This window comes from Pseudopodoces humilis, chromosome 10 (genome assembly GCF_049639895.1).
Source record: "Pseudopodoces humilis isolate 2021_Gansu_Grassland_sample_001 chromosome 10, ASM4963989v1, whole genome shotgun sequence".
Classification (NCBI taxonomy): Eukaryota; Metazoa; Chordata; class Aves; order Passeriformes; family Paridae; genus Pseudopodoces; species Pseudopodoces humilis.
Genome location: NC_142209.1, coordinates 2,598,768 through 2,720,663, shown reverse-complemented (window position 1 = coordinate 2,720,663; position 121,896 = coordinate 2,598,768). Strand labels below are relative to the sequence as shown.

Sequence of the window (121,896 nt, the reverse complement as noted above, 5' to 3'; positions counted from 1 at the left end):
TCCCCTATATTTAATTTATTTTTGCTTCTGGTGTGCTGCTACCCAGCCTTTACCCCAGCCTCCCTTCTCACCTCCCTGTTTGTTCTGGAGGTATCTTCGAACAATGATGCGAAGGGAAGGGGTTAAGATGATGGTGTGCTCAGCTTGCTGCATGACTGGGGAATTTAAATCCTCCTTTTCCTTGCTGGGTTGCTTTTTCCTGGATTAGAGATGGAGTTAGGGAGGGAATAATGGCCTTGGCTGCCTTCTGCTTTGTCCTTCCCCTTTTTCACCTCTGTTGTGGGCAAACACTAGAAGAGGAATTTTTGGGACTTGTCAAATCAAAGCCTTTCCTGCATCAATGACATGCTGAACAGAGCTTTTCCAACATGAAAATAAAGCATTTCACCGTGGCAAAGCTTTGGGTGTAGTCTTGGACACGAGCATCTCCTGTCTGCAGGGCATCACCTACTTTGCCTGGCCAAGGAGCACCGCTCGGCCTGGTGCTCCTGGCATTGTTCCCGTGCCTTTGGCTCCTGTGTGCAGCTCCTGACTCAAAGCCACGCTGGTATTGCCCCATCCTGCCTCCTGAAGGGGCTGCCTGGCTGTCCCTTGAGTGTGGGGCTGGAGGGGGATCTGGATGCTCCAGCCAGGGGTGCCCCATAGAGAAAAAACCAACCAAAAGGAAGGAGCCCAGGGTGGTTTGATCCAGGCATCCCAAATCTCTTTTCCCATCTCACCAAGCTGTGCTGCACAGGGAGGGCTGGCCATGGGGAGCTGCAGGTTCAAGAGGTTCAGGGATGCCCAAATTGGGAAGGATGAGGGAGGCAGGAGGTGCTGCCCCTTGCCTGAACCTTGGGGATCCAGCGAAGCCCAAACTGTGAGAGGGTCCAACCCTACAAACCGAGGAGAAACGGGACTTTTGGTTGATGGATGGATGGAAACCAGATCCAGAGCAAAGCCCTGAGCCTCTCTGTGTCTTGTTCCCCTGCAGAGTGATGAGCCACACCAGCAGCAGCGATGCTGGGACTCGGGACGTGCTCCATGGGCGCCCCGGGGAGGGCGGCTGAGCTGGACGCCGCCTCGTCCCGCTGCATCCTGGCCCTGCCCGAGGAAGAGACGTGGCGCCAGCACCGCCTGGGCCTCATGCAGAACACCCAATCCTGCAACCTGCTGGAGCCTGAGAGCCTGGCCCAGGCCCTGGTGTCCCGCGCCGCCTCCTTCGACGCCCTCTACGATTCCCGCTGCCGCGATGCCGACGATGGCAGCGCCCTGGACCTGGGGCTGGGCCAGCTGGTGGCCGTGAGCCCGGACGTGATCAAGCGCCGGCGGGGAGGGCTCATCGAGCAGAGGGACATTATCAAGGCACACGAGGCCCACAAGATGCAGAGCACGCCCCAGGCGAGGAGGAAGGAGTGGGAGTAAGTACCGGAGAGCCCCCAGCCCAGGTGGGCAGCTGGGGGGAGTGGGAGCCTTCCCTGTCCTCTGTGGGAGGGACTGGGGGTGTCCCTGTGGAGCAGCCAGTGCCAGCTGTGCCCCCTCTCCTGAGTGACTCTGAGCTGGAGGGTGGCATCCTGTGGCACTGGTGTGGCCCCAGGTTGTGGGGTGGGAGGGCATGGAGAGGAAGCTCTCTGTTTTGGAAGTCCTCAAGGCAGCTTCCCTTGGCTGTATCTGGGTTTTTAGGTGCATTTGAGGCTCTTGGCTTTCTGCTTTTGCTGTGGCTTGGCCCGGCTGTGAGGGGATTATCTGTAGATATGGTGGTTGGGGATGTTTTCTGTGCGACTTGGCAGTGCTGAGATAATGGTTGGACTTGATCTTAGAGGTCTTTTCCAACCTCAATGATTCCATGATTTGTATTTAGTTCTAAAAAGCACCCAAGTCTTCCTGAATCAGAGCAAGCTGGGACATTAACAAACCTGAGAAAACAGAAGCGCTTGACAGAGCTGGAACCCACCGGTTTTATTTATTATTCTCCTTTAATTAGCTTCTTCTCATGGTTTACCTTGGTGCTGTGAGAAAAAGCCCAGCTCCAAGCCCTGGATTAGCCTCTCTCACCCCACACTCACTCTGTGATGAGGCTGCAGCCACATGCTTCAGCCCCACATTTAAATGACAAGCTTCCCCTCCCTGTGTCTGCTCAGCAATCTGCAAAATTTCCTGGGATAAGCTGTAGCAGTTCTCCACTCTCACTGCTCTGGAGCTGTTCCCTGCCCCCAGAACTTGATTTGGGGGATAATATTTAATAAAACACCCAAAGGAGATGGGGTCCCCCGTATTAATTAGACATTGCTTTGGCAAGATCTAGGCCAGCGCTCCTCTTGTGTGGTTTCTTTGGGATGGTTTCCATGGCAGAACCACTTGTGATAACGCTGAGGATGCTCCTGCTTTTTTTGGAGAGCAGACCATGGCTGAGGTGAGCTCTCCCCGGCCCTCTCAGCTCCCTTTGTGCCTGGGGAACCCTCCTGGCCAATAAATTGCCATATGGGCTCTGCAGGAGCTCGGTTGTCCCACACTCGGTGCCTCGTTATCTTTTGCAGCCCACTGGTGCTGCCAGATGAATAAATCATGGCGGGGCAGGAAGCAGAGGGGTGGCCTCGTTAATTGTCGGCTGGCTAATTAACGGCCTGCAGCTCTGCTCGGCGGCAGGGCCGTGGAGCTGGAGCCCTTCCTGCTCCTGGTGGTGGGATGTGCCCCTTTGGCTGCCCTCAGCTGCTCCATCCAGCAGCGGCTCAAACACAAATCCCAGGATTTCCGTCTTTAGCGCGGTGGGAACGCTCAGGCAGCGGCGCCGTCCCCAATGTGGTTTAGCAGGATGTTTCCCCAGGCTGGGAGGGTCCTGTCTTTGCATTTCCCAGCTCCTGGGATTGGGTTTGTCACTTCATCCCACTTTGTGATGTGTTCTGGGATGCCTCTTTTGCTGGGTACCGGGATTTTGGGAGAGACCACAGGGAGACGCCTTAAAACATGATTAACCTTCTTCTACAGTCTCAGGAAGGAGTGAGAGCATCCTCACCATATTCACCAGATGTCCCTGGTCAGTGGTCACAAGACCACAGGCCACAAGGTCTTTTAAAGGCCAATCAGCCAATAAACTTCTGCCACAAAAGAATGTTTCTACTTTCACACCAATAGTTAATTATTCTGTTTTATATGTCTTTGCTGCAGTGCCCACATTCTTACGACACACAAAGCTACTTTTTATACCTTAAACTTCTTATTTTTACCTTTGTAACTACTTCTATATCAACTTTAAAACCTTAAAACTTCCTACATGAGGGAGAATGGCTTTAAACTGAAAGTGAGGGGGTTTAAGGTTAAGAATTCTTGTGAGGGTGGTGAGGCCCTTGCACAGGCTGCCCAGAGAAGCTGTGGCTGCCCCATCCCTGGAAATGTCCAAGACCAGGTTGGATGGAGCTTGGAGCAACCTGGTCAAGTGGAAGGTGTCCCTGCCCATGGCAGGGAGGCTGAAACAAGATGATCTTTAAGGTCCTTTTCAATCCAAACCATTCTATCCTTCTGGGACAAACCATCAGTGTTCTCCCCAAAAGCTTTGCCAAAGGCCAGGTAGGTGTGCAGAACCAATAACCCCAGCACCACAGATGTTTTGTGGGAATAGATGGATACCCTGTGGGGGTGGGGAAAAAAAGCAAATTAATTTCCTTATGTGTAATTTTGTTAGTAATAATTCAATTTCCCTGCGATTTCATTTTCAGAAGGGCCCATCTCACATGCCTTGGATCACCCTGGGGGCTTTCACCAGGGCTCTGGTTAGCAGTGAGGGGAGATATCCAGCATGGTGGTGGGCATTAAATGGGACATGGCAAACGTGGAAAATGTCTGAGTGGCTGCAGGCCATGGCTGGGTGGTCTGCAGGGTGGTGGGCACAGAGAAAGATGCTGCATGTGCCTCAGTTCTGCTGCATGAGCCCCCTGCTCCCCTGCAGCAGCCCTGCCTTTGCAGATGTGGCATTCCTGGCGTGTAGCCAGATGCTGTTTAGCTGCTCTCAGTCTGGGTTGCTCTGAGGGTAGTGAAGAAAGGCTTTTATTTTTGTTCTCACCAGGGCTGGCAGGTCTGACCCTCACTAAACCTCCATCTCTGCTGCCTTTTGCCAGTGGAACAATTCCACAAGCAGAATAAGAACAGGAAGGGTAAAATGCTCTTTTCCCTGTTTGGGCTTTTAAATTTATTTATTTATTTATTTATTTATTTTAAGAGGAAACTGAGGCAGAGAGCAGAAAACACAAAGTGGGGCAGTGGCTCTGGGGGAGGATTAACTTTATGGTGAAAAATGAATGTATCAGCCCAGCTGGGCAGATACTAAACCCCATTTCTGCAGAGTCCCAGCCTGCTGCCCTGCCCTCCATCCCTGTGATCACACACTGAGGTCAGGGATGGAGGTCTCAGGAGAGACCTGCAGTGCTCCAAGGTGGAATCACTGCTGCCTTTGCTCTGGCAGCACCCTTTGGATAATGTCGAGCTCAGAAACAGCTCAAAAGAAAAGCTCCTCATCAAAATAAGCAAACAGGGAACCTCCTGTGGCTTCTCCAGGAGGAGCAGCTGCTTCCTTAGCTGATGGAAAGGACAGGCAGAGCCACACAGGCAGCACATCCCAGAAAAGCTTCGGGCTGGATTTGAGGAACACAGGGCCCAACCCTGCTTTGCATGGCCAAAACCCACGTGTGCACGGGGATTTGTTAAGCTTAGCTCGTGTGGTTTGGGGAATGCAAGCTGTGCCCTCGTTTTGGGATGATATTTGCAGCCAGGATGTTGGGAAAAGCCTGATTCCAGGCAGATGTTGGGCAGGGAATGGAGGAGACTGGGGGGAAAAAGCAGCTGGAATCGTGGCACACAGTGAAGGTGGGATGATTTCATTCAGCCTTTGAGCAGCTGAATGATGGTTGGAGGGTCTGAGCATCCCGTGGGAAGTGAAGCACTCTGCCCACAGCACAGTGACCCCAAAGAACAATAAATAAAATAAACAAATGAAATAACATAAATAAACATTATTATTATTATTATTATTATTATTATTATTATTATTATTATTATTATTATTATTATTATTTTAACCGGTGCTGAATGAGACAAAGGGCCCTTTTGGTGTGTGCTGGGCTGCCAGCTCTGTGGCTGTCTCCCAGAATATTCTTGTGAAAAACCAGGTTCACATACTATTTTTAGAATTTAAAAGTTTAATAGAAAGACATTTAGGAGATAAAAATAAAGTATACAAATATGGCTGTGTGTCTGCATTCAGCCAAGAGAGCACACCTTACTGACAAAGGATTGTCCCTTAAAAACAGAACCTTACTGCATATTCATAAATTCTCATACATATTCAAACATTCTTCTTAAGTTTTGGATCTTTCTTTGTTTAGTTTTTGACTCACTCCCTTCCCAATAAATCGATCTTCTTGGCTCCACCGAGTTTCACATTCCCTGATAACAGAAATGCAATAAATTCCCCCCCCAGAGCTCTGGTCACTGCTGTCCTCATCTGGACAAGATAATCTAAGAATGGTGGGGGGTCTCTAACCATCTTTTTCAGTCTTTGGGCTGTACAAACAAAAGTAGTTTTTGTTTTAATACTATGCCATAGCTCAACATATATGTATATGATACCACTATTTCTAAGTTTCATCAATAACAGAAATAGAAGGAACTGTATCAATATAACAAAGTTTTCTGACCTTATACATATAACATTCATTTCAATATTTGCAAAAAGCCAACAATATAATATGTATCTATAACGTTCCCCAGCAGCATCTGGGTCTGCCCATCTCCACCATGAGTTTCTCTTCAGAAGTCTGTTGTCGTGACCCCAGGGCTTGGGGAGGGCTGGGAAATAGGGCTGGGGCAGCTCAGGGAGCTGGCAGGAGTTCTGGGGGCTGTGCAGGTCAGAGCCTTGAGATCTCAGTGGCAGGTGATGCTGGGAATTATGAACCTGAGGTCCTCCCAGGACTTCAAGCCTTCTACAACCCCCCTGCAAAGCAATTAACTTCTCTGAGCCTAAGGAGTGTCTCTGTTAATGTGGCTGGCTCTGCCTGCAAAATGCAGCCAGTAAAAGGGTCTGTGGATGTGCTACACCTGGCAATGGGTGCTCTGAAATACGGCTTTTGTCATGGTGCCTTGCCTAGAGCAGCAGAGAAACTCCCCCAAAATCATCTCCCTGAACCTCCCTGTGCTCTCCCTGCTTCCCTTTAGTGCAGATCAAGGTTTGCATCCTGGGCAGGAGTTTGTTTTTTGATATTTTGACCTGGCATGAACTGGAGTTCCACCGAATATCCTGGCAACAGCTTGGAAATAGCAGCATCCTTCACCGAATTTCCTTCAAAGCCTGGGTTTCTGGCACACCCTGCAGGAATTCCCTGAGTTCATTCCAGTGACTGCAGATCCTCCCAAGGGCTGCCAGAGGGGTGGGACAGTCCCAGCCATGAGCCAGTGCAGGCTCAGAAGTGGTTCCAGGCTCGGATGTGGTTCCAGGGAGCTCCTTAGGACAATGTGAATCCCAGGAGATGCCTCTGCTCGGGAGCTGCTGCCTTGTTTTCCCACTGCATCCCGGCAGCTCCTGCTTCCCTCGCTGGAATCTCAGCTGCAGGTGTTGGGAAGCTTTGTTAGCACGTCTTGGGGCAGTGTTCAAAGCATGGGCTGTGCTTTCCAGGAGCCAGCCTTTGGAAGGAGCTTCCCCCTTAGCCTGGGGCTGGCCATGGCTCTGAAACAGAATTCTTGTGAGGCAGTGATGGGACAAAGAACCTCAAGCAGGGTCACCTAGAGCAGGCTCCACAGTCCTCCAGGTTTCTCCCTGTATCATCTCCAGGTGGGTTTTGAGTGTCTCCAAATATGCAGAGTCCACAACCTTTCTGGGTAGCTTGTCCCAAACGTTTAGTTCCCCTCAGAGTGAAAATTTTTATTCCTCTGTACAGGCAGAAATTGTTTTATTTCAATTTGTGCAATAAAATTTGCACAAATAATCGCCTCTAGTCCAGTCTGGGTGCTGCAGAGAGGAGCTCTGCCTCTTCCCCCCTCTGTCAGGTGTTCTGTGCATTGACCAGATCCTCTCTGAGCCTCTCCCAGCCAGGCTGAGCAGCTCTCCCAGCTCCTGACCGTGGCTGAGGTTGCTCCAGTAGCCCATGTCTCCTTGTCCTGTGGGGCACAGCACTCTGGATGTGTCCCCAGGGCTAAATGAAGGGGACAGGCCACCTCCTCGACCCGCTGGCTTTGCCCAACACACCCCAGGGGGCTGCTGGCCCACTTCTCTTCAAGAGCACAGTGCTGGTGGCCACCAGGGTTTGTCCTTCCCCGAGTGCAGGGCTTGGTGTTTCCGTGGAGCTGAGCTCCACGCTGCTCCTCTGCTGTTCCTCCAGGCTGCTGAGGTCCCTCTGGATGGCAGCACAGCCCTCTGCTTCAGCAGTCCCTGCTTTTTCAGCATCTCTCTGCGCTGGCGGAGCGTGATGCAGCGCAGCCCGCAGGCACCGAGGCTTCTGAGATCTCCTGCTCCTTTGCATCCTCGTCCTTTCCCTTCCCTGGAATAATTCAACCTCTTCCCTTCTCCCCAGCTGTCCCTGTGTGGTTCTGATGGGAGGCTGGCTGCTGCCTGGGAAGTGTTTGTCACAGAGGCATTTCCCAGCCTCTCCAGTTTGTAGGGTTAATGTTATTTACTACTCTCAACTTCTTAGGTGTAGGACCTGCCTTTTCCCTCCCACCCTCACACACTGTTTGTATTTCAGGGATGACAGTGTCATGGGTTAATTCAGGGACCTCGAGAGGTGTCTAGTTTGATCAGACAATCACTTATTTCTTATTTAACTCCAATTTTTTTGCAGTTTAAAATACAGGGGATGTCTCACTGCTCATTCCCAAAATGGCATTTTCTCACCTGAGGGTGGGGAGGCCCTGGCACGGGTTGCTCAGAGAAGTTTTGGATGTTCCATCCCTCAATGTGTCCAAAGCCAGCCTGGAAGGGGCTTGGAGCAACCTGGCCTGGTGGAAGGTGTCCCATGGCAGGGGGCTGGAACGAGAAGATCTTTAAGGTTCCTTGCAGCACAAACCATTCCACGATTCTGTAAAACACCAGGAAACTCCCTGAAGCAGCTTTCAAATGTCCTGGTGCTTATCCCAGCCATGGGGAGGGAGCTCAGTGGGACACTGCCCTTCCCAAAACCCACCTGAAAGAGCTTCTGTCGTCCCACCTTCCCTGGACCAGGCCAGCCAGCTTGTTTGGTGGGAAGCAGCTCTCCTGCAGGCTTGGTGGATGATGCTGTGATGGAACCTGCGTCATCTCCGTGAGCTCTGCTACAAATCCCAGCTCCTTTCTTTATTTGTCATCAGAGGAGCTTTGCAGGAGCTGCTTTTTCCCCCCTGCCCCTCCACAACTCGATCTGCCGTGTCTGCCTTTTCCCTGCATTTCCCTGGGGAGGAATTAAACCTAAAAAACTCTTCAATGAACTTTTTCCCATTGAGGAATCTCGGGAGCCGTGCTCAGCCTTGGCTGCTGAGGGTGTTTGCCTTCACGGAGGCTGCTGAGCTGCAGCAAGGGAGACGTTTTTTCACACCTCCCAGCACTGAGGAGCTCTCGGAGAGAGGTTTTGCTCTTTGGCCTTTTCTCTTTCACAGGTTTGGGAGAGGGAAGCAGCATCTCCTTGCTGGCTGCCTGCCAGGGATGGGGCTTTTCTGGCTGTCTTGAGCATCAGCTGCTCAGTGCAAGTTCAGATCTGCTGGAAAATTTTTTTTTCGACAGCTCTGTCTTCTCCTGGCACTTGTCCTGGCAGTGTAGTTTTGTCAAAGCCACCCCTGTTTGCTGCCAGGGTTGCTTTGGAGAAAGCTGAGCCTGTGAGTTTGGCTTCGTTAGGTTGGAGATGGAGTTGGTGGATTTCTGGTCCAGATTTCTCTTTATTGCAGGGGGTTTTTGCAGCCTGAAGGCGGGGAGGAGACTCCTCTGTCATCCCAGCCCCTGGCAGCGGGTGTCTGGCTGTGTTTGTCCAACCTGAGCCTTGCAGGGTGGGCAGAGGATCAGAGAAAGCACTGGATGGTCCTCAGGCATGGATCTGCCCCTTGGAGGGGTGAAGAGGAGGTCTAAAGGAGGACAAAATCTCCTGCTGGCTTTGGCAGGAGCTAACACTGCTGTGCCAGAGGGGTCGTGAGGATGCTGGGGGATTTCTTCTGCTTTGGGTAGTGCAGCTGTTGAAAAAACGCTTTTAGAAATCCCTCCCCAAGCCTTTGACAGGCTAGAAATAAGTTTTTTTGTTGTTGGCTGTCTATGGATGGCTCTGGGGATGTCTTTTCTGAGCCTGTTCCCACACACACGTGAAGTTTGGCAGCTTGGTGTCTGGCTCTTGCAGGGCTTTGGTGGCAAGAAGGGGAATATCCCCCCAGGTCTCTGCTCCTCCCTCATCTCTTTGCTCTCCCTTTATCCATTCTGCTCAGTCCCAATGTTTTGGGCAGAGCCATTCTCAAACATCCCCTTTTTTTCCCCTCCTCACTGGATCTTCCCAAGTGGACCTCTCTGGAAGTGCCTTGCCCAAAGCTGGACCTGTGTGAGTTGGAGGAGGATGGCGAGGTGCGATCTCACCTCGCTCCCTGCGAGCCTGGGATGCTCCACAGCTCCTGGCTGAGGGGAGAGGTTGTGCAGAGGGATTTGGGGGTTGGGAGCAGGGATGGAAATTCGCTTTAAGTGTGATGGCAAAGCAGGGGAGGGTGGATAGCTGTTCCCTGAGAGGTGAGACTGCTGCACTCCTGCCCAGAGCAGCCAGGACTGCAAATGCTAATTAGAGCCGGGCTGGCAAAGCTAAATAAAACAGCAGGGCACTCCAGGCAATTTATTAATGGGTGATTACTCCAGGGCCCTTCAGCTGATGCACAAAGCCTCGTGGCCCGAGGCAGAGGAGCTCTGCATTGCCAGGAGCACTCGGGGTGGGGTGTTTAGGCAGGAAAGGGGAGAGCAGGCAGTGTCTGGGGGAAGCATCCCTAGCAGCCAGCACTGCAAAGCAATGCTGTCCCTTCCCTCAGCAGGTCTGGGGGTGTTGGGGTCTCACCTGCCTCTGCCTGAGATGTCAGCAACCCTTCTGTGATTGTTTGGCTCCTGTCATGCCACCCACAAAGGTGCTTTTTGGTTGGGTGTTTTTGGGGAGTGTGAGGGCCTGAGCATCCTCATCCAGTTGCAGATGCCCCTGCTCACGGCAGGGGAATTGGAGTAGATGTCCTTTAGAGGTCCCTCCCAACCCTACCCATTCTGGGAATCCACAATTGGGTTGCTGAATCCACAATTTGGTTGCTAAAGCCACCTTTAATTCCATCTGCTATATGGTATATATCATATATATCCATATGATAAACTGCTTTATCTGATGCATGAGCTGCCCCAGTCCCACAGCAATGCAGTGTGGGGCCACATCTACCTTAAACGAGTTTAATCTTAATTTTTCAGATGCATATTAAAAGAAACTTTAGTTTTTCAAAATAATGTAAGGCTTTTTAGCTTGGGTTTTTTAGCTTAACAAAAGATCAAAACTATGCTGAATTATTAAACTTCAAAATTTACAAATATGCATGTTAAAACCACTAAAAATAGGGGGAAAATATATATATTTTTAAAAGAATGGAAAAACAATGTCTTGACATCAGAGACACCATCAATGTGTCTCACCACAGATCACAGATGTGAAGCATCTGCATGCAGGGGAGGAGGGGAAGGGATAGATGCTCCCCAATCCCTAATTAGCTGTGGCTGATCAGCCCTGGAGGCTGGTGGGCCCTGGTGGGTTGTGGTGGGATGTTGTGGGTTTGGGAACCTTGAGTGGGACCTGCTACACTCAGGTTTGTGGGGTTTATTTTTTTGAATTTTGCTGTAGGTTTGTGCTGTGATGTGCTTTGCTTGGAGCTGAGGGCTGGCAGGAATTTTAAGGAGTGGGACCAGAGATGCTCTGGGCTGGATTGTTTTCAGCAGAGACTTGCAGAGAGGGGTGGGAATGCAAGGTGTACTGCAGCTGGAGTCTTGGAAATGGGCTGCAGGGGCAAGCCTGGGTGAGAGATGCTCTGGCACTGCTTCTTCTGTATCTCCATCCCCTGCAAAAGCTTGTCTGGGGGGAGATGCACCCACCAAAGTCTCCTTTCCCAGAGAATTATTCCCTTATCCCAACAAAAGAGAGCTTTACAAGATTGTTTTCCTGTTGATTTTGGAGATGCCAAGGCTGGCTGTTGGACTCGTGGGTGCTGGGAATTACAGCAGCAGCGTCTGTGAACTCAGGGATGTTTCATGGCAGCAGATAATTCCATTTCCAGCCTCTCATCTCATCCAAGTTCTCCTGCCACGGCTGCTGTGTGACACCCGGGGTGACTCCCAGGGTGAGGGAGTGCTGGCAGTGGCTTCAATCTGGAGGCAGAATTTACAGCCTGGTGTGAGAGATTTGTGCTGGCTCTCACTTCTCTTCCAGCCCTCTGATCCCTCAGTGGATAAATCCCAGTGCTGACCCTGCGAATTCCACCTCTGGGTTGGTGCTGGGAACGTGTCCTGGTGATTGTGAGCCTGGTGGTGTGTCTGTCAGGGCTGGAGAAGGCACGTCCTGGTGAAGTAGTTGGAATAAAATGGGAGCAGATGGCTGAGAGGAAGAACTTTCCCTGGTCTGGGTGAGAGCTGCCTTGCTGTGAGGTGGTGCAGAGCCTCTGCAGGGCTTGGCTGCCACAAAAAATGCCACCAGGGCCATCCTGATCTGCGCCACAGCTGCCAACATCTGCACAGAGGAGCATCAGGCAGAGCCTGGTGTGGTGCCCTCCTCCAGAGATGCCATCCTGGGGGAACTGTTCCAGCCCAGGGATTCTGTGTCCCTGCTGCTGCAGAGGTGCTGGGCTCAGCAGGACTTCTCCTCTGCAAGTGGGGAGAACATCCTCCTTCTAATCCAGCAGGTAATGAAACTGTTCCTGGAAAAAAACCCTGCATTCCATGGTTATAAACACGCTTCTGAGTCACAGGCACTCAGTCCCAATTTGAAATTTGGCCAGAGCACACTGTAGATGGTTCTCATTTGATCCTTTTTTCTAATTTTATTTTTTTCACCTCAGCTTAGCCATATTTAAAAAATAAATCAGGATGCCAAAAGCCACTTTCTAAGATGAATGCAGTCCATCACATCTCCTGGGAATATCACTCATGGAAGGAGAGCCTGTCCTCCCTCTCCAGACCCTGCATTAGAGTCGCAGAATGGTCTAGGTTTGAAGGCACCTTAAAGATCATTTGTTCCAACCTCTCTGCCATGGGCAGGGACACCCTCCACTAGCCCAGGTTATTCCAAACCCCATCCAACCTGGCCTTGAACATTTCCAGTGATGGGGCAGCCACAGCTTCTCTGGGCAACCTGTGCCAGTGTCTCCCATCCTGACAGGAATTTCTCCCTAATATCCCATTTCACCCTGTCCTCTTTCAGCTTGGCACCATTTCCCCTTGTCCCACCAGGGAAAATCCCTCTCCAGCTCTCTTGGGTCCCTTTAGGCTCTGACAGGTGCCCTAAAGTCTCCCTGGAACCTTCTCCAGGCTGAACAACTCCAACTCTCCCTCCAAGCTGAGGAGCAGCTCTGGCTTTTTGAGCAGCCCAGGGCTGGGCAGAGGATGCTTTTAACACGATTTCCTATTTATTTTGTTTTTTTTTTTTTTGGTGCCTGTCCCCAGCAATGCACAGATAGGAGATTTTGGGGTGCCCGAGGCTGCTCCGGGGGGCTGCACAAAGGGATGCGGGAGGTTTGCACCTGATCCAAGCATCCCGAGGGAAGGGATGGGAAGGGATGGGAAGGGACAGAGCTCCGGGCTGCTCTCTGAGCCTGGGGGGGCGCAGGGAGGGGACAGCTGCCACTAGATGGCAATGCCGGAGCGGCACAGGGGGGCTGTGACACGGGCATCACCCCGGAGGGGACAGCCCCGTGTCCCCGGTGATGTCTCCGGTGATGTCTTGCCCTCCACGTGGCTGGGAGAGGTGGGGAAAAAGCGAGGATGGCAACATCGGCGTGAGAATCGTGGGATCGTTTAGTTCGGAAAAGGCCTTTAAACTCAGCCGGTCCAACCATTTAACGCAGCTGTGCCCAGGCCACCACTCGAGTGTGTCCCCAAGTGCCACTGTCACCCCAAGTGTCACATCTGCAGGTCTTTCAGATCCCTCCAGGGATGGTGACTCCACCACTTCCCTGGGCTGCCTCTTCCAAGGCTTTTGGGGAAGGCACCTTTCCTAAAATCCGCTCTGAACATCCCTGGGTGTGACCTGAAGCTGTTTCCTCTTGTTGCTGTCATTTGTTGCCTACAAGAAGAGACCAACCTTCACCTTGCTACAGCCTCCTTTCAGGAGCAATAAGATCTCCCCTGGGCCTCCTTTTCTCCAGGCTGAACCCCCCCACTCTGCTCCTTCTCAGAGCTTGCTGAGACTGGAGGAGTGTTAGCCTGTCTCTGTAAAACCAAGCGCATCCCCAGCGCCTTCCTGTCCTGGCACCCACTGTTCCCTGTCTTCTCGCATTTCCTCCAGTGACAAAAACCCAAACAGCCCCACAGAGCTGGCTCTGGATCCCTGTGCCACGTTGAATCATGTGGGCATCAGCCACACTTCTCCCTGACTCACAGATCCCAGCCTGCTGGGTGGGGGTCAAGATGAGAACAGCAATAAACATCCTGGGAAACAGAGCCTGCATCTCTTGGCATAGCCAGAGACTTTTTTTATTTCCTTTTGGCTCTCAATCTTCTCTTAAGGAGCTGCTTTCTCATAAATATCCCATCCTTTAGCACCGTCTGAGCAGGAGAGAGGCTCCCAGCAGGGTCATCCTGCGCTCTGCTCTGCAGCAGCGAATGTTACAGCAGGGGTGAGAGCCAACTCTGGCTCCAGGGGACAGCCTGGTGCCCCAGCAGAAGTGCCCAGGTAAGGGGTGCAGCCCTGCTCTAAGGGAATGGAGGAGGAAGGCTGCCTTCCTCCCCCTCAGCCCCTTGCTCTGAGCCAGGCAGGGGATGCAGGGGCAGATTCCCCATCCTCCTCTGTGGGTACCACACAGAGCCTGAATATTTCGGCTGGGTGGGGCCTTGCCGTGCAGGCAAGGATGGGAGAGGGCAGGGGGGAGCGGGAGCAGGAGCAGGAGCAGGAGCAGGAGCAGGAGCAGGAGCTCTGCAAGGCTCAGGATCTGCTCCTGGCAATCGGCCCAGCCTCAGCCTCGGGCTTAATTAACGGTGCCTTAAAGGGCTGAAAGGTGGGAAGAGCAGCATCACTGCCCAAGCTGCGTTGGTGGTGGTGGTGGGGAGGAGGAGGAGGAGGAGGTGGGGTGAGCTACAAATAATAATTGATTAGTTTAGGGCAGTGTCTGAATCGAAGGGACTGTAATTAGTCGGTGGCTGCAGTGGCCACCTCCTTACCTCTTGTTAGCAGAATGAAAAGCCAGGGTCACTCTGGCTGGCTGGTGGCCTGGGAAGTATTTTGGGAGGGATCTGAGTGCCTCTGCACTCAGGGGACTTGCTGAAACCCCCCCAGGGTAGCCCACTTTGGTTGTCAAGACCCTTGGAAGGAGAGAATTAAGAGGGGATGCAGCAGCTGGGTGTCACGGAGAGCTGGCGGGCTGAGGTTGGGGCAATGATCCCATAGCCCTTTTTGCTCCTCTGTTATCTTGCTGAGGAGCATCTGGTCCTTCCTCTTTCTCACCCAGACAGCCCAAGGGCTCCTGGCAGTGCACCCATGAGAGGCTGGGCCAAAAAACGAGCCCTGTGGCCCTTCAGCTGCTGTAGTGCCCGTGGAGTGGGGACATCCCTGGCCAGGTGTTGTCAGGCTGCAGGGAGGGAGAAACCCTGGCCCAAATGAGTTAATGATTTTTGTGGTTAAGAGCTTGACGAATTTTATTTGTATTTTGATGTATTTATTTGGGTTTTTTTTCAACTTAAATGCCTCAAGCAGTCCTGGCTGCCCCGCAGCAGGTGAGAGGGATGGGGCAGCAGCCTCTGTGTTTGCAGAACAGGTTGTTGGTGGGGTGGACAAGGGAAGAGCGTGACAGGGACACTGGCTGGAGCCACGGGTGGTCTGCTGGTGGGAAATGCAAGTGGCGAGTGCCACAGGCCCTGGGGAGCTCTGTTGGCCTCGGGGTTCAGTGGGAGGGGTGGGGGACCCTGCGTGTGAGCAGCTCACAGGGTGTGTTGTGTGCTGTGCCCTGCCTGGTGGGTACAGAGGACTTGGGGACACCCCTGGGGGTCTGGGGGTACCCTGTGTGTGTGCCAGGAGGGCAGGGTGGGTGGGCAGGCAGCCCCCACAGCGGGGCACAGGGGAGCCTGGGCATCCCTGGGTGACCTTGGCACAGAAGTGGCTGCAGCATCAGCAGTGTCCCCAGCCCCCTGCCCTTAGTGGGGTGCCTGGAGAGGGGGAGCAGGGTCAGAGACACCCCCCCCCAAAACCCCCGTGGAAGCTCCTGCAGGGACACATCCAACCCGGCTTGTTTAGACCTCCTGGACGAGCCGCTGTTTCTCCCAGACAACATCGTGTGTCAAAAAGGAAAATAGCGAGGTGTGGAGGCTCATCTGTATGCGAGTGAGCAGGAGGGCACTCCCCGGGCACCCGCCGGCATCGGGCGGCTCCGGCGGGGACCCGGGAGCCTCGAAGTGTCCCGGGGATGGGGGGAGGATGCTGCATGTGGCCAGAGAGAGATGCTCGGCTCGGGCTGAGCTGGGGTGGGTGGGATATGCAGGGAGAGGAGAGCCCCCCCACCCCTTGCTCCCCAGTTTAGCCACTCACCTAGGAGCACCCGTGTGCTGGAAAGCCCTCTGCAGCCAGGGCGGGGGGGCGGTGGGTGGGTGGCTGCGTGTGCTTCTGGCAGGGTGGGGGCTCTCCCATTGCCTTTGTTCCCTTCAGACCCACCCCTCGCCTCTGATTTTCCTTTGCGGCAGCTCCCGTGCTTGCCAAAAGAACGCACTGGATGGAGCGAGGGAGCGAGCCGGGCGTGTTGCGCGTGTGTGCGCGCCTGTGTTGCCACTGACTTCATTAAAGCGAGCTGGCCCCGAGCTGCAGAGGCTCGCCAGCCTTTTAATTTCGTGGCCCGGCTCCTTGCGGGAAGCCCACGCCGCCTTTGCGTGCTCCTGCCCCGGCAGCCAAGGGCCGGGCATCCCTCGGCCAGCGCAGGGGGCTCAGCCCCTCCGGCCCTGCCCGCTGCCCCAGCGAGCCGGCAGATGGGCGGCCGGGCTCCCGCAGGATGCTGAAGATGGAGTCGGGAGGAAGGAGTTGGACACTTGGCTCCAACTAGGCTGGACCACGCTGCAACCTGTTCCCCCGGCCGCGGCTGCTGCTGTGCTGGGTGCTGTTCCCAATCGTGCTTTCCTTTGCCGGGGTGGCCGCGGGGACATCGCTGCCCTGCGGGCTTGGGGGGCTGAAGGGAGCTGCTTTGGGCTTGGGGCGCTGCGGGGAGGATGTGGCTGGCTTTAACCCCTTGCTTCGTGCGGGGAAGGTGCTTAGGGACCGAGCGGCCTGGGCTGGGCACGGAGGAGGAGGAGGAGGAGGAGGAAGGCTGGCTGCCCGCCCCGCTGCCCGGTTCTGGGGGGGGGGGCCCGGGGGCTCGGCTGCCCCCCGTGCCGTGCCGGAGGAGCTGAGCCCGTGCCTGACGCTGCAGCCTCTCCTCCACGCGGGTCCCTGCTTCCCCCGGAGGGATGGAGGAGAGACGGAGCTGAGCATCACCCGGAGAGGAGGAGGGGGCTGTGGTTGGGACTGCGCCCCGCAACCCCCTCCCTCTTCTCTCCCACCCCCCTCCCCCCACCCCCCCCGCCGCCTCGGTGCTGCTGCTTTGGCTCACCTGTGTGTTTTCTTCCAGGATGGCTCGCTTTGGGGAGGCAGTGGCCGGCAGGCTGGGCTCCGGAGATGGGGGCTCCGACCAGAACCGGAGCCGGCAAGGAGCTCCTGCCCCTGCGGGAGGGAGCCCGGGAGCCTTCAAGCAAACCAAAGCGCAGAGAGCCCGGACTATGGCTCTGTACAACCCCATCCCCGTCCGGCAGAACTGCTTCACCGTCAACAGATCGCTCTTCCTCTTTGGGGAAGAGAACATAGTCAGGAAATATGCCAAGAAGCTCATCGACTGGCCATATCCTTTCTGCAGCCCCTGCGAGGGGGCCCGGATTTGCCTCGGTGGCCGCCCAGGACACGCGTGTGTGGCACTATCGGGCAGGTAAGGTGTGCGGAGAGGGGTGCCCCGGCCCCTGGGGATGCTCTCCTTGCCCTGTTGCTGCTTCTCCTTCTCTCTCCCCGGCTCTTTGCCTGCTCCTGACAGGATCTGAGCCCTTTCTTCCAGCTCCCGGGAGCCCCCCGCAGCCCCTCCTGAGGTTTGGATTTATTATCCCCCCTCCCTGTGCTAATAGGGACGGGTGCTCTGATCCCTGCGTGCTTTGGGATGCTCTGTGTGTGTGCCTGGGGAGGCGTGGGGGGGGAGGTAGTGGCCTTTTCTCTGTGCCTCGATGTCTTGTGGAGTTTTGTCACCCCACCCCACCCGGAGCCACCTGGGAGCCCGGGAATCTCCAGTGGCTGCTGGGTGGTGGCTCTGTCCCTCCTGTGCGTGCCCTCTTTGCTGCAGATCCCTGTGCCTGGCAGGGGCACGGCCGTCCTCGCCCCGCAGCCCCCGGCCCCCCACGGTGGCTCTGGGAACTGGCTGCCCCCTCCCTGCGGCAGAGGGAAGGATGTTGGAAACCTCTGCCTGTGCCCCACGGCCCTTTTTGGGGAGGCTGGCACGTGGTTTTATCCCAGGGACCCCTCTCCTAGCACAGGGTGGAGGGTGCAGATCTCTCCCACTCCTTCCCCTGTTCCTCCATCCTTTCATACCTCCCCACGCACCTCTCTCTCCTCCCACCCTCCCTGTGGGTGCCCCTGGCTGCTGCCCAGCACCACAGCTCTCAGCCCCACACCAATCTGGCCTCAGTGCCTGCTTGGCCCCCGAGACACCCCCTGGGCTTTGCCCCCACGGAGAGACTGAGGCTGGAAACTTCAGCTGTGGCTGTAGGAGCCTCCCGGTGCCGTGCTCTGCAGCAGCGATTCCACGCAGCTCCTGCTGCTGCCGCTTTCTCGCCCTGCAACTTGTTGGTTGAGTTCCTGGCTCCTCTGGTGGACACGGGAGAGCTTTCCCTGGTGCCAGGCGGTGATGCTTAGGTTTGGTGCAACAGGTACCTCGGGAGAAAGCCCCAGGTGAGGCCCAGGGAGGCAGGACAGGTCACACACCCCGCAGGGCACGGCCGGGGAATCGTCCCTTTGCAGCTCCGACACGTCAGGTCGAGCCTCTGCCAAGCTCCTGCCTGGGGAGCTGTGACATCTCCAGGCTTGAGGGGGTGACCTGGGCGTGAAGGAGCGGCTCGGAGGGGTTGAATTCCCCGTGGCATCCCCGAATCTGCCCCTGCTGGCAGTGCCCACGGGGTGGGTGGCCGCAGGAGCGCCGGTGCGGTGGCGAGCTCCGGCTCAGCGCGGAGCCCTGCAGGGCAGCGGCCAGGCCGGCTGCCTGCTGCTGCCTGCTTTTCCAGAATATGCCAAATTATTCCTTGTGCTTTTCCAGCGCGGTGTGGGAGGGCTCCAGCCCCTCTGGCTTTTGCTGGGAGGCAGAAGGAGCTGGGGTGCTGCCACTGGCCCGGCACTCCCGGCGTGGGCTGGGGTCCCGTGCCGGTGTCATGTCTCATCTCCAGGCAGCCGCTGTCTCCTAGAGACTGGAGCTCCACCACCACACGAGCAGAGCTCCCCAGCATTATTCTCCCCTGGAATTTGCAATGCATGAGGGAGATGGGCTCATTTTGTATTTTTTTTTTTTTTTTTTTCCAGAAGTAAGTGACATATTCCCATGTGAGTGCTGGGAACAGGCGTGCTCCAGGCGCGGGAGCTCAGCGTTCCTGCCTATCCCCCGCCTGGCTGCCATCTCTTTCCAAGAAAAACGCATCCACTCTGGATGTTTCTCTGCACCACTGGAGTTTTGAGGGCTTGGGAACGGGCAAGGCCTTTTGGTGATAAGTTTGGTTAGGTTGGCCAGGCCGGTTGTTCCCATCCTTGCAGTTGTAGCCTGGCACAGGCAGCTGGTGCCTTTTGGAAGGGCCAGGAGAGCACCTCAGCCTCCTGGCCTGGAGCCCATGGCATCATTCCTGGGTGAGGGATGATGGGGAGGAGAGCACTGGATCTTGGCCGTGGTCGGTAGGAGCTGCTGGCCTTGGGAGGGCGATGGGCCAGTCCTGGAGCCGTGGGTCAGGGTGGGCACAGCACCAAGGAAAGCCAAAAGGGCTGGAGAGGAGCTCAGGGCGGAGTGGAGGCTCTTCTTCACCCAGCTCTGGTTGACTAGGTAATAGGGCTAAAAATATCTGGTGATTCAGGCCTGGATATCTGCTGGGTAACTGTGTAATTATAACCAGCAGCCTCTGCAGTTTGGCTTCCCAGTGTAAATAGGGATGATGCATGGAGGAGAAGGAGGAGAAATACGAGCAACTGGGATTGGGATGCAGCTCCATGGGAGGCAAGTCTTTGCTGAGTTCCTCTCTGGAAAGCCCAGAAAGCCTTGCCTACGCCAGAGCTGCTCTTTTCAAACTGGTCCTGCCCAAATCATGGGGCAGCTGTTGTTTTGGCTGGAGGAACATCTCCTTCTCTTCTCCTCGGGAAACGCAGCCTTGTCCTCCTGCCTGCTCTCCTCCTGCTGATGGCCAGGCCCTTCACCCTGATTTCATTTGTTTGGCTGCCTGGAAGGCTCCAATTCAGTTAGTACACGAGATGGGCTGCAGCTCATCTATATCTGCTCCGTTCCTCATCCGCTTAATCACATTTGACCTGGATAAGATCCCTCTCCCGCCCCAGGAAGGCCAGATGACATTGTGTGGCTCTGGCTGTGTCCCCAAGGACAGCATCTGGCTGCTGGCTGCCCACTGCACCTACCCCCAGTGTGGCAGGGACAGACGACATCCATCAGGGCCTCACCGTTCCCTGTGGTGAGGGATTTCACCTATCCCGGCCCCTTTGAGGACCAAATTTGGTGCTGGGCTGGCCTGGAGCAGCTGGAGTGCCCTGAGAGCCCCAGGGCACATCCCCATCCCAGCAGCCAGGGGGATTTTGCTCCATGGGAAGCACGCCCATGAGTGGCTGAGTTGTTTTGCTCAGCACAGCTCTCACTGTGACCCGATGCTGCGTGGGCAGCGCCCCTCGGGGACCCCGCTGATGTCACACCCCACCTGGCCAGGCATCTCCTGCACCTTGGCTTCCCCCCAGCCCAGATTCCGGCAGGTCTCTCCTTCCCAAGGGAAAAGCCTGCGCCATGTCGAGCCATCCTTGGGCAGCTCCATCCTTGCGCTCCCCAGGAACATTTTTTTCCACCCTCCCCCTGCTCCCAGGCTGTTTTCTGTGCCCTCCATTCATCAGATTTTAGAAGGTTTTTTTTTGGGGAGGGGCGAGTAGGTGTAATGGCAGGTCCATCTTTTTGACAGCCGGGGAGAGCGAGGCTGCCTGTCAGATGGTGAATTTAAACAGAGGCAGCTGTTGTCATGGTGATGCCAAGTTGCATCCTGTTGCTGTGGCAACCAAAGTTAAAAAACTGATGTTAAGGCAGGAAAATCACATGATGTGGTCCTTTTTTGTTTTAAAAAAAAAAAAAAAAAAAAAAAAAAAAAGGAGGAGGAGAGGAGAGAGATTTGATTTCCAGGGTGAGGTGGGGGAGAAGGAGACGCTTCTCCATGGAGCTGTTTGCACGTGGCAGGCAGGCATCCCACATCCCGCATCCCGCATCCCTACGGGAGTGGCAGCAGTGTGGGCAGCTCTGCCCAGTTGGACTTCTGGCTGTCTCTGCCTTCGGTTTAACCCCTGATGGAAACCAAAGCACTGCATTTTGGAGCCATCAAAGCAGCAGCAGCTGTGGCTGCAGAGGGGGAGCGTGGTCTCCTGTGCCCATGCGGTGGGATTGAGGTGGGCTGGGTGCTCCAAGCGCAGCCCAAGCCCATGTTCACTCTCCCGAGTCTCTCTGTAGCAGGCACACAGCAGCTGGCTCACGTTCAAAGTGGGAGGATTTGGGGTCTGGATGTCACTTTTTGTCAATCCTCCCCCCAGCATGGGTGGGCTGGGAGCGCTGGGTGGCAGGACACAGAGGCAGAGACAGCCGTGAGGGGCCACAACTCTGCGAATAATTTTATCAGTGGAGGGAAATCCCTTGTGTCATCAGGGACAAGCCAGGCAGGTACTGTGGGGATGGGGAATCCCAGAGTTGAATTAGGGCCACTCGCAGGCTTTGCTCTACTTGGCACTTCTGTTTTTTTCTTGGAAACCAAAAACCTCCCCTGCCCAGAGAGGTTGTGGACTCCCTGGAATTGTTCAAGGTCCGGTGGGGTGGGGCTCTGAGAAACCTGGTCTGGTTGAAGAAGTCCCTGCTCACTGCAGGGGGTTGGAATCAGATGACCTTTAAGGTCCCTTCCAGCCCAAACCATTCTATGATTCTGTGAAAACAGCCTTGGAGAGAAGGTGCTCTCTTTCCTGCTGGGGTGTGGAGCTGAGGGGCATCCTAAGGGTGGATCTTCCTTCCTGTGGTGCCGTGTGTGCGTGGGACAGACAGCAGTGCTGGGATTGGGACCAGCAAGATGAAGTCCACAGGTGTAGGAATTGGGTCTTTTTCTCATCTGGGGAGCAGGGAAGGCCCCTCAGAGCAGGAGGTCCCCAGGGAGCTGTGGGGAGAGGTGGGAAATAGAGACATGACTTTCTAGGAGATGTTGGGACCTGGATGATGCAGGCACAGACAGAGGTTAAGTTAAGAGGTTAACTCTTAACCCACTCTTTTGGTGGCACTGAAGGTAGGATTCCCCAATTCCCTGTGTGGCCTCACTCCTCTGGCTCCTCTGCTCCTTCCCCACCTGCCTGCCCAGGAGTGGAGAGAAGGGGCTGGGAAGGGGTGGGATGGAAGGGAGCTCTCCATAGCTCCTGTCCTTGCCTGCATCCGGGGAGGGATTTATCTTGGACCCAGCCTCCTGTGGAGGTTGTGTCACTGTCCCATCAGCACCATAAACACATCTCCAGGGACTGGAGCTGGGCTTAGCAAGATGGGTGTTCTGGGGAGGAAGGTGAAGAGGAAGGTCACAGCCAGAAGATCTGCCGGTGGCCGAACATCTTCCTGACAGAGCCACCAAGGAGCTCCTGCTCCAGGTGGCCTGGGGGAATGTCCCCATGGCCTGGGGTCGCTGTCCCCACCTCAAAGGCAGCAGGAGGGAAGCGTGGAGCTGCAGGTGTGGCGTGCACAGGGATCGGCCGAGTTGCTAAGGAAACAAGTCAACGGTGCAGGGGAGAGAGCATTGGGTAAAGGAGATAAATCAATAAGAAAACCTATTTTTATCGGCTCCCTAATGATTCTCCAGGAGAAGCCAGAAGGAGGAGGAGGAGGAGAAGGCTGGAGGGAGATGGGCTCTCATTACTGGGTCTGGAGGGAGGAGAGGGCTACTCTGCATTTTGGGTGGCTGAGAGGTTGTGTAATTATTCATCTGACGTGGGAGAAAACAAAGCGCTGGTGGAGGGTTGTCCTGTGGGCTCCAGCCCTGACTGGGAGGATGTTTGCTTGGCAGAAGTGAAGAGTGGGGATAAAATATCCCTCAGTTCAGCCAGATGTCCCTTGGGAGGTTCTTTTGGTCCCTCAAAACCTGGCACAGCTGGAGCTATGGGGGCTGGTTTCCATGGGGCTGACCTGGATGTCATAACCCAGGCTGGGCTCCTGAGAAACCGGGCCAGCAGGGTTTGGGGAATCACTTTTGGCAGTGTCCTCGTGCTTAGGTCACTGCTCTGGGGGGTGATCACCCTTCTAGGCTCTGCCAGGTGGGACGGGGCTCTGGGCACCCTGGCCCAGTGGGAGACATCCCTGTCCATGCCAGGTTGGAACAAGAAGGGTTTTTAGGGTCCCTTCCAACTCAAACCATTCCCTGATTCCATGATATCTGCTCACCCACTTGCTGGAGGTGGAGCAGGAATGTGATCCTGTGCAGGGGGGGTGTGACAGACGTGCATCGTCCTCATGCTTTGAACCAGATTTTGGGGCCAGGTAGTCCTGAGAGCCCCCAGGAACTTCTGAGCAGGAACTCCCATGCTCCTGCAGCTGGGTTATTCCCACCAGAGTGCCTCTCCCATGGGAACAGCGGCTGTGGCAGGGAGCAGTGCGGGATGCTGGGCGCGCTGAGCCGCGCCGGGGCGGACAGACGGACATCTCCGCGCCGTCCCCACACTTCTCATCTAGGCAAATGTGCCTGGTGCCTGGGGAGCTGCTGCCCCGCCCCACTAACACGCTGTTTGTCTCTCAAGCCGTGCTAATTGCTCGCAGACTTTCAGGAAAATGATACAAAAAAGATCCCAAATAGGCTGGTGGCGCTGGGCCAAGCGCTGCGGTCGGATGGAGCGTGCGGCCAGAGGTGGGAAGCAGGGAGAGGACGTGGCCTTTGCTGGAGCCATGCAGTGAAATATTCACTCGTGTTGAGCCTCTGGGGAAAACTTTTGGAGTCTGCTCCCCCCTCCCAAAGCACAGGGAGCTGCTCCTGCTCGGTGCCTGGCTGGCAGCAAGGTCTGAGCCAGCAGCAGCCTCTCTCTTTGGGTTTGCCTCTAACGTAGCAACCATTAATTTCACTTTTAAATGCCATGGATGGATCTTTCCTGGCTCTTCTTCGTACCAGGTTGAATACATCCCAGCTCCCACAGGCTCCCCTTGGCTACCTCTCCTGGCCATCTCTCTGGGGACCTGTTTCTACGCCCATCCCTACTCCTCCTGCCTTGCCAGCGTGCCCAGCATCACTGCTGCCATGGTCACTTCATGCTCTCCCATTTTCCTGGGACACTGGGTGTTCCTGTGGGCTCAGCAATACTGTCTGAAAGCATTTCGCTGTAGCTGGTGGCCAAAAGACGAGGTTGGAAAAGACAAAATGCTCCCTTTTCCCAGGGCTGATGGGATGGGTGTTCAGGACACCTCCTTGCCTGGAACATGTCAGTGTGAGAGTGTTGGGTCTGGAGAAGCCTGGTGTGGTGGGGCAGGGCTTAGCCAGCTTGGGATGGTGGGAGTGTGGATGATTCCTTCGTGGGCAAGGGGTCCCATCCCCTTTCCACAGACACAAGCTTTGGGAAGGTGGCAGTCCTCTCCCTGGGTGGCTGCTGGTGCCGGTGGTGACAGTAATAAAGCCGTTTTGGCACGGAGGGAGTGGAATCAGGGGTGTGCTGCCTGCTGTATTGCTCCACATTTAGCTGTTGAGGACAACAGGGCTTTTTATTGTGAAGAACTGGGCAAGATGGATGGGAAGCTGGAACGATACGGCCATCCTGTCATTTGGAAGCGCTTTGTTTTCAGAGCTCAGCCAGGCTGGACAGAGCTCCGTGTCCCTGCCTCAATCCCGTGAAGCAGAAGGCAGGAGGAAGCTGAGTTTGGGGTGCTTTCCTGGGCATCAACCTGCCCTTTCCTTCCTCAGGTCCTCAGACACCAGCATCTGCTGCCACTTGTCCTGGCTCAGGGTGGCTCCTGGAGAAGGCTTGTGTAAGGCCCAGACATGGATTTAGGATTTAGGATTTAGGATTGCTCATGAGGGTCCAACTAGACCCTGTTGACGAGGTGCTGCTGCCCCTTGGGGTGTGGCTGAGCTGGGATATCTCCACAGGGAGTTTCCACCCTGCCTGAAGCGAAGCTCAGAGCCTGTGAATGCTCAGCCAAGTGCTCTGCAGCTCTCCCAGTGCCACCTGGGCTTGTCCTGCTGCCCACAGGCTGCTTGGCAAGGGCACAAGGTGGGCTGATCCAGGTCACATCCCCAGGACTCGCGAGGGATGCTCCATCCTCCTCAGGCTGGGCAGGTGCTTCCTCCCATGGGGGCGTTTTAGGACAAGGGCTGCCTCCCCTTTCTGAGCCCCGTCTCCTGCTGATTTCTGATGGAAAAGAGAAGGAAACCAGGGACATGTCAGCCCTGGCCAGCAGGGAGAGCCTCCCTGATACTGCCAAACCTTCTTCCAGGCAAAGCCCAGCCTGGTTGTTCTCGCTTCAAACCTTGTGCCCACCTTCTGGGCTCCTAGCACAAGTAGCATCTCTCTCCCATGGGTGTTTTCATCCCGACAAAAAACTGCTGGTTGATGTCCTGTGAGCTCGGGGAGGAGGGGATGAGGCCCAGCAGGTCTTCAGGGAGCAAGGTCTTGGGGGGCTCTCCCCCCTCTCATTTCCAAACAACACCAAGGTGGGCTTCACCCTCCTGCCTGAGGGCGTGGATGTTCCCGGGGGGAAAACAGCAGCAGCTGCCGAGCTGGGGAAGTGAAGGGTGGGCTGGAGGGTGTTGGGGGGTGTCACCCACCTCTTCTCTGCTCCTTAACTCCCCTCCACCCCCTTCGAGTACATGATCCTGGCGACCATCATTGCCAACTGCATCGTGCTGGCCCTGGAGCAGCACCTCCCCGAGGATGACAAGACGCCCATGTCACGGAGATTAGTGAGTACCTCGTGTCCATCCCTCTCTGCCCTGCGCTGGTGGGCTGGGGGCTGAGCCAAGGGCAGCCACACCATCCTACCAGGCAATTTCTTCTGATTTTGGGGTGGCCAGACAGGAGGTTTCTTCTGGGACGAGCTCCTCCAGCCTTCCTGGGGCTGCTATAACATATTCCTTCTCTGTGGAAAGGGTTCAGGAAGGTTTAAGCCCTTTAAAAAGGGGTAGGGAAGGACTGGGCAACCTCAGTGTGTCATAGCCACCCTCTTTTTATTTCTGAGGTTGCTGCTGGCTGAGAAAGGGCTGGGAAAGCTCCCAAAGGAGATGATGGGTCTGGGGAAGGTGGGATGGGACACGAGTTGGGTGGATGGGAAATTCCTGGTGCTGCGTTTGCTCAGCTTCCCCCTCTCACTGGGTCACTGATTTCACTCTGGCAGGAGAAGACAGAGCCCTACTTCATTGGGATTTTCTGCTTCGAGGCTGGGATTAAGATCGTGGCCCTGGGGTTTGTTTTCCACAAGGGCTCGTACCTGCGCAACGGCTGGAATGTCATGGACTTCATCGTGGTCCTCAGCGGGTGAGTCGGGAGCTGTGGGGCCGGTGGTGGGGTTGGTTGGGCTTGGGGGCTCATCCTGGCGAGGCCACGAGCTCCAGGACATGGGGACAGGCCCTGGTTTGATGTTGTCAGTGGCTTTTTGTTGTCCTGATGAGGGAGGGGAGGACGGTTCCGTGTGCTGGAGGCGCTGCGTTGGCTTTGCTGTGGACACTGAGGGTGGGACGAGGTTCCCTGTAGGGGCAGGAGGGCTGGCTCTGAGGCCACCATGTCTAGCTGTCCTCACCTGGTGACCTGTCACCCACCTGAATACAAGGCAAGGTGAGGACAAGGTGGTGGCATGACCTGATGGATGTGATTTGGGAGAGACTCGGGTCAAACCCTGCATGGGGAGAGGGAAAATCTCATCTCCTCTTGCCTTCCCAAGCACTTTTCCAGGCTCGCCCTGGTGCTGGAGGTTTGGGAATGAGGTCTGGGTAGGGTCACATTCCCAGGTGATGCTGCTCATCATCCCAGCGTGCTGGGGGTGGTAGCACACAGAGCTTCACGGGTGCTGCTTGTGTCACTGCTGGTGTCACCTGCCAGGGACATGGCCCAGATTTGAGTCCTGCTTGCAGTGGGCTGGCCTGTCCTGATGACACAGAAACGAGCATTTGGGCTTGTGTTAGCCAACACTGGCAGTCAGCTTGAGCCCCCCAGGGTGTCCCCTTGGTCCCCTCTCTGTGTGGAGAGCAGGTGGTGCTGGGATTGTGGCTGTTTCTTTTTGCCTGCTGATGGAAACGTCACGCTCAGAGGAGCTGGTTTGATGTTAACCATGAGTGCTCCACGGGTCTGAGCGCTCCACGGGCTTTGCTGGGACAGAGCAACTGCAGGGCTGGCTGGGAAACTGAGGCACGGGAACCAGGCAGGATGCCTGGGGTCTCTCCAGAGCTTCCTGCTGCACCGTCCTGGTTTGCAGGGTGGCAGCACCACATGGGATGTGACTCCCGGTTGGGTGTTCGGAGGAGGAAGGGGAATGCTGAGCTTCTGCTGGGGTGTGGTGGTGGGTGTCCGTGGTGGAGCCATGCAGGCTGGGACTCTGCATGAGGGGAGGCTCGAGGACAGCATGGCTGGGGACATTTTTGACTCCCTTGGTCCAGTGGTGACCTGGATGGCCTTGCTGGGGAGTGGGACCATGTCCCCTGGGAATGGAGGGTGTGCTGGTGCTTGTGATGGGCAGCAAACAGGCGGCCTGTGGGAGGTGCAGCCCTTGCATGGGAGGCTGCTGCTGCTCTCCCACATCTGCTGAGTGACTCACAGAGAGGGTTCTGTGGCTCCTGGGCTGGGCAGAGGTGCTCATATCCCTGGGGACTGATGCTCACATCCCTGGGGACTGCATGGGACACACGTTGGTGGGGCTCTTGGCCTCAGTGGGCTGAGTGTTCGGGATGCAGCTGGGAAATGCCCATCACCTCTGTGCCAACCTGGGCATCCTTTGGGGCGTGAGCCAAGGCTGGGTGTGGGGACCTCTTCCTGCCCTCCCCACGGCTCTGGGCTTGCTGCTGTAACCGAGCTGGTGCTGAGTCAGCGCTGGGCAATCACTCACTCGCAGGAGCCTCGCCAGCTCCTCTCGGTGCCGGGCTCAGCCGGGCCCCGTGCCAGGGAACCAACTGTCCGTGAAGGGCTGCGAGCACCGCGCTGGCCTCCCCGGCAGGAGGTACCCGTGTGTCCCCCAGCACTGCCGCTCACAGGGAGCAGCCCCCCAGCATCTGCCCCCCTGAGATCCTGATGTTTGCTCCAGCAGGGTGGAGCCCAGCCCAGAGAATGCGCCTTCACCCCCCGGCTTTGCCCCAGCACTGCCTGCTGGGGTGGCCTCACTATTCAATATTCTATTTCAAATATTCAAATCCTATTGCCTTGTCGGGGCAAATTCTATTGTATGGTGGGTGCAGGAGGCAACCCATGGATTTTCAACCTGGACTGGTTTTGGGGTCTCTGGGATCAGCTGCTCCAGGTCACGGGCTCCCCAGCACCGTTCAGCTCTTGTTTTTTTGCCCTGCGGCACTGCCAAAGCTGCCGTTCCTCGGTGCCATGGATGCGCTTCCCATGCAGGAAACTCTCGCCTGTTTAATCTGCTGAATTATTGGCAAATTCCTGCAGCAAATAATCCTTGGCTGGCAAATGACTTGCAAACAGCTTGTGGGAGAAGGTTTGCACTTGGCGGCTCGCTCTGTGTCGGTTGCGTAAGGCGGGCTCCGGGATCGCCTTTGCGGATTCAAACTTTCTGCTTGGCGAATGTAAAAGCGTCTGGACGGAGATTTGTGAGATTCGGTGGCCGTGGGGGTCTTGTTGTGGCTTTTGGAAAGGCTGTGGCTGTGGTGGAGGGGATGTTGTGATGGGATGATTTGATCAGGATGTGCTCAGTGGGTTTGGATGCTGGCACGTCCCGTGATGGGCCAGAGAAAATGTCCATGTGAGCAGAACCCATCCCAGGATCTGCCCCTGCGGGATCCAGAGGGAGCCAGCATCACCCTCGCTGACCCTCACCCCTCCAGCTGTGACACAGGGTATTACTACTCCTTCCTGGACTTATTTTTTTGCCGTGTATCTGGTGGGAGAGGCCCTTAGTGCAGGTGGCATCGTGGTCGCAGACACCACTCTGGGATTCCCGTGAGCAGTGGGATTTTCTGCACCCTCTCCCTGCTGTAAATAAGCCTAATGAGGGATTTCTCCCATGAGCAGCCTCCTGGGACCTCTTGCAGGAGTGGATGGCACTGACTAGGGTTCAACTGGTGTTTGCTTCTTCTGTCAATAAATCAAAAATATTTTTTTTTCTCATCTCAGTGGAAATCAACACCCACCTAAAGCTGCCTGATGCTAAAGCTTCCACTGGGGAACTAATAGCCACATTTATAAACCTGCTCTGTTTGTAACCTGTGGTTTCCAAATCATCACTGCTGCCTGAAAAAACAGCCTGTTCTCCCCCAGCTAAAAATAATTTTATATGAAAGTGTGCATTACTCGTTCTGAGGCAGAACCAGCGAGGGGAACATCTGTGTTTCCCCTGGGGTTTGGGGGTGCTCACCTTGTCTCTGCCTGAACCAGAACCAGCTGGGTGCTGAATCTGGGCTTGGGACCTGCTTGATGCAGCGTGACCTGGACCAAAAAAGGGGAAAATGGCTCAGAAATGGTCAGAAAGGGCGGAGGAAGGTTGGTGGCCTCTTAATCCGTGGTTTTGAGAAGGTGAGGCTGAAAGAGCTTCAGCCACCAGCAACTGGAGCATGAGCTCCTTGGGTGCCATTAGGAACAGAGAACAAGGACCCTACAGCTGCCTGCTTTGTCCTACACCCTGCTTGATGGAATAGGAAGGGTTAAACTCCCTCTGCAAATATCCAGGTGGGTGTGTGCTTCACACACTCCCGGTGCCTGAGCATCATCATCGAAGCACCACTGGCTTTTTTTTTTGTTATAGCAGTAGTACAATAACACGTGAGAGGTGAAGGGGTGGGGGATGGCAAAAAAAAAAAAAGCCCAAACGGGAATCAAAAGGCCCTTGTGAAGTTGTTCTGCTCAGGATCACTCAGCAGCCACTGTAAAAGCTGGGTAAATACTAAAAAAGCCGGGGTCACTAGAAGGAAGCGCTGCCATCAGGGTTTTTGGGAGGGTTTAACAACAGCCGCTACACCTGGGTGCCTTTTGTGAAACCCTTGGGCACGGTGGTTTTCATTAAAGGGTTTTGTGGGGTGGAGAGTGGCCAAGGGAAAGCAGGAATGAAGAATTGCTGGCACTGCCTGCCATGCCCTTAGCAAAGCCAGAGCCAACCAGCCTGTGCTGGAGCAGGAAAGCTTGGCTCTCCCAAATCCTATCCCAAAATCCATCGTCCTCCCCCTGCAAAGCCAAGCAGCAGCTGCGGGCCTGGTCTCTCTCTCTGACCTCCCAGGGAAATCCTGTGCCCTGATTTCCTGCTGTGCTGCTGGGAAGCAGGGTGGAATCATTCCAAGGAAGGTGGATTCCTGCTGTGCTGCAGGGTTGCAAGGTGAGCCCTGGGATGAGGTTGGCTTTTTTGCTCGTTTTGATGCCGCCTGGATTTTGAGATGACTTGTCCCAGCAAAGGGACAAGCCCAGGTCCAAAAGCCCAGCAATACTTTGATCACACCAGACAAGACTTTTTCCTCCCTCTTTCCCTCTTTTCCTTTCACGAGTCTTGGCAGCATCCAACCTGATGCCTGCTGCCTCTCCCACCCCTTTCCCAGCTCTTTCCTTTCAGGACAATTAGCAAAATGTTTGGTCTTTCGTTTGGATGAATAATTAATTTCCCAGCTTGGTGAATGATTCATGTGCCATATGCCACGGCCCTGGGACGTGCCCGACACCGGCACCTCGCACAAAGGGCAGCGCCGCTTCCCTGGCTGGCTGAGGGGACAGAGATGGGGGAAAAGGCTTCCCTTTGCTGGAGATGGAAGGGGGAGATCCCTGGGGAGGCAGAACTCCTGGCTCTGGCTTTGGGGGTGACAGGCATCCCTCCTTCTCCCGGCGCAGGATCCGGCCCGCGTGCCGCTCACGCGATTCCCGGCTCCATCCTTCCCGGCTCCTCTTCCCCACCCGTTCCTGGAGCCGCAGAGTGAGTCAGTCCCTCCCACGTGGCTGCTGGTCCCTGGGGCACTGCCTCCCCTGCCAGGCACCCCTGGGGCTCCTGCTGCACCCCAACATCCTCACAGAGCTCCTGCTCTGCGGGGATGCCCTCCTTGGTCCGTGGGGTAAAGCCTTCCTTGCACTGCCAGGTACCTCGCTCTGGGAGATGGGGTGAGGGGTGTAAGCCTGTCCTGAGGGAAGAGGCAATGGGTTGTTTCCTCCTCATCCTCAGTGAGAAGGTGGGATCCCACAGGTGGATGCTCTGGGGTCTCACACCTCTCCCTTGGCATGAGTTCAGACGGGCTCTGCTGTGGGCCGCCCTCGCCTGCTCTCTGTTTCTCTTGTGGGATCAGCTCCCCCATCTGCTGCCAGTGGCTTTAGGTTTCCACCAGGTCCTGTATGTGCAAAAGCAGTTTTATCGGCATCATCTCACCCTGCCAAGTCCCGTGTCCGCTGAGCAGCAGCGTGGGGATGGAGGCAGGAGGGACACGTGGGGTTTGGCCAACCCGCAGGGTCCAGAACAGGGGATGCTCCCTCATGCCACAAATCCCAGGGGCTTCTCCGGGAAGGGGTGGCCTTGGGGGATCATTTCACCCCTCAGATCCAAGGCTGGTAAAGGCAGATTTTGTCCTTCAGCCTCATCACACCGCTCAGGGAGTCACTTGTGCCCATCCAGACCTCTCCAAGCTGCTGGGAGGGGCGGGAGCAGGAGCTTTGCAGCAGCTCAATCCACCTGGGTCACAGCCCCGAAACCTAGAAAGAGCAAGGGAAGGTGATGGAGGCTTTGACGTTGCTCTGAACTGTGCCAAGGGCAGAACTTGGCTCTGGTGTCCCTGTCCCTTGGTGTCCCCAAGGCTGTGCTCTGCTGTGGCATCCTCAGAGTGGGTGACCCCACCCCGCTGGCCCTGCCTTGAGCCAGGCTGGGACCCGACAACCTTGAGAATGTCCTGCTACACATGATTCTGCCTGCAGAGAGAGCAGGGATGGATTCACCCCATTGATTCAGCCCCAGAACAGGGCAGGAATGGGGTGAATTCATCAGGTAACTCACTTTCTGTGAGCCGCTTGACCAGTGTATTAATTATGAAGTAGTCTCCCTCGTAGAGTCAGGTGGCAGTGCAAGCCTTCAGGGGCCTTTCCACTTAATTATAAATATTAATTTGCATGTCAGCCAGCACCCTGCCTGCCCCAGATTTTGGGCTGAGATTAGTCTGTCTCAGCCTGTGTCTCTCTCCAGGCAGCACACCCTTTGCTGGGACAGTTTGTCTGCATGAGCTTCAGCAGAGCTCCCTTCCCTCCGGTGCTTGAGAGGGGCTCAGTTTGGGGTTGAGGGAGGGTGAATCGAGGGTCACTCTGATAATTTGGGGTTCAACCTTTGCTGGGGGTGCCTGGTGTGAAGCTCTTTGCAGTGTGGCCTGAGCTGTGTGTGCTGTTCCTTAGGGCTGAGGGCTGCTGGTGGGATGGGATGGGATGGGATGGGATGGGATGGGATGGGATGGGATGGGATGGGATGGGATGGGATGGGATGGGATGGGATGGGATGGGATGGGATGGGATGGGATGGGATGGGTGGGATGGGATGGATGGGGTGGGATGGATGGGATGGGGATGGGAGCCCAGCAATGCACAGGCACAGGGGGCACCATGGGTGCTGTAGAATGGGATAGTGCCCAAATTCAGCGTTGACTTCACGTGGGCAAGCTCATCGAGCATCACTTGTGCTTTGCTCTGCACGGTCCCAAAAAGCAGGGAATCCTTTAAAATGAGATTATTCTTGGGGGTTTTTCTCCTTCTTTTGACCCCTCGGGGAAGAGATCTAAAGGTGCAGGTCTTCATCTGGAGGCGAGGGCGTGTGCTCTGCTCAGCAGCTGCGAGCTGGAGTGGTGCTGGGGGCTGAGCCTGGCTCTGCTGAGCCCCAGAGCCCGCAGGTGTGTTGGCCCTAGTGGGAGCTCACCCTCCTCCCCAGAGCCTCCAAATAAATAAAATAAAATAATCATCCTGGTTGCAAACACAAAGCACTGGATTATTATTTTTTCCTCTCCTGAAAGAGTGTTTTTGTCTGCTGGTGATTGCTCACTATTCAATTATACTTCGAGGGATTAGCATATATTTCCCATCCTGCCTCCTCTCTCATTTGCATCCTTCCATAAGCTCCTCTCTGCTCTTTTCTCCACCTGAAGTCTCTCTTCCCCCTTTCCTCTGAAGTAAAACTAACCCCTTTGCCTGGGTGACCTATAAAAACGCCTTCACTTTTTTTTTTTTCCCCTTCTTTTTTTCCTCCAGTACATATGATGAAAAGCATGAGATCACTGGGATTTTTATAGCCTAAATCTGGCAGCTTTTTTCAAATAACTTGGATGGTGAGATGTAATTTTAGTTTGGGTCCTTGCCTAAAAATAAAGAATAATTATTAGCACATCAGACGTGGATATTGTGTGTGATCGAAAAGGGTTTAAATTGTTCTACAGACACAGGAGCTGCTGCCCTGTGGCAGCACAAAGGTCTGTCACAGCCTGAGTCCCATCTCAGGAGCTGTGAGAAACCTTAATTCAGAAACTGGAAGCTCTGCCTGATACGGTTTAAAAAAATAAAAAATAAAAAATAATTAATAACAGGCACGATTAGAGGGTTAATAAACAATTGACAGGTGAGATATGATGCAGCAAGGTGTGTTTTGGAGCATTGGATTTAGAATTAGCAGTGATGTGAACGTGGTGTCTGGTGTGAAGAAGAAGAAGCTTGGTTATCCAGGAGAGGGGATGTGTGTAACTTCCAGCCACGGAAAAGCTTGGGAAAAGCAGCCCCTGGAAGCTTGGTTCGCTTTTCCCAACCACTTTATTATATAGCCACTTTATTAGGTGTAAGGATGCTGTCCTGGTGCCTCTGCCCTCCCCAGGAGCCACGGCTGCTCCTGCAGGAGGATGTGTCACAGCCCTGGGTCAGCTTTTTGTCACCGCTCGGGTGACAGGTCTGAGTGCCACCGCCTCGGTCTGGTGATCTGGCCAAACCTCCTTCCCCAAGAGCTCGTGATGTCCCCTGTCCCCCAGCGAGGACAAGGAGCATGTCACCTTGCCACAGAGGAGTCCCATTCTTAGCAGCTAATTTAGAGCGCAGGCAAGGAGTGCCCTGAAATCGCCCGAGCCCTGCCTGGAGGCTCAGCACGGCGGATCCGGAGCCCTTCAAACTAATCTGGGTTAGCCGAGGACTTTTGCAGCCGGGGCACTCCCAGGTGCTGCTCCTGTCCCGGGGGATGGGAGGGGACGTGAGGCTGCCAGGGCTCCCCCTCCATCGCTCCATCCATCCCTCTCGGATCCCTGGGGAGAGCAGAGAGCTGCCCATCCCAACCCTGCTCTGCTGCCAGGAGCCTTCCAGCTGGGCTGGCTTTGGAAGGGCTGGAGCCTCCATCCTGCCCAGGAGCATCCCCAGCCTCCTGGAGCCTCCATCCTGCCCAGGAGCATCCCCAGCCTCCTGGAGCCTCCATCCTGCCCAGGAGCATCCCCAGCCTCCTGGAGCCTCCATCCTGCCCAGGAGCATCCCCAGCCTCCTGGAGCCTCCATCCTGCCCAGGAGCATCCCCAGCCTCCTGGAGCCTCCATCCTGCCCAGGAGCATTCCCAGCCTCCTGGAGCCTCCATCCTGCCCAGGAGCATCCCCAGCCTCCTGGAGCCTCCATCCTGCCCAGGAGCATCCCCAGCCTCCTGGAGCCTCCATCCTGCCCAGGAGCATCCCCAGCCTCCTGGAGCCTCCATCCTGCCCAGGAGCATCCCCAGCCTCCTGGAGCCTCCATCCTGCCCAGGAGCATTCCCAGCCTCCTGGAGCCTCCATCCTGCCCAGGAGCATCCCCAGCCTCCTGGAGCCTCCATCCTGCCCAGGAGCATCCCCAGCCTCCTGGAGCCTCCATCCTGCCCAGGAGCATCCCCAGCCTCCTGGAGCCTCCATCCTGCCCAGGAGCATCCCCAGCCTCCTGGAGCCTCCATCCTGCCCAGGAGCATCCCCAGCCTCCTGGAGCCTCCATCCTGCCCAGGAGCATCCCCAGCCTCCTGGAGCCTCCATCCTGCCCAGGAGCATCCCCAGCCTCCTGGAGCGGCCGCTGTGGTCAGCGCCAGGGCTTCTCCTGCCCCTTTGGAAGGGTGGTGGCACTCCAGAGGAGCAAAAGCTGGAGGGTCTCCAGCATGATGCTGGCACAGTGTGTCCCCTGTGGTACCCTGCTCTCGCAGGCAGGGTGTGTGAAAGGGTGGGAATGGCTCTTCCCCCTTCCTCATGCTGCTCAGTGCTTTATCGTGCTTATCGATTTTGATCTCGCAGCCAATTCAGCAGCACAGCTCTCCCCAGCCTCTGGATGCTCCTGGCTTAATTAAGTCCCTTTTCTGCTCTCCTGGCAGTCCTGTGGGCAGCAGGGGCTGGGAGACTGTGTGGAAAAGGGCTCGGGGGAAAGGGAAAGTGCCAGCAAGGGTAAAAGATCCCTGTAAATATCAGGGATAAGCAGGTACACGGGGGGTTGTGGGCGATGCATCCCAACTGCTGCTGGGGCCAGGCTGTGACCCCTTGTGCTGGGGCAGGGAGGAAGAGGAGACCGGGAAAAGGAGCTCGAACAACCCGGTTTGCAGTTCCTGCTGCCAGGGTATCCTAGGAAACCCAGCCACCTTTCTGGAGGGACAGGTTGGTACCTGCTGTACCTCAGGGAGAGGGTGAGAGAAAGAGTGCTAATTGCTCAGCACGCCAGAGAGCTGCTCTGGCCTGTAATTAGATGAATTAGTGGAACAATGACCCAATTTCCACCGGTTTTTGGATTGCTGCAAACAACCCTGAGGGTGCTGCCTCCCTCTGTCCCGTTCTCCTCCCCATCCCCTCCTCTCCCACCGCCTGCTTCTCTTCTGCAACTTCGCTGCTCCTCGCCCAGCACCTGGGGACCAAGCCTGGATGGGAGGGAGTTCTGCCAGCATTCCTGAGGTGCAGCATCCCTGTTCCCAGAGCAGCTGCAGGGGCCCTTGAGTGTTTCCACTGCTGGGCTCGGTGTGCACCAGCTCCCTCCTGCCCCAATTTGTTTTCCAGAGATGGGCTTGAAACAAAAAAAAAAATAAAAGAAAATCTTTGTGTTTTAAAAGGAAACCTCCGGAGTCCTTCCTGTGCCTGCCGGTTTCCTTCCAAGGTCATCAAACTTTCATTACTATAGATTTTGGAACGTGTGTGAGGTTCTGGGCTCCTCAGCAATCCCAGAGGTGGGACTCTGAGGAGGCTCCACGTGTGGAAAAAGCCAGGGCAGCTGATGGCTGGAGGTGCTGCCACAGGAGCACGGAGGGGAGCGACTCACATCTCCGAGGCGCTGCTCCCGCTCCACCTTCCCGGGAGGGAGGTCCATCCTGTGCGGCCGGGATGAACGCGGTGTCGGCGGTGTTGAGACCCCCCATGGGATCCAGGGGCCATGTGGGGCTGTCCCCAGCCATGCTGGGGTGTGGGGAGCTGCTGGGGCTGAGGGGGGCCCTGCGTGGCTTCGCCGTGAACTTCGGCGTGAGCATCAAGCGAGGCTCTGTGACCTTCGGGAGGGGCTGAATCTCTGTGCCTGCCCAGGGATGTGGTTTTCTTCATGGTGTGAGAACGTGGCACTGAAGTGGCCAAGGGCTTTCCCTGGGATAACTCTGCTCTGTCCCTGTGTGCCCACAGCATCCTCGCCACGGCTGGGACACACTTCAACACCCACGTGGACCTGCGGACGCTGCGGGCCGTGCGAGTGCTCAGGCCTCTGAAGCTCGTCTCGGGCATTCCCAGTAAGTTGGATGCTCCTGATCTTCCTCCCATCCGTCCCTGATGTCCCTGGGGTGAGAGGGTTCCTTGTGCCACCTTATGCCACCTCTCCATCTCGTGGGAACTCAGTGGTGGCAGCACTTGGCGTCCCCGGGTGGCACTGTCCCCTGCTCGGCCCTCTCTGTGCTTGGCAGTGCCCGCTGGCAGCTCCTCTTCCCTGGCCAGAAGGCAGTGGGTGGATCCTTTCAGGACTGGGGTTTATTCAGGGGAGATTTCTTGGGTTTTCTTCTCCTTTTGTTGCAAGATTTCATCTGTTGGCATGGGGATAAATAAAGGAACCAGGCTGCTGCTGACACCAGTCCTCCTGTCCCTCCTGCCCTGGGCTGGATCCATGCCCTGGGGACAACAAGGGGGACAGAGCTGCACAAGCCATGTCCCACCAAGTCCAGGTGGGGCAAGGACAGGCAGGACATTGGAGTGGGGACCAGAAACAGCCTCTGCTGGAGCCTTGATCTGCAGCTTGGCTTTCCCACCCCTGCAATGGTGCTTCCTTCCAAGATCCTGCTGCCCACAGGGATCCTCCAGGCTGTGCTGGCCTCTCGCATCTCTCTGTTGACTGTCCATCCTCTCTGCTCCCTGCCTTCCTCCTGCCTGCTCCCCCCTGGGAGCGGGGGGGTTTGCATTGCTGCTCTGAGCTGTGCCTTTTCTCTCCTCTCCCAGGCTTGCAGATTGTCCTGAAATCCATCATGAAGGCCATGGTGCCTCTCCTCCAGATCGGCCTGCTGCTCTTTTTTGCTATCCTCATGTTTGCCATCATCGGCCTGGAGTTCTACAGCGGGAAGCTGCACCGAGCCTGCTACACAAACAATTCAGGTGGGGACCAGGCCTTGGCACCCTCTCCACATCCCACGAGAGGAAAAGAGCTGGGATGAGCTGTCCCTGACCTCCTTTGGCTCTCTGCTGTGTGCTCACAGGTGAACTAGAGGAGCTGGACCCTCCCCATCCATGCGGGGTTCAGGGTTGCCCCCCGGGCTACGAGTGCCGGGAGTGGATCGGTCCCAACGACGGGATCACGCAGTTTGACAACATCCTCTTTGCTGTGCTGACCGTCTTCCAGTGCATCACCATGGAAGGGTGGACCACAGTCCTGTACAATGTGAGTCCTGCAGCTCCGGGGTGGGGGGCTGGAGGCTGTTGCTATGTGCTGGAAGCTCAGAAGATCCAGAGTTTCCTTGGGGTTAATCCTTCTGGGAGATGGGGGACAGAGGGGTGTGTTCCATGTCTCCAGGCAAAGGGAGGCATGGTCCCCAACTCTGACTCGTTGCAGAGGGCAAAACCTCGTGGGCATGTCCTGCAGTGGTCCTCCTGCTTGAAGGTTGTCCCTGGGGAGGAATCCTTCCTTGCCTGCTGCTCCTGTGCTCCCCAGGGCAACTCTGTGAGAGTGGAAATGTTTTCTGGGCACTGCAGACCGGGCAGAGGATGTCTGGTGGCCTGGGAAAGGCTCAGAGCTGGGCTCAGACCCCTTCTCTGGGGCAGGGACAGCATTTCGGTGTCCAGCAGGGAGCTGGGATCTTCGTGCTGATGGAGCAGGGAGCGGCTGGGCTGAGTTCTTGTGGTTTGCAGCTGCTGGAAGCTGCTGATGCCCAAGCCCTTGGAGTGCCCAGAGAGGAACTTGAGGGCAAAGCTGGAAGAAAAGCTCCAGGCTATCCCAGATCTCAGTATCGCCGTGGGCGACTGGCCATATAAGCATGTTTGAGTTCGTGGGCTAGAAACAACCGTGCCTGTTCTGTTCCCAGCCTAATTTCAGCATCAATTTTGGCGTCATTGCACCGGGAATGTTTTTATACCCTGGTTCCCATAACGCCCGGGGATCTGCAGAGTGGCGTTGCTCTGCGGGAGGCAAATTGGATGGCATGTGGTGGGGAAACTGTTTCAGGAGGGACTCTGGCTTGGTTTTAAACCCCAGGCCAACGTCAGGCTGTCAGCGCTGGGGCCCCCTTTCCTGCTCAGCCTGTCACAGGGTCCCTCTGGGGGTGCAGGATGGCTTGTGTGGACAGATGGATTGTGAAACCCAGGCTGGAGTAGAAAGGGGAGAGTTCACTGCAAAGGCTCGACCTTTCCACGGGGATTTGGTTTTCCTCTTCCTGAAGGAGATGGCAGTGGCAGGATCTCGCCGTGTCAGTGGGGGAATTAAGAAGGATTGAAGCAGCTGAGCGTTCCGACCGAAAAACTTCAATTTTGTGTCTGTTTCTGGTGTGTCAATGGGATTAGAGACTTACCCACAGCACCTATTGCCCAGGAATAATTGAGTATATTGGGAAAGGTGGTTTTCCAGTGCCCTGGGCAGCTGTTCCCACTGTCATCATATGTGAATTCCTGTGGCAGCCACCTGCCCTGGGCCCTGCTCTGGTGTTAGTGACCGTCTCCCTGTGTCTCCCCCTTCCCAGCCTCTGCAGCAATCAGCAGCAGCACTCCCTGTGCTGAAATCCTGCTGTGAGGGGATGTGGAACAGACAATTTATGGTCTGGTGGGCCTCAGGGGTTTGTTTGAGTGAGTCTGGTCTCCTGCAGCTTGGGGTGTCCTTGCTGGGAAGGCTGGAGCTGATCCCTTCGGTGCCTGGGATTTGCTGATTCATCACCTGGGTCTGAAAACGCAGGATCTGGGAGCTCTGCAAACTGTGCCTACCCTGCAGGAACCCCTATTCCCTACCCTAAACTGGGGGCTCTCTGGGACCCCTGTGGGGATCCAGATCATCTTCCCTGCAGGATTAGCAAAGCTGGGCAGACGTGCTCTGTCACCCATGCCGCTGTCATGCTCTGTCACCACGTTCCCAATGGCCAGGGCCATAAATCAGGTGCCTCCCTTCCCTGTTCCTCTGCAAAGAACCAGCTGTTACTGACCAGTTATGGAAAGGGGCAGGGACCTTCCTTGGTTTTTAATAGAATGAGAGTTGGGGGCCCTGATATCATTAAATGCTGCTGATTCACCTCGAGGGGTGGCCAGAACTGCTGCTCCCAGCACTGCTGGGCTGCACCTCCCGTCCTCCCCAGGGACTCTCAGGGGGCCTCATGGTGCAAAGGTTGTGGGTGCTCGGTCCTTTTGCTACCTGGAGACAGAAAAAAAAGTCTTTTTTTCTTTTTTATAAAAAGATGAGGGATGCAGTCCCTGGGGGATGCAGGAGGAGGGCTGGAAAACTACAGGGGTGCTCTGCCATCACCTTCATCACTTGGAGCAGCAAGCCAGAGCAGGCTCCTGCTGCTAACCTTGCCCAGCCCATGCCCCAGGTTTGGGGGGTTCAGTGGGGAACTCCTCTCTCCCACCAGGATAAAATGATGGGAGGCTGTGTCCTTGTGGATTAACACTGCAGGGGAGAGGGAGATGGCAGGAAAACCACTTTAGCAATCTCCAAGAAATTGCTTACTATAGAATTCCCCTGTGTGGCTGCATCATGATTTTAAGATCTGCTTTTCCACCGTTCTCCCAGGTCCAGGAGTGTGGCTCCTGGAATTTGGAGGCAGCATTACAACAAGCTGATTTCCACATGGATTATTTCACCCATGTGCTTGCTTTTTGCTTTCTTTGTGCCAGCTTTGACTTGATGAGGTAGAAGTCACGGTATGGGTTGAAATAAAAGAATTGTGGGGTGTTGTGGCTTTTCCAGCTCCTGCCCCTGGGAGCCTGGGGGACTTTGATTTATTTTGGAGGGGAGCTGGACTTGGGGACTGCCTCTGTGGTCTGATACAGGGGCTAAGAAGTATTTTGGTTTTCTTCTTCTCCTGGAGCAGACACCCCTTCCCCAGGCTGGCTCCAGACCAAACCTGATTTCTGTAGGGACCAGAGGGAAGTACAGTGCTGGCAAAGAGACTCACTGTCCTACTTCTCTGCCTCTGCAGCCGTGCTGGCGTGGGGCAGGGATGCATTTTGTCATTAAACAGCGCTGCTGGGGTTTGGGGGGATGGCTGAGGGGCTCCCCAGGCTGCTGAGGGGCACAGGTGATGCTCAGCCTGGATCCCACGAACCCAGGAAACAACGGGGTGAGGAGTTTGAAATTGGTTATTTCCTGAGGGAGATGGGAGGGCTCACCCTGGAGAAAAGGAGGCTCATGGGGGGATTTTCTCACTTCCCTACAACTCCCTGACAGGAGGTTGTGACCAGATGGGGTTGGATCTCTTCTCCCAGGTAACAGGGTGAGAATTGCCTTCGAGGTAGGAGGGCCAAACAGTACAGGGAGCCTTAGGAGATGCCAGGGCTGAGTGCTGAGAGCCTTCTGGGTGCTTTTGCAGCAGGAGAGGAGCGTTTGCTGGGGGAAAGAACACCAAGCTGCTGGTGGCTTCCAAAAACACCGCCCAAAATGCAGTGGTGGCAGGCAGAGCTGTGTCCATGGCCTTGGGGGAGGTGGGTCTGGGTCTTGCAGCCCCATGCAGAGCTGGGCAGCTGCAGCAGAGAGCCAGGAGGCTGCAGGGGCACGGGTTGGGTGCCAAGCGTGAGCTGTGCATGCGGGCACGCTGTAGGAGTGGCTGGAAAGCAGGAGCTGCTGCAAGGATGGGGGTTTGCAGCATGTGTGACTCAACCCCCTCGTGCTTCCAGCATGCTGGAGGTGCTGGGGCCAGGAGGGGAAGATCCCCTCAGTGTCTGGGATCTCCTCTGCTCGTGGGGTGCAAAAGGGTTTTGGTGGATCTCACCCTGTGCAGAAGTCATTTTGTGACTGGGTTTGCACAAGTTGGCTTGGACCAGTTTTGTCAGTGAAACATCTCCAAAGTGGAGAAGACAGGGTCACAGAATGGTTTGGATTGGAAAGAGCCTTTTAAAGATCATCCAGTCCAACCCCTCTGCTGGGCAGGGACACCTTCCACTAGTCCAGGTTTCTCAGAACCCCACCCAACCTGGCCTTGAACACTTTCAGGGATGGGGCATCCACCACCTCTCTGGGCGACCTTTGCCAGGTGTGACTGCCCTCCTTGGAAAAAATATAATTATTCCTTACATCTAATTTAAATCAACCCTCCTTCAGATTAAAACCACCATCCCTTGTCCTGTGACAACAGGCCCTGCTCAAATGTTTGTCCTCATCTTCCTTGCGAGCCCCATTGAAGTGCTGAAGGTCTTCTGTGGGAGCCTGGCTTTGAAATGCAGTGACACATCCATCCTTTTTGAAGCAGGGACTGTTCAGGCCAGCCTGATTCGGGATGCTGGGGAAGGGAGGTGTGCTAATATCACTGTCATGCTGTTAATATCACTGTCATGCTGCTAATATCACTGTCATGCTGTTAATATCACTGTCATGCTGTTAATATCACTGTCATGCTGGAACACATGGGTCAGAGATGTGAGCAGGGCTTGGCTGTCCTGCTTCCTGCCCCATCCGCATTTTCCCCAGTCGACCTTGGAGAGGGGGTCAGAGGAGGAATCTGTTGCAGAACAGTTGTTTTTCCGTGTGTGTGTGTAGAAGATTGCTACCATTGCATGTTGGCATCAGTTCCTGGGGTTTCAAGCCATCTCTTGGGATGCTCAGCACTCAGCTGCCCTCCCCAAATCACCTTTGTGTGAGCAACGTGAGACCTGAGCGTGGTGCAGCTCTGGGTGGATTCCTCCTCAGCATTTGGAGAGAGGACAGTGCCTGGCTTTCCACAGAGCAACCAGGAGGCAGCAAAATGAATGACTAGAGAGGATTTTGCTCTTTTTGGGAGGTTTGCTCAGAACTGAGATGAGCTGGGAAACCTCCCTGAGCCCAAACACTTCCAGGACCTCTGGACACCGGTGTCTGTCAGCAGGGCAAGAGCTGCAGCAGTGCCAGCCATGCACCAAGGCTTGTGAGAACTCTGCCTGTGGTGCAAAGATCCCCAAAGCAGCCCTGACACCACAGTGATGGGCTGGAGGAGCTGAGTACAGCAGGAAGCTGGGAGTGTGATGCATATCGGTGGCTCCCAGCACAGAGCTGGGAAGAGGAGGAGGAGGAGGAGGGAGAGAGGCTGGAGAGCAGGAGAGGTGGGAGGGATGGCAAAAAGAGGGAAACCACCTGGCCTTTTAGCCCTCTGTGCCCTGGGATGGTGCCAGGCTCTCCAGCTTGCTGAGGGACCAGGAGTCCCTTCTTATGTGTTTTAAATTAAAACACAGCGCACACAGAATATCCTGGCGGGGAGGTATGAAAATTTAATCAGGCAGCGAGCACAGCCCGTAATGCCTCTGCAGCTATTCCTGGCAGTTCAGGGCACAGGGCTGGGGGAATGGGAGCTGCCAAAAAGTCCCCAGCACTTGTGGCACCGAGGGACAGAGCCCTTTCCTCCTCCATCCTCCGAAATGCTGCGTGTTTTAAACGTGGATGAGAGCACGTGAGAGCAAATTCAGAGAGGAGACTTCAGCTTCCACCCCAAAGGTTCAGACCCTTCTGAATTCAAAAAGTGAGCTGTTTCTCCCCGAATGGCTCCAGTTGGTGCTGGAGCCTGGCCCTGCCAGGCACGTGTGTGGCAGCCAGCCTGCTCTCCCCTCTCCTCCCTTTCCAAACACGGCTCTTTCTCCGCACTCAGCAAAGCCAGACCCTCACCAGCTTGCCAAGTGTTCCTGCCTTTATTTTTTTCTAATTTTTTTTTTCCCTTCTTCCCCTTTTTCCCTCTCTCTCTCTCTCTGTGTGTGTGTGTGTGTGTGTGATGAAATGACACAGCAAGAAACAAACTGTGTCTGCTGGATCCCAGCTTTCAGGCATGTTCTATCAAAAGCTCCCTGCCCACACCCTCCTCCCTGCCCGCGCGGGAAAGTCTCACTCCAAGACGGTCTGCTGGAAGCACTGGAGGAGCTCAGGGGGGCTGGTGGAGGTAGAAGTGCTCCAGCACGGGTTCTCTGGCACTTCCCAGCAGTTCCAAACTGGTCAATGTGCTCCTGTGCTCCAGGGTTGGGTTGTGGGGCTGGTGGGCTCCATGAGTGAGCTTATGCAGGGGTCTGTTGCCCCAGCGCAGCACAGCTGAAGCTGGGGATGTTCTTTCCTCTAGGAACGTCATAAAAGGATGAAAAACTTATCATGGGGCCCAAGCTGCCTCCCTGGGCTTGCAGCATGGCCCAAAACAAAGCAGGGATCCCCATGAGAAAACAGCCCCAAAGCTGATCCTGTAGAAGCCATGCCCTGCTGCAGCATCCAGGGTCTGGGTCCAGCAGGGTTTGTGCATCCATGCTGAGGCAGCTGGGTGCGATTTCCTGGTGGGTTGGAGGAGGAGAACAGCACCAAAATCAGTCTTGGTGCCTGTTTCAAATATTTTGAAAACGCTGGATTTTTTAATAATCCTTCCAGCATCGCGTTTTTGGCGTTCCATTTAGGAAACAGAAAAATGAAATGCATCGTGTCCTTCCCCACTCCCTCCCTGCACACACTCAGAGGGAAGATTATTCTGAGTTTTGTGTCCCCCCTCTGGTGTTATTCCAGAGCTTCCCAGGGCCAGTGAAGGGCAGTGCTGGAGGATGGGGATGGGGCAGGAGGTGCCCACCCTGCCTGGAGACCCCGACACGTGGCCACGGCAGGATGTGTCCCACCCCGGGCCAGTCCTGGCCTTGCAGAGGAAATGCACCCATTTCCTCATTAACCTCATTTGGGAAAGCAAAGCATTTCCATTCAGATCTTGTCCAGTGCCAGGGTCGCTGATGGATCCCAGGCAGGGAGTGAAGCATGGCCCTGCATGCAGGAGATTCAATTACTGCTATTAAAGGGAACAAGGAGATCTGTTACTGCTCTGGGGGGAGCAGCAGCGGGTGTCAGCGTCTGGAGGGAGCTGCTCAGGCCAGGGAATCTGCTGGGAGGTATTTTTATAATTAATTTTCCCCGCCTTTTGCTGTGGCTGCTGGCCTGTGTGTGACTCTCAGCTGGATGCAGGGAGGAGCAGGTGATGCTGGGGGGACACCATCAGCCATGTCAGGAGCACAGTGGGGGTCACCAGCAGGCAAAGACCATCGGAAGTTGCCAAGCCAAGGATTTGGAGAGCAAATCATGGAAGCTGTGGTGGTTCTTCACCCGCTGTCCCACTCTGCAAGCACCCGAGAAGCGCTGAGGAAGGCGAGCACAGCTCCAGGGTCAAAGGCCCTTTTGATCCTTGAGATCCATGGCTTTTCCCATCATCCCCAAAGCTCTGTGTGAATGAAACCCACATCTTGCTGCTCGCTGAAAGCTTTGGGTGCCCACAGGCCCCCAGTGGCCCTCCCCATGCTGGTGAGCAATGAGTGGCCATTGAGGCTCCCTGCGCAGACTGAACCTGCTCCCTGTTTATTTTTAGCCAGGAGAGACTGAGTTTGAGGGGTTTATTGAGGTTTTCCCCCCTCCCTTCCCCTATAGCAAAGAAATCCTGAAGGTTCCCATGCGCCGCTGCCCGAGGGAGGGGACGTGTGGGCTGTGCGCTTGTGCTGTGCATTCAACTTGAGGATATATTTAGATTTCTTTAGATTTCTGGCCCCCTGAGTGAGACCTGCTTTTGCAGCTTCCCGCGCCTTTTCCTGCCCTTTTTTTTTGGGGGGGGGGGGAAGAAAGAAAAACCCCAAAAAACCAAACAAACACCACAAGAGCTGCCTGAAGAATAACCTTGTGCTTGGGGGTTGAGAAGCAGGAGCTGGTGGGGGCTCTTTCCCTCAGGAGGGTCCCGCTCCCACGCCTTGGTGCTGTCACTTGTAGGCTCAGAGGGCTTTCCTGGCAGCAGGATGGGTTGTGCCAAGATGTGAGCCTGGTGGTTCTTGGTCTGATGGCCACAGAAGAGTTTTGGGGGCTGGTGGGGTGCATAATGAGAAGGAGGCCTCTCAAAGGGAAGGGAAGAAGCAGCAAAGACTTGGCACCAAGCAGCTCCTCCGTTTCCCAAAGGAATATAAAAAGCCTGTCCCAAGGGTGAGCGATGGGACCTTGCTCAGGGAGCAAGGCAGGAACCTGGAATTTCTTCATTAAAGGAGCTGGTGTAATTCAGGGATCAAAATTCCTGTGTCTACCCTGAATTCTGCAAACAACAACCACCTGGTACCTTCAACAAAGGGGGAAAAAAACCCCTATGGGAAGGCACAGCGGACCAAGACGATGAACTACGGCCTACAGAGGGATACAAAGAACAAGTGATGCCCCAGAGGAATGGGGAAAGGGGCTGCCCAGTCAAGACAACGACATCTTGGCGCCAAAAAATTTGGGAAGTGCGATGAGGGCCATAGCAGAGTTGTGTTGACACAGACCTCCTGGAGGAGCAGTGAGCGGTTCCCCACCTCTGCAGATGGAAGGAAGGCCCAGTGAAATGACATCTGGAGAGATCTGGGCACGGATGGACCTTTCAGCCCCGCTTTTGGTCGACACGAAGCAACAAAAGGCGCGATCCTGGGAAGGAGGGCGTGGCCAACGTGGGAGCCCAGCGCTGAGACCCACCAGCCTGGGTGCTTGGGATGGCTTCCCCCCAAGCTTGGAGGGAGCTGGCACATGAAATGGCAGGTCTGGTAACAAGTATTTTTAACAGCTCCATCGAGTTGGGGGAGGCACCATCTGACTGGAGAATAGCGAATGCGGTGCCTATATTTAAAAGCGGGGGGAGGAGGGGAGGAAAAGTAAGGCAGGCAGGAATAGGACTGCGAGGCTGACCTCGATCGCATGCCACTTGGGAACAGATTTGGGAGGCAAGAGAGGAAAATGAATCATGGGTTTGTCAAAGGTAGGTCACGCCGGGCCAAACTGGCATGGCAGGCCTGGGAAGGTGGTAGAGCTGCTCCTTGTAGTGAGATGGGAAACGCTGTGGGGAAGTGGGTGAGGAGGAAGGGGAAGTGGATGGGGAAGGGGATGAGGAGCTCCGTGAAGCTGGCGGGGAAGTGAGCAGTGCTGGGACGGTGTTGAGGGGACACGGGGGATGTCATGGACTCGTGGAGTCCTTGGGGATGCGTCATGGGCTTTCCTGCCTCCAGCGGCTTCCCAGGGAGGGACAGAGGCTGCCATCCTGGGCTGGGAGGCATCTGAGGGCTGGAGGAAGAGATGTGGGATGCAGTGAGAAATGGAAAGCCAAGTGTCTGCTGAGGAGCAGCAAAGATCTCTCCTCGAAGCTCAGGTTGGCTGGGAAGCAGCGGTGTGGAGGAGGAGAGGGTGAACGGGTGACATCGGGGTGACCACGAGGTGGCTGCGGGGCAGGGGTGTCACCAAGGAAGGAGGGAGGATGGTGGGATGCGGGTAAAATCTCTGTGGCATCGTGCAGGGATGGAGTGTGACCCATCAAATTGCTCCCTGTGTCCAGGGAGGATGAACTGAGCCTGGAGTGGAGAAAGGAAGGGGATACTGGATAAAATAGGGCAGGAGAGCCAGCTGGGCAAGAGAGAACTGGAAGAACCTTGCTTTGGCAAAGCAGAGGCTGGAGATGACTGTGATTGCTGTCTAGAAATAGATCAGGAATGGAATCAGGAAGGAAAAGAGCTACTTCAGCCAAAGGCCAGTGCTGGCAAAAGAACGGAGCGGTATGGAAAATGACCACAAATAAATTTAGGCTGGGAATTACAGCAGCCATTGGAGCATCTGCTTGAGGAGGCTTCCAGTGGGAATAGTGAGTTTTTTTGGCAGTCTGAGTGGCTGAGCAAGTAGCAGGTGATGATCTGGAGCCACTGCACCCAGACTGGGCACCACCAGTTCCTGGTTTTGTAGGGAGCGTTGGGATGTCCCCTGAGAAATTTCCTGTTGGGGCTGGGGGATGCCAGCAAAGCCAGGAGGACCCGTGTGGCTGCTGGTGGCAGTGCTGTTCCTGGTGGCAGCCCGGGTGGTTGGGACCATCCCTGAGCTCACTGTGGCCAGTGCAATGCCCTTGAGTATGTGGGTCCATGGCCACAGCTCCCCATCTCCTCCTCTGCCCCAGAAGTGCCCCTCCTGCAGCTGCTGGGTGCAAGTGGTGCTGTGACCTCCCAGATCCCCTCAAAAATCTCTCCAACCCCCTTTTGGCTCCACCTCCAGGAGAGGCAGGCACTCAAATGCACAGAGGTTGGGATCACAGCCAGCCCATGCCATCCGAGTCCTGCCAAGACCTGCTGCAGGTCCCCTGTGCCACCAGCTTGGCTGGGCCTGAAAAATGGAGAGAGGAAGGAGGTGGTCTGGGCACTGATAACCCAGGGGGAAACTGCCCACTCCCCCCCTCTCTCTCCTGCTGAGATGGCTAAAGAAGGGGTGGTGGTGGCCCAGTTCTGGGGGAAGATGTCTTCTCCTGCAGGAAAGGAGCTCGCCTGTTTGGCGTTCCCTGTGACAAGTACCTCGGGGAAAGCCTGTGTTTTTTGGGCAGGAGCCAGTTTCAAAGGCAAGCAATCCTGACATGAGTGGCAGGTACCCAGTGGCATCTTGGCAGGGAGCTGAAGCCCAGCCAAGCTTGGGCTGAGGGTTGCAGGATGCCCTGAAGACTGATGCTGTGGGAGATGGTGCTGTCAGAGCAGAGCCTGGCTCTCTCTGGAGGGCCGTGGCAAACATTGGCTGTCTGGCATTTCCGTGCATCCTTCCTTCCTCCCTATGCTTGCTTCTCCTCCTAAAGAAAGAGGCTGGAGATGAACTGGGGCTCTTGAAAGAGCAGCATCCTGAGAGGACCTGTGTGTGGTTTCCCTCGTGCCAAAGGAAGAGAGCAGCGAATCCTCCCAGATGCTTTCAGAACCCTTTCGGCTGCTGTGTGCCAGGTGCTCCTTGTCCCTGAGACCGCTTCCCACATCCCCTGTCCCAGTGCTGTGGTCAATGCCTGTGTTGGGGGTGTGCTGGTGTCACCTTTCCTGCCTTGGGATCGCTGTCAGGGTGATGGGGACACCCAGATGAGGTTCCCACCGGAGGAAGACTCCAGCACGGCGACTTGGTTTCCTCGGAATCGCGCTTGTCCCGGCGCAGAGCCCCGTCTCAGCTCGTGCACTGGCCGACCAGGAGACGTGGTGCCAATGACTCAGATGAAGATGAGGGCTTAATTAGCACAGGGAGAAGGGGGGAGAGAGAGAAAAGAGAAAGAGTCTTTCATTGCAAGAAGATTGATACCACCTCCCCCAGACAGTCACGTTCTGCCGCATCACCCTCAGCCCGGCGTCATGTGCACTGTGCCTGACACCAGAGGACAAATGGGGCCTGGGAGGCGGCTGGGAGGGGCAGAGGGGCACTGCTTTATTAAAACCTCTGGTGAATTAATGTCTGGAGGTATTGAGCAGGGCTCATCTTGCAGCTGTCGGGCTGAGCTCTGCTCTCAGAGCTCCCGTCTGATCTCAGCTCCTTGGCTTTGGGGGACGGTGTTTGTGGTGATGCCAGTAGCAAAATGCCTGTTTGGAGGTTTCCCACCATGCATGAAGGGACAAACATTGCCTGTCTCTTCTTTAGACACCACCTTCCCTGGTCTTAAGGTGCCCTATAAACCCGTGCTCAGCCGTGGGGCTGCTTTGCCCCGTCCTGGTGGATGTGCATGGGAGCCCCAAATCAAACTGCTGTGGAAAACATGCTCAGGGTGACCTCAGCACCCCAGTTTTGGGCTTCAGGACCCTGCACCTCCAGCTACACCCATGTCTTACAGTCTCTGCAGGGATGGTTGGAGGGGGCAGAGGGGAGTGGTCCTGTCTGATGAGGACTGGGGCTGGAGAGGAGGGCAGGTGCGGGGTGCTGAGGGGTGCCAGGGCTCTTCTGGTGTTCAAGGGTGCCCACTAAGGCTTGGCAGGCATGGCCATGTCACTCTGAGGAGCCTGGTGTGGCCAGCCTGGAGCACTGAAGTTAACACCCCCTCCTTCTGCCACGTCACTGGTGTCGAAGGTGATGTCACACTTGTTTTTTTTCCTTTCCCCTCCAGACCAATGATGCCTTAGGAGCCACCTGGAACTGGCTGTACTTCATCCCCCTCATCATCATTGGATCCTTCTTTGTCCTCAACCTTGTCCTGGGAGTGCTGTCAGGGTAAGCAGTGGGGTCATTCCCTCCGAGCTGTGCCTGTCACACATCTGTGGGACCTAAGGCTGGTCCCTGTGTCCCTCCATCCCCTCCATCCCCTCCATCCCCTCCATCCCCACCTGCCCCACAGCAAGGGAGTGCTCCCCTGGCTGTGCTTGGTTCTTCCTCTCCCTGGGGAGCTTGGGAAGGGACAGCCTTGAAGATATTTATTACTACTGTTATTTCACTTGGGAGAAATGGTCACTGGGGATCTTCTGGCTGCTTGGGACCTGCAAGAGGAGAGAGATATGGGGGAGGGGGTCTGTGAAAATGTGTTTGAGTCCAGGCTGTTTGTGGTGGGGTGTGTGTGGGTTGGGATGGGTTTGGGGAGTGATACAGAGCACCTCTGAGCTGCCCTGCACTGGTGGGGTGCAAACTGGTGAGGATAGGGGTGCTTGGGTAGCACGTGGATAAGCCCAGAAGATAAGGAAGTAGGGACAAAACAACTGTCCCTGTGATGCACTTCCCAAGGGGAAGGTGATTTTAATCCAAGCCATTAAGCTGGGTTTGGAGACAAAAACTCGACAAAAACTCTTCTTGTCTCCATGACAATGAACTGTGGTTGCATCAGCACATCCTCAGCTGCCGGTTGAGGCTGGTGAACGGCGAGAGCGTGCCCTCTCCTGCGCTGGGGGAAGATGTGGGCTCCTCTGTCCTGACTGAAGCAGGTCATTTTTTAGCTAATTATGCATCATGGCAAAATGCAAAAGTCGTCGTAGCACTGCTGTGGCCAGATGGAAAGCCCTTAGATGCAAGGGTCAGGGTGGAGAATGGCCTTGGTTGTCTCTGTCCCTTTCCCGAGGGTCCCTGGAAGTTCAAGTGTGATTCCAGGAGTTTCTAGGGTGGCAGGTGGGGGTCTCTTACTGGGCTGAATTTTCCCAGCTCTCATTCTGGGGTCTGACTGAGTCCAGGGGCTCGGGACAGGCTGCAGGAAGGGCCCCACATTGCCCTGCAGAGAGGGAGTTCTTATGGGGGACGAAGATATCCAAGCAGCGTTGGGTGGAATTTCCACTTCTTCATGCCACATCCAGCTTGGGCATTTGGGCAAGGTCCAGCTGGGTCTCAAGTGTCAAGCAGGAGCTTTCCTACAAAAGCCTGGAGAAGGCAAGTTAGGAAGATGGGAAAGCCCCTTATTACAACATTGAGGCATGCCAGTGAAGTGAGCTGTGTGGACACCGAGGCTTTTGGTGCTGGGGTGATGCTGGAAGGAGCTTGGGGACACAAGCCAGAGGACACAAGCCAGACACTGGCCAGAGTACCACAGCAGGGCTGGTGGAATGCCTGGCCATGCCCTGGCCCAGTTTGGTGTTTCCCTGCAGCAGGACTGCCCCAGGCAGCCGTTCCCATGCCCGCCGAATTGGATGCAGTTGTCTAGGACTCTTCCCAGGCACCGGCTGGCATTTCCTCTGTTTGTTTATCACTAACAGGGTTTGTATGGGGAAGGATGCAAGTGGGTGGGTGGCCTAATTGGCAATGGAGATGCTCTTGTGGCGTGGCAGATATCCAGGGTAAAGCAGGACTGCTCAGCTCCCCGGAGGGCTGGGCTTAGGTGGGCTCTGCCACTCCACGGCCAGGCCACCGTGGTGTCCCCCTGCCTCGACACTGCCACATCCCCTGTGCCTCAGTGGATGCAGCACCTTGGCTGGGTGAATCATCCCAAGCTGCTGCTGGAGCCCTGGAGGAGCAGGACCCAAGGCAGGAGAAGGCACTTGTGCACACAAATAATGTGTGTCCTTGAGTGCAGCAGGAAGGGCCTCGTTCCTTGCTCTGTTTGCTGAGCTCTTCTCGTTTTTAGCACTCCTCTGGTGCTGGAAGAGAGTACTTGGCTGTGCTGGGGGATGGGAGGTGTGACCTTTCCCTTGGCCAGCTCTCAGCTGGATGAACAGGCAGGGCCTGGCCAGATACCCCCACTTTTGGCTGTGCTGGACTGAGAGGAGATGGTCACTTTGGGAGTGAGCTCCATGGAAACACCTCCACCGAAGGACTTCTTCCCCTGGCAGTTACAGCACTGCTTTTGGGAAAGCCAGGCCGTGCTCAGCTGAAATCATGGCCAGTGGCCTCCTTGCAGAAACCTGGCCCCACGCAAACCGCACCGTCTGCACCGCTGAATAACGAGGTCCTCTCGGGATTTCCAGCATTCTCCTCGAGGTTCCCACCCAGGAGCTGCTGCTGAGCTGCCTCTGCCCTCTTTCCCTTTGGGGAAACAGCCCAACACCCGGGGTGGGTCCCGAATGCAAAGAGGCTGCAGGAGGACATTTGTGTGTTTCACTTGCCACCAGCAGAAGTTTGCCGGAGCCCAGATTTAGCAATCTCCTGGTTGCGATGAGCATCTCTCCCAACAGTCAGATCCCCAACTGTTAAGCTGAGGCATGACCTCTGTGATGTAAACAGCCTGGATCCATCTGCTCCTTAAGCACAAAGTATGTGGGAGAGGAAAAAGAAATGATTTTCATCATAGCGAGGCTCCTCAGTTTTTCCCCCTAAATACGAACGGGCACACACGCACCGGAATCGCATGCAACTCCTCTAAGAGGAGATGGAGCTCCTCCAGGCAGGGGCTTGGAGAGCCAGATCTGCTGTGGCTTTGGCATTTATTACTGTGTCTATTAACTTTCCCCCCTCTATGGCTGCAATTACGGATCAATTAACTCTGGTTGAAAGCAGGAGAAGGTGAAAAAAAATAAAATAAAAATAAAATAAATTTGCCCCGTTCCTCTTTGGGAGCAGGTACGGAGCCCAAGGAGTTGTGACTGCTCAGCTTTTAAAGCTGCAGGAGCTGCTGAGATAATCCTGGCTGGAGAGAGTCAGTGGGAGAGTGAGGATGGAGCACTGAAACGCTGCTTTCCACCTGAGGCTGCCTTGTGGCCGGAGGAGTTGCATGTGCTGGAGATTTGCAAAGATCTGCTCTCCCTTTTTTTTGTGAAATCGTGGAGTTTTGGGTTTTTTTTTTCCCCCCCTCAGCTGTTTCTCACATAAAACGTGTGTGTTTGGGCTCTGTCTCCGGAGCAGCAGGGACCTGATGAGAGCCACGCTGCCCTGTCCCTGCTGCTGGTGCCATGTAGTGACCACCCCAGGAGTGACCACAGCCCCTGGGACTGCTCCTGTCCTGCTGACTGCAGAGGCCCTGCCTGCTTTGCCCCTCCTGGCAAGAAGACAGCTTGTGTCTAGTTTGTCACTGGGAGCAAGAAGATGAAAGAGTGAAGATAAAAAATAAGCTGTGCTTGGAGGTGTAGCACTGAGGACTCATGCAGAGCTTCCTGAGGACTCATACAGAGCTTCAGAACCAAACAGGCTGAATTTTGACTCTTTCCCACCTCCCTTTCCACAGCCTCTGCAGAAGAAATTTGGTTTGCAATCACCCTCCTCCATTCATTGCAGCATCATCCTTCTGTTGAGAGCTGGGAGACTCCATCCTCATATCCAGTCTTGTGCACCCAGCTCCTTTCCAGGGTGTCAGAGCTGTTATAATCACTGGTATTTCTGGTCTGCTGAAGTAGCAGAGTGGAATGAGATGCTTCCTGACCTGGGAAGACTGGGCCCTCAGGCCAGCCAAGGAGAAGACCTCTGGAGCTAATGGCAGAGCAAGAAGTCGAGCACGATGGCAAGAAAAATGAAATCTATCTGCCTTGTACCAAACAAGAGAGTAATTTAAATCCTCCTAATTGCTTCCACTCATCCTGGTGATGTTAAGTCTTTTCTCCCTTTAAGTCTTTTCTGCCCCCCACCCCCAGCTCTTCTTACACTAAGCCTTTGAAAGAAACGACTAATGTTATAATTAAAGGATCAATTTGGCAAGATTTCTTTGTCTTAAGATCTTTCTTTCAGGTTGGGTTAGCACTGCGTTCCCAGTCTCCGGAGAGTTTTCTTCAGTTCCTTCAGGAGCCTTCTGTGCCATCTTCTGAAATCTTTTCACTTCAGTTAATTTGAATTTTTTTCCCCATCCAATTTGGATGCATAACCAATGATGAATAAAATTAAGTTTTATAGCAATTAATAATAAGGGTGTTGAGGGAACAAGCGTACATTTTCAATGGAGAGAGGGTTCTTTTTTGCCAGCTCCACACAAAAACCTGGGCCCCACGTGGCTGAGCGGGATCTGGTGCTTTGAAGCCAAAAACACTGGGAAGAGGATTAATGTCTCAAAGATTCGTGGAGGGAGAAGTGGAGGACACATCACAACGCAGGGAAGCTCATGGGAGACTGTAAGTTCCCAGCAAGATGTCAACAAACAAAATTCTTTGCCATAAGAATGGTCAGGCATTGAACCAGGCTGCCCAGGGAAGTAGTGGGATCACCATCCCTGGAAGTGTTTGAAAAACATGTGGATGTGACTTTTAGGGACATTCTATAGCGGTGAACATGGTGCTGTTGTGGGAACAGTTGGATTTGAGGACCTTCAGCTTTTCCAACCTGAATGAGTCTGTGATTCTACACCCAAGAAATACTTGGGATTTGGAAGTACGAAAGCTTGGAGGCACCACGTTGGCTTTTCCCTGGAATTGGTTGTAGGATCTCAAGGCGTGGCTCGGATGAGATGTGAAATGTCTGCACTTGTGTTGGGCTTGGGAACTCGATATTTGTGGTCCCTTTTGGACGGAGGAGGGGGCTGTGGTGCCCCTCCCAGGTCCCCCAGCACCACCATGGGATGCACGAGGAACGTCCACACCCAGAGCTCTTTGCCATCGCCGTGGTGTTTGAGCACAGACCAGGCAAAGCAGTCTTGGGGACCTTCATCTCTATTCAGCAGGCAGGTGGGCATCCATATTCAACAAGTGCCTCTCTGCCGTGCTCTGCTGGGCCACCTTTCTGCCCAGGGCTCCAAGCCCCGTGCAAACAAGCTGCCTGACAAGAGGCGTGTGTGTGGCTGCTGTGCCGGCTCTTCTGCTGTTACAGGGAATAATGACTCCTCTTACAGCCAGCTGGGTGAGAAGGAGAAGAAGGGAAAAAAAAAATAAAAATAAAAAATCCACAAGAAAAAGATGACTCGCTGACTTTCCCCTTTGATTTCTCCTGGCAAATTATTTGCCAGCATGTCTCCGCTGCTTCAAAATTGCTCTTATTCCTGCCTCTTTGCAAATCTGCTCCGTGGACTGCCTGTGGTCTGCAGGGCTGTGGGTGAAAAGGCTCCGTTTTGATCCTCTCAATAAAGCACTCAGCAGATAGTGCTTGCTTACAGATTGCTTTTGGAGTTGTTTGTTCCAGATTATGGTAATTTCTGCCCTCCTGGTTGATGGCAGCAATCGCGTGGCCGTGGCTGCAGAGCTGTGAGCCGGTGGATGGTTTTGGAGATGCTCAGTTCCTCCAGGAGCAGCTCCACCCTGGCAAGAGGGTGCTGAGCACTGCTGTTGGGTGAAGAAGGTGTGGACTGGAGTGCTGGAAGCTCCTGGGAAGTTAATGTGATGAAAGGTTGAAAACTGATGTGGGTTTTTTTTCCCCCCGTACTACATCTCACCTGCAGTACTGACCACACACCTTTCATCTGCGGATTGCTGTCGCATGCAAAAGGAGACTATAAAGATGTTCTCTGCTTACAGAGGGGATAAAAACTGGAGCATAGGAGGGAAAGGGAGGAGTGACATTTTCCCAGCACTGCATGAGCCAGTGGGAGTGATTGTGAACAAAGCCCGGGGCTCTTGAAGCATTGAAGCTGCGCTGCTCATGCCAGCCCTGCCTGATAAGAGTGAAACACAGTCAAGAGCTGCCATCTCTGCTCCTTGCTGCTGGGGCTGCCAGACCCTTCTGCAGCTTCTTTGCAGCGTGGGCTGAGCGTGCTATTGCTGCCTGTGCTGCAGCATTGCAGAGTTCTCTGGGCAGTGGGACAGCGACACAAACCTTGGTGGCGTTATCCTTGGAAAAATGATGGAATTGAGAGTCTACAGCCAGGATGTTTGTGGCTCTCTTCTCTGCCCTTCTTGATGCAGCCCAGCACTCTGTTGGCTTTCTTTGCTGCCCACTCAGACTGAACTCGTCCCCAGGACCTCAGGTCCCTTTCCACAGAGCTGCTCTCCAGCTGGGTAGATCCCAACCTGCGCTGCCCTCCTGGATTTTGTTTTCCTGTGTCCAAGACCTTGCATTTGAATCGGGGAATGGCCTGGGTTGGAAAGAACCTCGTAAAGATCATCTCATTCCAACCCTCCTGCCATGGACAGGGACACTTTGCCCTAGACCAGGTTGTTCCAAGTCCCCATCCAGCCTCGAACACTTCCAGGGATGGGGCAACCACAGCTTCTCTTCATAAAGTCCTCGTTAGCCCACTCTTCCAGCCTGTCCAGGTCTTCCTGCAGGATTGTTCTCCCTTCTGAAGTGTCCACTTCCCCACTCCTTTTGGTCTCAGCACACTTGGCCTCGGAGAAATCCAGGTGGACAACCACAAGTTCTCAGCAAGGTAGAAGGTACCCGTCAGCACCTGCCCCTTCTTAAGTGGGACAGTGATGTAATGGGTAATCTCAGGGCTGGCCTCTCCCAGCTCCTTCCCGTTTTACCATTGCATGTCACCAACAGCTTGTCAGCTTCTCCTTCCCCAGCTCGTGTGACTGCCAGCGCTCTATAAATGTGCTCTCTTTAGCGGCGTCAGCCGCGCGCTCCCACTGCAGGTTTGTCACGCCGCCGTGACACAGAGCTCCCGCCCAGCTACACGGGGATGATCAAAGCTGCTGGACAGGGAATACAACAAATGGGGTGTTTCTGTTTGCCTTTCTTTTTGTATCCTTTCTCTTCGCCGCTTTGCGCTGCAGAGACTGTCTCGAGGCAACGCGGCTTTGTTGAGGGATGGTAGAATGGGTTGGGTTGGACCTTTAAAGGCCATCTGGGCTAACCCCCTGCAATGAGCAGGGACATCTTCAACTAGACCAGGTTGTTCAGGACCCCATCCAGCCTGGCCTTGAGTCTTCTCTGGCTCTGGCAGCTCAGGTGAACTTAAATCAAGCAATTACCCTCACTGAAAAACTTGTGGTGTCCTTCAAAGCAGGCTTATGAAGGACACCTTCCCCCTGCAGAGGTTTTTGTACCTTTTGGACACCCTGCTCCTGCCTGTGCCATGGGTTCAGTGCAATAATCCCAGCCTGCAGTGCCAGTTCTGCCTGTCACCGTCTGTTTGAGTTGAGGCTCCAGGTTACAGACTGCGCAGTCAGTTCAACACTCTCACTTCAGTTCCTTTACACCTCCTGGGTAAATACCATCTGATCCCCCCAGTTTGCAACTGTCTCAGCTGTGTTTGCCTCACCGTCTGTTGTCAGTTCTGTCCCATAACCTTCTCTGACACCCTCCTGGAGTCTCAGAGGCAGCTCTTCCTCAGACTGTGGTGCTCAAACCTGAAGTGGAGCCATGAACTTCCCCCACGAGACCTGAGGAGAGCAGTTACTTGGACAAGAGATGGTCTCTCTTGTTCTGCATCCCATTATATTTGGGTTTTTTTTCATAGCAGGATGGTGCTGCTGCCTCATCCTCAGTGTGTGACCCAGTATTTCTCTGATTCCCATCCCTTTCTGCTGCCTGAAGTTGTTTTAAGGCTGATTTGATAACTGGTTTGCTGGAAACATCTTTAATAGAGGCGAGAGGTGATGAATTGATGGGTTTGAAGATAGATGGTTTGTTGTTTCAAAGCGTGGAGGCCACAACATTGATTTGACCAGCACTATTTACCAGCTTTGAACTCAAAGATGGTCTAAAATGCAGAAAAATGGATGGCAGTAGCTGTGATACTCTTTTCTCTTAACTTGTTTTTGGTTCTTGGTTTTCTTGTAGTTGGTTGGAGTTTTTTCCTTTTTTCTTGTGCTTTGGTTTTTTTTTTTCTTTAAGGGGCGGACCCATTTTCAAGCTGGATGTTTCCATGAGTGGTTCTCCCACTGAAACCAGACCTGGGTTTTCCAGGCCTTAGAGCAGATAACATCGGAATAATTCACTTTCCTGGTGTGAGGGTGTCTGTGGGGGCCTGGAGAGAATGTGGCTGAGCATGGTGGCTTCCCCAAGGGTCTTCTGCCAGGAGCAGAGATGCTCTCAGGCCAGATGAGGGAAATCCCAAAGCTGTGGAGGAGAATTTGCAGGCAGAGGAGAAGCAAAGCATCTGTGCTCCCATTGCCCCAGTGGACTGGGCACGGAGTATGGGGGAATGGTGCCCTTGGGAGCAGGAGGACAGATTGATCCCCAAACTCCACCAGGGCTTTCAGCAACTGCCTCCAGAGCTCTCTAGAGCTCACAGAGCTGGGCAGAGAGGGGTTGCAATGACACAACCACGGATCTTGGCCGTCAGGGGTGGATATTTTTGAGCTGGAGCCATCGGGATTTGGGGCCCGTAGACCCAAGTGGACAAGCAGAGGTGCTGCTGGTGGAGACTGTGCAATCTGCTGGGGTGCTCTGAGCCCCCTTGCAGGGACCCCATGGGGCAGCACCGCCCTGGGCTCTTTGCAGGGCAGAATTGGGCCGTTCCTGGTGATGTAACCCCAAGAGAGGAGGAGCAGAGCCCTTCAGTGGGAGGCAGGCACCCGCTCTCTGGGCGATGCCAGGCTGCCCTGCCTGTGACTTGGAGCCTTCCCAAGCAGCTGTCAGTCACCGTGGCTGGCCCTGTTCTCACTCACACACAGTATTATCTCTACCCGCTGCTGCAAATTGGCTCTGAGCAATCCTTGATCTGTCAGCATCGCCTACCCACTCTCAGATGTCACCAGCCCCCGCTGCTGCCCTGCTCGGGAATGTGTCTCTCTGAAATGTAATAATTCATTAAGTTGGGATTAACTTTTCTTCCCTCCCTCCCCTTTCTGCCACCCCTTCCTCCTTCTAATGGACAAAAGCAATTAAGCTCCATTAGGGATCAAGTGAGTGGGAAGTGACTCCCCCGGAGACGCTGCCGCGGCTGCACGGACCTCGTCCCTGAGCACCAGCCTCCTGTAAATTAGTGCTCCATGAGCAAAAGGGCTGGCCAGGGGGAAGGAAAAGGTGGCTTGAGGCATTTTTCTGCAGGAAAAGGTGGCTTGAGGCTCAGCTGGTCCTCCTGGGTGGCTGCCACTGTGGGCACACGATGCTGGTTTCTCTTGCCACGCAGCGAAAGGAGCTGGAGGACAGCGGGATGGGCAAGCAGGGAGCGGCAGAGAGTGGCCAGGTTCTCAGCTGACATAAATCAGGAGGGGCTTCCCAAGTTCTCCCAGCTGCTCAGAGAGTTGGGGTTGCTCAGCCTGGAGAGGATAAGGCTCTGGGGAAACCTTAGAGCCCCTTCCAGTGCCTAAAGAGGCTTCAAGAGAGCTGGAGAGGGGATTTGGACAACGCCATGTAGTTGCAAGACAAGGGGGAATGGCTCTCTCTGACAGAGAGCAGGGCTGGATTAGTTTTTAGGGACAAATCCTTCCCTGTGAGGGTGATGGGGCCCTGGCACAGGCTGCCCAGAGGAGCTGTGGCTGCCCCATCCTTGGAAGTGCTCAAGGCCAGGTTGGATGGGACTCTCAGGGGTAGTGGAAGGTGTCCCTGCCCATGGAAAGGAATGAGATGGTCTTTAAGGTCCCTTCCAACCCAAATAGTTCTAGGATTTGGTATCTATGGGGTCTGGGAAAAGTGCTGCCCAGGCTGCCATGGAGTTATGGCCCATGGGGCAGAGCTGGGAGGACCAGAGGACCAAACCAGAGGAGGACAGGCAGCTTCCCCTCCAACTCTGACTCCAAACAGCATCTTCTCATTCCTTGACATCCCAAATTTGCAAACAAAGGGTGGTGAGGGGTGATAGGACAGCCAGAATTCTCCTGCCTTTCCTCCAGCTAGAGCAAGGAGGTGGCATGCCCAAAACTGAGAGTGCATTTCACTGTTAGCAGGAAGGTCCTTCCTTCTCCCCCATCTCCTCCCACCCTCCTTCCCTTCACTCTGGCTGCTTTTCTCTTCCTTGCCTTTTGTTTTCCCTGCCCCAGGAAGAAAGTCTCATTTCAGTCTGAAAGCCAGGGCTGGAGGGGGAGTCATTTGACACTTAATGCCAGAGCGGCAGGAAACTTCACCTTCCTGGGGTGGAATTAAAAGCGCTTGAATTGTCTGGGGATCTCAAACAAGAGATGCAGGGAACATTCCAGGCTTTCCACACAAACACACACACACACACACACACACACACACACACACACATGCAAAAGCCCACACAGCATCAGGGTGTAATAGCTCAGCTGGGGTAATGCACTCGAACGCTCTCTGCAGCAGACAGACCAGCTTTTTCCGTTCTTTGGAATAGTTTTTTATTTTCTGAGACTGCTGCTGGTCTCTGGGGAGAGAGATGTTCCTCTCACAGAGAGGAACAGTGCCATTTGCTCTTGGTAATCACGCTTCCCTCGGAGCATCCTGGGACCGGGAAGGGGCTGAGGGCATGGGCTGGAGTTCTGTGGGGACTTGGGGATGGGGCACGGGGTCTCTCTGCTGGTCATCACACCTGGACAGCTCTTGTGAGACCCTGAGATCCAGAGGAGATCAGGCATGTCTCAAATTCTGGGAAAATACCCCGAGTCTGGAAAGGAAAAGGATTCAGAAGAGGAGGTAAAAGCAAGGGACGGGACTTTCCCTCCTCAATCCCCTCGCTGCCTCCTCACAGAGCCCAGTTTTTATCCCCTGAAGGGACACACAGAAGCTGAGCTGGCTCTGGAGTTGGGTGGCACTGGGATCACCCTCCCTGAGTGGCACCTGAGTAATCAAGCAGGGAGTTTGCTCACATCCATCCATTCCTGCTTTTCTCCTCCCTGGTCATTCACCCATCCTCTGGACACGCTTTGGCTGGGGCGTGTCCCCAACAATCACCTTGGTCCCTGCTTTCTGTGCCGCGTTTCCCCAGCCCCCTGGGCACCCTGCTGCCCCTCAGCCCTGCTCTCACCCCTGCCTTCTGCCCTTCCCCAGGGAGTTTGCCAAAGAGAGAGAGCGCGTGGAGAACCGCCGAGCCTTCATGAAGCTGCGGCGCCAGCAGCAGATCGAGCGGGAGCTCAACGGCTACCGGGCGTGGATAGACAAAGCGGGTAAAGGATGGTGGCCAGGGGGACATCTGGGGGGACAAGGGGCACCACAGACTGCTGGTCATCTGGGCTGCTGAGGATAGAAAGGAATCCTTGAGCCTCGAAGCGCCCAAGGTGCTCCCATGGTGATGTGAAGTGCATGGGTGAGCTTTGGTGGGGTGGTCCCACCATGCTGGACATCACCAACCTTCAATGAGTCCTCGTGTTCTGTGGAGTGAAATTGTCACATTCTGTGCACAAAGCATGTTATATCTCCAGGGGGGCTGTGAGCAACATGGCTGTCAGCTGTGCTCTGCCATGGTTTCCTCTCTCCTGGCGTTTGCTGGAGTGGTGGGCAGTGGGAAAGAAGAGCAGTGAACAGGGAGAGGGGTTTTCCAGTTGAATCTCCTCCTGGAGCCATCTGGAGGGGATAAACTTACTGGTTCCTACCTCAGGACTCCTGGGCCTGGGCTGGGGGTGGTGGAGGTTCCTCCTGACACCAGGCATGACAGCCTGTGGGTGTTGGTTCCCAAACTGCCACAGCCCATGTCCTTGCTTGCTCCTTGTAGGAATCAGGTCAGCACATTCAGCTCTGGGAAGGGAAGATTTACACTTCCATCCAGTGCTCAGACTTGTAAAAGATGGGTGTCTTCAAATGAGTCCTGAGCACCAGATCACAGCTTTAGCTCTGGGCTGGGTGGCTTGAGCCCCAGAGCTGCCTACAATTTTCACCTTCTTTCATGAGCTTAATGACAGTGGAGGGAGAAGGGCTGACCACAATTAATTCTTCTTTCCGATGCAAAGTTTTGTAGCTGCCACTTGTCACCCTCCAGAATTCATTTCTGGGTCCTTAACCGATATTTGGTAAGAGTTTGCAATCTAGAGGCAGCCTCTGGGCTGGGGGAAGTTCTTAGGTACAAGGCAGTGAGTGACACGTGACAGTGCCTTGTCTCCTGATGCTGAACTGTGTGTTTTGCGTAGAGGAAGTCATGCTGGCTGAAGAGAACAAAAATTCGGGGACCTCAGCCTTAGAAGGTAAGACCAGCAACTGCCCTTAAAATCTGCCTGCCCTTCCTTCTGCCTGCCTAGAGCTGGAGGCTCAGACCCTCCAGCTGTGATGGGAGGTCTGGGGAGGCCCCAGTGGGGTCTGCAGCCCAAGAGAGGGGTGAGGGGAGGTGGATTGGCACCTGAGAGAGCATGGCAGGCTTGGGAGGTGTCTGATCCCACACCAGGGATAGCTCTGGGCCAGGATCACCGGGGTCTCTCTGTCCTGTTACCAGACTTGAGTACTGATCACCAGGTGCTACAAGCTGGCTACTGGCAGAGTTGGGCCACTGAGACTCCAACACCTGTTCCTCTTGCCTTCCCAGTGCTCAGGAGAGCCACCATCAAGCGGAACAGGACGGATGCCATGTCGGGTGACGAGCACTGTGTCGACATCGCCTCCGTGGGCGAGCGGAGGCTGGCGCAGAGAAGACGTCTTCATCCAACCTTGGGTCAGTGCAGTCTGCAGCTTGCTTCCCCCAAACCTCTGCCAGCTGACTGGGTTCCCAGAGTCACACCTATCACCTGGAGAGTGCCACAGCCCAGACATCTCTGCTAGTTTAGCAGCAAACCTCCTGCTGCCCACCCTGTGCCACATAAAAATGCTCAGGATGAGTTGTGCCCCACAAAAGCGATGTCCGTGAGCCGTCTGTCCTGTCTCACGTTGCAGCAGAGGCTGGAGCATCCAACTCCTTGTTCCCCATTTTTTTTTTTCCTTCAGGTAACCCCTCGAGTCAGTCTGGCCTCAAAGGCGCCAGGGTGGACGGTGCCTCCTACTTACGGCACAAGGAGCGACTCCTGCGCATCTCCGTTCGCCACATGGTGAAATCCCAGGTCTTCTACTGGATCGTCCTGAGCCTGGTGGCTCTCAACACTGCCTGCGTGGCCATCGTCCATCACAACCAGCCAGCCTGGCTCACCCACTTCCTCTGTGAGTCCCTGGGCTTGGTGTTGGTGGGAGAGCAGGAAAAACCTTCTTATCTCCAGTGGCTGGAGGTGGCAGCGCACCCTCACTGCTTGCCTCGAGGCACAGAGGGTGGAGCTGGGTGGGGAGCAACCTCAGCTCCATCCACTGTCGGTAGCAAACACGTACAGATATTTAATTCAGCTGTGCCCTTGGCCCCATGGCCACTGAGGGCTGTCTCAGCCTTGTGAGCAGACACAGAGGAGTTGTGCTGGCTTCGTGTCCTTCGGGTCTGATGTGTTTGTTGTGAGAGAGAAACACTGCCAGTCTCAGTGGAGTTCATCCCAAAACTGTGAGCAGTGGTGATGGAAAGCTTGCTGGAGAACCACCTCTGGATGTGCACAAGCCATTGCTGGAAAGGTGTGAATTTGAAGGGATGGGACTGGTCATGGCAGAGCACCCTGGTTAAAATCTCTGTGCAGAGCATGGCGAGGGAATCCCAGGCTTGGAGGCTGCCGGTCATGGAGCCCCCCTGAGCCCAGCATGGGCCAGGACACAAGGTCAGGTCTCAGAAGCACTGCAGCCGTGTCCTCTGCAGCACGGGCTACTGCAGAGCAGCGTGGTCAGCCCCACCTGTGTCACTCCTGAGCTGCTGCAGAGGGCACAGTGCTGCTTTCTCAGACGTGTTATTCTTCGTCACCTTGAAAATGTCCCTGCCAAGCCCCAGCTCTACCCAAATCTGCAGCAGTAGGCTCAGTCCTGCCGGGCTCCCGACACATTGCGGTGTGGTATGGCAGCTGGTCGTGGTGAGAAGCATCTTCTGGGAAAGGTGAAGAGCCAGGATCTTGCCTGCTAAATGTTCATGAAATAGCTGGAAAGGCTTTTGGCTGTTTGGCTCTGTTTCCCTGGCCAAATTCCAGCCATGCAATGATTTTAATCCAGGTTGATGATATTCCCCTACAGTGTCGTGTGGTTGATGCCCGTGTAGGCTCCTCAGCCGCTGTGGTTTAATGCCAAAGAGCTGCTGTGCTCTGTGCTGGCCATGTCTGGTCCTCTCAATCCTCTGGGACACTGGTGCATCTTCCCTGAATGATTAACTCATGGGCTTGATGCTCTGTTACGTACGGTTTAGCTCCTCACAGATAAAATTCCCTCATCCCAGACCCTGAGAGTTTGAGGATGCAGCATAGTCCTTGACTTGTCCCATCTCTGTGGGATGTGCTGGATGCCCAGCTGGTGCTCCACACAGCTCCATGCCTCAAGCACACTTGGGTTTTGTCTTCCAGACTATGCAGAGTTCCTGTTTCTTGGGCTCTTCCTTCTGGAGATGTCCTTAAAGATGTACGGGATGGGGCCACGCCTTTACTTCCATTCTTCCTTCAACTGCTTCGACTGTGGGGTGAGCGGCCCCAGGGATGCTGTGGGTCTGGGGGGGAGATGCTTGGCAGGGGCCTGCAAAGCAAGGCACCAAGGGGGAGATCAGGATGGCCCTCACAGTGGGCAGGGAGCACTTTCTGCCAGGACAGCCTGAGACACCAGGTCCTGGACTGGGTGGTGGGTGCCTCGTCTTCAGGGATGTTAAGATTCCCTGCAGCAGCCCATCCTGAGCTTGCCTTTGACTTGTGGCTGTGTCTGCTTCTCAGGTCACAGTGGGAAGCATCTTCGAAGTGGTCTGGGCTATATTCAGACCAGGAACCTCTTTTGGGATCAGTGTCCTACGAGCTCTTCGTCTCCTGCGGATATTTAAAATAACCAAGTGCGTACCCACCATCAGTGCCCCTCATCCTCCATCTCAGACTGTGGCTGCAGCCCAGATCCAGTCACTCCTGCTCTCCTGCTGGTGGCATCACCACCTCTGCCAGTGCTCCAGCGATATCTCTGTTTTCTAGGTACTGGGCATCCCTGAGGAATTTGGTGGTCTCGCTGATGAGCTCCATGAAATCTATTATCAGTCTGCTCTTCCTCCTCTTCCTCTTCATTGTAGTCTTTGCCCTGCTGGGAATGCAGCTGTTTGGAGGCAGGTATGTCATTTCAAGGCTGAGGATCAGGAGTTTCTTGGTGTTAAAGCCAAGTGATGCCAATCTCTTTAGGGGCCCAGCAAGTCTGTACCTTCCCCCTCAGTCTCTTCCCACACAAAAATCCCTGCTCGAGGGCTGCCTTTGGGCTGTGTGGGTCCTTCTAGCCAGGAGACCTTCTGGTTTCTGGCACCAAATGCTCAGGGAGACCTTTTCTGGAGTGGGGAAAGGTCCTCCTAAACACAAGAAAACTGATAGCACAGCAGCCAGGGGTTCGGTGACCTTGGTATTTCATCCCGTTGATGTTCACCTGGATCCCTTTCCAGGTTTAACTTCATGGATGGGACTCCATCAGCCAACTTCGACACCTTCCCTGCAGCCATCATGACGGTGTTTCAGGTAGGGGCTGGGCTGCCAGGAAACTCAAGAAAAGGGGCTTGGGACCGCCTGCTTACTCCCCCATGGCTGGGAGGGGCTGTTTACACCAAAAAAGTTCCCCTCTATCAGCTTCCTCCCTCTCCTGCACAACAAAGTGGATGGAAAGAGGTGGAAACTCTTCCACCTCTGTTACAGAAGATGAAGAGTTTCAAACTCTTCTGAGGAGGCTTTAAATCCTCATCGGTGTCCAATGGGATCTCCCTCAGGTGCTGCAGCTGCAGAGCTGGGTTACCTCAGGCGCTGTCCTGCAGGACACGGGGTGTCCCACGCGGCTCCCGCGTGTTGGCGGCACAGATGTCGCGGTGACGGGGAGCTGCAGGTGACAGAGCTGCTGCCTTGTGTCCCCGCAGATCCTGACGGGCGAGGACTGGAACGAGGTGATGTACAACGGCATCCGCTCCCAGGGAGGCGTGCGCTCAGGGATGTGGTCCTCCATCTACTTCATCGTCCTCACCTTGTTTGGAAACTGTATCCACCGGGCTGCTGTGTGTGCTTTCAGCGCTGAGAACCCCATCTCCTCGCCCTCCCCGGGGGCATCCCCCTCCCTGCTTGCTGCTCCTCCCTCCCCTCCCAGCTGAGGGAGACCCTCCACACAGTGGAGCAGTGCTGGGTGTCCCAAAGGCAGAGGAGGAGCTGTGGGGAGGTGCGCTGGGGGCGGTTTCTGTGGGATGGGGAGGAGTTTGTGCCTTTGGCTGAGCTGGCCAGGAGCCGTCCAGGCCACCCTCCCTTGGGAGCTGCAGATACACATGTCCTTAACACTCGGCTTGTGCATCCTTAGCTGCTCTCAGATACTCTGCTGAACGTCTTCTTGGCCATCGCCGTGGACAACCTGGCCAACGCCCAGGAGCTCACCAAGGTGAGTTCCTGACGCTCCTTTTCCTTCTCCCGTGGAGTGAGTGGGGGCAAAACCATTTAGGCTCTGGGTTAGGAAAATGCTTAAACCTGCTGGTCTCTCCAGGAACACCCACGCCTCGAGCGTGGCTTTAACTATTTCTCCATTTAAAGTCCCCAGTTCCCTCTGCCATCGGTCAGATGGAGATAACCCTCACCTCTTGGGTGGGATCTGATGTGGGGACTGCTATCTGTTATCTGGAGATGTGGAGTGGGAAGAATTTTCCACTGGTGTCAATATTTATTCCCCGTCTGCCTACAGGGCAGCAGATGTGATTTAGGATGCAATTTAGGCTGGTGCTCAGCTGCTTTTAAGACCATGCTGGGGAATATTTGGGGAACGCTAAATTGTTGGGGCACCATCTGGATAACGGTGAGTAGGAGAGAGCTGCAAGGGTCGTTGCCACTCCTTGGGGCAGACCAGTGATCCCATGGTGCCCAGATGTTTGTGGAGCCCGTGTTATTGCTCACATCCCTGGGGCTCACTGGGAGGCTTCCACGCTGGTGTAAATCTGACCCCAAAAGGGGCACGGTGCTGGGTTACCCCACCACTGGAGGGGTGTGTGCAGGGCTCCTCCGATGGTGGGGTGGGGGGTGTGGATGGCACTTCCAGGGGCTACACGAGATATGGGGGAGCCCCACGGGTACCAGCAGCATTAATTAAGTGAGTGCCGAGTTTTTGGAAAGGCTGAATGCTCGCTAATGACTCCTAATGACATTCTTTGCTCCGGAGACAAAGCCAAACTCATTAAAGCAATCCCGTTTCAGCCAGGGTCATTCATGGATGCCTCACCTCCCACTCGGTTTGGGGGATGCCCGTCTGTCCCCTGTGGCTGTGAAGAAGGGAGGGCTGAGCTGTTCTGGGGTGGTCCCACCATGCTCAGCTCAGCTCTTGCCTGGAGTGGGCTGGCTTCACTCATTTAAGCAGCTCTGACGCCTCGGGGAAGATCTGGTGTGGTGGGGAACCTGCATCCCCACAGCACAAGGGAAATAAATCCCTCCACAAGGGAAATAAAGTGTCTTGGGAAGTGATGCATTAAGATTTTAGCCTTTGTATTTTTCAAATCCTGTACTGCATTCCTGCATAACTCTAAAGGCCATAGAAAGTGTCAGCTGTCTTCACATTTTGGCCAGACAAAACAATTCCTCTAGGCCTGAAACCCAAGGATGCCTTACATCCTCAGGCCCTGAAAAGTACAAATGAAAGGGAATTACGGGGGAGCAAACTGGGGGAATGTGACTTCATTATCTGAAGCTGTAACTGGAGGATTAACCCCTGATATGTGAATAGATCAAACTTAGAATTGTCTGAAAAACTAGTGGCTGTTGTCTGTGATGGGTGTAGCCTCTGTGAAGCTTTTTGCACCACCCAAGGTGCACTTGTTGGAGGCCTTTAATAAATACCCAGGTTACTCTCTTAACCTTGTCTAGCCTCTGTTCTAGGCAGCCCCTCCAAGGCATCAGGAGTACAGGTCCCCCTCACTCCCTCACTGCTCCCAGTGGCTGAGCTTTCCCTTGGAACCCCCCCAAATGCCACTGAGCAATGCCCCTCTTTTCTCTGCAGGACGAGCAGGAGGAAGAGGAGGCCTTTAACCAGAAGCACGCCCTTCAGAAAGCCAAAGAAGTCAGCCCCATGTCTGCCCCAAACATGCCTGCTATCGAGTGAGTGACTCCCCAGCTCCACCCTGGTGACCCCCCAAGCCCAGCCAGGCTCAGGAGGGCAGAGAGCTTCAGCAGAGCCTGGCGTGGCTAGCTGGGGGGGCTGCCAACAAGAAAAAGGGGGTGACTCCCTCTCTGGGATCCTGAAGATGGATGGATGGAGGTCTAGGAGTGTGCTCCCCACGAGCAGCAGTGCTTTTAGAGAGGTGACAGCGTGGGGAACGGGTCACCAGGGATGTCCTGAAGTTGCCAGCCTCTACACCAAGCTGCAGCCTCAGCGCTTGGGCATGGCAAAAATATGCTGAAAGAGGCTTTCTGCCCCAAATATAGAGCTCAAGCACTCAGGGCTGATGGTAGGAGGCTGGGGAGGAGGAAGGTATCTCAAGTTATTCTTGAGGAGGGGTGATATTTGTTCCTGGGGAGTGTTTCTTCATGGCAGAGCTGCAGGAGAGCAGCCAGGACCGGGGGAGAAGGGAGCAGTGGTGTCACAAATCTCCCTCGGGCTCCTTCCTTGGGAGTGAATGCAGTTAGGAAAGATGGAGCAGGTTTGTGAAACCATGTTTGATTGTACAAAAATTTGATTTGAGTGAGAAAAAAGCGCCCCAAACCACATAAACCTCCAGCATGGTGCTCAGAAGCCTTGTCTCCGCATTTCAGCGAGAGAAAATTCTGTTTTTTCCTTCCTAGCTGCCTTTTTTCTCTTTATTCTGCGGTGTCATATGGTCTAAATCACATAAAACTTTCAAAGTCAACATTGGAACGAGGCGTTTTGATTTGTTTCCCAAAACAGTACATTTCAGTACAGCTGAAGGGATTATTTCATATTTTTTTCTTCCCCTCTTCTTGGTTTTTTTTTTTTTAGTTTTTTTTTCTCTTTCCTTTTTTTTTTTTTTTTTTTTTTTTGTATAGAATCCCTTCCCAGGGAATTTTAGGTTTCGTTATGCTTTGAAACCCAGCCAAGCTTGTACTCTTGCAGATTTGCTGAGAGAAACTGCTGTCTTCAAGCGAGTGCTGATCTTGGGAGGGGGGATCACAGGCAGCCCTGGGAACATCCCCCTCCCTGCTTTGGCAAGGATGGGATGCTGTGGTCCCACATCCTGCGTGGTTTTAGGGGCACCAGGAACGGGGCATGCTTGTGAGGCCTTCCTGATCCCCCAGCAGCCAGGGATTTTAAGCCTGGATTGGTGCTGATGGGATATTCCTAATAAATCCATGTCTGCCCAAGCACTAAGGGGGGTTTAGGGGAGAGGTGGTGGAGTCTGTATGTTGGCTCTGTTTCTGGATACCAGTGGGAATGTGTTGGATGAAGCGAGGGAATAGAAAGCTTTAGGCTGCGGAAGAGGCTGAGGGATGGACAGATAGGAGAGAAGAAGAGGGGGAGATGGAATATATTAGGGCAGTAAAGGATTTTCCCGCACTGCACATCCCTGATAGAGCTCTCTGGTCATTGTCATATAGAGCTGGTTGGGAAAAACAGATCTCTTCAACCTTTCCTTGTTGTTCTGGTGGCATTGAAAGGGGAGGTATTGATATTCACGGGGCTTTTTTCCAGCTCCTCCCACTCACCTGGATGGATCGGGGTCAGGTCCTGCCACGGGGTGAGGCTTGATGGTACAGTCAGCCTCAGGCCTGGTGCTGAGCTTGTGGAGGGACCGTGGGGACAACACGGTGGTGGCCAAGGCAGAGCAGAGCTGGCACTGAGGGGAGCTGGGAGCTCAGAGCCGGGCTCTGCCTTCGTGCGCGCGCGGACGCGGATGGCTCCGTTTCCACGCGGGAAGGTGCAGGTCGCCGTGGGATGGATGGCTGCTCCCACGTGGCCAGGGATGGCGTGGGTGGCCCTGGGGCCAGCCAGAGCGCTGTGTCGGTAGCCGGGTGCGGATGGCTCGGGGGCGGCCGGATGGGACCGGAGGCTCGGCCGCTTGCCGTGGGAACGCTGTGGGTGCCTGCAGCTCCAGCCCTGCCTCGAGCGTGGCACCGGGCCCTTCCCATGGAAGCCGTAATCACCGGCATGACTGGAGCACCTTTCCTGTGAGCTCGGGCTGGGAGGGTTGAGGTTGTTAAGCCTGGAGACCTTAGAGCACCCTGAGAGAGCCGAGGAGGGACTTTTGATGAGGTGGTGTTGTGACAAGTTGGAAGGCAAGGGGGGGATGCCTTCAAACTGTTAGGAAGTGGTCACAACAGCAAGAAGCATTTGGACAGTGCTCTCAGGCACATGGTGGGATTCTTGGGGTTGTCCTGTGCAGGGCCAGGAGCTGGATTCGATGATCCTCGTGGGTCCCTTGGCGCTCAGGATGTTCTGTGTTTCTGCGATTGCGTATTCTCAGGGCAGTGTTCCTGGAGCTGTGTGCATCCGAATCTTTGCTGTGCTGACACGAAGGTTAAAGCCGGGGATCTCCCCAGCTGCTAACGTGTGTGAAGGACCCTGCCAGCCCTGTTAACTTGCTCTGTGTGGGGGCTGCTCAGGTGACAGGAGCTCTGCGGCATTTCAACCTGGCCTCGTGCCTTGCGCTTGCTGGGGAACTTCAGGTTCCCCTCTGTGCTCCCAGGGCAACATCAGCTCACGGCGATGGCTCTGAGCATCTCAGGGCCGGCCCCACGCATTCCTCCTCCCAATTGCCGCGTGCTTCTCGGGAGGAGCGAATTTGGAGCTGTTAAACATCCAAGGATGTCTGGGAGCTTGGGAAGGACTGGAGCCTGCACTGCTCTCCCAGTGTGGGGAAGGCTCCCAGGGGTGTCAGCGTGGGCAGCCCGTGGGGGCTCGCTGCGGATGCTCAGGGCCAGGACGAGGAGGCCCAGGGACGGGTGGGGGGGACAGCTCTGTGCGCTGCCCACGCCACTGGAAGGAGGGGATTGAACCCGTTTGTTTTTCCTCCGCAGAAGAGACAGGCGGAGGAGACACCACATGTCGATGTGGGAGCCACGCAGCAGCCACCTGTATGTGGGCGGCGGGGGCGCGTGTCCGTCTGTGGCTCCTGTGCTGTCTGTGCACACCCCGCTCCCCTCCGGCCTGGCCGGCAGGGACGGGAGTGGGAATTAATTGTGTGTGTGTGTGTGTGTGTGTGTGTGTGCTGTATCCGTGTGCCCCCGTGCTCCCCTTCTGGGGCCTGTGCCGATCCCCCCCGTGTGCGCTGCCGTGGGGCCGTGGATGTGTGAGCGGTGCCCCTGTGTGCTCCTGGCTGTTTCCCTGTGCCATGGGGGTGTCGGGAAGGGCACGTCTGTCTTCTCCAGGGTGTTGTTTCACCACGGTGCAAAGGTTTCGTGGCGTAGCCCAGAAGCCCAGCGCAGCTCCTTTCCCTCAGACACTCAAAGTCGCTGCTCCTCAAGCCTCAGGGCAGGCTTTCTACCCGGGATGTGCTGGGAGAGAGGAGAGGAGAGGTGCCTGGATGCAGCAAGAGGGCTTGGCCCGTGTTTAAGGCGCCCTCCAGGCAGTCACTCGAGGGGAAGGTGGTCCCTGCCTGTCTGGGATAGGGCAAGCCAGGATGCTGGCTGCTCCCAGAAGCCGGACGTGCTGCCTGAAAGCTTCAGCCGGGGCTGGTCATCCATCAGCCTGATGCTTTCCGAAGGGGCACAAGCACGCTCTCAGCCCCATCTCCAGCCCCCCGCCAGCGCCAGAGGGACACCTGACGAAGCCTTAGCACAGCCTGTAACCCTGGCGGTGGCACTTCCTTCTCCCTGGGATTCCCAGATTAAATCCAGGGCGGGTGCTTCCCCGGGGGATGGCGTGGGCAGCCGGGACGGTGACCCCTCGCTGTCCCCCGTTGCAGGCGGGAGCGTCGCCGGCGGCACCACATGTCGGTGTGGGAGCAGCGCACGAGCCAGCTGCGCCGGCACATGCAGATGTCCAGCCAGGAGGGCATCAACAAGGATGAGCCACCCCTCATCAATCCCCACGCCAGCATCTTCCGCAGGAAGAGGCCCGGGGAGGGTGTCACCCTGGAGAAGTGCGCTGAGGAGCAGGGCAAGGGCGAGCGGCCGCTGGCCGAGGGACCCGAGCAGCCGGTCCCAGGAGCCAACCCCGGCGGCGGTGAGGACAGGACATCGCCCCGGGCCAAGCGGGACAAGGACATGTGGCAGCAGAAATCCTGCCATGGGAACTGTGAGCCGGGAGAGCAGGACGGGGCAGGAGGCAGCGCCGAGGAGAGGGCGAGGATGCGGCAGAGCCAGCGGCGCAGCCGGCACCGCAGGGCCCGCATGGAGGGGAAGGACACTGCTGGCATCCTGGGGAGCCGCTCGGCCAGCCAGGAGATGGGGCTGGAGGAGGCCAGCACCGCCGAGGGGACGCAGGATGGGGACCGGCGCGGGGACGTGGCTGCGACCGAGGCGCTGATTCCGGGGGATCCCGAGGCGAGCGGGGAGCCCATCAGGTTGGTACCTGCAGGGCACATCTTGCCACCCCCACAGCTCCTCCTGTTCTCTTTTTGCCCTATCCCCGTCTCTTCTCACACCTCTTCTTCTCCCCTGTCCCTGCTGCAGGACTAACGGGGTCCCTGCCGGCGATGCCGATCTGATTGGGACCGCCAAGAAGGGGAGCCCCCCGCACGCCGCAGCCGAGCTCTCCCAGGGGAAGACGGGCAACCTGACGGAGCAGGACTGCAGCAGCCCGGACACGAGCGAGCAGGCGCTGCTGGAGCACAGCCGCACCGTGAGCCGCAGCGAGCCCGACCTCTCCTCCATCACCCCCAACACCGAGAAGGCCACCGAGAGCACGGCCATCATGATCGATGTCCACGACTCCGCTGTGGTACAGAGTGAGGACCCGTCTCTCTTTCCTGAGCCCCTCTCCCAGCCCTCGGGGACCCTGTGGGGATGGAAAGCCGCTTGTGTGGCTTTTCCTACCCGTGTCCATCAGCTGGGGGGGATCTCCTTGGTGCTCGTCGCAGCACCTCACCCCAGTTTTGCAGGGCAGCCCACATGCTGATGTGCCAGCATCCCCTGGGGCCCGTGTCCCTTTCTCACCTCTTTCCATCCACCCCTTCATCTGATCCATCACTTCCCCTTCCTCTCTGCCTGGGCAAAACTCTCGTATTCCCTGTTTTTCCTGGAACATCTGTAGCCTCCGGCAGCTCGCTGTCACTCAAACCCCTTAGCAGCATCCTCGCTGTCAAGGTGAGCTGCTTTAAACAGTGTTATTAATTAACCAGCGAGGTGAAAGCTGGCCTTGTTAAACCCATTTCATCTGCTCCATCCCAGCAGCTCCTGTGTTTTCCTCCTTGCCCCTGTAAGGGCACAGGGATTCAGAGCAGGAATGAGGGGGGTTGCCCGGGTGGCAGGGACACCCCAGGGTGTTGTCTGGGTGCAAGGCCAGGCAAAGGCTCTCGCTTTCCTGCAGTTAGCAACAAGACAGACGGCGAAGCCAGCCCCTTAAAGGAGGCCGAGACCAAAGAGGATGAGGAAGAAATGGAGAAGAAGAAGCGGAAGAAGGAAAAGAGCGAGACGGGCAAAGCGATGGTGCCGCACAGCTCCATGTTCATCTTCAGCACCACCAACCCGTGAGACGTTTTTCATGCTGGGGCTGGGGAGGGATGCAAGGGCAAGGACCCCAGACATCACCAAAAACAGGGAATCCCCGTGAGAAGGGAGCTGAGCATCTCCCAAACAGGCTTGAGAAGCAGCCACGGAGCTCCCCAAACCCCACATCGCTCTCCCTCGGTGGCAGCCACACTCATGGCTCTCTCTCCCAACTGCTGATTGCTAAACTGGGAATCTTATTCCTGCCTTGTTATATTTACCTGCAGTTTTCTGCTGCTCTGTAGCTCTTCCCCACATCCAGCAGCCTGGGAGAGTAAACACCCCAATTTCTTAGGGACGCTCCCTGCCTGGCTGTGGGGCTGAGACAGCTGAGAAGAGGGAACAACAAGCCTAAGCGCCCCTTGGCCTCCCTTCTTTTGCTCCTCAGGCTTTGCTGCCCATCTCCCCACCCTGGAAGGATGGCAATATGGGCTGGGCTTTGCTCGAGGGCTGCCAGGGGCTGCCAGGGGCTCACGGGTGGGGTGTGGGCTGTGTCCCCGCAGGGTGAGGAGGGCCTGCCACTACATCGTGAACCTGCGCTACTTCGAGATGTGCATCCTCCTGGTGATCGCCGCCAGCAGCATCGCCCTCGCTGCCGAGGATCCCGTCCTCACCAACTCCGACCGCAACAAAGTGATTGCAGCCCCCTCCCGCTCCCCCCACCGCTGCAGGCTGGAGGATTTCAGCTCTGCAGGATCTGTAGGGTCAGGGCAGCCGGTGGTGGGACCTGCACCGTGCCGCGGTGTCGCACTAGATTAGGAGGCAGTACGACACCGACTCCCTTAGCTTCGTTGTCCAAGAGAGCGAAGTTTATTACTCTCAGTCTTCTTTTATACACATGTTTGAGAAGGTCTGAGAGGTAGAACTCTCATTGGTCATTAAAGCAACACATCACCAGCATTGGTTAAGTGGAACACCCTTGGCTGTTTTCCTAAACACCACCTGCAGAGATTGTTTTGTCCTTTACCAAGGACTGTTTGGAGCCTTTCTCCTGCTTTCTCAGGCCAGAATGAGAAGCCTGTGTGACTTAGTTTCACACAGGCTCTGTTCCCTGCTTGCTTTTTGCATTTAGCAAAAATGGAATGTGACTCCTTCCCCATCACCTTCTGGGAGTTGCTCTCAGCTTCCCTGGGGTTTAGGGTCTGGGAAAAGACCAGGAGGCCTGGTCAGCTGTAAAGTGGCTTGAACTGAGGAGATGCTGGTGCAGGCACACAATCCTGGCTAGCAGCATCATTTCCAAGCCCATTTGCATGGGGAATGATTCCCTCCTGCCTGCACAGGCTGGGTTTGGGGCTGCCCTGAGCTCTTAAGGATGAGGCTGGCTTTGGCACAAGCCAACCAACCCTATGTCTGCCCCTGAGCCAGGCAAGCTGCTGTAGCTGGGTGTCTGGGTGGGCATGGTTTGCTTGGCAGCAGCTGCAGAGCACCTGTGCCCTCTCTGTGCAGGTGCTGAGGTATTTTGACTACGTCTTCACCGGTGTCTTCACCTTCGAGATGGTGATCAAGGTAAGAACCCTGACAGGGTGCAGCATCCCTGGGAAATAGCTCTGTTTTGCAGTTCTGGCCCTAAATTTAGATGGTGGAGACCTTAAAGTCTGGTTCTCAGCAGTGGTGGTCCAGAGGGCTCAGCACCTCCTTTATCAGCCTCCAGGCTTCCAGAAAATATGAACTCCTACACCCGGGGCACTGGGATGTGTCTGCAGTCCCACAGCTCGTCCTGTCCACCTGATGTCTGAGCTGCTCAATCCCTGCCTGTTTTTCTCTCTGTATCTCCCCTCCAGATGATTGATCAGGGCTTGATCCTGCAGGATGGCTCCTACTTCCGAGACCTCTGGAACATCCTGGATTTTATCGTGGTGGTGGGAGCTCTGGTGGCTTTTGCCTTGGCGTAAGTGGCCGTTTTCAGCTCCCTGCCTTCCCTCAGCTGGGCTGGGAGAAGGATCCAGCTGTGTGTTTTGGCTACTAGACTCTGATTTCCTTCCATATTTTATTTTATTTTTATTTTATATTTTGCTCCTGGCAGTGGGGTGTGGCTGCCCCAGAGATGTGTTTGTCAGAAGCTGGTGAGAAATCAGGCAGGGAGCAAGGCAAGGCAAGCTGGAGATGCTAGGAAGAAGCTGGTGCTGAAGGTGGATTTGAAACAGAGCAGAAGGGGCTGTTAGAGAGGGGAAAAATGGCCTAAAGGAGGGGCTGCTGACAGGAGAGGGCCTGGCAGCCACACAGATGGGAGCCGTGGCCTTGTCCACAGCTCAGGTACCATAACCCATCCCTCCCATCTCACCCCAGACTGGGCAGCAGCTCCTTCTCCTGGTTCTCACCCACTTGGACCCCCCTGGCTCATTGCTTGTGCCTTCCTCACCCTCCTCATCGCATTCCTCACCCAGTGCTTCCAGTCCCTGCTCCCTCCTTGGGAAGAGCGTGGGGGAATTCAGCTCACTCAGCACAAGGATGAAGCAGCCCCTGGGCAGGGCAGGGGGCTGACCACAGACGTGGGGAAAGGGGCTTGGGGCAGGTTTCCTGGCTGGGGACAATGCTCTGAGCCTCTGGGAAGCCACCACGAGGGTGGATCGAGCGTCTCCAGGGTGTGGCTGGTGCTTCCTCAGCCCCTCAGAGCGTGTCTGGCAGGGCTCAAGGGCATCAGCAGCCTGAAGATGCACTGAGTGCTTTGAGGAGCAGGACCAGGAGCCTTTTCCTTCCAAGGCAACTTCCATCAAGGATTGCGATGGCTGAAGGAGCACAGGTTGTTGGCTCAGCCTGCCTCCTGCTCTCTCTTGCAGCCGTAGCTGGGTAGACACTGAGCTGCTTGTGCCATGGCTGGGGGCTTTTTAATCATGTAAACCTGCAGCATTGTCCGTCTGCCCCACCCCCAGCGTGGCTCCTGCTGGAGGAGATGAGCTCATGGCTTTGGGAGTGAAGGGAACAAAGGCACCGCGGTGGTTTCTGATGGGTTCATACATTATAAAGCATTTATAAGAACACCTGCCTCTCCCCTGAGCAGCCCAGCACCACCACAGCCATGGGAGCTGCAGGATATTCACCAGCTCTCCATGTCCCAGCCTGCCACCCTCCCTCCCACCCTCCCTGCCGGTCTCCAGAGGAAAACTGGGGGAGATGTTTCAATCCATCTCCTCTTCTTCTCCCTCCATGAGCTCTTTGATGTGGGGCCAGGGCAGGGGGAGTGTCCTTCTCCTTTTCCCCTTCTCCTTTTCCCCTTCTCCTTTTCTCCTCCTCCTCCTCCTCCTCCTCCTTTCCTCCATGTGCTGGGTGGAACAGCAATGCCCATGGAGTGGCTGTGGTGATTACCTGGATGAGAGCAGCTGGTGACTGAGTCTGGCACTTCCCAGCAGGAATTCTGGGATGTGCCATGCAGGTTTCCTGCCCCTTTTGGAAACCTTTCTGGTTTCCCCACAGGGCTCCTGGGTGGCTGTGGGCACAGCAGGAGGTGTTTGAGCAGGTTCATCACCCACAGGCTGCGTGTGCCACTTCCAAATCACTGATAACCAAATGTCCACCCACAAAGCATCTCTGTGTGCTGCTGTGGCTTCTCCACCGCTCCCTCAGAGGCCACAAACCCTGAGAGGGAGAGGCTGAGCCCATCCATCCATACCTCTCCACATGGAAATCTAATCCATCAATCCACACACAGCCTCAATAAAAAGCTCTAAATCTCCAAAGGGTTCAAATTAAATTAGCTGAAATAACCAGAACCACAACTAAAGACCCTTTGCCCACCTTTGCCTCCCTCCGAGGAGGCATTTCACAGCGGTGCTCCAGAGCTGTTCAGGGGTGGTGGAAATGTTGATGGAGAGGTTGAGTGGTCAATGTGTGGAGCCCTTGGTGGGCTGATGACCCAGCAGAGGGGCCTCTTTCCTTGCAGCATCTCCTTGTGCCCATTGGCACCAGGGTCTGGAAGCAGGAATGACCCCTAGGTACTGCAAAATAACCTGTTGTGAGGCAGGTCAGGACAGAGGTCCCACCACAGAAGAGCTGCAAAGTTAAATTGTCACCTTTTCAGCACACACCCCCCACATGCTGGACTAACAACCAGGGCTGGGGTTAGTTTTCTGTGTTTTAGGAAATGTTTTGCTCACAGGCTTTGCCCCCAGTGCTGAGCACTCTGCGTGCACGTGGCAGGGACTTGGCTCAAACAGGGACAGAGGCTTGGGGACAGCCAGGAGTTACCCTGGAGCCCACCTTGGCTTGTGCAATCGAGTGTCCTGCTGGCTTGCAGGAGATCCTGCACTGCAGCTCAGGCTTTTAATCAGTGGAGCTCTCAACAGAGGCAATTTAGCAGAATTTGGATGGGAACTACTGTGGTTTGCAGGTTGGTTCCCTTGGAGGCACCTTGGCTCACTTGATCCCCACAACTTTTGGCTAAGGAGGACCATGTGCCTTCCTAGTGCTGCCCACTGTCCCATTCTGTGCAGGTTCCTTTTGCAGCAGAGCTTTCACTACGTGCCCCCCACCCAAAATCTCCAGCAGGGAGGGCAGGAGGGGCTTCTGGATGAGTCCCTCCCTGGAGATGTGCCCCATCCTGAAGGGTACAACACGGTCTGCTCACTGTGCCTTTCACCCGAGCTCTGGGGTGGTGGTGGGCAGCGGCTGCAGGGTCCCCATGCAGCTCCCCTGACACTTCTCTTACCTTTCTCCTCTCTTTCTTTTTCCATCTCTCTGCTGGTGCTGCTTGGTTGGATCTCTCTGCTGGGCTGGATCACTGACAGGAATGCTTTGGGGTAACTATGGCGCTCGAGATCTTGTGGGATGCTGTTGCTGGGAACGCAGGGGGGTGGGTGCAGGTGGATGTCAGTCTGTCCAACACCTGGGCTGACCCTTAGCTGCATTTTCAGGGACTGAAACGCTCTGCAGTGCTGGAAGTGCTCTGCAGGAAGCCCTGAGGGCTGAAGGATCCCACCTCAGCAGGTGTCAGACACTGCAGTTGGGGTGTCCTTGGTGACAGCTTGCACCAGTGTTGAGTGCTGCCCTCAAACTCACACCCCAGCCCTCACTCAGCTGCCCCAGGCCCTTATCCAGGGCCTATTTCCCAGCAAAACAGGAGCAAAGTGAGTCCTAGGTCCGTCTGTACAGCTGCTTCCCGTGCATGTGAGGGCTGTGCTCCTAGGGAGGACTATTAATTAGTGGTTTTGTTTACATCTCCTAATGATTAAGCCCATTATTGCACTCCCTGTTGCATTAACCCTCGCCAAGGAGCTGTGTAATTGGGAGCATCTGTTGTTGTGAGTAATTTCCTTGACGTTTTTCAAGGGTGCCTGGTGGGTCCAGGCTGTGCCACCTTCACCAGGACCTCGCTGCTCCACCCTGAGATCCAGACTTTAGTTAAAAGACAAGAAAATCCCACCCTGGTGTTGTGGTTGGGGGAATAATCATCGTATTCAAGAAATGAGGGTCATGAGGGGGCTTTTCTAAAGGATTCCACTGGTAAGCTCTGCCTGCCTCAGCTGACTTGGGGTGAAGGCAAGAGCAGTCCTGATCTGGAGAGACCTTAGAGACCCTTCCAAGGGTCCAACCCCTGTGCCTTGGGCAGGGACACCTTCCACAAGACCAGGTCCTTCAGCGTTTGCCTGGAGCACTTCCAGGGATGGGGCACCCACAGTTTCCCTGGCAATATGTGAACCTCCCTCATTTTATTCTGAATTTCTTGCAACTGGTAGGAAACAATTTGCAGTGGTGGTGACCCCGTGCGAGCCCCGTTTGCAAACAGCGCGTGCCTGAAGGAGGGAAGCAAACCTCCTGTGCCCTGCAAACCTCCTGGCAGTGCTTGCCCCAGCCCTGGCACTGCTTCCCAGAGCAAGAGGTTTGTTAAGGTCACTGGAAGGGTGCTAATCCCAGGAAAGAGAGGATTGCCTTGTTTTCCATCTCTGCCGGCTGTCAGCGCCCGTGTTGGAGGAGCCGCCTTTAGGTGGGCTGAGCGCTCAGCAATGTTTGTGCCCCTCCTGTTCCCGTCTTCACACGTGCTGGGAGGGTGTTGCTGGCAGCTCAGCTCCCCAGGGCACCCAGGTCTACAAGGTTATTGTCTCTCTGTTCCATTTCTGGGTGCGTGTGCCTCCCTCCGACGTGGCAGGACCAACAAGGGCCGGGATATCAAGACCATCAAGTCTCTCCGTGTGCTGCGGGTCTTGAGGCCCCTGAAAACCATCAAGAGACTGCCCAAGCTGAAGGTAACAAGCTCCATCTCCTGCCTTCCATCCTCTTCTCCTCTTCCCTGGGAGCAGGGGCCACCACAGTGATTTGCTTGTGAGCAATAAAAAAGTTGTTTTCCAAGCTTTTGGGGTGTTTTAGGAGCCCCGTCTGCAACCACAACACCCTTCTGGGCGCTGCTTCCTGTCTGGAGGTGCAATGAGTTTTTAAAAGCAAGCCTGGACCACTGCAAGGTGTCCAGAAGTAGTTCCTCTGCCAGGGAAAGTGGAGCTTGAGCAGACAAAACAGAGCAAAGCCTGGATGTTCTCCTGGAAAATAGGCTGCCCTGGTTTTGGAGAGCTCAAATCTCTTTCCAAAGTTTTTGATCTTTCCCACCAGAGGAGGTTGCAAACAGCTTGGGGTTTTGTGTGTGGTGCTGTCACAGTGTTGCACTGGAGAAGGATTTCCCATATCAATAATGGGATTATTTCTGTATCACAGGTAGGATTATGAATTTCCCTACCTTAGTTGATGGGGTACAGAGCCAAAAAAAGAGTATGAGACCGAGGAAGCCCATTTTTTTTTTTACTTGCAAGTGATTTGGCTGATTGATGAGACCCAGAATGGTCTCACCCCTAGAAACATGGGGCTTGTTTTTTGTTTGATCACCTTTTCTTCCTGATCAGTGGATGGAGTCAGCTCGTGTCATTTCATTTCTGGAAGTGCCTGTCTCCACCATAAAACAGGGATAAGGACAATCCCCACCTGAAGTGCTGAGGAGGCACTGAGAGCACTAAGGAACGTGCTGCTGTGGCAGGCAGAGGTATTTGCTCTGCCTTGTTATTTGGGGTGATGCAAAACGATGAAGTGTTCGCTAATTAGTCTTGAGTGCTGCTAATTGCATCATTAGGATGGTCCCCTGTCTGCTTCCCTGGTTGCAGAGAACACTGAGGATACAAATATGCATCTCTGGTGCTGTCTCAGGGGCTGCACGGTGCCTACACGTGTGCTGTGGGTACTCTGGGTGTTAACCTCATTCACAAAATAACTTCTGGCCTGGAAGAAGGCCCAGCTCTTTCACTCTTTCCCCAGCAAATAGCCTGGTCTTGGTCCTGCCCTTTTCCAGGGCTGTGGGCTCCCCAGGGTGAGCTCTGCCCTCTCTTTCAGGCTGTTTTTGACTGCGTCGTGACGTCTCTCAAAAACGTCTTCAACATCCTCATTGTCTACAAGCTCTTCATGTTCATCTTCGCCGTCATCGCCGTGCAGCTCTTCAAGGGGAAGTTCTTCTACTGCACTGACAGCTCGAAGGACACGCAGAAGGACTGCATGTAGGTGTCCTGTGGAGTAAATCTGGTGCTGCTGACCCCTCTGGCAAGGGCAGGGCGCTGGGTCACGTCTGCTGTGGTTCCCCATTAAGTCCTAGGCCATGATTTCCTCCTGGGGACGGCATGGGCTGAGCCCTGTCCCCAGTGCTGTGGCCCATCCTTCTATGGGGTGCAGAGCCCTTAATTCGCTCCTGTTCTTTCCTCCTTCTCTCTCCTATTTTACTTTCCCCTTCTCTCTCCCCTTCCTCGTGGCCGTTGTCCAGATTGTCCCCATTTCTCCCTGTGGGGGAGGAGAGGTGACCCCCACACACAACCACGCTGCCCCCAGGCTTCAAACCCAGCATCCCATGCTCAGGCACCCCAAAAACCCAAGGTCACCGCTCCCTCCCAACCTTGCAGAGGGAACTACGTGGACCACGAGAAGAACAAGATGGAGGTGAAATGCCGGGAGTGGAAGCGGCACGAGTTCCACTATGACAACATCATCTGGGCTCTGCTCACCCTGTTCACCGTGTCCACCGGCGAGGGGTGGCCCCAGTGAGTATTCTGCTCCCTCTGTCCCCTCCAACAGGGCTGGTCACATTGTTGGGGTGGTCAGGTCACACCCAGTGGGACTGAGAGGTGAGCTGCTGGGCAGGGAGGCTGAGAGAAGAACAAATTGTTCCGGCACAGAAGAGCTTTTAGCCCCGCTGTGAGGCTGGGGCTGTGGCTGGGGTTAGCCGCTTCTTTAGGGAGTGAATATTGGATAATCCCTTTCCTGCGTGGCCTGGAGATATATTTTAGGTCAATATTAGGGATAATGGTAGGACTGGACCTCTCTAAATGCTCATGTGAGTTTGGGCATTATTTTTTTCTCTGCGTGCAGAGCACAGGAAAATCCATTTTACATCAGGGACGCGGCAAAGCACCATAAAACTGCAGCCATTTAGAAGGGTCATCCTTGAAAGCAGACTAGGACAGAGCTTTCCCTTGTCATTACACGATGGACAGACAGAGCTGGGTCCCACTGGAAGTGATGGATGTATCCCTGGTTGCTTTTCTTCACCTCTCTGCCCACAGGGTGCTGCAGCACTCGGTGGATGTGACGGAGGAGGACCGCGGGCCCAGCCGCAGCAACCGCATGGAGATGTCCATTTTTTATGTCGTCTACTTCGTGGTCTTCCCTTTCTTCTTCGTCAACATTTTCGTGGCTCTCATCATCATCACGTTCCAAGAGCAAGGAGACAAAATGATGGAGGAGTGCAGCCTGGAGAAGAACGAGGTATGGTGTGGGGAGGGGGAACGAGGACATTTCCATGGGGTTTTTTTAGCAATTTGGGAGCTCGGAACTCCCTTGCTGCCGAAAAGGTGAGAAACCCACGAGCCAGCCGCCTTCCAAGATCATGAAGGAAAGAATCTGTGGCAGCCACCAGGCATCCATGAGGTCTGATGGGTGTTATTTTGTTGCAGAGGGCCTGCATTGACTTTGCCATCAGCGCCAAGCCCCTGACGCGGTACATGCCGCAGAACAGACACACCTTCCAGTACCGCGTGTGGCACTTCGTGGTGTCCCCGTCCTTCGAGTACACCATCATGGCCATGATAGCGCTCAACACTGTGGTGCTCATGATGAAGGTGAGCTGGTGGTCAGAGTGAGGCTGTCCTCTTGCGTTTGGGGCAGTAGGATCAGTCAGGATGAGAGCAGAGGGTGTGGAGATGCTTTGAGACAGTGTCTGTGTGTGAATTCCCTTAGCACAGCTGCTTGAAACAGCACAGGACCCCAAACTGGAGGTGGCACATGAAATGACCCAAATTATTTAGACCTTTAAGTACTGCAGGCAGATCTGGATTTCCTCTGTGCTCCCTTCTAAGAAGAAGTGGCATCTGTCCTGGGAGAGGGGTGGAGAGAGTAAGGAGGAGATGTTCTTGATGCTGCCAGGCCAGGGAACATGGGACCACCACAGGCCTGTCCTGAGGGAGGGGTGAAGAAAGGAAGGAATTCTGGAGGCAGCGAACCTAGGCCATGCCAGGTCTGTGCTGGGACAGTCATCAGCCAAGAGGCTGGCAGGCCCCCTCCTGGCTAGTGCTGTCTGTGTTTCCATCAGTACTATTCTGCTCCGTACACCTACGAGCTGGCCCTGAAGTACCTGAACATTGCCTTCACCATGGTGTTCTCCTTGGAGTGCGTCCTCAAGATCATCGCTTTCGGCTTCCTGGTGAGTGCCTGCTCCTGCTCTTTATGAGGGTGTTAATTTGGACTTTGGCAGTGCACAGATCACAGGGGGAAGGTGTTAATAACGTGAGGTTGCTGCTACTTATTTTGGATCCTGGCCTGAGAGCTGCTTTTGGCCTGGAATCCTTTGGTTCTCATTGCACCTCCCAGGGCTGGATGCTGCTGGGGGAAGCCACGCTGATGTTTTACTTCTTGCCTTGTGCTGTGTGCCTGGACCGTGCATGTTCTGTGCTGCTGCTCTGTTAGAGCCCACTGCTGCTGCACGTGCTGCTGGCTGTGCTCCCTTGTCCCCACAAGGCAGGAGGGGCTGGTGCACTTCTGTTCTTGGGCTGAACCAGCTGGACCAGACCTGAGAGCTGACCTAGGACAGAGGCTGCACAGAGTTAAGAGTAACGCAGGTATTTATTGAAAGGCCTTAAAGGACACACCTCGGGCAGTACAAGAGTCTGGCCAGGGCTACGCCCAAGATGGACCTAAAAATGGTCACAGAATGGGCGATTGCTCACGAGGTCTCACATTTTTATAAGTTTTGGTCCATCTGCATATCAGGGTTAATTGTCCAATTACAGCTTCAGGTTATGAAGTCCTATCCTTCTTGTTTTCTCTCTTCAGTCCAGTGTTATTTCTGTTTTTGGGCCTGAAACTTGTAATGATTGTCCTTGGTATCAAGCTGGAAAAGGAATTGTTTTGTCTACCTGCTCTGTGAAGAGAGATCACTAACACTTAATATGAAGTTCAAAACTACACACCTAGGCAGCACAGAATATGAAAAATATGAAAGCTAAATCTTAAGGCATCAGAGCAGCAGCGAGACCTCCCTGGCTGATTCACAGTCCTCAAGCTCCCAGCTGCTCATCTGGGATCTGAAACCACGGATCACTTTTCCTTCAGCTATTCCTTGCTGCTTGTGGGAGACAAAGCCCACTATCAGGAGGGTTTCTAGCCTCCCTCCTTGCACCAGTCATGGTCACATTTGGTCCTGTACCAGCTGCTGCACAAATAGCAGGGGCTGAGATGTGTCCAGGTGTCTGTGAAGAGGAGACTGGCTGTGAGGGTCAATGTGTCGAGCTGCTGCAGCCTGACCTAGGCTGTGGCTGCTTTTCCTGCTCCCATTTGCCAGGGTGGTCTGTTGGATGCATGAATCATCTCCCAGCAGAAGCTGCTTGCTGCAGACAGGTCTGCCACTGTCTCAGACACAGGACGGTGTTCCGTGGCTGCATACAAATGGGCTGCGAGGTCCCCACCACTGTCCATGAGCAGCTTTGGCCCGTGGCCCAGCACCCTTCAGCCATCCCTGAGCTCAAATCCACGTTCCCTCTGTCCCTCTTTCTTTTGCAGAATTATTTCCGGGACACCTGGAACATCTTCGACTTCATCACGGTCATCGGCAGCATTACGGAGATCATCCTGACGGACACCAAGGTGAAGCAGGGGCTGGGAGCAGCGGGGTGTGGGGTGGTGGTGGGACCTCCCACCTCCCTCTGACCCTCTCATCTCCTCCCAGCTGGTGAACACCAGCAGCTTCAACATGAGCTTCCTGAAGCTTTTCCGGGCTGCTCGGCTCATCAAGCTGCTCCGCCAGGGTTACACCATCCGCATCCTGCTCTGGACCTTCGTGCAGTCCTTCAAGGTCAGTCTCACGTGCCCTGGCCTCTTCCCAGGTCACAGGGATGCAGTGCTGCTCCCCAAATGCGGGCTGTTCCCAAGGCTTTGTAGCAGAGATGGATCAGCACAGCTCACCTGTGCGTTTTGTACTCCTCTGGGGCTGGAGCTGTGAGAGATGAGGTGACTCATCTGCTTCTCTTGCAGGCACTCCCCTACGTCTGCCTGCTGATCGCCATGCTCTTCTTCATCTATGCCATCATTGGGATGCAGGTGAGACAGATGTGTCCATGTGTGTCCCTCTGGCACAGACGGTGACACCAGCCTGTCCCCGGCACCAGGAGCAAGCCCTGTGCACCCAGGAGGTGCTGAGGATGGAACAGCTCCTCTGGGAGCTGCACATGCCCTGGGGAAACTGCCCTGGCCTTGCTCACATGAGCTCCACAACTTGCCTTCCCAGCTGGTACCTTTGGAGCTGTGACCTTGGGGACTCAGCTGGGTGTCTGCCACCCGTCTTGTCCCTGCAGCTGTGCCACTGTTTGGGTGCTCACATTCAGGGCCCTGCCCTGAGCTCCCAGCTGGTGGGGGCTCTGCAGAGCGTGGGGAGGTGTCATCTCGCCAGGCTCCAGCTGGTGAATAAGAGGCACGTGAGCCGAGCCCCTCAGCTCCACACGTGCCGCGGGGCTGGCTCGCCTCTGCTGTGACTAAATCCCACGCTGGAGATGTGACAAAGCGCCCTCCACGACGAGCTCTGGGATGTGGAGCTGCCCGATGAGCTGTGCCCAGCACCTGACAGGAGCTGATTTTGGGGCTGACAGAGGCCCCTGGCTCGTGCTGCTTGGCAGCTCTGCTGCTCAGGATCTGCCAGTGCCATGGCTGGTTTTTGCCACCCTGTCCTACATACCTCAGCTCCAGGTGTTCTCCTAAACAGCCACCATCTGACTCAGCCCCCTTCTCTGCCGGGTGGTAGTATTAGATTTTTTTTTTTATTTTATTTTTTAAATTTTTATTTTTTTTTTTAACACCATTGTGAACAAATCCCCAAGCAGTAAAGTCTGTGGGCGTTATTTGAGCAAAATAGCTGGAGGCAGAAAATATTCTACAATTACACATTCCAAAAAACCTGTACAGGGAAAAAATACTCTGCAGTTGGTGTATTTTTAGGTTCAGGGAAAGGGGAATAAATATTGAACAGTAATAACAGCACATTTTTCCAATTTGAGGCACTTTACGAATGTTCAGTATGTCTTACCACAGCCTTGGCTGAGGCTTGTTTTTAGAATATTGTCCATGGTTTGATCTTTGTTGCCTGTCTTGGCTCTTGGGGATGGTGGGGTCTGTCCCTCCCTCCCTGAGCCCTTCCCCACCCTGTTTGCAGCGCTCTCCCTGAGCCCAGCATCACGGATCACACCAAGGGAAAAGCTCCTGGGAGTGTCCAGGGCTGTGACCCAGCACGGAGCCAGGGTGGTGGGACTTGGTCCCTGCTCCTCCAGCATAGCTGGGGCGCCGTGTGGTGCTCAGATGGCATCCAGGGATGGATGTTGGACTCAGCTGATCCCAGGCCCTCCGTGCTCCTGTTTCCATGGTAGCTCAGCCTCTCGCAGCCTTTGCCACCCACAGCAAATCCCTGCCAAGGAGAGGAGAGTCTCCTTCCCCCATGGCTGCCTGGCACCAGCTCCTTGGCACGCTGGCTGTGCACCAGCCTGTGTTTGCTGGGGTTCTTTTTGTGCAATCACAGACTCAGAGAATGGTTTGGGTTGGAAGGGACTTTAAAGGCCATCCAGCCCAACCCCATGGCAGGAACATCTTTGGCCGGATCAGGTTGCTCAGAGCCCTGTCCAACCTGACCTGGAATGTTTTCAAGAACGGGAATGTGAACGTGCTGCCGCTTCCCTGGCTCAACGAGCTCTTGCCTGAAGAGCTGAGCCCTTTTCCTCCCTTCTGTAGGTTTTTGGCAATATCAAACTAGATGAGGAAAGCCACATTAACAGGCACAACAACTTCCGCAGCTTCCTGGGCTCCCTCATGCTCCTCTTCAGGTGAGCAGCCGTGGAAAACGTTCCTCCGCATGTACAGATGTGTTTAATTTGGGCAGGGGGTGGTGAGGTTTCTCCTGGGGGCATCCTGACTCCATCCCGTGCCACCACGAGGTGCTGACAGGGCTGTGTTGGGGACAGGAGTGCCACGGGAGAGGCGTGGCAGGAGATCATGCTGTCCTGCCTGGAGGGCAAAGGCTGCGAGCCGGACACGACGGCGACGTCGGGGCAGAACGAGAACGAGCGCTGCGGCACTGACCTGGCCTATGTTTACTTTGTGTCCTTCATCTTCTTCTGCTCCTTCCTGGTGAGCTGCCTCCTCTGAGGGCTCTGGGGATCCCCCTTGTCAGCACCCCAGCTAGCAGGTCATCTTCCACCACCTTCCCACAATCACTCTTTCTTCTTTCTCCCTTCCCTCCTCTGCTCCCTCTCCCCCCTACTTTCCTTTCTCTCTGCCTTTTCCCCTTTCATTTAGATGCTCAACCTGTTTGTGGCAGTCATCATGGACAACTTTGAATACCTGACACGGGATTCCTCCATCCTGGGCCCTCACCATCTGGATGAGTTTGTCCGGATCTGGGCAGAGTATGACCGAGCAGCGTGGTATGTAGCCAGCTCCTTCTCTCCCAAGCAACCTCTCAGAGCTGGTTTTAAACCAGGCTCTCTGAGTTCTCCTGCTGGAACTGCAGTGATGTCTGGGATAGTCAGGGATGTGCTGCTGTCACCCGTGGTCCTTACAAGGGCAGCAGCTGGTTCTTGTACTGGTTGGTGGCACAGGCGTCTTGGGTGATGTTCAGTTTGCCGTGGGGTGTTCATCCTGAGTGCTGGACGTTCCTGCTCTTCCTCTCCTCCCTGCCCGGCAGGCAAATCCCTCTCAGCCTCCTTCCCTGTCCCCATGCACCAGCTGGGAGCCTTTGTCCTGAGACTGGCTCCATCCCTCAGTCCCCAGCTCCTGATAAGAGCAAGGCTTGTTCCCACCCGTGGGGATCTGCTGGGCTCCTGCCAAAGCACCTGCAGAGGACATTGTTTGGGGCGTGTTTGGGGAGCTGTGCTCTGTGCTGGCCAGCCCACTTACCCCTCTGGAGATCCTGCACTCCTGCCCTTGCTGATGAGGACCTTGGAGAGCGGGGCTCCCATTTGGAGGCAGCAGCCTGTCCCCAGTGTGGGGTGGGCTCACGGGGCCCGTACGCACCATGGGTGGCCAGATTTTGGCTCTGATCCTGCTGCTGCAGAGGCCTTGCTCTCCACTGCTCCTCCTCCTCAGATGGCCCCAAGCATCCCTAAGGCAATGGGGGATCCTTGCCCCGGCTCTGGGAACGTGTTTTCCCTTTCACTCAGCCCCAGCACCACCAGGGTGCCTCGAATGGCCCCTTCCAGAGCTCAGGGACTTTTTGGAGCAGTGATCCAGCACAGCCAGGGAGCCTGTGCCAGCTTAACTCTTGGCAGCCACACACGCTCCTTTTGGAGACCCTGCCTCCACTCTTCATGCCCTGCCCTCCCGAGACCAGCCCCAGCCAAGGTATTTTTTTCTGCCCAATGTCAGCTCCAGCCAGAGAAAGGGGAGGAGGTGGAGCAGAGAAACACCCAGCTCTGGGGTGGCTCTTGGGAAGGGTTTCTTCACACCAGGCACTTGATTCTCTCTCATCACCCATGACGGTGTCCGGGAGTCACTGTAAAACAATCCTGAGCTGTCCCATCCATGCCATATGTGCCCCTCTGATTCCTGAGCAAGCCATGTTTGTAGCCAGTGGTCAGGGGACATGGTGGTGGCAGCCCTGGCCCCTGTGCCGGGCCAGGAACAGGTGAGTACATCCCAACAGCTCCCACTGCATCCCGACAGCGACACCGTCACACGGAGCTCTCCTGGGGAGAACATCCAGCACCAGGGGGGAGCAGGGATGGGTTTTGTCCAGATGGTTGGGTCCTGGTTGGTTCTTCATCTCTGGCCAGCCACGGAGAGGGGATGGGAGAAGAGCAAGGAGAAAGAAACCAGAGGCAAAGGCGCTGGGTAGGACGGCGATGCCGCTCTTTGCCTCCCCGCGTGGTTTCCCTCCGAGCTTGTCCAAGGATGCCCGGGAGGCTGCAGCAGCTGCACCTCAGCACTTCCACCCCACGCGGTCCCGCTTCCCAAAGGGCTCTGGGCTGGAGCAGAGTGGGGAGCTCAGCATCCTGCACCCCCTCCTGCCAGCTCTTTGCCTCGGCTGCTTCCTCGTTTCCGCGGTGCGGGAGGATACGGCCGTATCCTGGGATGGCTGCACCGGCTCTGGGCAGATGTGCTTCCGTGGGAGGAAAGGGGGGTGTGTGTTCGGGAAGGTTTGCTGCTAATAATGTGCACCCTTGGCAGAGCTGGGCTGGTGGTCGGAGCACAGCACCGGACTCGAGAGCCCCAGGTGCCACAGCCACCAGCTGGTCACATTATCCCTCCCTGTCTCAGGTTCCCCAGATCTTGGAGGCACGAGTGGCTCAGCTGCCAACCTCGCTGGGACCTCGTGGGTCTCGGAGAGTTGGCTGTGTGAGGACAGGGGCTCTGCTGATGTGATGGGGCACAACTCCACGGGGTTAGAACTCCACCAAGCTGCAGGCTCACCCCGTCTAAAATCCCAGCCCCCTCCCACCAGGCGCAGGGCACGATGAGGAAGGGTCCTGGGGTGGTGTCCACCACCGAAACTGTCCTTCTCCAGGGTGAAGATGGGACAAGTGTGAGGAGATATGAGCCAGCTCTCATGGTGGAAAAGGCTGATGCTCACAGCTTTCTCCTCTCTGGGTCTGACAGAGCCAGAAGGAGAAGAGCTGTGCTCTGCTGGGGGGTCTTGCCCCACAGATGGCCCCGTTAAGCTCTCCATCCTCCCCTCCACCCTCTCAGTGTCCTATTAACCCACCTGTGCTTCCTTTGCAGCGGCAGGATCTCGTATAAGGATATGTACAAATTAGTACGGGTGATCTCGCCTCCTCTGGGCCTAGGAGAGAACTGCCCCTACAGGGTGGCGTGCAAGGTTTGCCTCCCAGTCCTCCGCCACAACCTGGCCACGGGACACACCATCCACCCCTCCTTCCCCCCGCTCCACTGCCACCGCGCCTCCCCAGGGAACCCTGACGTTGCTTTCCTTCGAGTTTAAAGAGGTCCACTGCCTCCCAGAGCCAGCAGCTGTTCCCCTCCAGGGGAGGCATCAGTGGGGCCAGGGGGGGCTCAGAGCCTCCCGGGGTGGGTTTGGACAAATTGTGCCCCCCAGCAAGCCCCCAGCCCCAGTTCCACCGGTGCAGAGAGCCCCGAGGGGCGCCAGGCCGAATGCCACTGTCCCTGCTTGACTTCTCAAAGCACCTCACGTGGGACAACGAGGTTTTTGGGAGGGTTTGCTCCTCAGGAGGAGGGAAGGAGGGAGCAAAGGCTGGAGGATGTTGGGGACTTTACTGTTGTTTTGGACAGTGAGGGCTGGGGGAGGACGAGAAGGCCAGGGTGGCCCCCTGTCCCTGTGGGATGCTGTGCTGTACCCAACAGCCCTGTCCTCAAGTGTGGCACTTTGGAGGACAAACAACCACGTCTCTGAGGAGCAGGACTCGTGCTAGTCTTGCACACAGCTTGCTGGATCTGCCTGGGAGATGGTGACACCAGGGCACACCTCTGGAGCTTGGCAGCTCCTCTCCCTAGAGCTCAGTTCCTGGCTGCCGGCCATGAGTCCAGGCCAGCGGTTTGGTCTCCTTGTGTCTCTCTGACTTGAAGGGTTTTTTTTAAAAATTTTATTTTGGGGTGACAGCTGAAAAAAAATCCTGCACCTGCCTCATTCTCTGAAGTGCCATGACACCTTTGTCTGTGCCTATGAATCACAGAGCTTGCTCTTCCTTCTGCATCCCTCGTGGCATCTGAGGTGCACGAGGGAGCTCGGACAACCCCAGCCCTTGCTCTTGCCTCTGCAGAGGAGGAGGGTTCCTTGCTGCAGCGTGGTGTAGTCACCACACCCTTCTGGAAACATCAGAAAGGCTTTTCCTCCAGCTGGCAGCCCTGCAACAGCTCTGTCACCCTCCACAGCTGGACACGGGGACGGTTTTGCCAGAGGCAAAGCGGCTCAAAGAAGACAAGGCCCGGATGATTGGTCATCTCATTTAGGAAGATGCATTTAGGAACAGGAGGTTTCTTGCAAGGATCTCACACGGGGTCATCTGTTCCAGGAAGGGCTCCTTGGAGTCTTTCCACTCTTCTCTGCTTCTGCATCCCTGGCAAAAGACAGCAGCTTGGCTGAGGACACTTGCTTAGGTCCCTGCAGGCAGAAGACACCTTCAGGAGGAGTGGTAAGCCCTTCTCAGCAGGGCTCCACTGGCAGATGCTGCTCTCCTAAGCTGGATCACCTGGGGCTCAGAGGGGCAGCTGTAATGTTTCCTTAGAAGTGGGAGTCTCGGAGTGATCTGATTTCTGCTGACTGTGGATGGGCAGAGCGGTGAAGCTGGATAAACCCAAGGAGAGGCAGAAGCAAAGAGTACTGAGAACAGCTTCTGTTACGTGGGGGAGACCATCCCCATCTCTACCTTGTGTTACCTCGGTCTCCTCCTCCCTGTGCAGGAGATATTTCAAGAGCAGAAGATTTTCAGGGGTTCCTTTTGGGAACAATCCCCAAAAGATGAAAAAAACCAAACATCCATGTGGTTGTTGCATCTTGCCAGATCCCAAAATGCCAAGTCAGCTTGCACACCTTTCAGTTCAGTGAGCCTGCCCTGCCTGTCGAGGTGAATGCTCCACAGATAATATCCCTGTGGACATCACCTCTTCCTGAATATACTCTTCCAGCACTCCTGGTGCTCCCTGCCTAACAGCCTGCGTGGCACTTACTTCCTAACCACAGGAGGACAGCTGTCCTGTCTCCCACATTTCCTCCTCTGCCACTCACAGGCTTCTCTCAGGACCCAGCCATCAATCCCTGGTGGTTTTACAGTCCACCTTGTGCTGTAGCCACGAGCCACATCTCTGTCCAGACATGGATGGATGGGTCAGATCCCCCATCCCGGATGTGTCCGTGCTTGGACCAGCTCTTGGGAGCCATCCTGCTCAGATGGATGGCATTCCACCTGCCTGCCTGTGCTTCACTCTGTGGGGAGGTGGTGTCTGGGCACAGCTGTGCTGCTCAGGAGGCTCCAAGATCTCTGCTCTGAGGAGCAGCAAAGTGTGCAGTTCCCATGGGATCCACCTTGGCCACTGACTCAAAGTCTTCCTGTCATGGACTCCATTCCTCCTTCATCGTGTGGAGAATCTCAGTATGAAAGGCAGTGCCTGTTTGGTGCTGGGTTCCCCAAAATTCCCCCTGCCAGGAAGGATGGCTGGAAGATCACTGTCTTGCTTCCTTTTTTTGCACGGAATTCATGCATGAAAATTTTATATATCTCACCCAGAGCTGAGGTGCATCCAGCTCTGCCAAGGTGCTGCTTGCCGACTCCAGGGTATTTCCTCTTGATCATCCTTATCATTCTCCAGTGTTGTTATCAACCATCTTTAGGGTGTGACTGGCCCAGCCCATTCTGCACTCCAAACAGCTCCTGTCCCCAGTTCTGTTCACATCTGAAATGTCAGGACTTACCTTGGCAGTGCCCTTTTTGACCAGGGGGCTGCTTCCAAACCCTGAGGAGAGGAGATCTCATCTCCCCTTTCCATGCTGCTCTGACCACATTCTAGGGAGGAAGCCGAGATCCCGTGGGGATGCTAAATTTTTTGGCAGTGCCCTCTCCCACAGGGCACCCCAGCTGAGATGGGGTGAGGGTCGATGCCTTTGGCATCACGAGGTTGCCCCGGCCCTTGACCATCCTGAACCTTGCAGCGCAGGCTGGCAGCCTGGCACGAGGGGAAGAAGAGGTGACCAAGCCCAGGACCCCTGGGAGATGTGGCCATGCAGAGAGAGGGAGACACAGCCTGGCTACCCCAGCCTGGCAGAGGGCAGCCCTGGGTGGCCCGGCCCGTTTTTGGGGGCATTCTCAGCGATCCCAGGCAGGTCCTTACGGAGCAGAGGAGTGCAAGGGGGAAGGGTGGGTGGGTGGGGGTGTCCCGTGGGAAACCCAAACGAAGCCCAATGTTGGAAGGCCCAAACAGCTGCCTCTGCTGAGACTCTTTAAACTCCAACCTGGTGGAACTTGCAGCCGCATGTGGGAGAGAGCCAGGGCGGGAGCATGGCATGCCCAACTTTTCCTCCCGGTTTTTTTTTTCCAGCCGATTCAGCATGCCTTTTGCACTGGTGCATGGTGGGAAAGTGGTCCATCCGCAGAGCCAGACGGAAGCAACTGGGCATCTTCCTTTGACAAGTGACCCTGGCCCACTGCCTTCTATGCAAGATGCTGCCTCCCAATTGCATAGACCCCCACGAGCTGGGGATACACAGCCTTTGGCTATGGGTTAGGTGGCCATGCCAAGCAATACCAGGCACCCCCCCGGGAGGGAAGACGCTCCGGAGGCCACAGAGCACCGTGGTGCAAAGCACCCTTATCTCAAATAACCCATGGCTCGAGTGCCGTGTATCTGATTTATACCACTCGCACACAGCCCTGGAACCTGTGGGACGAGGTGGGGGCTGCTGGAGGGCTTTAGGAGAGGGGTTGAGACCAGAGGAGTCGTCCCAGGCTGGTAGCGAGACAGGCGCTTGAGGCCAGCAGCAGAGAGGAGAGGGGTGAGTTGCTTTCTGCCAGCATTCCTGGGTCTGTGTGAGCAGTGCTATAAATCCACATCAGGACAGTCTCTCATGTATGATTTGCCTTGATTAACGGGTTTCCTGTTCTTTTCCTGTTTGTCCGTTCGTTTTTTGTTTTGTTTTTGTTTTTTTTCTCTCCTGTTTTTCCTGTACTATTCCTTTCCGTTTGTACGTTTGTTTTTGTTATTTTTTTTTTTTTTCCGCTCTCTGGGAATGCCTCCTCTCTCTGCATCTCCCTCCCTCCCCTTCCCCCCTCCATGAGCAGTGGCCGAATCCATTACACTGAGATGTATGAAATGCTGACTCTTATGTCACCACCGCTAGGCCTCGGCAAGAGATGTCCCTCCAAAGTGGCCTATAAGGTAGATCAACCCTTCCTTCTCTGGGGGTTAGAGCCGAGCAGGAGCCGGGGCACCTGCGGGAGGTGGGACCGGGGGAAGCCGGGGAGTTTTTGGGGTGCCCAACACGTGTTTGGCTCACTCCTGGGGAGCCTGGTGTGCCCACAAGAGCCCTGGCCACGCTGGCTGGTCTGCGCTGCCCGCGCACGGGACGCCGCCGTGGTCGCTCGCGGCTCCCAGGGGGAAAAGGAAGGGGGCAGGATCAGCAGTAGGGTGGAAGTGGGAGGGCTGGAGGAGGTGAGGTGAGGTGAGGTGAGGTGAGGTGAGGTGAGGTGAGGTGAGGAGCAACCCTGTAGCCCAGTTAGGAGAGTCTCCCAGTTAGGAGTTCACCCCCAGGGGCTCGGAACCATCCTCCTCCCAGCCAGCGCAAAGCCCATGGAGATGGGAAGCGGGTCAAATCCCAAATCCCACAGGAGCTGTGCTTGAGGAGCCAGGACCATCCGCAGGGGTTATCCCAGGGATGGCTTGTGCAAGGCAAAGCCAGGGGCCTTCCAAAGGCACCTCTGAGCTGTCCCACCCGGAGTGGTGGCTGTCAGTCAGGTCCTGGCTGCGTAGGCATGGATCAGAAGCCGTGGAGGATGTGCTGTGGGAGCTGCGTGGCTTTCTGAGGCCACCCAGAGCTGCAGGAGGATCTGTTGTCCAGGAGGAAATTAGGGTTTTTCTTGGCCTTTTTAGCAGGGCTAGCACAAAGGGATTCCTGCACACTTCCAAACGTGCTTCCACCCTCTCCGGCTCTCACGTGTTTGCTCACACAAGCACGCATCCACCATCACACTTTTCCAGGGGGAAAAAGGGAGCCTTGAAAGCAGGAAAGGGACATGAGAAGCTGGGTGAAAAGGAATGGGCAGGGAAGGGCTGACCCAAGGTATTCACAAAGCAAAATATACTCTCTGGAAAGTGGATCTGGTCACTTCGGTTTGCACCCCGCCTGCCCAGGGTGGGGAAGGAGCATGGCGTGTCTAACCTGCCTTGGTTGCCCTTTTCTCTTTCCCTCTGCACTTTTTCCACCCTCCCATTCCCTTCCTTTCCCTTCCTCACCCGTGGATAATTTGGACCCCCTGCATGTGCTGGCAAACTTCATCTCTGAAAGACGCAAAAAGGGAGTGCCAGGATGTAGCATGCTAGAGGAATCCAGCCGATCTGAAGTCCCTGGAGGTTAGGGACCCTCCTCTCCCCTGCCCCAGGTGGGAAGGGTTGAGAGCTGGAAAGCCAAACCACCCGGGAACGGAAACCTGAGCCCATCTCCCCTTCCCGCACATCCCACATGCCCGCATCCCTGATGGATCAGGTGTGTCTTCCCAAAAGTGCCAGGGGGTTGTGTGGCAGCCGCGGTGCCGTGGGGAAGGGGGCTCAGGGGCCGTTCCTGGGGCGCAGGAGGAGCCCTGGAAGGCAGTGAGCCGGTGTCCTGGGGTGGAAGGAGCCGGGGAGGCGGGGGGGGGGGGGGCAGTGCGGGTGATCCTCGCCCTTCTTTTTTGGCTGTGCTGTTTTGCCACTCTTTGTTGCTTTTTTATTTTTTTTTTTATTATTTTTATTTTTTTTTTTTTTACTTTTAATTTATTTATTTTTTTTTATTTCCCCCCCTTTTGTTTAATGTTTAATTTCTTTTCCTCCAGCCTGGTCGATGTGTTTTTCGATATTGTTTTCCGTCCGCTGTTTTCTTCTCTCTCTTGCGCAGAGACTGGTGCTGATGAACATGCCTGTGGCCGAGGACATGACGGTCCACTTCACCTCCACCCTCATGGCGCTGATCCGCACGGCCTTGGACATCAAAATTGCCAAAGGTAAAGGCTGGGGCAGGGCCAGCAGGGTTGCAGAGTCACCACGGTCCTGCCGTACAACCCCAGGATGGTTTTGTCTCTGTGGGACATTCGTGGTTGGGTTCTTTCTCCTCTTGGACTGAGATTGATGAGAGGGAGGCAGTTTTCTCTTGTTCAGACTCGGTTGTTTATTCTCTTATCTGCATTACATGTATACAAGGTACAAGGAGCTACGTGCACTAAGATAGAAAGGCACAAAATGGCTAACAAAGATCTTCTTCAAGGTCTTTTATATGTCTGTTTACCCAATTAACAAGTGCCAAGTAAATTATTTTATTTAGTGACCCAACACCTGTGTGCTGCACTGCAGCATTCTCTACCCAATCACCCACTACTACCCAAAAACCTCTGGAAGAAGAAGATGAAGAAGGAAGAAGAAGATGAAGAAGGAAGAAGAAGGACAAGACACAACACCCTGAATCCTCCATCTTGTCTTCTGTTCTTAAAGCAGTTTAAACCTTGAACTTTCTCACCCAGTGACTCAAGAAAACTCTCTAGTTTACACACTTACATTTTCAGTTTCTCTACTTGACTCTAACAGTTGGCTCCATGGTGCTGTGTGAAATTCAGTGCTTTCTTGGGTGTCAGAGATAGGCATCACAGATAAAGGTGTATATCTTGCATCTCTGACCTCAACAAATTTGTGTTGGAAAGAGCCTTAAAGATCATCCTGTTCCATCCCCCTGACTTCTGCCACACCTTCTGCCACCCTGGCCTTGGACACGTCCAGGGATGGGGCAGCCACAGCTTCGCTGGGTAACCCATGCCAGGGCCTCCCCACCTTCTGAATTTCTTCCTGATAGCCATTCTCAATCTACCCTGACTCAGCTTAAAATCATTCTTCCTCGTCCTATCACCCTGCAAAAAGTCCCTTTCTCTTTGGCTGGGCTGAGGACCTCACAGCTAATTTGGGATTGGCTGCCCAGAGCCTGGATGCACACAGGTGGGAGCAAGTACCTTGAACAGGCAAATTTCTGCCATTTTCTGTTAAAAAAAAATCTATTTTTTTAGGGAAGAGGTAGAGAATTCTTCATCAGAAGCTGTTTCTAGAGAAAAGAAACAGCTTGATGTCCACTGTGTAATGGAGGAGAGAGAATTCCCCTTCCTCCCCATGTAAAAAGCCAAACCAAGGATGGAAAATACATGCTTGGCTTCCTTAGGCTCTGGGGAAAAGAAATCTCTCTTTCAGGGAAGATAAAGTGTTCAGAGCAGGAAAACCTGCTTTGTTATTGTTGCTGGAAAGGCTGTGATTCATCAGATCAAAAACTTCCTGCAGAAACATGGCATTTTCAATAAAACATCCCCTAGGAACAGCTCAGCTATTGGAAGAAAACCCAACCCAGGGCAAGACACCATCCAAAGCCCAGTGCTCAGCAACGATGGGTTCAAACCCTTCTAGACAAAGCAGAGATTTAAACCTGGGTCTCCTACAGCTCACCCAACTTGCCCCGTGCTTGGGGGACTCTTTTGGGACACATTGAGAGCTTCTGATGATCCCAGAGCTTCCTAAGCTCAGCAAAGCCCTGGCCAGGGAGCTCTGCTCTTCGTGCACAGCCTCGCCGAGCTCTTGGGGATTTACCAAGCGGAGCTGCTCTTCCACCAGCACGTGATCTGCTCCCCAGCAAAAGGAAAGTGGGGCAGCAGCAGCAGGTGTGTGTGGGCTGGAGTAGGATTGGAGCTGCAGAGATGGACCCAAGGCAAGCTTGAAGGTGGCAGCTTTGAGTGGGAGGGCAGGGGATGGGGAGATGGAGGCACATATGGAAGGGATGGTAGGAAAGTTTCCCTGTGGGAGCAGGGCTCGCTGATGCAAGATGGCCCTCCCAGCCCAGAGAGATGGATGCTGAGATGGAACCTCGCTTCAGGATGGGAAAAGGGGGGTTGGTTGGAGCCTGGTGCCAAGGTTTGACGTGTGGGGGCCATTTTTGCTCCCTGCTGTTGAAGGTGGTGCAGATTGGCAGCAGTTGGACTCCGAGCTTCAAAAGGAGATCCTGACCATTTGGCCTCACCTGTCCCAGAAGATGCTTGACCTGTTGGTACCCATGCCAAAAAGTGAGTCTCTGAGGGGGGTGGGGGGGTGGGCTGTCATTGCTTTCAAATTCCCCTCATCCCCACAGCAACTTCTTCCCAAAGGGAGGTGGGGACTGGCCAGACCCATCCCCAGCTCGGGGAGAAGCGGGGAAAGGGTTTGTTCCGCCTTGTTCTGCTTGGGAACTCTCTGGAAAACCACTCCTGCCAAAGCCATGGTCCCCTGTAAATCCTCTCTGGAGCAAAGCAGGGAGGGAAGCTGAGCACACCTGGTGATATGATGAGGATGTGTGCCTTGGTGGCTGAGGATGATGACTTCAAGCCATCTTCACCTGTTTTATCTCCTTGGGGAGCGTCTGGGTGCTCGGCACTCTCTCTTTTGGAACGCTGGGAAGAGTTTGAGGGTGACCAGGGTATCCCAGAGAAGGTCTCTCCCCACGAACCACTTTGGTGCCTTCTCTTACAACAAAAGTGACCCCATTTTGTTCCCTCTCACATTCCCAGCCTCTGACCTGACTGTTGGGAAAATATATGCAGCCATGATGATCATGGATTACTACAAGCAGAGCAAGGCGAAGAAGCAGCGGCAGCAGCTGGAGGAGCAGGTGAGGCTGAGCCAGGGCAGGACAGGGACGTTCAGATCACCCTCTCCTCCTCCCACCACCTCCCAGCCCAAACGTGCAGCCAGCTGGGATGAAAACAACGGTGCAGGTCGGGGTTTGGGGACTACAAGGCGTGTCTGTGATCATCCTCAGTCCCTGACAGGGAACAAGAGCGCGGTGTCCTCTTTCTGAGTGGTGGGAGCTTGGCTGGGGAAGCACTGGATGCTCATCCACGTTTCCTACAGGCTCAGTTTCTCCCTTTCTGCCATGCAGAAAAATGCCCCCATGTTCCAGCGCATGGAGCCGTCCTCTCTGCCGCAGGAGATCATCTCCAACGCCAAGGCTCTGCCGTACCTGCAGCAGGACACCCTCTCGGGCCTGTGAGTACTGCCCCTCACTTTTCTGTTCCTGCAGCCCTGGTTTCCTTCTTGCATCTGGCACTGGGCTGCAGAAGGGGTTAAATTGCTGCTGGGAGCAGGGAGAAATCTCCTGGCACAAAGGTTTTGAGGGATTCCAGGTACCTGGTGTGTGTCAGCATCGGCAGCAGCAGCCGAGGTGGCAAAGGGGGATCTGTGGATGCTCTTCCTGCAGGATCATCCTGGGTGTGATCATCCTGTGCAGGATCAGCCCAGGGGTGAAGCTGAACCCCAGGAGCTGTTGAGGAGTGGGGGGTGAAGGCTCAGTGGGGGATTCCAGCCCCCTGGCTGGTGGGAATGAGGTGATAAGAGTTTCTGTCATTGCTCTTGGGATGTCCCACTGCTGCTGCAGGACTCGGGGCCCCACTTCAGCTCTCCAGGGAACGTGATCTCAAACATGGGGTCCCAACAGCCTGTGGGGCAGGCACGGGGCTCCCCAGCTCTGAGCTGCTGGAGAGGCCATCCCAGGGATGGCAGCATGCAGCTTGTGGCCTCCCTGAAGCTGGGCTGTGTTTGCAGGAGCAGCCGAGGCGGGTTCCCCTCGCTGAGCCCGCTCTCGCCACAGGAGATCTTCCAGCTGGCGTGCATGGATCCGGCCCAGGAGCAGTTCCAGGAGCACCAGTCTCTGGTAAAGCCATGCACTGCTCCTCTGCAGTCCCAGCACGGATGCTGGTGGGCACGGGGAGGCGTGGGGAGGGATGGCAGCCGCTGGGTCACCCACAGATCCAAAAAAACAGGGGACAAATACTCCTGGATGTCCTCGCCTCTGGCACAGGGGACACAGCCATCCCTGGAGCTGCCCTGATCCGTGGGGCCAGGCAGCACAGGTGCTTTTGGGGCTAGAGCCATGACCAATGTCATGCAGTAAAATATCCTTCTCTCCACAGGCTGTTTTTTCCACTGAGCACTCATGTCAGTGGGTTACCCCGTGCTGAGTGATGGTATCTGATGTTTTCGGATTCGTGTCCATTTTGTTGTCAGTGGTGGTGTCCCCAGTCCCCCACCAAGCTGTCAAACTGTCTCCAGCAGGAGCAGCCCTCTCCGGCCTCGCGCACGCGCCGGCCTGTCTGTCTGTGTGTGTATATATATATATCACATATTTATATATATCACATATCTATATATATCACACATCTCCATGTCTGCCTGTGCGTTCCCGCGCCGCCTGCTGCGGTGTGCTGCACCCCCAGCCCTGCCCAGCCCGTGTCCCCAGGAGCTCTGTGTCACCTGTGTGTGACACAGCCAGGCGTCCCCTGCCCCGGCCACCCCAGCCACGGGGAGAGGTGGCAGATGTGACTCCCACTGCCCCCATAAAGTCACCTTCTAGTGACCTCCAGGGTCACTCTGTGCCCGTCTCCTGGACACCGTGAGTGAAGATGAACACCCACAGAGCCCCCTAAAAACTGGGAATTAACCAAAGCGTATGAAGAGCTCTTTCAACAGGGATGTGGCCAGGAAGCTTTTGAAGCAGGGTCAGAGGTAAAATCCCATCCATTCATCCCTTCCTGGCAAAAGAAGGAGTTAAACCCTGGGCAGAGGGTCTGTTCCCAGAGCCAGGCAGGGTTTCCACCGTCGCTGTAGAGGTGCAAGGGCAGCTGGCCATCAGGCGAGCCTGAAGCACCACATCAGGGCTCAGCTGGGGGCTGTGAGCTGCAGAGTATTTTTCAGTGGCAATGTGATGAATTCTAATGGCTTAGACTCTGTTTTTCACAGAATCATCAAATAGTTTGGGTCAGGAGGGACCTTTTAAAGCTCATCTAGTTCCAAGCCTCCTGCCACGGGCAGGAACATCTTCAACCGGATCAGATTGCTCAGAGCCCCATCCAACCTGGCCTTGAACACTTCCAGAGAAGGAGAATCCATCACCTCTCTGGGCAACCTGTGGCAGTGTTTTACCACCTGTTTTTGGCCAACTTCAGTTCTGCCCCTGGCTGAGCAGGGCTGTCCCCTGCCGAGAGGGCCGAAGCAGCGCGCTGCCCTGTTCCAAGCCCATCCCAAGAGCTTGGCTGTGTGTTTGTTTCCAGGAGCCAGAGGTTAGGGAGTTTCAAAGAGTGCAGCCCTCTAACCGTGGCAGCTACCTTCCCGTGGACACTCAGGACCACGCTGTCTCTGGGAGGGCCTCCTCCATGCCTCGTCTCACTGTGGATCCCCAGGTAAAACCAAGCAAAGCCCCCCACAGGTCTGATCAAAGCCTGCCAGAAAACGCTGGGGCTTCTCTCTGAGCCCAGCCCCGTGGCATCCCCAGCACCCTGATATCAGAGCTTCTCCCCTTCTCTGGGTGCTGCACAAGTAGGAGAGCTGCTGTTGCCCTGGCAGCAGAGAGCAGCCTGGGGGATCCATCTCCTGGCTCGTGGGGGAGGTCCAGGACCACGCCAGGAGGCGGCAGGTTCTCCCCACGGTGGGACACCCCCTCCTTCCCTCCGGCCCTGGGCACTGGCTGAGGTTTGAGGAGCCCCAGCCCAGCTGTCAGATGACCACAGGTGATGAAACGCCTTCTCCGTCCTTTCCCATTGTCCCAACACGTGCACCTCTCTGTGTGTCCAGGGGAACCCAGGCCACATCTCACCTCCTCATCTGTCTGCCTGGTTTCTCTGTTGTTCTGTCCTGTGCTCAGCCTCCCCCCAGATGCAGATGTTTTTTGGGTTTGGTGTTGCTGTGAAATCTCTGGGTCTGTTTTCTTCTTGGTGCAGGCATCAGGTGCTGGTGTGGCACTTTGTGGGGGGGTGAAGACAAAGGGAGGTTTTGTCTCCTGGGCTTTCTTGGCCCTTCTGCAGCAAAGGAGATGACCAGGAGGAGGGGATGGGAGCAGGAAAGGTGAGAGGAGATGGAGAACAGCCTTAGGCTGCAGTGGCAAAGAGCTGCCGGAATTAAGCAAAGGAAGTGTGGAAGAAGGGGATGTTTTCCCCATAACGTGAAAACACAGGGTGTAACGAGGGGAGAAAGTAGGAAGGAGAAGCATGGGAGGGAGAAAGAAAAGGAAAGGGGAGATAGAACAACAGCGTGAGCGGGGAGGCAGGGAATGAGTGCAGGGGAATGGGATGGGGATGTGGGAATAAAGGAAGAGTGGGGAGGCGTGTGGAAAAGTGGTGTCAGCTGGAAAAATGAACCCAGAGCGAGGGGCGCTGGGGGACCCCTCTGTGCCAACAATCTTTTCAATGATTGCTCCTCTTGACCCTGTGACTCCCCGCTGGGGAGGGATGCTGGGGATGCAGCCTGGGGGGCAGTGGTCTGGTACCCCCCCGTGTCCCCACACACAGCAGGAGGTGATGCTGCTCTCCCCACAGCCCCTGGGCTTGGATCCGCTGGCTTTGCTTGTGCAGCACAGCTCCAGCTGGCCGGGGAAGGGGAGCCCACGAGCTCCAAGGCTAAACCCCGCTCTCCTCCCACCCCTGATTTGTGCAGAGATTATCTGGGGGGGGCCTGTTCCCAGGCTGGCTGCCCCCCACCCCGAATTTCCCCATGCCACAGGGTGGCCGTCCCCGTGGTGGGGGTGAGCTGGTCATTCTCGACCCCTGGCTCTAACGCTGTCCCCGGCTGGCCGGGGTTGCTTGCAGGTGGTGACAGACACCAGCTCCATGAGGAGATCGTTCTCCACCATCCGGGACAAGCGGCCCAACAGCTCCTGGCTGGATGAGTTCTCCATGGAGCGCAGCAGCGACAACACCTACAAGTCCCGCCGGCGCAGCTACCACTCCTCGCTCCAGCTGTCCGCCCGGCGCCTCAACGCTGACTCGGGTGAGCCCAAAAAATCCCCCCAAAATCCCTCCCTGCCGCTGCAGAGGGGATGGTGGGGACTGACATGGGCGTCCTGCAGGCCACCGGTCCGAGGGGCACCGCTCGGGCAGGGAGCGGGGCCGATCCAAAGAGCGCAAGCACCTGCTGTCCCCTGACATCTCCCGCTGCAACTCCGAGGAGAGGAGTCCCCAGGCGCAGGAGGAGTCGCCGGAGCGGCGGCGCGAGTCCCGGTCACCCAGCGAGGGCAGGTCACAGACACCCAGCAGGCAGGTGGGTGACAGAGATCCCTTCCTAAGCATAAAGGGAAGAGCAGAAAAGAAGTTTTCTTCCTTGCCAAAACCGCTAAGATGAGCCCAAATTCTGGGAGCTCTGAATCGTCTCGTCTCCTGGTGGTGGCATCTCTGTGTGTCCCCTGAGCTGAGCAGGCTGGGGCTGCTCGGGCACCCTGCAGAGCATTTGGGGACAGGGGTGGATCTCATGCTGATCCTCTTGCTGCTGCGGCATCCGCTCCCTGCCGAGGTCAAGGTGTCCCAGCCACACGAGCCTGGAGGTGCCGGTGCTTGAGGGAGCTTGAAGCCACCCGTGGAGATGCCACCCATGGAGAGCAGCAGATGGAGAGCCGTCAGCTCTTCCTACAGCGGGTTTGGGAGGGCTTTCTGCTTTTGACCACCAAGAGCATGAAATCAGAATATCTTGAGTTGGAGCAGAGCACATCATCGAGTCCAACTCTTGTCCCTGAACAGGACAGCCCCAAGAATCCCACTGTGTGCCCAAGAGCGTTGTCTGAATGCATTTTAAGCTCTGTCAGTCTTGGTGCTGTGACCCTGGGGAGCCTTTTCCAATGCCTGAGCACCCTCTGGGGTGAAGCACTTCTTCCTTAATGTCCAACCTAAACCTTCCCTGCAGCAGCTCCATGCTGTTCCCTTGGGCCCCGTCCCTGGGCACCGCAGAGATCAGTGGGGTGTGACGGGTTGGTGAGGCAGCTGCAGACCATGGTGAGCTCTGCAGGCATCGTGGGGCAGGCCCCCGAGGCAGGGATGGGCCAGTGTCGCTAGAGAACAAATTATAGAGCGAGGGTTTGAATCACACACAGCAGCCAGAGGTTTCTTTCATCGGGCAAAGCCTTTATTTTGGGGTTTTTCAAGCCTTTTTATAAGGTGTTCCGATGCAGGTTAACCTGATTGGTAGAAGGAACAACACTTCTCTTATTTCATTGGTGGGACAAGGGAAAAACACTCTCAGAACATCTGTGTCTTGGTTTGGGAAAGTTAAACCTTGTTCTTCGCAACAACTTTCAGAACATCTGTGTCTCGGTTTGGGAAAGTTAAACCTTGTTCTTCACAGCACTCCTTGAGAGAGAAAAGTTCCCAAAAGACTTTTCCCTTGGGAACAGATCAGCCCCTGAGATCTTGAAACTCTCAGGTTCAGAAAATCACGTCCACAGGGCAGAATCACCTTTTCAAGATGCTTTTCGGAGCATTGTGGGGAGAGGGCGCGCGGTGCCGCCCGCATCCCCCAGCGTTTCCCGGTGCCTTGCAGGGCATGGGCTCCCTGAGCGAAAGCTCCATCCCTTCCATCTCGGACACCAGCACGCCCCGACGAGGCCGCCGCCAGCTGCCCCCGGTGCCCCCCAAGCCGCGTCCCCTCCTGTCCTACGCCTCCATGCTGCGGCACGCCGGGGACACCTCTCCTCCGGCCGACGAGAGCGAGGGGGGCTCACCGCTGCTCTCCTCCACTCTGGATCCCAACACGGCCGCTCCCACCGAGTCTTCCAGCTCCCCGGCGGGGAAGCAGAGCCGGCAGTCCACGCCGCAGCGCTACATCTCGGAGCCCTACCTGGCGCTTCACGACGACTCGCACGCCTCAGACTGCGGTGAGGAGGAGACGCTCACCTTCGAGGCGGCCGTGGCCACCAGCCTGGGCCGCTCCAACACCATCGGCTCGGCGCCACCGCTGCGGCACAGCTGGCAGATGCCCAATGGGCACTACCGGAGGCGGCGGCGAGGAGCGGCGCAAGGCGTCATGTGCGGGGCCAGCATCGACGTGCTCAGCGACACCGAGGAAGATGACAAGTGCTAGAAGCTGCCAAACCCCCCCTCCACCCAAAACCCGACCCCCCACCTCGGCTGCCTCCCCCCCCCCTCCCCGACCCGCCCTTCTCCAATGCATGCTCTTCGCCACGCCTGGGAATGAAACTGAAAAAAACAAACAAAAACCAAAAAAACCAAACGCTGCGGGGGGGGGAAAAAAGAGGGGAAAACAACAACAAAAAAATAACAACAAAAAAAAGCAAACAAACAAACAAACAAAAAAGATCCCCAAAACCCAAACCGACCGGAACGGAGGGGGAAGGAAAAAACAAAACAAAACAAAACGACCCACCAACAAAAAAAAAAGAAAAAAGGAAAGAAATGGGAAAAAGGAAAAAAAAAAGTCTTTGTGCAAAAAAAAAATATTAAAATCTGTCGACTTTCATTTATTACTATCACTTTTTTTTTCTGCACAGAGAAGCATTTGATGGGCTGCAGAGTGGCCCGGCCGGGCTCGTGTGCTGGGGGACAAGGGAGAGCCCCCCCCGGCCCTGCCCCAAGAGGGATCCCTGGGAAAGCTCATCCCGATGGTTTTTTGCTCCCTGTGGCCGGAGAGTCCCGGCAAAGGGATGCAAGGGACCCCCTTCGCTCTGTCGCTTGGGCTTGTGCTGCTGTGGCTTTGAATTTCCCTCCCTGAGGGTCTCATCCTGCCTGGAGAAGGGGCAAGATGCGATGGCAGGGTGCAGGGGACGAGGGGTTGGGATGCACCCAGACAGACCAGAGCAGCTCTGGCTGCCAGAGGGGGACAAAACTGGTTTGTGCTGGGGCTGGGGGGGATCAGTGCTGCCGAATGTATCCTGTGTCCCCCCGACATATATTTATTTATATACGGAGAACTCTAGGTGTGCCTGTGTGTGTATATACGGGGTGTGTGTGTGTGTATATAAATTTATATGCTGTATATATAAAGATATACACATACATAGATTTGTTTTAATCATCTGACAATGCCCCCTTGGGGCTCCTGCTGCCTGCACACCCTGCTTTGGTGGGGGGCAGGACCGAGCCTCCCCAGGGTGGGGCTGCTGTACGGAGCATTGGGAATGTCACCTTGCTCCCTTCTCCCAGGTGTTTCCAGCGGTGGGAATCGCGTTTTCTCTGTTAGAGATGGCTGTGGTGAGGCCTCCACGGGCAGCTCGGTGCCTGCAGGAGTGGGTAGCCCAAGGGATGAGGACGGGGCTGTCCTCAGGAGTACCAGCAGTGCCAAGGGGGTGATGGCAAAGCTCTCAGAGGCCTCTTTGCTTGTTTTCCCCAAAAAAGAAGAAATCCACGTCCGCAGGGGAGTGGAGATGTCGTGAGTGCATGACGTACCTTAAGATCTGTCCTGAGGGCAGAGGAATCCAGTTTTGGCACCAGCCCTGCCTCAGTTTCCCCTGCAGCCATGGCCTCTGCCCTCTCCTGGAGCCTGGCACTCCTTTGGAGAAGGGCTGCCGTGGGGGGCTGGGTGTGCAAACAGGTGTGGGAGCAGCTGGGGTGTCCAGGGGCTGGGGGGAATTTGGGAAGGAACGTTGTCCAGGGGGTGAGCTGGGTGGCTCAGCCCTCCTGCAAACGCTGAAAATGCAGGATGTAGCCACCTTCCAACGCCATTAATTAATTAATTAATCTGGTAATTACGTGCTGTCAGCTCTCAGCGATCCGTGCTGTGGGTGCCAGCCCGGGGAGGTGCTGCTGGTGGCCCGTGGTGATGGGTGGCTCGCCCGGGTGACCAGTGGTGTGTTTCTGCTGCGAGTTGTGTCTGCCATCAGCCCGAGCGTGGGGGCTGGAGGCTGCTGTGCCTTTGGAGCCTCAGGGAAGGGCTTGCTCTGTGGGCTGGGGGATGCTCGGAGCGTTTGGACCGGGCGTGGTGGCCGTGTGTGGAGATGGGAGGTGGGGATGGGCAGGTAAAGGCAGCACAGCCCTGGCCCTGCCCTTCCTCCTGCCCGTGGCTTTGCTTTGCTGCAGGTTGTTGTGGTCTGGCTCCTCGGGGCTGCTGGGCAGGCTTTGCTTTGGTCCTGGATAGCTCGTGTCTTCTCCTGGCCGAAGGATGCCCAAAGTGCTCCTGCATGTGCGGATCAGCCCCTGCCCTGAACGCTTTGCGAGCTCCCCCGAAAGGAGCTCTGCTCTGTGAGAAGCGAATCCCAGTGGCTCTGAGGGCTTCCTGCTCCAGGGCTCGTGCATGGACCAAACCCCCCCTCTTTCTAATGGCCAAAGTGCCCTCTGTGCACAGGGCCCAAAGCTCCTCCTGCCTCCAGTGGTCCCTGATGGTCGGGGCACCTCTGCTGTCCAAACAGACACTTCCACCTGCCCAGGGATCCAGAAATCCCACAGGCACACCTCTCCGTGGCTTTGGCTCAGATCCTGCATCCCCCCCTCCCGTCTCTCGGGGACAAACCGTGTCCCACGCAGCCGTGGGGAAGGTCCCTGGCGGTGGCTGGGGACACGGGCATCACCTATTCCCGTCCAGCCATCCGTGAGCCGTCTGTGGCTTCACCCCGAGGCCGCGGGGTGCAGGCAGCATCATCCCCACCGCTCCCCGGGGCGCAATTTGGGAGAGCCGGCTCCGGCGGGCAGCCTGGCCTGGCGTGGGCTGGGGGGAGCAGGGACGCGGTGGTGCCGGGGGCCGGGGACGGCGATGCCCGTACCTGCTCTAAATTTAGGTGTCGGTATCGTCTCCTTCTAAATCGGGAAAGGTGTCTGACAATGCGCCGGGCTCTGAGTAAGAGCCCGCGGGGAGGGGAGGAGGCGGCTTTTTGTGTCTGTGCCTGGCGGGTGGGAGGGAGGCAGCGATGCTCTGGGAGCGGGGGCACGTTCCATGCGGATTTCGAGCTTTTCGGGCTCTTTTCTTTCCTCGGGGCCGGCGAGCGGTGATGACCGGTTTCCCGGTGATGCGGGCACAGCCCCCGGGGCGCACCCGGGCGGCACTGCCCGGACCGGAGCTTTTTGGGCATGTCGGCCCTGTGTTTAAATAACCTACAGAAACTGTGTGGAACTAAACGGAGTGCCCTTTTTACCCGGAAAGGGTCGGAAAAAGCCCCGCTTCTGCAGCCACAGCGCTGCTCCCGCGGTATGGGGACAGGCAGGGAGCTGCGGGGACAAGGTGGCACCTCCACAGCGCATCTCTGAAACCAAAAAACAACCCCCAGGAGAACCAGGAGAACCGAGGGGGGAGGCAAACCAGCCCCAAGGCAACACTGCAGCCCGTGCCCTGCTTTTCAAGGCGCTGGACTCGGCTTTGCTGCTGTACAATCTCTCCTCTGTGGATTTTTGGACATTTCCTCAGCCTCCCGGACACCAAAACCGTGGCTGCTGGCCATGCTGGGCCACGGGAGGCAGGATGGGGAGGAGGAGGAGGATGTGTTTCAACCTCTGCCTGCATAGGACATGCCCTGCCCAGGCAGGAGTTCACCAGTAGCATGAAACTGGTTCCCAGTTGGGTGCTGGGACTGGACTCGAAGCCCTGCAAATCTCCCGGGGGGGCTGTGGTGGGTGTGCGAGGAGCTCTGGCACGCAGAGCACCGCTGTCCCCTCCAAGCTGGCTGTCCCAGCACCATCCTCCTGTCCCCCCCCAGGAGGCCCTGGATGGCAGAGCCCCGCGGGTGTGGGGCTGGTGTCTCCTGGGACTGTGGGAGGGCGGGTGGGAGATGCTCTGCCTTCATCCCCCAGGCTCTGGGGCGGGATGTTGTAACATAACCTGCTCGTTTGGACCCAAAGGGGGAACCGAGCTGACCACCACCAATGTACAACTCCTCAATGTTTTTTGTCAAAAGGAAAGAAAAATAAAACCTTGTTGTAAAGAAACAACAGCTGCAGACTCGGTCTCATTGGCCCCCCCACCCCGTGCTGGAGGGGCTGTGGGGACTCTGGATAAGGCCATGGACCCTGCCAAAGGTCCCCACGGCAGGGAGGGGGAGGCACACAGCCTGTGCTGGCACTGCCATCACGTGGGATGTGGAGGAGAGGGGCAGGGAGGATGTGTGACACAGCCTGGGCTAGCTGTGGCTCAGACCTGGCTGCCTCCAGACACAGGGGCTGAGGGGTACTGGGCTCTGGGGGAGCTGGGAGAGGCAGGGCCAGGAGCCTGGGGAGCTGTTAATGGTGGCACTGCAGCAAACCAGCCAGGGGAAGCCAGGAGCATCGTGGTGACATCGAATCACTGGAGGAACGGGAGGGAGCACCAGCCTGCACGTGGAGCTTGGAAACCCCTCTGGGATCCGTGCCTTTGGGACTTCCAAGCAGCTTGGCCACCCCTCCATGCCTGCACTCGAGAGAGATGTCAGGTGGATGCAGATGCTGTTGCCTGGTCCAAAGCTTGTTGTTGGGTGAGTTGTCAAGCAAAGACGCCCAAGTCACGTCTTATATTTCTTTTTCTTGCCGGAGCGTTTGAAGCATGAAATGTTCTCCGGCAGCCAGAGGTGAGGCAGCAGCCTGTGGCAGCCTCCAGGCCGAGCTCGGGTGACAGGGATGGTTTATGGCTTTTCAAGAACACCCTCCTTCTTCCCCAGTACTGTGCCAAGAAGAGCTCAGGGAAGGATGAAGGCAGCCGCCTTCTCTGGACCACCTTGAGCCGAGCTTTGCCCTGTGTGTTTCACAAGCGTGCTCCCACCAAGGACTAAGCCCAAATGACCTGGAGAGGAGCTGGTTTTATCCTGCCCTTCCTTTTGTGCGCATTTCCCTTTATCTCCCAAATGCTGACAGATTTGGTTTTCACTTCTCTGGCTCATGAAGTGATAAAAAGTTTTCAGTGGGAAGTGTAGAGTTCCAGGAGATGGGGCCCAGCTTTGAGAGCACTTCCCGAGGCGATGAATGCAATGACAGCCCAGCATTTTTTCAGGCTGGGAAGTAAGTTCCCATTTTATAGCCAAAAAAGTGATCTGCAGCCCTGACTGTGGGGAAAGCTCTGCAGGGTGGTGATGCCACCTTCGTCGCTGAGGAGTTTGCAGTGCTGTTGGAAGCATTTTGAGGAGAGGATGTCCTCCTGTGTGGGCCAGAAGTGCTGCATTAACATTCCTGGAAGTGACTGTTCTAAGTAAGAGCTGCTCCAAAAGCTCTGCAAGCCTTTGGAGTGTGCAGGTCTCTGATGGATGTCCCATGGAACCCCAGCTCGGATGCTCGTACGAGGATGAGTGGTGAATGCAGCTACTCGAGTGCTTGACCACCTCTACCACATTTCCCCAAATCCCCTAAAATATCTGAGGCCACGGAGAAGGTACCCAGAGAAATGCAGAGGCAGAGCTTCACCCTCACAGGGGAAACTGGTGCTGCAAAACGGGGAGCCTTGGCTGTCGGAGAGCCAGAGCTCTGCCTGGCAGGCACAGAGGCTAAAAAAAGCCCCCTGACAAATGGAACAGAAAGGTTAAAATTATCTGTACATCATCTGAATAACAATGGCAATGCAGATTGTACCTGCTCATAATAGCTCCAGGAGACAGGGGATAAATTGGGAACAAAAGTACCCCAGAAACAGATGTTGCTGGCTGCCAGAAGTGTCGGGGCTGCTCCTCCTTGGAGGAGCCGCTGGGGGCAGGGCCACCAGAGCCCAAAAACCTGGTGTGTGTGTGCTCCTTTCACCTTGCCCTGCGTGCTCCAGGAGCCTTCCAAGCCCCGCTCCCAGCAGAGGCTCCCGGGATGTGGGAGCATCCCAGCCCCCGATGCCAGCATTGCAGCCAGCCTGGCTTATGTCCTGTCCTGGGGTAGCTGCAGATCCTCACCCCCCAGCCTGGCTCTTCCTCCTGGGAAAAGACCTTCCTGGGAAGAGGCCTCATCACACTGGATTTTTTTTCTCTCTGTCTCTGCCCGGCTTTCCCTCCTGCAAAGCCAAATGAAGGCCCACGGCCCCGGGTGCGTCTGTAGCTCTGCAGGCACGGGCTCTTTCCTAAAGGCTTCCTGGATTATTTGATAGGCAGGATGTCAGCAATTGTGCATCTCTGCACTGGAAACCTGGCTCTGGTCCTTTGGTCAAATATCTGGTGGTGACCCTGCTCACTCCTCCAGCAAAACAAGGGAAACTTGGCTATGAGACTGCTGGAGCCAAAGTCACCCCCCTTGGGGGGCACAAAGGACAAGAGGAGGGGGCAGGAACTTGAAAGAACAAAACCTTTCCTCATCCTTTTTCCCATCCTAGCAAGGTGTTTAAAACCCATCCGTTCAAGGATGAGGGGGCAGGGTTTGTTCCCGCTGGGGGCACGGCCGATGGCTCGGATCGGAGATGCCGGGGTGGCTCTCGTCCGCCTCCTTCCCTTTCCTTCCTCTGGTGGTGGCACTTAGGAGCTCACCAAGGATGTGCGTGGGCTCTGAAGTGGGGCTGGTGCTTACTCACACCAGGAGACACGTGGAGCTGCTGGCTCGTGGGCTGGCAGCACCGACACATCCTTGGGACAGCGCTTCCCCCATGGAGGAGGATCCCCCCACAGGTGAGCATCCCCCCACAGGTGAGCATCCCCCCATGGAGGAGCATCCCCCCCCATGGAGGAGCATCCCCCCATGGATGAACATCCCTGAACATCCCCCCATGGATGAACATCCCCCCATGGATGAACATCCCCCCATGGAGGAGCATCCCCCCATGGATGAACATCCCTGAACATCCCCCCATGGATGAGCATTTCCCCATGGATGAGCATTTCCCCATGGATGAGCATCCCCCTCTCAGGAAAATTAATCCACAAACACCAGAAGTTTATGTCCAAAAAGGAGACAACTTCATTTGAATAAAGGGAGAGGTCATGGGATATTTCCCATGGGGTCTCTCAAATTTTTAGGGGACACAGCCTCCTTTTTATCCTAATTTCCCTGCTGCATTTCCCCCTTGGCTGAGGTACTTGAGAGGTAAAGACTTCCCAAAGCACCTATTAACTGAGATCCCCTTCTAATGTATACCCCCCTTTTCTCTTTTCCTTGTGTCAATTGATAGAATTCCTATGGAATTTATGGTTCTTCCTATTGTTTCTTTCATCTCCCTGTAGCTAACTTTATTTGCCAGCAGACCCACAGCTTGTTTGTAATGACAGATCCCTCATTCCTCTCACTCCCACAGGTGAGCATCTGCCCTGGCCGTGTTTGCCAGATGCCATGGGGAGCAGGGGGTTTGGTGAGTAGGTGAAATCCTGTGGAATTCCCTGGAAACTCACCCCTACCAGGTGAAATCCCCTGGAATTCCCTGGAAACTCACCCCTACCAGGTGAAATCCCCTGGAATTCCTTGGAAACTCACCCCTACCAGGTGAAATCCCCTGGAATTCCTTGGAAACTCACCCTTACCAGGTGAAATCCCGTGGAATTCCCTGGAAACTCACCCCTACCATGTAAAATCCCATGGAATTCCCTGGAAATAGACCCCTACCAGGTGAAATCCTGTGAAATTCCCTGGAAACTCACCCCTACCAGGTGAAATCCCCTGGAATTCCCTGGAAACTCACCCCTACCAGTGCACAGAAGAGCCAGCTGGTGCCTGCTGTCTCCTCCCAGGAGGTTTTTGGGAGCTCTTTTGTGTCACCTTTGGCTTTACAGGCAGCAGGGAGCAAGGGGAGGGTTTGTCTTGTCCCACAATCCCATCTCCTGCTGAAACTCCACTGCGCAGGAAAGAGCCCACTGTTCATTTGACTTTGCTATTTCTGTGTAGATAATTAAAAATAACCCCAAACCAACACAATTCTTGCTTCTAAATGAATGCCAACAGCATGAATCTCTCTCTTTTCCCAGCTGGTTCCTCCCTCTGTCCAAAGCAGGGCTCTCCAGGTGTCCCTGGCACTCAGCTGGATGCTGGGAGGGCTGGAGGAGTGGGTGGAAACCCTTATAGGGGTGATTTGCAGCCAGAATCACCCCAAAACATTCTCTGTGCCCAGCTTGGAGGTACTGCAGGGCTGAGCTGGGTGTCCCAGAGTGTGTGACACACCTGGTGGGCAGCTCCAGACTCCAGCAGCGATGCTTGGGGTGCAAGGGAGAGGGACCAGGGATAAGGATGGGCTGTTTTTTAAAGCCAGGCCTAGGCCAGACTCTCCCTCCCTCCCACACAAGTTCCCCTGGGACTCCTTCAGTTTATGGAGCGCTCATAAATGATGTGAATTTCAGATTGGTTTTCACAGATCTACAGAATCGTGGCCATCATGAATGATGTGAAGGGTTTGGGGGTTTTTTTTGTGTGTGTGTGCAGGGGGTTTATTTTTATTGTTTTGGCTTGTTTTGTTTTGTTTCCTTTCCAAAAGAGGGAGAGCAGAGAAGAAAATAAACCCAAGTTAATATTTCCCAGCAGAATTTAATTCTATGGTATTGGGGCAAATAAGGGGGAGGTTGTGCATCTCTGGGGCCTTCAGCCAGAGCCACAAGTCCCAGAATTTAATCCTAGGCAAATAAGGGGGTGTTGTGCATCTCTGGGACCTTCAGCCAGAGCCACAAGTCCCAGCTGTCCCTTCCCTTGGCCTCTGAAGTGTTGACAGGGTCCTGCAATATCCATATTTCGTCAATAATTTACCTCAGGGGCGGGGGGAAGTGCAGTCAAGCTTAGTTTTATTTCTTTAATTTTTTTTTTTCTCTCACTGATCAAAGGCTGGGCCCCATTTCCACAGCAGTAGGTTTTCCAGGACTTGTCCCAGCTTGAGCCCCTCTTCCCCCAGCATGTGACAAGGTGCTGGATCAGCAAGTGTCACCTCCCCAGCAGCCAGCTCGAATGTGCAGGGGAGCTGTGAATTATGAGAACCTCCCCTGGCCCTTGGCACAGGCTCCTCTTACACCTCCCTGCAGGAAAAGCTGCAGCAGGAGCCCGAGGATGGGACAAGCAGGGATCCATCCCTGTGTGAAAAACTCACTTTCCTGATAAATTTAAAAAGCTTTAATAATAAAAAAAAAACCAACCCAAAACCAGGAGATAAAGACAATAAAGCAAAGGGGTTGAAACAGCTGGGTGCTTGGTACTCTGCCAAGTGTTTTGGAAACACCCTTTATATACCATTTCCAGTGCATCACTTGATGCACATCCATAGATCTTTATGCACATTCAGACTTTTCTGTTAGCTAGTTTACATTTTCCAGGAACTTTTTAGCACGGCCACACCTCGGCTCCACCTTTTTAGAGCACGTTTGTTTCTTGGCTTGTGGTTTTAATCCTCTTCTTATCACCCTTTAATCTGGGCCTTGGATCCTTCTTTCCACAGAGGGTGAGTGTTGATAATCAGCAGAGTCCCCATCATCTGAATATTATCTGAATATTATCAAATAAGCATTTAATAATAATTAAATATAAAATAAATATTATTAAATATGCATACATTGACTATTACAGCAAAGCCATTTTAACATCAGACATCCAACATTCATCTTAATACTTGCAAAAAGCCAATATTATAATATGTATTTATAACACTATCACCCCCTTCTGCTCAGCCAAAGCAAGAGGGCTGCAGGAAACTGTTGGAGAAGGAGATTTTGTGGATTTGCTGCCTGAATGTTTTAATTGTGTTTCACAGAGTTCCCCCCTGTTTTTTGCTCTGCTGGTGGGAGTTTAGGAGGTTTTCAGCCAGGGCTGTTCTAGGTGGGGCTGAGCTGCTGCCCCATTGCCCCCAGGGCTCTCACCTGCCCCTCGGACCAGGCTCTGCACCAAGGGAAAGGATTTCAGCCCTATTTTGGCACACAAGTGACTACAGCTCCAGTGAATTAACTCAGAGATGTTATTACAGGCTATGAGGACAGGTCAGGTTTCAGGCTGGGAAGGAAAAGTGGGTAAGTGCTGTTCTACACTCATCTCCTGGATGAAATCAGGCCAAGAAATAGGTTTTTTTTCCCCCCATATTCTGCCCCTTTCCTGGGCTCACAGTGAAGGGGGATGCAGGCATGGGGGAGATGGGAGAACGCTGTCCCACAGGCTCCAGCAGCGCCAGGAAGGAGTCTGGCTCTTCTCCCAACAACAAAAACTTATTTTAGCTGGGAAACTGGGGGTCAGGAAGGCTAGACAGACCTCCCAGGCTGAATTTCACAGCCCTGAGTAGAAGTGGTTGATTTTGCCAGCGCTGCCATACGGAGACGCGCTGCAGATGGAGAACACTGTATCCTCTGTTCCTGACAAACGCCTGTCAGGACAGCTTGAATATAAAGCAGGGGCTTAGGCAGAGGGAGCCTCTTCAGTGTTTGCAATTCCTGTTTCCCTCTAGGCCATCGGGACCTGCAGGAAGCCGAAGCAGCAAAGCTCCTGTGCTCCCAGCAGGAATGCAGAGCCCCAGGCTGGGTCCTGCAGGGGAGGAAGCCGAGCCCTGGGCTGATGGCATCCACCTCATGCAGGCACAGGGACCTGCACTGCATGGACCTGCAGTTGCCTGGTCCTCATGCCATAAAGCCAAGAAGCCGTGTAATAATGCCAAGATGTGCAGCAGAGAGGAGAGAGAGCTCCTTTTTGCCAATGTCACCAATTTGGGGGACCCTCCTGGGCATCATCCCCCTCCTGCTCAGCTCCCTCTGGTCCCCATCATTTTTTTTCCTGTATCCCCAGAGAAAGGGTCACACCCTGGCAGTGTCCATCACAGCCCTTGGCAGAGGGAGAAATGAGACAGGCAGGAGCGAGGGGACAGCTGAGAGGCAGGCAGTAAAACTGCACCCAGATTTATTTCGAGATGCAGCTGGAATTTTGTCTCGTGTCTATTCCTGCGCTCCTGACGCCGCGGCGTGTGAGGACAGATGTGAAATGGGGCTCCGTGAAATCCATCTCTGCTTAGGGCATGGCAATAGCAAAACCTCCCTGGAACAGCCATGTTTTAATTTGCATTTCCAGGGCTCTGGCAGAACGCTGGGTCCTGTGGTGTACTCAGCAGTGGAGGCACTAAATGGCCAAGAGTTGCTGTATCTCTGTTTTATGGGGGCAATTTGGGAAGCTGCCAGACTCGAGAACTCTCCTGGTGTTATCCCAGCAGCAATGGTGGCTTGGGAGCTGGGGGGTGGGGAATGGTGAGGAACCAGCTGGGGGGGGATTTTTTCAGTGGATTTCGGGCTATGAATCCAAACCTCATCTTGGCTTGTCTGGTGGAATTGGCTACGACACAGGATTAAATGTCACTGTGCCACCAAATGGGTGATGGGCGTAAGAAGGGAGGGAGGGCACGATCAAAAGGGAGGGGAGAGAGCAGCAGGGATGGAGGTGGCCCTTGAAGATCCATCCATCCAAGCAAAAACAGCCCCTGGGAGCATGAGGAGGAAAGGAGGGAGCTGCAGCCTAGCAGCTCTTCATTAATTGAGCTGCGGTGCTCATGTGGTCACGGTGACAGAACCACAGAATGCTTTGGGTTGGAAGGGACCTTAGAGCTCATGCTGTTCCAAGCCTCCTGCCAGGGGCAGGGACACAGGTTCCACTAGACCAGGTTTCTCAGAGCCCCTGGAAGCAGGCCTGGAACACCTGCAGGGATGGGATGCAAGATACCTGCAAGGTGCTGTCGCTTCTGCACCAAAAGCTCTCTCGGTGCCGCTCTGAGGCTGTCGGGAAGGCCGGGGCTGGCTGGTGCTGTGTGCTGCAGTGACAGCCTGCCTCTCAGTGGGGACAGGGATCCTGGGGGCGAGGCCATCTGGATGCACAGGAGGAGACAGCCTTTGCTCCCTGAAACGTGTCAGCTCAGGGTGGAAGAAGCAAATCCTGTTTTATGGAGGCACAAGCAGGATGGGAGAAGGAGGCTGTCCTAGAGGTGATACCGAGCCCTGAGCATCCCAGCCCTGGCTCTGAGCACGAGTTCCCTGACCATGTGAGGTCTCAGCAGTGCAGGGAGCAGAACATGCTTTTGGATGCTTGCAGGCAGCTCTCTCACCGTGCAGGCAGTGGCTCCTGCCTTGCCTGGCCAGCGCAGATTGAGCTCTCCTGGCACGGGGCTCTTTGAGCGCCTGCCCGGCTGCTGGGGTCTCGTGTTGGCCGGGGAGACGCTTCCCATGGCTGCAGGGATTGTCATGGAGTCTAAAAATCTCTCCACAGATCATCAAGAGGCACCCAGCAATCAGCCTGTGCTCTCAAATCCGGGGTGTCACAGTGGTCTGGGCGTTGGGGGACACAGGGAAGTGTGGGAAGCTGGGTGGAAGTTTGTCAACAAAAGAGGCTGCATGGCAACAGCTCTGAGGCTGGAAAAGGTGCCTTGGTGTGCTCCACAAGGCTCCAGCAGCTGTATGAGCTTCCCAGAGCAGGGCAAGGATCCCCCGTGCAAAGGTATTCTGGCATTTTGGAAGCTCTCCAGCAGCAGCCACAAACACAAAAGCGTCTCCTAAGAGCCTCTCCCACGAGGCCCCTGATGGATCTTTCAGGGCTGAGGAGCTCTGTGGAGTGAGTCACAGTGGCTGCTGACAGCCTGCTCATCCAGCTGTGGCTCCTGCTGGGCTTTGGTCACTTCAGCTGAAGCGTTCAAGTGAACACAATGTCCGTGTTTTTTAAACGCAACCTGCTCCTTCTTCCCTTCGCTCGGCTGCGCTTCCAGCCGTCCCCATGTGGCTGCTGCGTGCCAGGACTGTCACGGAGAGGTGACCCAGGCTCCCAGCTCCCATCCCCTGGGAGCAGCAGCTGCAGGAACAAGCTGCCTGAGCTGCTGGTCTCTTCCTGTGATGGGCCTTGTCACCCCTGGGGGACGTGTGGCGGGCTTTGTCCTCGTTCTGCAGCGATGCTCCAGCACCCTGCAGGTATCTGCTGCTTTGTGCCCGCTTGGGCACCGAGCCTGCAGACACAGCTGAGGGTGGAGGGGTTTTTCCTCTCCTCAACAGAGGCAGTGAGGAGGCTTTGCCAGTGCCCTGCACCTCCTGCTCTGCGGGAACGATGATTTCCCCACGTGCCCAGCTAAGATAGCGCCAAACGAGCTTGTTTGCATTTTAACTTCCCAGCCCTGCTGGTAAAGGCTGACACACCACTGTCCTCCCTTTCTGTCCTTTCTGTGGGCATGGAGGGCAGCATGGCTCACCCTGGCTGCCACTCTGTCTGCCAGGAGAGGTGACATCAAAGTGCCACCAAGGGCTCTGGGGTGGCCAGGGGAGCATCCTTCAGGAGGGCGCAGCGGGACTCTTGGATTCTTTTCCTCACGTGCCTCACAGGGGGTGGGTGTGAGCAGGGGCCGTCTCCTGCCCTCTCCCCAGCGAGGTTTTCCTGTGCTAAGAAAAGGCCTGGCTCCATCTGGTTGTTTTTCCCAGCTGGTGGGGCTGAGTCATTGCTGCTCCTCGAGGAGAAGGTTTGTTTGCCCCTGCGTGGCGAGGCCTGCGTCCCTCTTGAGTCTGGAGTGATTTTCTTCTTGTGAAACCACGGGTTTCTTTAGCTGGGAGAGGTGTTTGCTGCTCGTGCATCTCTGTCCTGTACAAAGGGCCCTGCTGGGAAGCAGTTGCACCTGCGTTCACGGATCGGCCCTGAACGTGTGTGAGAGATCCCACGCAGCCAAGTGTGCCAATAAAATCCATCTTTGGAGGGCCACAAAGGTGCTCAGAGGGCTGGACCACCTCTCCCATGAAGACAGGCTGAGAGAGATGGAGTTGTTCAGCCTGGAGAGGAGAAGGTTCTGGGGAAACCTTGGAGCCCCTTCCTGTGCCTGAAGGGGCTCCAATAGAGCTGGAGACGGAATTTTGATGAGGGCATGGAGTGACAGGACAAGAGGAAAGGGCTTTGCATTGAGAGAGGGCAGGGTTAAATTGGATATTAGGAAGGAAGAATTTCTTCCTTGAAAGGGAGAAGGAAGGAAGAAGAAAGGAAGAAATTCTTCCCTGTGAGGGTGGTGGGGCCCTGGCACAGGTTTGCTCAGAGAAGCTACGGCTGCCCCATCCCTGGAAATGTCCAAGGCTAGAGCTTGGAGCAACCTGGCATAGTGGAGAGTGTCCCTGCCACAGTGCCTGTGCAGAGGCAGGATCTCTGCTTCGAGGAGCAGGGGTGCAGGTTTCTATCCATCCTGGCAGGAACACACCTCTCCTGTGGCACAGGAACTCCAGCCGAGTGCCAGCACCCCCAAGCCCAACCCCTCTGCCTGATACTGCTCTCTTGGAGTTCGCTTGCCTTTCCTGAAGAAAACATCATAGTTTAGAAGTGTCTTATCCATTTAATTCCTTGCTTGCATCCCCTGGTGTGCTTTACCAAATGTGTGGGACCAGCAGGATTGTTTCTTCCAGCAGCTGCAGCGGTGGGGCGGGATTCTGAGCCTGCCAGAGAAGCAGGCCGTGCCCTGCTTGCACCCCTCACAGTTTTCCAGCTTGTCCTTCCATCCTCTCCCTTCAGGAGATGTTGTTCCTGCCTTTTCCACTGCCATTTTACAGTCAGGCTCTTGTTTACCGCTGAGCTCTGGAGGGGGCTGGCTGGGAACATCTCCACAGGGAGGAGGAGATGTTCCACGGCCAGGAGATCTGCTGTGGTAGGGGACACCAGCTCCTGTGGCCAGTGAGGATGGGCTGGGGAGGGTCTTGTCACACTCACCCACACTCATCCCCCTCCAGGAGAGTGGGGGCTGCTGGGCTCTGCAGGCGGCTGAGGCATCGCTTCAACGCACAAGGACGAGCCCTTGTGTTTTCCTCACTAATTTCCATCTTTGTCTCGTGTAATTTTCTTAGCAAATCTCTATGGAAACGAGTACTGTTTGTAATAAAGCCTCTGTTTTTCACTTTGCTTTGTTGCTGTCGAGGAAGGAGGGGGCAGAGACCTATAAAGGGCAGATGAGGTTTAGGTAGGGAGAGGAGAGATGATTCAGCTGCCTCAGCCCTTGGCACAGATGGGAGCAGCCTCAGCATCCCTTCATCCTGTCCTCACTGATGGGAGATGGAGGCTGAAATCATCCAGATCCTTTTCTGGCTCCCTCGATTTTGATGGCCTTTAAGGTCCTTTCCGAGCCAAACCATCCCAGGATTCCCATCCCAGATGGATGGAGAAGAGCCCTGTGGCGTGGAATGGGGGTAAATCACTCTCTCCCAGAGCTGATAACACACAGATCTGATGTGTCCCAGGTGAGCCAGCAGCCCTGCAGCCTCCCCCTGGCTCTCCTGAAGGTCACCCAGCGTCTCGGTGCCCTGTGACGTTTCTCCAGGGTCACCACCCTCACAGAGCTGAGGTGTGGGGGGAACAGGAGCTGTGGGGGTGACGCAGAGGGGCTGGAAACCACCAGGAGCCAGAAGTTTGCACAAGCCCCTGCCCCGTCGTGGGCCGCTGGAGCTCCGTCAACTCGCGGCGCTTCCTGCCCGTTCCCAGGCTCGTGAGCTTCCTAACGTGTTTGTTTATTTCGGGGAGGGAGGGGGATGTTTCAAGAGCTGAGAGAGGAATGTTTCAAAGGAGGAATTCAATGCCAGATTGGCATCCTCTGCATCAGACAGAGCCGTGCACCGAAGTGTGCTCGGAGCTGCAGGAGGGAGCTGAGCGTGTCAGCTCCTTCTGCTCAGAGTCACCCTCGGTATTCAGCCACCCTGGGCCTTCCCAGGGGCTGTGGGGGCAACTGAACCCAGGGAAAGCTGCAGCACACTCATACTCAGGTCCTGGGGTGAGTTTTAGGGTGTTTTTCTGCTTTCCACCAAGCCAGAGCGAGCCAGGCCCTGAGGCAGAGGTAACTGGCCTCTGACACAGAGGAATCCGTGGTGGCACCTGGCTCTCGGGGTTTAGAAAGATCTTCCACCCTGACTGAGAACTGGTGTCCTCTTCCCACTGAGAGCTGGTCCTTTTAGGTTGGAAAAGACCTTTAAGGTCACTGAGTCCAACTGCACATCCAGCACTGCCAAATCCAGCATCTCACGGGCCTGGGGCTCCCTAACCCACAGAGGATGGAAGGATGTGCTTTGAGAGGTCCCTCTCCCAGCCCTGCTTTTCTACAAGTGGTTCTTTGTGTTCATCCCAAGCCAGCCACACGTGGCCACCCTGCAGCTGAGGCTTTCTCCAGGGGAAATCCTTCTTGCCCATTCCCATTCCCATTCCCATTCCCATTCCAGGCCCAAGGGGGCTGCTCAGCTGGAGCTGTCAGCAATGATGCTTGAGGATTGTCAGCTCTGGGTGCTCCAAGGGCACCGAGCTGGTAAATATTCCCTTCCCACTGCTGTTTCTGTGAGAATTTGCTTTAAGAGCCGGGATCCAGACTATAATGTTAATTTTGCTTCCTTCCAAGAGGAGTCAATATTACAGAGTCTTTGTGATTCTGCTGGAATTACAATATGTGATTACTGGGGTTGAGCCGCTGGTTAATTACCTGCTCATTTGTTGTAATGCTCCTGAATAGCTCGTGAAAGTGTGGCAAATGCATTGCTTCTGCTTTTAATGGCTTACACAAGGTTATTCATAGATAGTAGAAGATAAACAGTGTTCTGTATCACATTAGGGCGCCACAGTGCTTTCCTGCTTCCTTCCTCAGCCTGGGGCAGACAGGAATTCACAGCTGAGACCAGGTAGGCACCTCGATGTCATTGTGATTGTGATCACATCACCTTGGATGTGGAGCCTGGCAAGCCCCAGGGCCACAGCAGCAAGGTGGGAAGGTCCAGCCTGCTGGGGAAACTGGTTTGGAGGAGCTCCTGCAGCACTGCCAACCTTCCCCAGCCTTGTTGAGCCTGGTTCTCGTGGTTCTCAGGGAGTAAGGGAAGGTGTTTTGTGCCCCAGGAGAGGGGTCAGCCTCCCCCCAGCCCCACTCCTGCTCCCTCCCAAGTGCAGTGTCTGATTCCGTGCCCACGAGAGCGCACACGTCAGGGCGATGTTTGCTCATACGAGTGCCTGTTTGCCCACACAGCTCATTTGGACATCTGGCTTGGCAGATTGGTGCACATGGAAAAATGGGCAAGGAAACACTGAGGCCTGGATGGCCAATTTGGTCTGGTTTCTGGTTTTTCCTTTTTTTTTTTTTTTTTTTTTTTGTGTTTTCTTTGGTTTTGTGTTGGGTTTTTGTTTTTTTCTTTTTTCTTTTTTTGTGAAGGTGCTGCTTGCAGTTTCCTGGTTACAGCTGCATAGAAATTTGCCCTTCAGGACATCTTTGCCTTCCAGACATTGCACTCCAACCATCTAAATTTCATCTCCATTTGGTGCAGCCATTTAGGCCACCTAAAATATTTGCCATCTTTTGAAGCATGATGCTTTCTCATGACCCTGTCCTGGACTTTGCCTCTCGGGACACTTGCCTCCTGCAAGGCCCTTGGTGCCTTGCCACACCAGCCCAAAGAGAGAGGGTCTGTCAGCACCAGCCTGAGGAAGGACACAAACTCAGGTCCCAGACCAAGCCTGGCATCTTCCTGGGACAGAGATTTAAACAAGCTGCTCTGCCCAGGAGGTTGCTTTGTGCTGCCAATTATTTGGGTTTGTGTCTGGACTCAAGGCCAGGCAACAAGGAACCTCGTTCCACCTTCTTCATCTTGTTCCTTCTTCTTCTTCATTCCATGGTTCCATCTTCTCCAGCCTCACTGAGTGCCAGCAAGAGAGATCTGGCAGCTTTAAAGGTGTTGCTGGATGTGGCTTACTCCATCCTACTCCACTGAGGCATTTGGGATTGCTCAGCCTGGAAAGGAGAAGGCCTCAGGGTGACCTTGTGGTACCTGAGGAGGAAGGTGGGGCAGGGCTTTTTACAGGAGCATTTAGCAACAGGACAAGGGGGAATGAGTTCAGATTGAAAGAGAGTAGATTTAGATTGGATTTTAGGGAAAAATTCATTGCTGTGAGGGTGGTGAGGCCCTGGCACCAGAGAAGCTGTGGCTGCCCCATCCCTGGCGGTGCTCAAAGCCAAGTCGGATGGAGCTTGGAGAAACCTGACCTAGTGGAAGGTGTCCCAGCCCATGGTTGGAATGAGATGATCTTCAAGGTCCCCTTCCAACACAAACTATTTTGTGCTCTTGCATTTCACCCTCTTTCAAGCAGAGATCTGAGGGTGCACAGATCTGTGGGCGGCAACCTGAGACAACACACGGACATCTAGGTGCAGTTCACCATCCAATTCCTCTGCTCAGCAAAGACAGGATTGAAGGATTATCCCAGCCTGGGCGATCGCTTTTTAACCACAATGGCCATGAAAGTCTCCATTATTTATCTCCAAGCTGCTTAGTGATACAGTGGGTGGAGAAGGAAGCCACATTTCCTGCTCAAAGAGTGTGTGGGAATACCTTTTCAAATGTTAATTCCTCATGTTTTTCAAAAAAAGCTACCCAAAGGCACCGGCCAGAGCAAATGAAAGCCTGTGCATATTCAAACCAACCAGGTTTTAAAAAATCTGCAAAAATATTTGGGGCGAGGAGGGAGCGGGGAGGACAAGAAGAAGCTCCAGGAAAAATCCCGCCACCATTTCCCCCACTTCAAAGTTAAAATGAGCTGTGTGCCTTCCCCTCTCCTCTGATGTGCCTCCCTCCAGGGAAATAGGTGATGA

The 121,896-nt window shown here is 55.3% G+C and overlaps 1 protein-coding gene across 3 annotated transcripts; it reads left to right on the top strand.

Moving 5' to 3' along the window:
- Positions 1–999: 999 nt before the first annotated feature.
- On the top strand, positions 1,000–106,299 carry CACNA1E (calcium voltage-gated channel subunit alpha1 E). Of its 3 annotated transcripts, none has more exons than XM_088060391.1 (48): positions 1,000–1,400; positions 16,777–17,043; positions 25,273–25,378; positions 25,810–25,949; positions 36,196–36,299; positions 36,997–37,149; positions 37,251–37,432; positions 49,041–49,144; positions 60,029–60,144; positions 61,102–61,155; positions 61,491–61,616; positions 61,886–62,095; positions 63,355–63,467; positions 63,712–63,824; positions 63,958–64,089; positions 64,410–64,482; positions 64,872–64,989; positions 65,310–65,377; positions 66,977–67,074; positions 69,949–70,005; positions 70,836–71,435; positions 71,545–71,819; positions 72,401–72,560; positions 73,083–73,212; positions 74,026–74,085; positions 74,361–74,467; positions 78,659–78,755; positions 79,882–80,042; positions 80,439–80,576; positions 81,099–81,300; positions 81,489–81,653; positions 82,124–82,234; positions 83,590–83,673; positions 83,756–83,881; positions 84,061–84,126; positions 85,801–85,892; positions 86,031–86,196; positions 86,365–86,492; positions 88,786–88,882; positions 94,622–94,727; positions 96,705–96,812; positions 97,293–97,393; positions 97,664–97,770; positions 98,326–98,434; positions 99,831–99,959; positions 101,361–101,541; positions 101,621–101,811; positions 103,081–106,299. In XM_088060391.1, exons 1-48 carry the CDS (start codon positions 1,000–1,002, stop codon positions 103,618–103,620), a joined length of 7,272 nt encoding a protein of 2,423 aa, XP_087916517.1. In that variant the 3' UTR covers positions 103,621–106,299. The 3 variants fall into 3 exon arrangements, with proteins under 3 accessions (XP_087916517.1, XP_087916516.1, XP_087916514.1); XM_088060390.1 differs by lacking the exons at positions 88,786–88,882; positions 99,831–99,959 and adding exons at positions 77,301–77,312; positions 92,814–92,910; XM_088060388.1 differs by lacking the exon at positions 69,949–70,005.
- Positions 106,300–121,896: the final 15,597 nt, after the last annotated feature.

What these genes read in the sequence shown, in the direction of transcription:
- CACNA1E (XM_088060391.1), top strand. Translation starts at nt 1,000, where the DNA reads ATGCTGGGACTCGGGACGTGCTCCATGGGCGCCCCGGGGAGGGCGGCT. An exon ending in CTGGCTCACCCACTTCCTCT is followed by an intron (nt 62,096 to 63,354) that starts GTGAGTCCCTGG and finishes TTTGTCTTCCAG; the next exon opens with ACTATGCAGAGTTCCTGTTT. An exon ending in GTTGGTACCCATGCCAAAAA is followed by an intron (nt 96,813 to 97,292) that starts GTGAGTCTCTGA and finishes TCACATTCCCAG; the next exon opens with CCTCTGACCTGACTGTTGGG.